Source organism: Chamaea fasciata, unplaced genomic scaffold (genome assembly GCF_029207755.1).
Source record: "Chamaea fasciata isolate MVZ Bird 193981 ecotype frontalis unplaced genomic scaffold, bChaFas1.0.hap1 SCAF_6, whole genome shotgun sequence".
Classification (NCBI taxonomy): domain Eukaryota; kingdom Metazoa; phylum Chordata; class Aves; order Passeriformes; family Sylviidae; genus Chamaea; species Chamaea fasciata.
In genome coordinates, this window is record NW_027094091.1 from 51410221 (window position 1) to 51546652 (window position 136432).

Consider the following 136432-nt stretch of genomic DNA (forward strand, 5'->3'; position numbering starts at 1 on the left):
GATAAGAGTTGGGTTAGCATCGTGCTCAACAGAAACACACATCCTAATTTGCTGTAGCATTAAACACCCGTGGATCTCTGTTAAATTCCACTATTTAGTCCAGCAGAACCAGGAATTAAAAGCATGGAAAACTGATTCTTACCCATATTCCTTCTCAAACAATACAGTACAAATTCACCTTATTTCAGTTGTGCATTTTGGAACAGACAGCACAGCCACAGAACATTTCTAGGAAAAGTCAAGCAGTTTAGTCCACACTTGGAAAACAAGTTTTGGAAAAGCTTTAATTTCCCACCCATTTTGAATTTGCAGAAATCACGTATAATCAACCAGAACACTCACAGACTTGACCAAACCATTTGGCAGTAGTTCTGTTTTTACAATCAATATCCTCACACCACTGTAATTAGAGTATAATGATACACTGGTAATTAACTACTGCTGGACAAAGCCAAGTCAGTTCAATTGGAACATTCCAGCTGGTTTGATAGCTGCCTAATTGATTTGTAACAGGCACATAATCATCCCCTCACCTGCCCCAAATCACCACAAGCACAAAAACATTTTGTCAATCTATGGAATTTTATTTGAACAAGTTGATACAAAACCAGTACGGAACATCAAATGAACCAAAACAAGCAGAAACAGACTCGAGCATTGTCAAATAAGGCACATATAAAAAAATCTACACGCAGAATCCAGTGAAACAGACAGTTTATATATATATATATATATTTGGAGGTAGAAATAATTACAAAAATACTGACAAATCTTAGGCAGCAGCAGATTTGTTAAAACAATTACTACTTAGGTCCCCATTTTCAAAAGTGATCTGTAAAACCTTTATTCAGCATCTGAACTTGGCACATTTGGGCCATTTATGCCTTTAGGCATCAAAAGAGTGCTATTGGTGTTAAAAATTTTCAATACCATGAGCAATACAATAAAGAAACTACAAAAAGTTATAAACATTCATAAAACTCCTGGTCAACAGTAATGTAAGAGTCCTTGGGGTACATCATCACCTTTCTTCCTTGAATTTCACAACATATTTACATTTTAGAGACCCAATGAAGCTTTTAATAGCGTGGCTATATCTGCTGGAATGGTTCCTTCTTCTCCTGAGGAACAAAGACAAGCATTAGTAGAGCTTAAAATATTTCACAGACAAAAACCTACGTGCCCAAACAGTAAAAAAACCCCTCTGCTTGTAGGACTTGGTCATTGATTTCTGGGTCAGACTCAGAGGGTGCTTCCTGTCACATCAAAGAACAACCAGCAAAAAGACATCTTTCTAGTTTAACATTAAAAGCCCCAAACAACAAAACGTTTGTCTGCATCAAGAACCTTCTTTTTTCCGAGTAACATATTGCAGCTTAAGTGGACATCATTATGTGCAAGACACCTACCTGATTCTGCTGCAGTCATATCTTGCTCTAACTTCAATTTCTGTTGGCTGATTTTAAGCATGGTTTCCTCAATAGTCCCCTTACTGATGAGCTTTATGACTTGTACTTCTCTGAAAACCACAAGGCAAAAAAATCCATTTTTGTAGTTTGGATTAATGCAAAAGGGAACGATGCTATGCCTTGGCTCAGCTGACTGGGGTTTAAAGCAAGGATGAGGAAATGAATGAGAGGGCAAAGAGCTTCTAGATTTTTCTCTGGAAAAACTGTGCCAGAAAACACATTTTCTCCTGTACTCCCAGCCACTACAAATGTCTGGACAGTCATAAAAATCTCCATTAATATAACCAAGTCAAATTCCCCTTAACTCCATTTTACCATTGAATACTGTTGAAATTACACACATTCTGTGGTCTCACTCTTTATGATAGGGTGGCACTTAAAAGCTTAGAAGTCTGAAGAGAACAAGGAGCTTGGCCAGACAGTCCCAGAGACTTCAGATCTACCTTGGAATAGTTCCTAGCACCAGAAATTTGAGAATTATACACAACTTGAGAGTTATAGTAAACTAGGAAAAGGAGGAGAGTGTAAACAAAGGTTTGTTCTGCCAGCAACATGGACTAAAACAATCACAGCTCCTAGCTCCCACACAACCCAGAGCTGCTCTACACAAGTCTCTGCTTAAAACTTCTAATTATAAATACTGCACTTTGAGCCTCCTTTTGAGAGCTTGCCCCCAAGAAAACCCAAGCACTATAACTGAAGTAAGTCTTACCTTGTCTGACCTACTCTGTGGCACCGGTCTTCTGCCTGCTTGTCGTTGTAAGGATTGCAGTCAATGTCGTGGAGGATAACAACATTGGCCGAGGTCAGATTAATGCCCAAGCCACCAGCTTTGGTGGACAGAAGGAATACAAATATACCCATATCTGTATTGAACTCATCTATCAGATGTATCCTGCAGAACACAAGACACCATGCATCAGGCCTTGGAAAACTCTCCACACTGGCTCCAGAGCTGAACACAGAAGTTGGGATGATTTTTTGGAAGAGAGGACAGTGGCACTGCACAGCAGCTCGAAAGTACAGATGTTATACAGCAGGAAAAAGGGTACCAACAGGCCTCTGCAGTGACCAGAGAAACACACGGAGTGACAGATGAATAGCAAAGAGTGAAAACAAGCTTAAAAAAAGACTTTTCATGATCACAGAACACAAAGAGTCAGTTGGAAGACAATGGAAGACTGAAACACATGAAACAAATGGGAAGGCAGGGGATCCATTTCGCTTCATGACAATCTTCTGTACTAACTGCATGTGCAAGGGCAGAACAAACATCAGCTCGACATGGGAAGTCACCACAGCAAGAATGACAGTTTTTTGAAAAAAAGGAAAAAGCATTAAAAAAAAATCTTTGAAAATTCTTGAGGCAAAAAACCAGCTCAGCTCAAACACAAGAAAAGCACTGGAACATTTTCAGCTGCAGGGACAGACAAAATGGTTTGTCCTAGAGAAACAAATTTGCCTACTGTAAAAGAGATACACTGTACTTTCAAGGAATAGCTACAGGTGTTACAGCATGTTGACACACAAATCAAACACACCAAGAACTGCTGAAGACACATTTTTCATTTCCTAGCTAAGACTGTAACCCCACCACCTAACCTCATCTTTCAGCCTCACCCTTACTAAGGTGATCTGAAATCCAACATTAAACACCTTCTATGGTCAATGTCCAGTGAGCACAGACTTCTACACACTGGAAAACAAAGGTAAGGGTCTGAAGTCACCTCCCCCTCTCCAACACATCCACTTTCTATCTCTCATTTTTAGCAAGAGTCACGTACCGCTCAGAAATCTGCGTTTTTCCATCCAGCCTAATGTATCTATGTTGCCAGTGTTTTAGGAAAACTTCCAAGATGTCTAGCATCATGGTGAACTGGCTAAACAACACAACTCTGTCACCCTGGAAAGGACAAAGCAAAGCAAAAATTTTGAAACATGTCAACTATGGACAACAAAAATTCTTTATTGATACAAATATATGATTTTACTTTCACAGAATCCCTGTTTCCTGAAATAAAAGACTAAGCTGAAAATCATCAAGTCATGATTGACTTTCAGTGAAGATTCCACACCCAGTAGTTCTTCTGCATTAACTCATTCTCTGTCATTGCATTAGTATTTTAATTACTTCGAATTTAGGTGGCTCAAACAAATCACATATCAAATGCACAAATGACAGATTTACTTAATCCATAAACATCAAAATACTTTCATTCAAAACTTAAATTTAGTATTTCATGTAAAATAGAGAGTAGTCCCATTTTGTCTGAAACGGTCAGATCCACAGCACCCACTTGTGCAAATTCAGAATACTCTGGAACATTATGGCACATGCTTATTTGCAAAATAAACCTGTTTGAATCTCAGGGCAGGACTTCAAGCAGGGACCTCCTCACCTTTCCATGGGCTTAACACACAGGAGTATTCTAATGTAATACAGTCTTATTCAACTGCCAAGAGAAGGTCCAAGTCCATGAGGTGTGAAAATTGTGCAAAACCCCATATATTAATACAGTAGTTAACTTGGGATGAATACTCTGAAACATGGAAAACTGGGAGAATTTATTTCAGCTGTCTCTAAAGTGATGTGCATACTCAGGCCTGAACATTAAAAGCTGTAAGTGTTGCTTTGCAATTCTGCACATGCAATAAATTACATTGTAAAATTCTGCAGCTAAACAACTGAGTTGCACACAGAGCTGGGAGATATTAATTTAACCCGTTATTTAGAGCCACTCTTTAGACAGGAAAAAGCTTCAGGCATCTGTAATACCTTCTCTTTAAGGTCAGAGAGAATGTGTTCCAGTGCTCTAAATTTTCCAGAATCCAGGATCTGATCCATGTTTAACATGAAGTCATTGATGTGAGAATATTGCTTACAAAGCAGATGCAGCTCAAAATCTGTCATTACTGTCATATCTTCAAAGATAAGGTCAGGGTTAGCATCACGATGTGTGGGCTCCTATTAGCAAAAATGAAGGGAAATAATGCAATACACAGTCTCACCTGAGAAATAAAAGCAAAACCACCACACAGTAACATGATCTCTGAAAGAAAGTAACACCTAGACATGAACAAATGCTAGAGCATGGCTCATGCAAGCAATAAAAGATCAAGTCTCAACTTCAGGTTTATGGGAGAGGATAACTACTTCCCAGTTTAGCTCTTAGAAGCACTTGTGCTCCCAAAAATTTAAGAAGGATATGCTCAACCTTCATAGCAATTAGCTACTTCCCATCATGCCCTGCAACCTTTTATCCCTGTATTGGACCTTTTCCCCTGAAGACACATTCCCAAAAAGGGAGGTCCAATCCTTGGATAGATGGTAGAAGACAAGGAAAGCCCAGCCCAAGATGTAGGGTGGGTAGAGGGATGTCATGCCTGGAAGAAAGGAAAAAAAAAAGAAGAGCTACATCTGGAGAGTACCGTGGTATGGGAATAAAAAGGGACAAAAATCCTTCATAAACCAAAGGGTCACTTCTTGCTTCCCCCAACCTTGTATGGATTCACTTTAAAAAAAAGCTGAAGAATATTCAAAGCCAGCTCCAATTTTTTTAGACCACCTGCTGCACATTGAGGGTTTTTTTAAATAGATTTTAGAAATAAGCCACAATTTTCCCCAAGCTCCTCAGTCATTAACCCCATATAAATTTTTTTAAAAAGTCCTTAACATATCAATACTTATGCCTTCCCTATTTTAGTTTTATACAACTCAGTTCTTGCTACTCAGAAAGCTACTAAACTCAAGTGCCCACCCAAGTTTTTTTCCACAAACACTTTGGCTTTAAATTCTGGGGCAGAGGGGAGAGGTGCTAAGGGGGAGCTTATGAAAAGGAGATGACTGCAGACCCACAGCTGTTCTCTCCATTCTTATGATATAAAAATCAGCATTAAATACCTACAAAGCTTGATTAGATCACTGGATAGAGGCAGAGAAATAAAAAGCAGCAACAATGAATTAAGTTTGGCAAAGACACATTTTTGACCAGATCTGACAACAAAACAAGCAAACAAGTTTGCATTAGAAATTCCGAAAAATGAAGGATTGCTTCTGAATCTCATCCCCTTACCTTGAGCATGAGGGTGGACATCGTCCTGAGCTTGTCATTCGTGTAATACTGACGATGCAGAAGAGGGTGATTGGCCATTTTTCTAAGTTGCATCATTGCATTTCCCATATCAGAGCTTTTCTCTATAAACAAAGAAGACATCTTTGTACTGCTACTGAAAATCACCATCTGAAACACCTTTACCCCTCAGCAGACCTTTGTTTGCAAGAACTCAGTTTGAAAATCCACCTATTATCTGAACTTCAAAAATATTCATAGAACGGATATAGACAGTTCATGAGCATTAGACATTTCTACAAAGCAAAGACTGGAGTCACATTCAACATGTCTCAGCATGAAAAAATCCACCAAAAGGAAACAAGACCCTTACATACCATTATTGTCAATAGTTTTCTTGAGCTTGTTTAAGAGAGACAAGTAGAGTTGTTCCTGTTTCTCAGACATGGGACACAGTTCAATGAGATCTTTTTTGGGAGGTAGTTGTTTAAGAACCTGACAAAACAAATGATACCAGCTAAAACCTGTAGTGTTGTGAACCATCAGTAATTCACCACTGTCTTAGAGCTGTTATGATACTCTTCATTCTCCTCATCCCAGCCCCTTTCACGGTTTATAACTTCACTAACTTGGGCAGTAATTCAACTCAGGTCTGACCCAGATTATACATCAACTTCCCCACCAACTAACATGGCCTGCACACTCCAGAACTGCATGAAATAATATTATATGCAATACCTGGGATCTGCTCCCCTGCTAATCAGCATTACCCCTTCAGACCACTGAAGTCTGCAAGTGCCCATTAACATTTTTTAAGATCAGTAAGTAATTTTGCCTCATATTCTAGTGTTGGTCTCAGAGATTACCAGGCTTTTTGATAACACAAACCCATCATTTTAAAGATAAAAGGTTACCTCATCTTTTACTCTTCTCAAGATGAATGGTTTTATTATCTGCTTTGCATGTGCAATTCTCTCCTTCTCATATATGCTCTGTTCTTCAGCACTCTTCTAAGGAAAACATTGAAAGAATTCAATTACAGTCTGAAACTTTCAGTTGTAACACCACCACCTTAACTTCTCTAACTTGATGAAAACCACAGCCAAAACAGACATACCTGACCTGACCATTAGTATTCAAAGATATACTGTTACAGGATATTTTAATTTAAAAGGTTTATTCAATTGTTTCATTTTCTAGATTTTCATAATCACATTACCTGTTTCCATAAGATACCAATAAAACAGAACTTAGGCAGCAATAGCAGTTTTCCAGCAAAAAGAAAAAAGTAATTTTCAGAAAGAGAATTCATGGTACTCACTGTTTTTGAAGAGAACATCCTTCGAATTTCACTTGTGCTACTGCTGAACATATGAGGCATGACAAAATTCAAAAGGGACATCAGTTCCAACAGATTATTTTGAACCGGAGTCCCCGTTAGCAGCAAGCGATTCTTGGCCTGTTTGTCCAAAGTGGACAGAGCAATGAGAAACATTTGTCACACAGGCTAAAAAATACTATTGGCAAAAAAACCACAGCTATGGAGAAGTGAGAAAATGAGCTTGGTTTAAATTATAACTATTTAAACTTATTATATATTTGGAGTATCATGGAATAATTTCCTTGTTAAGTCAACAAAACCATTTACAGATCTCTGGGGAACAGTGCACCAATTTAAGACAACTGAAAAACCATTCCTGGATCTATTAGGCTTCTTCTTGATTGTTCTGTTTGGGCTTTGTTTTGGTTGTCACTGTTGGGGTTTTTTTGTTGTTTGGAGTACTTTTTTCTTCCTCCTGATGACTGTGTTCATTGCTGCTCCCTATCAAGTTCTCTAATGTCATACAGTACTTAAGCACAAGTTTTGAACTGCAAGTACAAGAAAGTTTTATTGCTTAAAGATCAGCTTTTTAAAAAGGCTATTGATGAAAACATGATTTTGAAAAACAAGTTGCAGAAAGTGATCTTATGTTTATTATTATTGTATAAATACTACAGAACTAGATCATAACATTCAGAGAAAGAGCTGTACTCAAATACTTTTCAAAACTCTGCTTCCTCAGGCTGCAAGCCACAAGAAAAAAATGTTTTCAAGCTAGCTCTTCTTACATAGCCATATCAGAACACGTCCTTAAATACTACAGGGTTTCAGCACAAGTAATCAGAATAGTACCTTTAAAATTATTACTTACTATGGGATATAATAGGGAATTTGCTTAATACTGAAACTCAAGCACTACCATCATTGTAATGATGGTGTAGGAAATTTATTGCATTTTTTGGGAGCTTATGTCCCTGAAAGAGATCATAATGCAGGATCTACTCCTCAGACCACACCAACACTTAAATCCACTTACATACTGTAGTATCACAAAGTTATATGCATTTTAACTTTACAGTTAATATTCCATTTTCCCCCTGCTTGTAACTAGGAAAGAGAAAAGCCTGTCCCCTCTGACCCAGCGATAACTAAACCTCTTACATTAATTGTCATGAGGTGCTGGTAGCGGATGGAGCTCATGTTCTTGAGCATATGACCTTCATCAAAAATTGCATAGTTAAGCTTCAGCTTGCGGAACAGTCCTCGATCATCTGAGCTGCTGATTGCAGAGTTGTATCTGTCAGAGACAAATATCACTTGCACTTAGTCTCTCTGTGAAAATGAATGTACTGTTATCACAATTTTTTACTGGCAAATGATTTCAGTTTACTTAATAAGCCAATGCTCTCAGTAACACTTCCTAAAAATCTGCTGAGGTCTATTACAATTGTAATATTATCTGTAATATACATGCTGACAGACATATATCTAAAGCACCCATGACACAGTACCTCTTACACAGTCATAAAACCCTAGTTAACCATTATCCAAACCCCAACTCCTAAAACTGGTTTCTTGTACCACTAGAGGTCAGCAGGACCTCACTAAAGCTCCCTGTCTGTGGTGTTTTAACTGTACTTACGTAGTCACAATCACATTGAAATCAATGACTTTATTATGAATGTCCACCCTGAGATGTTTCCTATCTTCTTGGGATCCTAAAGGAAACAACATAAAGTGAGTACAATTATATATATTTATATACATGTAACAATAAAAGACACTGCAGAGAAATCACTCATTGATAAACCTGTGTCTTAAACAACTGTCTTAAAACAACACTGCCAGGAGCAGTTCATCTTTTCTTACACTGGCCATGCAAGCAACTGCATTATTGGATTAACTTCTTAACTAGATTCCTCACCATAGTAGAAGAGGACATTCAGTTCAGGACACCACAGATGAACTTCTCTTATCCAGTTATCTGTAAGACAACATTAAAACAAAACCCAAGTAATTTATACTTTATTATGTCTTACTGTTTCACACCTCAGCATCAAACCAAACATCTGATTTCAATGCAAATCCCTTTAAACTCTCCTGAAAGTTAAGAAATATTCCATCTTAAAACTGGAAAACTGGTATGTAAGAAACTGAACCAACCCCAACCAGGCTTTTAGTAATTCAACTGGCTTCCACTTTAAGCTCCTGCAGGAACAGGCCCAGCACGGCCTGTAACCACTGTGTGAAATAAATACAATGTGTAACTTTGCAGCTTGGTTTCTTCCCTAGACAGTTCAATCCCCAGAAAGCAAATCACTTCATCTGTCAGTATTAGCCTGCAGAAGAATGTCATCAGGAGAGACAGTGCCTCTGGGAGCAGGCAGAGGCCTGACATCCCAGCTGTGCAGCTCCAGGTGTGCAGCAGCACAGCGGCCACAGGAAACATTGCTGTGCCCAAGGGGAAGCTGCTTGACAGCCAACACAAGTGCTGACCCCAAACCACAGAAGGGGGACTCTGCTAAATGCCACTCGGGAAGGGGCTAGACCCAGACCAGGGATGAGGAGATACCTCTGGAGAAGTGTCAGGAAAGCTGCCAGCAGACTGCACTGCTCGGGCATTGCTGACCTGCCTCTAAAATTCAGACTCTTAAGACTGACTTCACAAAAGTACCTTTGTTCACATACTTATGAACACCTCAGGTTTTCAGCAATATATGCATTATTAAGGGTTGTTTTAAAAACTGGGTCCCAGTGGAGTTTGAAAGCACACTAAAAATGACAATTTCAAACTTAATTTGAACAACTGGAAACTTTACTGACGCATCAAGAGAAATTTTTGAAGCCCAAACAAGTATTTTTTATTAAAAGCAGCATTTATTTTGCAAATTCAGCTTGTTACTACCTCCTATCATTCAACAAATCCAAATTTAACTTCATCAAGAACTATTTTCTGCTCAGCCTCATCAGATTTGCTGACATTTGATTCCACCATACTCTTTCCAATTTCAAATGAGGCCATAAAACAATCATAACACACAAGTAAAAGACAGTCTCATCATTTCAAGATTTTCATCTGCTTTGACAGATGCTGTGCAGTAAAGAGGAAAAAAGACAGTAAATGTATAAAATGTCATGAAACCTAACCCTAAGCACAGCCTGAAGACTAGGAAGTTCAGCCAATATTCAGTAAGTAAAAAGACTACTTTGCTACACAAGGTCAGATTGTAACAAGCAACTTCGTTTTTGGTTTTTTTTTTTGAAACAGACAGATCATCTAAAAAAGTTCCATCCTAAGTCTAATTAATTCAGAACAAGCATGCCTGCAGTATGGTCTGCATTCCAATTCAAATTATTTAAGGAGTTGAGTACCACCATAAGAAACCCAAATTTTCTTTCATTAAATTATCTTTGCTTTACAGTATGTCCATGATTGTTATTGTTTGCCTAAGAAAAACATTTTTGAAGCTTGTAACTTACCTAAAGTTGAAGCTGGCACAACTATCAAATGGGGACCTCTATTGCCCTCTTGGTAGAGATAAGCCAGGAACGCAATAGCTTGAATTGTTTTTCCTAAGCCCTAAGAGAAAGGAAATCTATTTTAACAAAATTTACAATCCATGGGACATAAAAGTGTTTTGAACTCATAAGACGATTACAGTGTAGTGACAGTCCAGTAAAGATAAGAAATCTGATTAGAAAATTTGTTCTGTTTAAACAATTTTACAGAAGACAATTTTTTCCTAAGTACAACCTCAGTCAAACTTCATTATCATTTCAGCTTAATATTTGAACAGATTCATCTTTTCAATTTATGACGTTCTTCATTTTAGTTCAAGTTCATCCCTCAAATAATATTCAAAAATGTACCCTCCTGAACCAATGGTGCAGAAAAATGATTACTTGGAAAGTAAATGTTTATTTCCATTTGAGCCAGTAGTACAAAGGGTATTCCAGATATTTCTGAAGTGGAATTTAATATGGGAATCAGATTTAAGATAAGCCTACATTTCCACTAACACTCACTTTTCCTGTTTTCTGCATCAAAAATTTAAAAATTGTCTGTGGTTGTATCTACCACAAAACACACACATTCTTACTAACATGAAACATACAGAAGCTGAGAAACACTGCCTAAGTCATAGCAAGGCAAAGCAGTGCTTTCATTCATGGTTCATCAGAAGATGAACAGCAGCCAGAATTAAAAACAACAGACCACAAATTCAGCAGCTGCATCAGTAAGTGTTTTTCTGTTGTACAACTATGGGTGATGTCAGCATTTAACAAAACCCCAAACCCATAAGCTTCTCTCTCTTAGTTCAAAGTTGATGGAGAGTGTCAGGACAAGAGATGGTGGAAATGTTGCTTCTGGAGAAGCAGAGAAGGTTTCTACCCACTGGGTTTTTCCTGTATTATCTGCCTGTTTTGAAACTGCTGAAGAAATGGAGAAAATAGGAGCTCAATAGACTAAATGCTGGACAAGTAGAATGAATTTTATTTTTGGGCAAGGAGCTGTTAAACTCAAGGGTTTGCAAATAATCTGTTGCGGCAGAAACCAGTTCCGTTGCATCAGAAGACACCATGTGACTTGTAATTGTCAGTGTCCATGAATATTAGGCCACCTTTGATTTTCAAATGCAAAGGAGTTCAGCAGCTTCTAAGATCTTGGAGAACTGTTTGCATTTTAAGACTACTTATAATCTGCTTGAGGTTCCTAGGCAAGGATTTAAAATAGACTTATTTGTAAAATTTGAACGGTTCTTAAATAAGCAGTTTCACACTTACCATTTCATCAGCCAAGATGCCATTCAATCTGTGCTTATACAGCAGCGCTAACCAGTTCAAACCAATCTTCTGATATGGCTTCAGTTTCAAACTGTTAAAAACAATCAAGCTTATTACCACCTTTCATTGGTTTCTCCATGAAACACAGTAACACAGTAACACGGTAATCACAGACTGGCAGGTTTAACACTGCCTTTATTTTAATGCACTCCAGACCTCTTTGAGTAGTGAAAACCACAAACTTTCCTAATCAGTCACCTGTACACAAACTGAGTTGCTTGTCTGCAATCTCATAGATCTGAAATTATCAAAGTGAGAAACACAAATACTTCTCTTCTACAATCAGTAACATACAACCAGATAAAAGCAGCTACAGAAGCACTCATTTTTAAAATACACAATGAATAAAGTGACATTTTTCAGCTGCATCCCCAATTTTGCTCACAAACAATTACTGTTTGTGTCAGCACCAAAAAAACTCCCAAACACACAATCCACAAAATACACTCAAAAGCAAGTGACCAGTTCAGCACTTTTTCCAAAGAAGCAGTGCTACTGACATCCTTCCTCCAAAGACTTCCTGCTTCCTCCCAGGTTTTATTTTCACACAGCTGAGAATCTTTTTGCTATTTACTTGTAACAGTATCCAACTGGAATTCAAGCTGCTACTTCGGCTGTTCCCACTGCACCCCTACATTTCCTAACCCTTAGGATAATGGCCTCCACCATATCCATATCCATTTCCATTCCTCCTAATATCCACTTGGAGATCCTTAGTAATTTACTTCTCTGAAAGACATCCTTCCCCACAGCACATCCCTGCTGCCATTCTGGATACAGAGTTTCAGTTTACTCGGTGCATCTGAACTTCCTGACCAAAGTCTTTCATCCAGCTGACAAACCTGCCCAGTTTGCTCAGATTTGTTCCAACTTAGCATTTTTGAAATCAAATCCTATTTGAAATCTGTTCCCCCATTAAAGAAGCAGGTTTGCTTGGGCTTTTATTTGAAATAGGTTGATAACTCAGGATTCCATTGCTTAAGGTTAGCTGTTACACTCACCAGGAGAGGGAAAATAAGACACTGTTATAACTTTTTTATGCTCTTATCCTGCCCACCAGCTTTCCTGATACACTTCAAAAAATCTGTTAGATTCTTTCAACTGTTACATATCACTATCCAGCTCACTGAGAGCTACTAAGTATCAAAAATCTGCAACTCTACTTTCAGAGACTACAGTTCTGAAAATCCAGTCTTCAAGTACACCTTGTTGTCCAACACTCTTCTAAATTATAAAAATGAGAGATACCTGCGATTCAGAATGGAGGGTTGCTCTATGTTCCATCCACATCCTCCATCTCTAGTAATCCTGGTTACCTGTTTTGTCAGTTTATTGGAAATGTCTTCACATTTATTCATGAGCTTTAGAACCACATCCCTCTCTTTCAGCAGTATCTTGCAGTTCCACACTATATCTTCTGACAAACCAGAAGTCTTCGTCATTTTTGTGAACTGCAAAATAATAATAATAAATAAATCCATGAACACTGGTAATAGTCACTGCAGAGAAAATCCACAGCTGCTGCAGGCAGTAATTCAAGTAGGAGACAACAACAGCATCCCAATCTTCTCTCAAAACTCCAAATACTCCTTACACTTGGCCCACTGCAAACTGTGTGAATCCACACTGAAGGTCCTCATTGCAGCTCCTCACATTGTGAAACTTGAAACCTTAAGAGATAAAAATTCTCTGAAGAGTTTCTAACGTAAAATACAAGCACTTGAAACCGAGGCAACATACCGGGCAAAGACAGCTTTGAAGGCCAGGCATACTAACAGAACAAAACCCCAAAAGGAAGGAGGGAAAAAAAACCAAAACGAAACAAAAAAAAAAAGGCGCCCTGATTCTCATTAAGATGCCCTTTAAAATAGACCCTATTAGATACTAAAGGTATAAGAAGAAAGCATAATGCAGGTATCAAGGCAAACAAATGAACCTATACTGAAGGTTACTGCATTTTGCCATGGGTGTGTCTGGGGCTCAACATTACTTGTTTCCAGTTCTAACTCTAACCACAAAGGTAGTCAAACTGGACTTGGGCATTGTGCCAGGTTGTCTGTGGTCACCAAGTACTGCCAGTACAAAGAAGCCTTTCTTCCACCACTTGATTCCTCAAGTTCACACTAGCTACTGTGTGTTTTCTTCCTCTTAATTTCAGATCTTCATCACGTTATGAATTTTTTACGTCAGACACAAGCAGCCTGAAGTTGTACCAAAATAGGCCCTTCGGGCCCCTTGATTTCTCCTAAATTTCATGTGGAGCCATCTGCAGAAAGTGTAAAACCTACCATTAAATATGTTTCTGCAGTAACTGGGGTCATATTTGTAATTAGAGTATTTTCTTGAGTAGTTATGTTTGTTTCACTGTCAAGAACAGGCACCTTTGTTTATTAATAAAGAATTGAAGTATACAAGATGCTTTGGATTCATCATTCTTGTATTAAAACAGAACTAGTTTTCACAGAGATTTTTATGAATTTAGACCAGGGATCTGTTAAAATTTAGCACAAGACTTTATATGTATATATCCTCCAAGAATTCCTTCCATAAAAAAGGAGTCATTTGATCCAGCTATTATGTGTTAAGTAACTCACCAATATTACCACATTGCAGAGTAACAACAAGTTTTGTTAAGGTGACGCGTATAACCAGATTAACTTAAAATAGATTTTAAAAACAAGTTTTCATTAGAAAAAGATTTTAAACATAAATGGATTGAGGCAATTGCAGTTTGAGGATATGTTTTTGTTTGTGTTTTTTCCATTTTAAGCAAACCCCAGAAAGTTTACCAACACTCATAGGTTGGACCAGGCTAAAGTGCACATGTCAACACCTGTAAAAAGGTTTTCCAAACAGACATTTCTATTTAGAAATAAAGAAGAGCACGGTTTTTAATAGTGCCTACAAAATTTCGACATTTGTTAGGATGACTAAAGCTTTGGTTGGCATGAATAGAAATCCTGTAATCCATAAATAAAGGTGTGGAGAATTGAGCCATCTGTTATTGACAGAAATTGTATTGTTTCATGTCAGCACATTAACAACCACATCCAAGTTGCAACAAGAAGTACTTTAGCCACTGGTTTGCATGTGAAACACAGGGTGTTACCCCGCTCAGAACATAAAGCAGATCCACAGGTGGCCTTTGCTTTCTAGAGATTGACATCCTCCCAAGTTCAGCTTTTTTCAAATGAGGCCCAAAAATGTGAGACCATCATAGAAACTGAACCCATAAGCCTTCCCAGCACACTTGGAACTGCCACACCAGCACACTCTGCCTGGGCTTACTACAAGATGACGAAGGCTTTCCCTTTAATGCCTAAGGGTGAAAGTCAGCCTCAGCGTCAATCAACAAACACCAGTTCCACTGTAAGCAGTCTTCTATTGCAAACCTGATGCATTTGCTGCTTCCCTTCAGCTGGCTTTGGTGCATGGTTCTGGAGCTTGTACATGACAAACATGGTCCTGTGCCAGGCCAGGAGTTGGGCTTTGATATTTGGAGCTCATCCCTGCCTCTCCTCGTAGCTCTCACAGCCATGCTTCCTGCTGACCACCCTTTAGTTTGTCTACCACTCATCTGCTCCCCTTGTATTCTGATCCCTAATTCCCAGCTGTGCAGAGCTGCTCCTCATTATCTCCCATTTGCCCATCACACCTCCTCTTATGTCTCAGCTCCATGCTTGGGCTTTGCAGAAGCACCTGCGCCCACCCTTGCAGAGCCTCTGCCTCAGAAAGCAGTGTGCAGCTTTTGATTGTGAATATGATGAGCACTGAGAGAGGTGTTCTCAGAAAACACATCCCTGTTTCTTTTGTTACCTACTGCTTTCCCTGTGCACACAATGGATTCTGGAGAGAGGCCACCGGTCCTAGCAGACCTTGTTCACTTCTCCAAGGAGACAGACACCTAAAGCCCCAAGGACATATATGAGTACACTTTATACAAGCTGGTGTTTGAGAGGAGGCTCTCCCAGCCAGTCATGTCCAGCACTAAAGACTGGATAAAACTTTCCTGGAAAACATACTTGACCTATAGTGTAGGCATTTCTAAACTGCCAAATGAATTAATCTTTGTGAGCAAGGACAATTTCAGCTCTCTCCATTTATTTTGAGAGCCATGTCTACAAAATCTTTTTCTATGTGTTTGAAGCATCACTAGATCAAGTTAAACACTCGAAATATTTACTCCAAGAGTAATTATTTCCAAGTGCTCTTATTAACCTTATGAGCTTATGAAATTAATTTAAATCCTCTTGGAAACGAAATAGCTTGGCCCAACTTAAAAAAACCCATCTAGAATAAAAAAAAAATTCTCATTTAAGTTTTCCTGGAATAAAACATTCAATTTACAAATAAGTGGCTTTAGTTTTAATCTCAGACTGAGAGTCTTAATATCTTCCTCAAATCTAATAATGAACACATGGCAACAACTTGTATAGTACTTCACATTGTGTGACACAAGATACCATTACAGTAAAAAGAGACCTTAAAACCAAGGCAATTTCTTTAATTCTCTAACTGAATCACTTCTCTTCATTATTCTGACCACCCTTATTAACTGGTAGGAAAAACTCTGGGTTACTGAGCTACTGGATCTTTATAAACAATTAAATCCACACTGATACAAAACATCTGCTAAAATCTCCTGCAAACCACTTCTACTCTGGGCAAGTATTCACAATACTACATAAACATGTGGCTGCTGACAGCAGCAATCTTCATGAAAGACAAATTTTGAACGCAAACAGGCCCATGCAGCTTTTTACTGTAAAATATTTTACACAGAGAAAAGAAGAGCCCTGTAGCAAATACTTCTGCAAAGAATTAAGCTCAGACAAAATCCAACAAGTTTAGAAAGTAATAGCTGTATGACAGATGTTCTGTGAGAAGCCAAAGGCTCGGGGCAAAACAGATTTCTTTTGCAGCATACCAGTAGCTTGTATTTTTTTCAAGTATCGTCCTCTTGTCTCCCCCCTCCCCTTACAACTCAACATACAAAAAGCATTTTGTTTTCCTTAAAATTCTATTTTGTATCTCTTACTGTATTGTGGTAACATATTTCACGCACTGAATAATAAATGTTACTGTTTTACACATATTGAAGAAGTTCTTGCATATACAGTAGGGGGGTTCAGAATGCACACTGATGAAAAAACACCAATTACTCTGTAAAAAGGCCTGTGCACAGTTACTGCTTTAAAATCCAAAGCACTAGTACATTAAATCAAGACAATCTGCTGTAACGCACTTCAAATTTCTCACCAGGACATCACTCTTAGCAGGTCTGAGGACTTGCAGTTAACTGAAACTGTATGAAATGTGAAGTCTACAAAGGAGCCATGGTAAACACCTGAAAGTAACAACGAAGCGACAGTAGATAATGTACTTACCAAGAGATACTGTTTTCCCTTCCCTGGTGGATTGTGGCTTAGCCTTCTGATGCTTTACCTTTCATTAATAAAAAACACAACAGCTCACTCCACTACAAATGGCTGCATTGCTTAGCTAGCAAAACCATGCTAGACACTAAGCTGCAGTATAATAAAGGCACAAAAGGAAAAAAAAAAAAAAAAAGAGAACGACCATTTCTTGTCTGAAACTGAAAATATCCATGCTGGCTTCTTCAATCATGGAGCTACCCTGGAAGCTGCTGCTGCTACACAAGTGTCTGCAGTAAAGGTCCTGCCACGTTCTTCCCTCCTGCATGGGTTTTCAGCTACAAGAGCTCAGAACAGGCTAGCAAACACCTCCCTTCTCACAGTGAAAGCTCTAATTTCTCCTTCTGCAGTGAAATGAACCAACTTTCTGTGCTACAGAGTGAGTGACAGTAATGTCAGCCAATCAGCTTGAGTTTTCCAGAAAAATCACCCCTTAATTCATTCAAAATCAGGTCATATGACACTATTTGAAATGCTATTGGCTTAGGAGGAACATAGCATTTTAGCTTAATGAGGATAAGGCCACCCATCTAAGCCTCCCTAGGCTGAAGCCACCTTGACTCTAGGCAGGCTGGGGATAGGAAAGGAAGAATGCAGACCTACCAGAGCCTCCCAGCTGTTAAAGGGCCGGAGCGCTATTATCTTCTGAGCCTTTTTCTGAGAACACTGGGGAATCAGAGTCAGTTCGCTCAGGGAAGCATCCTGCAGGAAGCTGAGGATTTTTGCTTTGTAGCCATCCTCCATCACTTCGTCACCACTGCTGTAGTCCTCATCCAGGGAGCTTCCGCCATCTTCGGATGCAGACTCGTCCTCCTCGTGCTCTGTTTCTCTTTCTGCACTCCAAATGCTCCTTTTGCTCTTGTCCTTTTTCTGAAAGCCATTCTGCTCTTTCTCAGCAGCTTTCTGCTTCATTTTATCTTTACTCTCCTCCTTTTGGCTCTCAGTGGAGGCTTCAGTCCAGTCAGCAACTTTCCTTTTGGGAGGAAATTCCATATCTATGCATGCAACGCAGAAGGCAACAAGTCAATGCATATTGGCATGGGGCTGATGAAAACACAAGTTGTTCTTCCAAAATAAAACCTACAGATCTGTCAAACACAGTTCTAGTATTTAACACACAAGAACTCAACAGCAGGTGTTTCTAAGAGAACAGAAAGGAAAATCTGGATAAAATACGTAAATAGCTCCAACTGTGAGTGTAAGATAATCAAAGCTCATTTGTATAACGCTCAAATAGCAGAAGATTTTTAGTAGCCTGAAATAGAGATGATCAACATAATGTAATATTTGTGAGCTGCAGAAGCTCTGAGGTAAGAGCAAAGAGTCAAGAACTCGGATGTATCCTTAAGAAGAGATATTGGTCCCACTGCACCTGAGTGCAGAGATATTCATTCTGTCAACTTGAAAACAAGCCTTCTTCCACCAAGAAAAGTATATATTTCTTCCATTTTAATGCATTGTAGTACAGTATTCGGGGTGGGACAATGAAAATATGCATTTGTTAAAAAGGCTCAAAGAATGAGGCCATCTCCAAGCAAAATAACTCAGCTGCCTTAAAATAAGACAGAAGTTAGTTAACATAGCACAAGCAAGTAATTTTCAGAAGTGCCTTGTAAAGATTTTGATTCCTTCATTGCAAGAGAGCACCTCCAGTGCAGAAGTTTCTCTTCTGCCCAATCCCAGCTTGCAGCTGATTGAGCCCAATCCTGACATCTGCCTTCTCTGAAACAGCAGTAAGGACACAACTTCCTGAGCACTGACAGCTCTCCCCACTCGTAAAGAATGCAACTGAGAACACTACCCCATCCCAAGAACACTTAAACAGCTGATACAGCAAAACATGTACATATCTGACAGCTGTGTAGCACACTGAAAAATAATCAACTCATTAAATAGGATTTAAGTCATAGCTTGCAGAATTACTTGGAATCACTGGGTTGCTCCCTGCCATGTTTAAAGTACTGGTATTTACAGATGGGTTGCATAATTCAAGGCCTATTTCTAGTAAGTTTCTCTCCTAGAATACATTTTAAAAGGAAAAAATATCATATATCACTTGTTACCTGTCCAGTCATTTGCAATTACTGGTTTAGAAACCAGTAATTTACAATTGTTTTGTAATTGACAAAACAAACTTTCAAACAAGCAGGAAGGGAGCAGGTATCAGCTTTGACATGTACCAAACTATATTTTAAGAGATACCCATGGGTAATTACAACTTCTTATGCCTATCTGTATTAGCAAGGCGAAGATATTTACCCCTAGTTAGAGAGCAAACATAAATATAGAGAGAAATTGAGATTTCTTCTTTTATCCTCCCTGTAATACTAATTTAATATATAAGTGCAAGTTTCTAGGCATGGTGCTGTCAGGACTGTCATTGCTGGACATTCAGAAATATTTGCATCACAAGTCTGTTTTGTCCTTGGATAAAATGAATTATACATCTGTCTTTACCCTCCTCGTTGTCTGCAAATATTTTCAGGGCCTCCAGTGCATCATGAAACACCCAGTTATGTTCCTCAAGTACCTCTCTCAGCTCCTAGTGAAAAAAAAGACATTTTGCATTGTGGTGAGATAAGCACAAACTAAATTTCTATGCTTAATAACACCAGGCAAAGAAAACCCCTGTAAATCAGATGATTCAAAATAAAAGGAAATCAAAACAAGAAAACCCTTCGGTTTATTTGTACACTCAGTTTAGTCAGAGCTGCATTCCACTTTTCAAAAGTGTAAGAACACACATGAACGAGCTTTGCTTCCATCAATTTCAAGCACAGCACTGAAAGGGCTCAAAGAGTTGCTGAGAACCATCAGGTACTAAAGTAATACAAAGTGCAAAATACATTTAGCAGTCTGGGGGAGAAGAGTGAGAGAGGGAGGGATCATTTCCCCTTGCATTTTTACAATAAGTCATCAAATTTGACTATGCTAGGCTTGTCATAGGGCCAGAAATGTAGGAAGAGAAGTTCCACATGGTCTTAACCACATCCCACAGCTCTCAGTTCAGGACAAGCTACATTCTGAAGGCAGGAACAACAAATGCCTTCCTACCCTGGGCTCTTTCCAAAAGTGTTGTCCGTGTAAGGACTGTTTCAAATGGACTATCAACAGCTGCAGTTTTCTTAAGAACTCAAGACCTGATGTACCATAGGGAGACATCAGCTCACCTCCTTATCCAATCCAGGGAATGTACCTTGCAACTTCTTCACAAGCATCTCTTGCCTCTCCCATCGTCTTTTGGGTTCTGAATCATCCAGCTGTATTAAAAAAAAAAAAAGGCACCTATTAGGTTTAATACTAATTACAACTACAGAAACAGAAAAAAATCTCATCAGTATTCTTATCCTTAAAGAGCTACCCTAAATGACAAAAGCACTTAAGACAAATTCAAGCTGAAGTGATTGATCATACACAGTCAATGATCAAAGAAAGACCAAAACTTTCACAAACATAGAAAATGTCTTCAGTCGTGAACATCTCGGACTCCTCACTTGATAAGCACACAGAGTGCAAAGGCATATACCAAAATATGAATGATTTAGAACTGTCTAGTTTATTTTGCTTTAAAATCAACAGTTACTAGCAATTCTGGATGATATTTAAGGCAGAAGATGCCAGGGTTGATGATCAGATTCACTGATTAAGCATGCGGTGTTTAACCCACCACAGCCTACAAACATGTCAAATGGTGTGTTTATATTAAGATTTATGGGTAAAAAAATCCACAAATGTTATGTCATATCAAAAACTGGTAAAACTTTTCATCAACAATAGCTTCACTAACAGCTACTACCAGCCTGCAAAATGGAAGTTAACAAGTGCCAAAACTTCCATGGGCCACAAGCTGTTCTGCTTTGTAGAGAACTACATGAGTTTCTTCCTAGAGCTTTGAATGCAAAGTGGTTACAGAACTACTTGTCTACAGCAGAGATACCAACAGGCTGGATCAGCATTTACTTTGATGAAGGAAAACAAACTACATCACCCAGAGGCACTGAGTAACAGAGGATATTATTTCTTTCCTCAGTGAACCTAGAGTGTCACTAAGAGCGCAGCTTCAGTCCATAGAAGAGCTGCCCAAGTATGCTCTGGTCATAGGAATCACAAGGAAAAGCAAGATGAAGAAAAAAACCCTGCAACATCTATGGCAAAGAATAGCAGTAGATAAAGCAAATTATGTTAAATCCATGTGCTTGAGGAAATACAAGGAATGACCTGAGGAGGAAAAGTGATCCAGAGCCTGTAATTGCCACTGATGTTCACAAAACCTGACGGCACTCAGAGCCTCACACACTGCTACCTGCCATCAACTACTCCCACCAAAGTGGTGAACTGGCTGGTGTGATACAAATCCACAAGCACTAAAGAACAAAGCAGGTAATTCCATTCAGAATGACAACAATAAAAAAAGTACAAAAAAACGTCATCCAGACGGCAAGATCTGATTTGACTCAATTTTCTGATAAAACACACCAGTGTCACTGACCAAGTCAGGTAATTCCATTTATTTTACAATGCACAAAGAGAAAAGCACAGTACTTACGTAACTAGCTTTTGACTTTTTAGCAACTTGCTCATTTTCAGTTTTGCAATCTGTGGGAGAATCTCTCAGTTTTCTTTTACCAGAGGCAGCTTCAAAAAGAATTGAGATAGAAAAGAAGAATTAGTTCCTTTCATTAAGTTCACCCCCAAACAGTATGGTATTTTAATTACTACAACAATGTAGAAGCTACTCATTACCTGCACAATGTTTACCAGTCTCCCTAACAGTTTCCTACTACAGACCACAGACACACTGAAACTTGGAAGCAAAGCAGCTGCTTGAAGGTACATGTTTATTTACCTCTAAGTTATCTTCAGCAGTCTGGCAATTAATCAAGTAATTACCTCTCACATATAACAACTGAAATAGCATTTTACTCTTCTTTTTTAATAATTGCCACATGTTATTACACACAAGTTGCACAAAGGTGTATCTGCGTCTGGTTTTATTCAAGCTGCTATTTCTTCCAGGCTGAAGCCCATCTGTGTGTTGGAATATGTACATCACTGCCAATCTGGATGTGCTGATGAGTGATTTCTGGCTCAGGTGCACACCAGAGCAGTTACCAAATGCTTTTCAACATTAAATCCAGACTTTTCAAAGAAAACTATGCATATTAAGTCTGTGATAACCTTATCAGTTACAAATAGTCCACATGAGCCACAACTTTCTGACTATCTTTGGGCCCTGGCGATTATCAAGAGATTATCATCTCAGCATTAAGGCCTGCCCAGCCAGGTGCACTTCCAGCCTGCTGCTGTGCACAGCCCATGAAGGCAAGAGCACATTACCAGTATTTCTGCACACCAGCTTGGCTTGAAGCAGCATTACCAGAACAAATTATTGTGAACATTCCTAGTCCATGATCTGAAATAGTACAGAAAGTTAAAACTTCTCTAGAGCAGTAAGTGCCTGCAGAGCTTTGGCCAACCTCTCCTCCCAGCCTGCCCTGGGAGACCAGTGAATAAGCACACTCACACACACACAAAAAGTACATTTGCTTTCCCATCCAGAAGACTGTCTGGATGATCAAAATAGTTTTAACTCTGGAACATTAAGTAGCCAAACTTTTGTACAAGAAGACACTTTGTGTGGAAATACTGCCAAATAAATTTTCTGCTATAGTCATTCACTCTGACTTCATCAGAGAAGTGGTATATAAATATTGTAAAAAATAAACTATTAAAGCATCCCAAAGAACAGTTAAGTACTAGCAACTCTTCCTTATACTATATCCTAAGGATACAGTGAGAGACACCAGAAAATATTGTTAAGATTTTTTTCAAAGTCTATGTATTTATATATATTTAGGTAAAAATATCATAGAATCATAGAATTTTTTGGGTTGGAAGGGACACTAAAGATCACTTGGTTCCAAACCCCTGTTGTAGTCAGGGACACCTTTCACTAGATCAGGTTGCTCAGAGCCCCATCCAACCTGGCCTTCAACACTTCCAAAGATGGCGCATCCACAGCTTCTCTAGGCAACCTGGTCAAGTGCCCTCCCCACTCTCACAACAAAGAATTTCTTCCTGATTTCTGTCTAAACCTACCCTCTCAGTTTGAAGCCATTCCCCATTTTTCTAACATTACATGCTCTTGAATATAGTCCCTCTTCATCCTTCTTGTACTGGAAGGCCACAGTAAATACAAGAGGCACCGTTCAAAGCATCCAGAGAATGTGCCAGTGGCGGCTCTCCTTCACCATTCAGACCTTGACCTTTCTGCCCAAGACCTAATTCAAGCAATATTGCCAGGAAAATGCCTGCTACTAGCTTAAGTTTGAGAAATGTGGGTTGTCCTGATATCCAAACTAGGAGCAGCCAGGCTGCTGCTGGGTCAAGCACTGTAAGTCATTGGAGCCCTCCTGTTATTATTTCTTAAGCTCAATTAACATTGTACTCAGGATGGATAATTCTAAATGTGAACAGTGACCCAGCAAACTTCTTTACCCTAAAAAAATACATGGGCTGGATATAAGAGTATTTCAAAGATTTTCCTGCTTTTAGATCATGGGCTGAGCACTCAATAGCCTTTGAAGGATACCCCATCATGAGCAATTTTAGAGGCAATTGAACTGAAACAAAGGATCTGGAAAATCATAGTCTCAGGAACCTATAAACACAGAATTATTTAAAAGTCAACCTGTGGTCTTTAGAAACCCACCACATTTGCAAATGACAAAAAACCCCCCAACTTACTGAAGACATCCAATTTGAAAAGTACACTTAATTTTTCCTTCCTGTGTTAAGGGAGTATACGGCTGAAGGGATGAAGAAACTCTCACTGTTAGACAGGAATAACCCTTGGAGTGTAGGCAGGGCACACCAGGCCTTCCAGAGGAATCCTTGTTCTCCCCATAAATTTTCTAACTAATGTGCAATAAGAAAAGCAGCTCCAAGGTCTCAGACTTTAGAGGAGCATCTGTAATTATTTCCTCTGTGTCCAAGACACTCTGTTACTTGCTGCTACCTCTAACAAAAAAACCCCAAAAAACCCAAAAAACCCAAAAAAACCCAAAACACCCCAAAAAACCCAAAAAATCCCAAAAAACCCCCAAAACCCCAAAAATCCCAAAAAACCCCAAAAACCCCCAAAACCAAAAAAAAAACCCAAAAAACCCCAAAAAACCCCCCTATTTATTACTGTGACTTTCCTCAAGATAAAAGAAAACAGTAATTTCTGACTGCTCAAAAAGCAGTGAATACCAGACAGATTTACATGAGGCTTCAGCTCAGAAGCACACCCACCACTTTCATGGTTCTCAAGATGCACAGAAAACAACACCAAAAACAAATCACAAACACCAGGTATTGCTACAACTTCCCATCTTAGACACATATTTTCAATGTGTCACATCTGATCTCTGTACCTTTAAAAGAACTGCACTGTTCCTCATTTTAGCTCTAGACAACTATTGAAACCAAGCTATAAACACAAGTTTTTTGTCCTTTTGAACGGACAGAAAAACTCAAGGATATTGTGGTCACACTTTCTCCACAAAGCTGTGCTTCACAAAACTGTGTCTTGCCTTGACCTCTCACACAGTCAACATTTCACAACAAGTAAAGCATATCTGAAATTGACACAGTTAAAGCAGATGTTCAGTAATGTCTCCATTTTCAAAAAATGTGTCCAAAATGAGGTGATTTATACCATTACTGTCAGGCATGCTTACTCCTAACTAAATATTTTATACAACAGCTGTGATTATTGAGAATTTTCCTGCCAGGAAGACTGGCTCATATGAAAAGGATGCAAAACAACATTCTTAAATCAACACAAAAATGGCCAAAAGGCAGGCCTACATACCAGAAATCAAAGTGATTTAGTTCAAACACTGTGCACTGCAACAGAGTTAAAGGATATATAGTAGCTTAAATTGGATTAATATTTATAAAAACCCTTGAAAAGCAATCTGTCTTCCAGGAACAGCAGCACTCACTGTATTTCTCAAAACATGCAAGCCTTGTTTCCCATTGACAGTATCCAAGAATTTCCATCTATAGAACCTGACCATGCACACAGAGACAAACTCAAAATGGTTTGGTTGATTAATAAAACACCATCAAACAACACAAAACACAAAAGCTCAACACAAACCCTTCACTCAAATTACCCTGAATGTTCTTAAAGCTTATTGGAAATTGTTAAAAATCTTTGCACTTTTATTTGAAAATAAGAAAATGAAAATACAGTAAGTACAACAAGGGGAATTAAATAAGCAAAAAAATTTGTACTTTAAAAACAAGAGTACTTCAAAAATAACAGTTCTCCCTCAGCGAACACTTTGTCCTAAACATGTTGCTCCAGATCCATAGGATCCTGCACAAAGATGCATGAACTACTCAGAACAACTAAATAATCAGGAGTGATCATAAATAGCTTTTTCCATCATTTCCATGAAGATCCCTCAGGAAAACCTTGGACAACTGAACTATAAACAGATGGTTGATCTGCTTTCTATAATATCAGCATTCCACTCCTCCCTGACCAGCTCCAACAAATCAAAAATATAAGACAAGACTTAACCACGGACTTGGGTGATGTCAACCAAGAATTATGACCCTCTTACACATCTAACACTTACAGCACACTCCCACAAAATGTGTTGGGTTTTTTGTTTCGCTTTCTTGTTTCGGTAACAGTATGAGACTGCATAAATTGAGATGCAGAACAGACACCCCTAAACAAGCTCAGAGGATTCAAAAGCATGGTTTGAGTTACATTTTGCTAGAGAACCAGAGGGACCTGTCTAGTGTTTAAGACTAACAGTTCTTATTCAGAATTACAAGCAGGTCTTGAAAACAGCCTGAACAAAAAACTGTGATAGGCTTTGATACAAACAGTAGCTACTTATTAATGACTACATACCCAGTATATTTCTTCCATACTACCAGACTGCTCACCTGGAACACTTAGAATTACTTCTGCCAACCCTTTACTATTTGCCTCAAGTTCTGAACAAAGAAGGAACCAGCAAGAACAGAACCATTTAAGAACCCACAGGCAAAGCAGTCCTGAGCTTCACAGAACAAATTCCCCTTTCGAGTTTTATTTACAGATTTTTGGTCCACATCCTCTTTTCATCCTTCTCCCTGCAAAGCCTGTAAATTCAGTTTTGTGTTATTACAATAAACAAACAACACTGTGACTTTTAGCAGAAGCTTTACCACTTTTTACTCCCAACCAATTTCATTGAATTAGCTACAGCTTCTAAAGTTTGGTGTTTTTTTGTTCAGTGGAGTTTTTTTGTTAAACATACCTTTATTGAGCTTCAAACCAGCAGCTATTGCTTCATCCATTGTGCATGCTGATTCTATCAGCTGCAAAACAAAAAAAAAAGGCAACTGCTAAGTGTAGAAATTTAATCTAGCTGAACAGAGGAAGACAATGCTGGATCAGCTGTGACTGAAAAAAAATCCCAAATACACATGTATTATAAAATCTAAGAGCAAAACCAAGAGGTATCAAATTACCTGGACTGATCACATAAGCTGTATTTAGGAACACTTTAAAACACATACTGGAAACATTTTGAATACAATGTCATTTATTATCGCTTTTTTCCCTACTTCATAAACATACCCTGCATATTAACTAAGAAGCTTTTTTTCAAAGACTATTCAATGCTACTATCACAAAACAACATAATAAAACTACCTAATTTACTAACTCAAAGTGTCTGAATACTACTGTAATGTACTGGTCCATTTCCTCTAAGTGGATGAAATGCATCACATGCCTGAAGGTTTATCAATACATCCTTGCAGTCCTAGATTGCTTCTCCATCCACATGTAATCTCAACATAGATCTGTTTTACAAACTGCATGTTGAGACTCTTAGAAGGATTTCTTCAAGTGTGGTAAGAGCAACAGAAGCAAATGGCCTAAATGTTACAAATAAGAAAAAACCGCACAAAAAATGAAGTTATGAGGAATCCTCATTCCCAAGTATCAGTTCACATTTGGAAACAGCATCTAACAATTTTGCTACAATGGTACAATTTCCTTTTTAAAAGGCTCATGATTTTTTTCCTTAATAGCCTTCATCAGTTGTGCCAAGTTTGTCAGCACAGCCTGCACCAGATCCTTCATGAAGGAACAAATTGCCTGATATTCTTCTGCCCTCCTTCAAAAATGCTGCAGCGATGTAACTGCAGAAAAAATTCTGCACAGCCTCCATTTTCTACAAAATTCTGCTGATACAGGAGCTGTCTTGCATTCTCCTGAAAACAAACACCATGAGCTTCACATGCTGCTCAGTAGATAAGTCACAAAGCAGCAGTTAGACACAACACATAGCATTTCTAGCAAGTTACTAAGCTACAATGAACTTCTATCAGTCTTTGAATCAAAAATATTCTACGCAGCCAAAAACTGAAAGAGATACATTCTTTACATACACAACAAATTTTAATTACAATGTTCAAGAGAAAAATTCAGAAATTGCTACTTGTAATTTGTTCTTCCCAAAATAAAGGGAGCCTAAGCATAAAGCTTGATCCACTGGAAAACAAAACACCCAGCAAGGAGCACCAGGAAAAGGTCTGTATTTCTTCAATGCCGTTTCAACAACCAGGAAGCTTTACAGATTAATTTAAACGGATTCAGCTTTATAAATTACAGCTAGTGAAAACCTAGTTACATATTAGCATTGAAAAGCAACCTTGCTAAAAACACCTTGTACTGTACTGAAGGTATTTTACTGTAATGAGCTACCATACCTCACTTGCAAGGAGTTACCTGTACATTTGTATTGTACACAGGACAATGGCCAAGAGCTCTCACGTTCACACGTCAGCATAATCAGAATACATTACAGTAAGTTCAAACCCACCCTTTGCCTCAGTGGAAGTGCTGAAGTCTTTGCATGACAAATGCCATAAACGCAAACCTGCACAGCGTTTCATCTACTGGAAGATGGCAGTGATTTCACTCATTCTGCATTTCATCAGTTAGCTCATCCCAACAACAGCAGTTGCCAACAGTTACCAACTGAGACAGCCATAATTAAGCTTGAATGTCACAACAAAGAAATACTTGAAAAATTTTCCATACACTGGAGTTCACTGTTGTTGAACCTACCTAAAGGTGTTTATTTGAAGTGTGTGTCTATATATTTGTTTTTATAGATATCCAAGTTCCCACGTACGTGGAAATGATACACAGCTATACTTCCCCTAAAATGTTACTCTCACCCATTTGCTATTAACAAAACAACACTTAAGAGCTGCACTGTGCTGGCATGGCCAGGTTTGACAGTGGCAGGGGCTACACAGGTGGCTTCTGTGAGAAGCCACCAGAAGCTTCCTCACATCCAAGAGAGCCAGTGCCAGTCAGCTCCAAGACAGTCCTGCTGCTGGCCAAGGCCAAGTCTACCAGTGACAGGGGAAGCGTCAGTTAAGAAGGAAGGAGGGTAGGGAAAAGGGGAGGAACAACACAGCTTCAGCAGGAGAGAGGAAGGGGAATTCATGAGAGAACAACAGCCCTGCAGACACCAAGATCAGTGAAGGTGGGGCTGGAAGTGCTCCAGCTGCTGGAGCAGAGATTCCCCTGCAGGCCATGGTGAAGCCCATGGTGAGGGAGCTGTGCCCCTGCAGTCCAAGGAGGTCCAAGGTGGAGCAGAGATCCACCTGCAGCCCATGGAGGACAGCAGAGCAGATCAATGTTCAAAGGAGGCTGTGACATTGCGGGAAGTCCCCCTGAAAGCAGGGTCCTGGCAGGACCCATAGAGAGATAAGGGCCCACACTGGAGCAGGTTTGCTGGCAGGACTGGTGACCCTGTGGAAGGGACCCACAATGGAGCAGCTTGTTCCTAAAGGGACTGCACACCATGGAAAGGGATCCAACTATGGAACAAAGGAAGGATGTGAGGAGTACTCGTGCTGAGGGCTGATGAACTGACTGCAGTCCTCATATATCCCATACCCAGGCACTGCTGGTGGGGGGGGGGGGGGGGAAGGAGATAGAGAAAAATCACAAATACAGTTATATCCCAAAATAAGGGAGGGGTGGAGGGAAGTTGTTTTAAGAATTGGGTTGACTTCTCATTACCCTACTCTGATCTGACTGGTAATAAATTAAATCTTTTCCGTAAGTTGAGTGTGTTTTGCCCATGACAGCAACTGGTGAGCGATCTCTCCACGTCTTTATCATGATCCATATCCAGCTGAGAAGCAGAGTGACAGAGCAACTTTAGTGGGCACCTGGCATCTACACAGCATTAACTCACTACAAGAGTGTACCCTGTAACCAAGTCAGAAGCTTAGAAAAACTGCCTATAAAATAATCGTCAAAATAAATGAAAGAACTGAGCATTATTACTTTTAATAACTCTTGGTCACTTCTTTGGGGAAAATGTTCCTTCATTGTTTGCAGCTTTGAGTCTCTGGTATCTTCTTCTACATCCTCTTTGATAGCTGGCTGCTGCTTCCCACCATTTACAAGTGCCAGCTCAGGCATTTCCTTTTCAGGCTGGTCATCATCATCAGACGGTTCAGAGCTACAGTATATGGGGGAAGAAAAAAAGAATTAACACTTATTTTTGCTTATGAATGTTTTACTCTACCAGAACATTACTGTAAATGAAAACCAACAGGATTCCACAAAATGCATTTAGATGCATTCAGTAACACTGAATCAACTTGTATGTGTTAGATTCTACTTTTTTCCAACGGAGTCCAGACAGTGACTTTCTAGCAGCAAAACCTGTGGCACGCTTTCGTTAGGGAAGATGGGTTTTCTACTCTGAACTTTGCGCTTTCTGTTCTGTACCTTGTTCAGAACAAGGGAAGCTAGGATACTCTGCAAAAAGGAAGTAAACACCCCAAAAAACCCCACAAACCCCCCAAACTAGGTAACACATGCACTAAAATGCACAATGAATTGACTGATTTTACACAAAGCCAGAATTCAGCACAAGCCAGAGCTCCTAAGTCTGAACAGATCCCAGCTAACTCCTGCCATGCTCTCCATTTGTTTGTTAGCTCGACCAGAACAGCTCCCTAGGATCTGTACACCTCAATCAGCATCGGAGCCAGCACACTGCGACAAAGTGTCAGGCACTGAGGTGCCTGGTGGCTACATGGGAATGCTGAGGAGTACAAGAGATGTTCATGTTCATCAGTTCCACCAGGAGTCACCTTGCTGTCCACCTGTAACTCCCACCAATCACAACACAGTATAGGAATAGCAAGCAGTAGCCCTGCAAGTTGCATCCTGCATGCCTTATCAGCATCAGCTGCACATGGTACAAAACCACTTGAACTGCTTCCAGGTGGGATTGATCCTAGAAGCACAGTAACTACATTTACACAGCACTGCATACAAGCCAATTTAATGAATGCAACCAGCTGGCCACCTCTGTCTCCTTGCACAATATACAACTTAAATCACAGGCAGAAGCAGAAGCTCACTTGTAAATGCTAGATTTTTTTCTTCTCCTTTTCAAGTAGCTGCCTTACGTAGAAACTTAAGTTGAAACTAAAAAAAAAACCCCAAACAACACCAAACATCAGAATTTCAGGTAACAGCAGCAGGAAAATGCATTATTTCACTTCTGCTCTAAACCCCCAGTAACTCCATGCCCTGTGTATGACTGCAAACCTGACAAGAGACTACACCTGTTAAGGCTTCAATTCCCACAAAAGTTTTCTGCCCATTAATTCAACTAGACTATCAAAAAAGCAGGTTAAGCCATCTTATTTTTGCTTAGCACAAGAACATCTAGAGGGCACAATGACCTCACAGACATATAACTAGTAGGAGCTCCTTTAAACTGTTCCAAATGGCTGCAGATGTCTATCTACATCTTGTCCTACCTGTTCTCTCAACGCTGCCTTTTTAGCACACACACACGTGACTCCTGCACAGTGACTCTTCCCTCCGAGCACATTCAAAATTATAAATTTCCAAATCACTTAGGAATGAAATAGTTTTCACTATGCATAGGAAACACATTGTGCAACTTATACTTAAGTTTACCTCAGTACTCATCCTACACACTGAAGCTCTATTTGCTTCCCTGTCAAATATAGCTGCATATACAAAAAAAATCAACTCCAACAGCTTAAAATTAGTAAAGCAAGTGTTTTACAGTAACGTTTTCAAGTTGCACTAAAAGCATTTCAGAAAGGCAAAGGCACAAATCTGTAAATGAACAAAATCACACATTTCAACATCACAGAACTCCTTCCTCTGAGAAAATGTTTTAGCTGGATACCCCTTCCCCTGTAAAACCAGTAAAGTTTAGTTAGGAGCAGCTGAATCCCAAAGGAGTAAAGCAGAAGCCAAGGCAGGCTCTGATTTTACTTCAGTGTTTCAGCTGAGAGCAGCCCAGGAGGGCACAGGGACAGGACAGGGAGCGGCTCAAAGCGTACATTAGGGCCACCTCTCTCCTCGCAGCCCGCGTTTCTTTGGCAGCGCCGGCGTCTCTTGGCTCCTCGTCCTCACTGTCGGACACATCAAAGAACTGCACCCCTCGATGGCGCTTGAAGTAAGACTCTTTCCTTGTCCTCTGAGCTTCAGGAGTTTCTGGGATGGTGGAACACTCTGTGCAAGCCATTTCAATGGAAGAAAAAAGAGGAGACAATGACTTAACACTTCAAATATTTATTTGAACTTAGAGCATCAAGTAGCTGTGATTTCTTTCAGAGACACAACAGCCACTTAAACAGAACTCACATTCTCATGCATAGAAAATTCCTGTAAGCCATATTCCTTAAGGTGGACACTTACCTGGCAGAGGATCTACAGCCCTCTTACATCAATCAAACAATTTTTATACTACAAAGTTGAAGAAAATATGCATTTTAAGTTAATAACTACTTACAAATAAATAAATAAATACTTATTTTTAGATAAATGAATAATAAGTAAAGTCCTCCGAACTACTTCCAGGCTGATAGATACACATGGATAGAAACATAGGCATATTTCTCTCTTTTCTCTATGAAGAGAGAAAAACTGATGCACAGAGCAGAGAACACGACAGCTGCAGAGAGCATTTTCTGTGTGAAAGAAATCTTGTGGAAAAGAAATTCAAAATAACTCACTGTGGCAACACTAAATGAACGGGGGAAAAAAGATAAACCCTAGAAGTTATTTGCTGACACATGAATCTGCACAGGCTTTGAAAGGTAAAGGCACCCAATACACTAAAAAATATGGTGCCAAATGTTACAGAGGACGCTACAGAAAAAAAACCCAACAACTTTAAAATGGAGCTTAATAGTGGTTAAAGGGATGGAGGTGAATGCAACTCAGTGTCCATGAAGAAACATCAACAAGGGTTCAATGACAGTACAAAAGAGCATTAAGACTTCAGGTTGTTAAAGAAACTTCCCTGTCCAACCACCCAGGAGCCACTCTGGCAGCACCTGAGCTGGAACCGAGACTCCTTTGCAGCTACAGATCCCACACTCACAGATTCACATTGGGTTTCCCAGAGCAGTCTCAGATGTCCAGATTCCCTACATCATTTAATCATGGTGCAATAACAAAATCACAGCTCAAACTGGTGCCTCTGAGGAGCAATCCCAAACAAAAAAACCTGGGCTTTTACACCCTCACAGTCTAAGTGCAGGAAAATCTGGAGTGGCCACTCCCCTGGCTGGCCCATGGGTATACCTGGGACCTTTGCGCAAGGGGTCAGCAGTGCCACCCAGAGCTCAACCTGCAGCCACACACTGAGCTACCTGCACTGAATGGATCCCTCAACAAGATGACCTGACACAGAAAAAATCCAGGATAAGAGGCAGGAGAGTCAGCCACAAACTCCTGGGACAGTTGTGCTTTAGAGATACTACCGTCAGTGGAAGTCCCCATAGAAAAAGATCTTAAATTCTCATAACACAAAGAAAGCATCACAGGCATCCTGTCCCCTCTAACACATCCATCCTTTCTTAAAACTCATGCCTGTGAATCAAGCGTCAGTGGTGCTGCTAACTCTGGAACCAAAACTTTGGCTGAAAGTAAAAGTAGTTTCTTCTGCCTCCATTCCCTAATGCAGAAACTTGCTGAGTCGAATTACCAGAGTGTAACATCAGTTTGCAAAGCTGATTTGCCAGCAGACAGTAGACACAGATGAAGCTAGAATAAACTCATCTGATAGTCAAATGCAGAAAGGAGCTACATGGCATCGAATTCCTTCATCTGTGATAAAAGATCCAATTTTAGCTGAGTTATCAAAATCTAAACCTTTTCTATCACTTTCAAAACACAATACAGGATTATGATAATGATTTTTAGAAGAGGCATAAGTCTAAGTTTGCAAATGAATCTTATTTTGAAAAGCCCATACACATGCAAACTTAGGAATGCCTAAAAACTATTAGTTCTGAAGCAGTAGGACACTATTCCAAGACAGACCTCCCTGCATCCAAGACCAACATGTTGGCAGTTGAAGCTTCCTGAGCAGTACTTTCTTCTATCTGTCCATCTTAGGAAGATGTATTGTGCTTGATGCAGCTGCTTCAGCGGAATTTTAGATGAACACAGGAGAGGAGCAAAAGAGACCTTTGGGAACATTATGAAGTTGGGTTATCAGGGCAAGGGCCATCACAATAGGATGGAAATACAAAATGCATTAAAAACCCCATGATTTCATATAAAAACAGGTCTGTAAGAAACATGAGAACTTCACATCTATACTGAATTAACAGAATGGATCAAGGATGTTTTCATGGATCTTTGCTTTGCAGGTTAGACTCAATTCCAAACATATTCCCCTTGCAAGCAGCATGCCATGGAAATGACAGGTACTCATGACAACTATGCTAAGAGGCATCCTTGCTGAATTTTAAAAAAGAACACAAGGAAATTTTACAAAAATATGATGGTTTTAAAAGTCATTTTATTCTTTACAGTATAAACCTTAGACAAAGTTTATATTTAAATAAAGAGTATTTACTGTTGCACTTAGCGATTTCTCATTTTATTTTTATTTGGTAATTGCTGTCCAGTCTTCATGACAGCTCCTAACTCCCATACTTATAAAATGCTGAGTTATGTGGAAAAAAAAGCATCCTCCCTCTCAAAAAAAAAGCCCAGTCATCTTCCCTTCCTCCACCTATTCCACAGAAGAGTCCCCTACTAAGTGGGAGGAAGCAGAAATCACACATGTAATAAGGAGTCCTCATATTTAGAGCAAACTTTAACCTCGTAGAGTAGTAACAGATTAAAGTTATTGCCACAACATGTAATTGTTGGAGGCAGAATTTTCTGATTACAGGCAATTCAAAAGAACTATTAAGGAATGCCTGCAATCATAAGACCAGTATTTGACACTGAGGACAGAAACAGGAGCACTCATAAGCATCCCTACATACACACATTAACACCAACACCAAAATGCAACAACAACCAATTTTTGCTATCATAAAAAGAAAATACACTGCCCTATAATTCCAAACAAAACCTCCTACACAAACTATATACCACACTCCGAGAGAGCCAGCTCCTCCTCTCCTAAGTGAAAACAAAGGTAAAACCAAAGCAAAAAATGAGGTACTACTTAAGAGGCTTAGCACATTTACTAACATTGTCCAACAAGCATTGTCAAATAGAAAATTACTCCCACCCAGTTTTGGAAAGCAGTATCAAGCACATGCTGCTCAAGTCTACAAGGTAATAAGTATTGCCTTTTTCAAGGAAAGTCTTTTCCACTAGCTAAAATAATCCTAAATGTCAGTATTACTCTAAAGTACTTCTTAAAGCAGCCCTTTAAAAATGATGATTACTTCAACATAACTGTCCATGAACCCTTAGAAAACTTCACTAGGATCTGCAGTCAACACTTTTTTCAAGAAATACTCTAAGTGGAATGACACTCTATGAACCAAGACATAAGCAAAAGACAGAACTTCCTCAGATCCTAAAGAAAATGACAACAGAACAAAAAAGAGCAATCCCAGTGCAAGTGAGGCCTGAGCACTATAATCTCAAAGTGTAGTCATTTAGGATACATATTCAAACAGTACAAAACAAAATCAGCCATCAATAACAGGCTTATATATTGTAGCTTAATTTATTTTGCAACTTTTATTTCAATTCTTTCTGGAAGCTTTGTGAGCATGTTTTTTGAGACTGAATACAAGCCTCATTTCAAAACTCATGTTGGTAATTATTCTAATTTGTGCTGTTCTGATAGAGTTCTGCTCCATTTCTACATCTGCGTAGAATAATTTCATTATCTTAGTACATCCAGCTATTTACATAACTAAAAACACCTAAATTAAAATTAAGATGCTTCACTGTTTCCTTAACAGATTAAGAGATACAGAACTATTCAGTAAATAACATTAAATTGCATGACAAACTGTAGTAAGCCACTCCAGTGTATTTTTCCAACTCTTTTTAGAGATACCTACGATACATAATTTGGTAACTGTTCCCAGAGTTGGTTTCTCTCCCTCAGTAAATGCAGTTCAGAATTATTCCCTGCAACCTGGCTGCAGAGTCACTGCAGGTCTGTGTAGTTTTGAACACAGACAAGAGCGCAAAGACGACCAACTCTTGTGGCCAGCACACCACAAACTGCTTATTAAAGCATAAGGGACACATGTTCAACACAAAGGAACAAGAAGCCTCTATGACCTACAGACATAGATGGGGTAGAGAACAATCTGCCAATATTAGTTTGCTCTGGGAAAACAAAACTAAAGAAAATAGCTAAAAAGATAATGGCTCATGACACAATAGACAACATCTGACTACATGTTTCGAAGATGGATGACATTTAGACAATCCCACACTTTGTTGGATGTGTATTTCAGGGCACTTGATAAAACAGAAATCTGAAGAAATCTCTCAGAAATTATACTGAACTATTTGTGCTCCAGAAGGAAGAAATCAGACTTTAAAATTCTTTTTAGATTCAGGCTGTGGTTGCATGATACCAAAGAAAACAGAGCAAAACCCCAAGTAGTTAGCTATTTAAAAGCATTTTTGTTTGTATAAGTGAAATAAAGATCACTCTCCTCTTCTTTCCCCAGTTTCTTCTACCAGTATTTTGTTAATCACTTTATCTTCTGAAGAATCAACATTCTTCAGAAGAAACCTGAGTAACTGTTGTCCTCACATGATTCACTGAGCATTAGGGCAAGTTATTTTTGGTGAACTTGGTGTAAACTGCTTCTTGTACAGAACAACAGCATAGTGTGGCTTGTTGGTGCAGTCAGCAGCAGAGAGCACCCAGTGCCATAAACTCACCTTTGGGCCTTCTCCACGACCATTCAGCCATAACAACAACAACAAAGCTGTTGAAGAAAAATTCTGTCCTCCTGACAGTAATGAGGAAACAAGGAGGACAGGCATCTGCTCATCAAATCTAGCCTTCTACGTTACATTTAAGTGTCTCATATCACGCAGACAAAATCTGAGTGTTTCATTTTTTGTTAACTTCTGTAGATGTAGAAAATGTGATTTCATTTCTTAAAAGGTTATCGATTCTTTAAATGGGTTACACGACATGGATGTGCAAATAAGTGGGACAAAAAGCCACTAAACCACTCGATCTTCTTTAAACACTCAATATTTGTGAAAGATGAAGCATTATGAATATGCAGAGCACTACTAATTACATCTCAATTTTAAATGTTAATTAGTGCCCCAGTTCTACACCAGCATCTGTGTCCATGGGTGCTTATTTCAGTTGGACACCTGCTGTAGTTTGCCTGCTCTTGCACTCTACCCTGTTTCACTGTTAGTTCCCATCATCTCCCACTAGTTTTCCTCACAACTACTTAGCCTTGCATTACATCTTTTTAGGCTGGCCTTCACCTTTCTTTTTATTACCCTGTATCTAAACTCATGCCTCTAAATTGGGTATTACATTCCTTCTCCACAGCCCTACTCTGGCAGAATTTAAGTCAAGGGAAACCAGCATTTGGAAAAACAAGCACTAAAATTTGCTGGTAGTTATGGTCTAGCTACATGCTTACATTGACAAAGCCCACAGGCAGACTAAAGGAAGAAATATAATATTAAAATAGAGTGAATCCCAAAACCAATAAGCCACGGAACAAGCAGCACGATTCATTATTGCACAGCTGCATTCACAGTTCAAGAAGGGCCCTGCACTCAGTAACTCCTCCACAGCACAAGACAATGATTCACCACCAACAGGAAGGGAACACCTGTTCCAAAGTGCACTCACTTCCTCAGACTGCCCCTTTTTCCATACAAGCATCACAAAGACACACAAGCAGAAGCCAGAATTAACAGCTGCTTCTTCTGTAAAGCTCTCCCTGTCACCAAAACATTCTCTTCAAGTGGATAGGTTACTCAACTCCAGACTGGCAACTTCCATGTTTATGTGTTTTATTTTTAACAGAGAACACAGCTTAATATTTTCTAATGTAAACAGAAGAGCACTCCAATCGACTAAAAACAGTCAACCTGCACTAAACCAAAATTTAGGGAAGAGTAAATATCCACCTGTTGTAATTCTGACTTGGCTCACCTTTCAGTGAGGAACTCCTTGTGCATGAAGGGTTCTCTGCTGTCACACAGACAAGGTGTTGTGAAAAACTGCCTTGCACCAAGGGAAAGTCACGTGCACACAGTGTGGTTAAACAACACCAACAGACACTGTCATTTCATTTCTGAATAAATGCACAAAGTCTGTCTGATCTCTCCAATAACACCGTAACTTGACAACTGCACCAGAAGGTATATGGCAGGTGTGAGAAGTACTGAGTAATCATGAGGAGATCCTGTCTGTTCTTCAAATCTTACTCCCTCAGTAACAGGAAAAACCTATTGGTGAATGTGACCACGTAGCTGACAGGAATTTCAGTCATTAGTATTAACCCACAAATCCCAACAGGAACAGCACATCCCTACCATCACAGCCAAAGGAAACCAACACACAACACAATCAAGTTTTCGACATTTCCATGAAAACCCCAAACTTCTGCCCCAAAAGAGGACAAACACTATGACAAAGCCATTAACACAGTCAGCTTCTGAAAACTGATACCACGTCATCTCAGCTCTTTTCAAAACCAGGCCCAAGTGCAAGAAACTGTTCTTTCTTTTCAATCCCAATTGTGATGCTCCATAGTGCATTAGCCAAGGACTCTACTGAAAAGGTTAAGTCTACAGTGTTGCACCTATCAGACAAATAAAAGCCATTTCTTCCTATTTCCACCAAAATGAGTGTTAATAAAGTTCATAAATAGGAAAACATAACAACACTTTCAACATTTAATTTGATGGTTATTTAATTAATCGAAAAAAACCCCAAGTTATCTCAGAAGGTGACCGACTTGCCTGTAAATGCACAGGTTCAATCAGAGCACACATTGCTATGAGGATACTTTTGTGGAAACTGCTGTGAAACGCGTGCACAGAAAAACACATTCACAAAACAAGCAAAGGGGCAAAACAAAAAGACAAACACCGAACCAAAAGACAATTATTTTATCTCTAGGAATTACGTACTTACGCTGCCCTTACGCTGCACGCAAAGCACCTGACTCACCGGTTCTCTCCGTCACGTCCGAAGCCGGAGTGTCCGGCCTCCTGCTGCCATCCGCACCTTCCTCCTCATCCCCGGCAGCGGCACCGACCGCGGCAGCAGCGCCGGCTGCCTTCGCCCGGGCCGGCAACTCCTGCTCCGCGCCCTTCCCCTTCCTCTCGAAGCGGAACCGGTCCAAGTTGTAGAGGCTCATATTCTTAACCTTTCTGCGGGAAAAGCCAGGAATGGGTGAGACAGCCGGCAGGGTCCGTCTAATACAGATAAGAAAACACCGGCGAAGGCACCGGCCGGCGCTCCCACAGAAACGCGAGGCCAGGGACGCTGTCAGGCAGCTGGAAGGCTCCTGCCTGCTCATCCACCCGCTCTTCCACCCACTCTCCCGCTTCCTCGCGCTCCCCCGACCTCCCCTCCTCATCTCACGGCGGCCGGCGGGCCCCACACGCACCTGTCGCGCAGCGGGGCGGCGGGAGGGAGCGGCGGCGGCCGGCAGGAGCCGGGCCGGCTCCCGGTACAGGAGAGCGGAGGGCGGGATGGGGCCCGGGCAGCGGGAGCACGGCTCGCTCCCCTCAGGAGCGGGGCGCGGGGCTGCCGGCGCGCGGCGATGACGTCACGCTCCCCGCTCCGCCAATCGTCTCGCCCGGCCGGGGCGCGCGGGCGCGTGCGCTTTGGCGCCATTTCCCTGGAGAGCGGAGGGCGGCGCTGCCCTCGGGGGCGGGAGCCGGTTCCCTGAGGGTCCGGGAGCCGGTTCCCTGAGGGTCTGGGAGCGCTGGCTTGTAGGCGGCTGCCGCCGTGACCAAACAGATTTGCGGGTTCCAGCTGCAGACTCCACACAAATGATGTTTTTGGCTCTAAATCATTGCGTGTTCATACCCCGCCCCTCACTTCCAAGTTGGAAAGTTTGAATGGACAACCGTGTAAAGAGCATAGTAGGAGATTTGAAAGCCTAAAATACGGGGTCATATAATCAAAGAACAGTTTGGGTTGGAAGGGTCCTTAAAGACGCCTAGTTCCAGCACCCCAGCCGTGGGCAAGGACACCTTCCACTAGACCAGGCTGCTCAAAACCCATCCAACCTGGCCTTGGATCTTCGTGGGATGGGGCATTCACTCCTCCTCTAGGCAACCTGCTGCAGTGCCTCACCACTCTCACAGTAAAGAATTTCTTCCGAATGTCTAATTTAAACCTACCTTCTTTAAGTTTGGAGCCATTCCCCCTTGCTGTGTCCACTTACATGCTCTTGTAAAAAGTCTCTCTCCATCTTCCTTTTAGGTTCCCTTCTGGTACTGGAAGGCCATGATTAGGTCAACCAAAGCCGCCTCTTCCATGTCAAACAATCCCAATTCTCTCAGCCTTCCCTCATAGGAAATATGCTCCCTCCCTCTGATCATCTTGGTTACCCTCCTCTGGACCAATCCATCAGGCCTGTGTCTGTCCTGTGCTAGGGGCTCACCAGAGCTGATGCAGCCCTGCAGGTGGGCTCTCACCAGAGCAGAGCAGAGGGGCTGAATCCCCTCCCTTCCCTGCCACCCACGCTGCTTTGTATGCAGCCCAGGACACGTTTGGCTTTCTGGGCAGTCAGTGCCTGTTGCCAGATCATGTCCAGCCTCTCACCCAGCAGCACCCCCGAGTCATTCTCAGTAGGGCTGCTCTCAATCTGTTCATTCCCCAGCCTGCATTGATACCAGGGCTTGCCCTGACCCAGGTGCAGGACCTTTCACTTGGCCTTGTCAAATTTTGTGAGATTCCCATAGACTCACTTCTCAAGCTTGCCCAGGTCCCTCTGGATGGTAGGCACCCTGTCCTTCAGGTGTGGTTCCCCACCTAAAGGTGTGGATTTAAGGCAGTTTTCATCTTAGGTTCCTTGACACGTTTCCAGCATTGTGATCCTTTGGCAGAATAGGTGGGAAAGCACCTTCTTTTGCTGTCTTGGGTCAGGACCTGCTGCCATGCTGGGTTTCAGTGGATGCATGGTCACAGAGCACGTGCAGCCAGGTGTGCAAAGGCACTTGGGGCTACCTGGTGTTGCACAAAGAACCTTGCCAGGGCTGAAATGGTGGTCTTAAATGTTGAAATGGCAAAGAGGTACTGAAACTATCTTTACATGTCTGCCTGTTCACATACCAGCCAGCTGTGATATGGAGTGCTTCAAGGCCTGGCAGAAATGAATAAGCATTATACTGGGGGGCCAGGTGCAGCAGCTAAGAAAAACATTCTGGAGAGATTATGTTAGCTTACAGAGGACCAGAAAAAGAAGCCACTTACCCATCCATTGTGCCAGCTCTGTAGCTCTGGGCTCACAGGATGTCCCTTCACCCTTAAAGTTATTTGACTTTTAAATTGCAGTAGCCAAACACCTGAGAAGCAAAAAAAAGATTTGGAGGAAATCAAGCTTCAGTGACGATGTCTTGCCTTCACATCAAATATTAATCTACAGTTTGAATAATAGATGAGTTTAAATTTCTTGGAAACTGCGTTCTGCTAATCCCAAATACAAGTAAGTGGCAGTGTAAATGGAACAGAAGAATGATTTCGCCCCCAGAGGTGGATGCCGAGGCACAGGTGGATTTGCAGACTGGCTGGTGTCTGAACAGTGCAGTTCAGAGATCATCTGAGGTTATCCCTGGAGCTTATTCTCTGAGGAGGACTAAATTGTGCTGGAGCAGGAGTGCCTGGGCTAGGCTCACTGTTGTCATATAAAAAGGCAAGAGATCAAGGGCTTTCATGCAAAGAACAGGTCAGTTTGAAAATGGAATAGTTTTGCCTGTCAGCACAAGCTCAGACTCCTACCGACTTGAAATTCCACCCACTTAAAAGGCAAATTACCCCAAAACTGGGAATAAAGAAGATTGTAGTTACATCAGAAGTAAAGCTGGGCGTGGATTAGAGGAGGAAAAAGTATGGTCCATGAGGACACTTTTACTTTACCTCAGAGAATTTGGCTCCTTCTTGGGACCTGATAACTGTGGCAAAGCTTGTGAGCTTCACTGCAAAGTATTAGTAATGCTGTTAGCACCACGGATGTGCTTGCCTCACACTGACTTATTGCAACACATTGAGCATCTAAAGGTTAAGGACTCTGGCAAGACTTTGACCACTTTTTTCCATGAGGAAAGAATAACAAACTGTGCATACAATAGATGTCAAGTCACGTTGTTTGACTGACTTGGAGGACACAGTCAAGCAATGTTGTTAAATGTGCAGACACAAATAGGCTGTGGGGCTGCAAAGCTGAATGAGTGTTTGAAAAGCTGAGAAAATAAAGATGAAATTGGAGAAAGTAAGTGTAAAAGGGAGCATATACTCAGGTCAGTCTGTGTTTGTGACTCAACAAGGCAGTCAGGAACATTAGTCTTGGGGGAAAAGTAATAAAAAACCCATAAATTCCACAGCTTGGGAGAAAAAGCAAGTTCAAGATAAGAAAACAGTGAAAACGAAGGGGATTAAATAGAACACTCCGAAACACGCCAGTTTTTAAAGGCATTTCATTTACAGGAATTAGCATGAACCTAGAAAATGCTGCAGCAAATTACTTCAGTTTTTACAGGGCTTCGAACTTGGAAAGACTGGGTAATTGGTAGGTATTAGTATTGTTAACAAACTATTGTATATTCCTGGCAAGCAAGGCAGGAAAAATGTCTTTTTTGAGGTGGTAATGACACTGGTTAGACAGCTCCTGCTTACTGGAGAACTGACAGATTGCTGTCTGCTATTGTTTTGAAGGCTGATTTGTGAGGGTTTGTGGTTTTGTTTTTTTGTGGTTTTTTCTTAATTTTTTTTTTAAGAATGGCAGCAGAAATTTGAAAATAATCTATTTATATACAGAATTGCTTTACATGCAACATTAGAGTTGTTACATTTGACTCATTATTTAAGACACAGTTTTGCTGCTATGCCAGTGATGGAGGAGCATACCAGATGGTATGTAGGACTTCAGAGAACTTTGTGAAGGTTTATGGATCAGTGATATATTATAATGGCCTGAACACTGAAAGAAGCAAAAGAAAAAAAAAATCAGTTTAAAATTACTCATTTAGAAAGTAAGACAAATTGAATTTTATTGTCCTTGGTAGAAGGAAATTCAGTTTTAGGAGTTTGATAATAGGAGGTAAAACCTGGTGGGAGAAAAAGAGTCACGTTTCATGTTACATTTTACAGATTGGCAAGGCAATAAAATTGTTATTCACTAGTAAATAATCAGCCAAGACAAAATATGTCTACAGCCATTCCTGACTAGTCTCTGTTGTTTCAACGATTGTTCCTTAAATTCATGACCCATTTGTTCCCTTTCACTTTAAGCAACTTTGTGTCAAGGGAAGGTCTACCTCAGCTACCTCGTGAGAACCCACCAAAGTTGTACTGTAGTGTAAAATCAACAGGGTCTGTGACAGGTAAAGCCTTATAGCACTTCTGTTAGGGCTTGCACTCAAATATTGTATAGGATTGGTGAAAAGTGTTTCTGCTTTGTTACAAATTGTGAGCAAAAAGACCAGTTGTCAAATGCCAGTGGGTTTGTACCTGATTCTAAATAATAATAATTAAAAAAAAACCTAACAAAAATTTTTAAATCTATTAAAATGGTAAAACGAATTCAGTTGCCACTGAAAAAGCAACTAGAGTTGTACGTAGCACATGATGTTGCTGTAGCAACCTCACCATGCCTAAATATATGAATATCCAAACTATTCTGTTGTGTGAGCTGCACAGTGATGGCAGAGTAAGGTCTCAGGTTGGAACCGTCTCTTTTACCAAAGGGTTTTTTCTCCTTTTTACTTTCCATTGCATAGACAGGGTTTTTTTTTCTACTCAGCAAACAATTAAAAAACCCCACTCTTTGGGAAAGAGTAGTTTTGTAGTATGACAGGTTTTATATTGATATTACTTTATATAAGTATCTTTTCTTGTGTGTATGAAGATACTTTAAAACTGTCAGTTGTGGTTCATGTTTCCTAGGAACATGAACCATTCTACTACGCTACTACCATTCTAGAACATTTCTGGGTTTTTTTCCTCACCTGAGGTTATTTGAGATAATTCATTTGCAGTATTATTATTTCAATATTGAGCTTATGGTATATATACATCTTTCTATATATGTATCTCTTATATATTTATATATATATATATTTATATATGCATATATAAAAAACTTGTTAAAAAGTAAACACATTTTAGTTTATTTTTCTCTGTTTCTCTGAAGTAGTTAGTTGCTCTTTTTTGAGTTCATATATTTTTGATTATGACACAAGAGAGATAAAAACTTGAGTGTAGAATTTCAGACATTGCACTTGCTACCCATATCATTTGTTTGTGCAAATGCTCTCTCAGAAATCAAGCTGAGACAATCAAAGGTCTGGCTAGCTCTAAAAAGGCTGTGACTTGTCTGAAACCATGCATCCATGATACTTCTGCTGGGGTTTTTTGTTTTAACTTTCAGGTGAATATTACTTTATTAATATTACTATCCACAATATTGCTGAGTTGTGGACAAATCTGCCTAAGGCTGGAACACCAGTTTCATTGGGACAATCATGGAGTTTCCCATTTCATTCTGCTCCCACAGCACATCACCCATGCAGAGTTCACCACAGGACTGCAGGCTATCTTTAGATCCTTTAATCCATTCATGATAGTATGAGGATCATCATCTACTGCCCAATCTCTCATCCCTCAACACCTCTGATTTAATGGCATCCTACATATCCTGAGCACTTAGAATCTGTATTGAGTCAGAAAATATTATTTGCAAATCACTTTTTTGCTTCAATGAATCATTTTGAGAGGAGCATAACTTCAGAAGTGCAGGTCAAAAGGTATTTTAGTTCTCCTGAATCACTTGAAACAAATACATTTCTAGTGTATGCTTCCATACTTACTTTTTGGCTTGCTCCTATGAGGCTACATTGCTGTAACTCTTCTATAGTGTTGCATTTTTGACATCACGTAGTACAGAAACTGACAGAGTAAAAATGAACAGGAAATTCAAGTTCTTTGGCCCAGCGTTCATATAACTGTCCCCATAGTTCACCAAAACAATATAATGGGGCTTGCATAAATAAATACAGAGGAGCAAATATATATTTGCACCAAATATTTTTCCAGGGTTTTGTTTGTTTTGTTTTTTCAAATTATATTTATAAAACCTGATACAGCCATTGTCCCCAGCTACTTTTGAGGGAGAGAAGGGCTGAGCTGGACTTCTGAAAGAGTATCTTTCAAGAACAGAATTTGGCCTTAAATAAATAAAATTTAGCATGTTATTAGTGCATAAACACTAGCAGAGTTCTGTCCGTGTACTGTTCTGAATCTCAAAGGAACTGGAGCAAGGCATATACAATTTTTCATTACATACATTTGTGTGTTATTTTATACCACATTTTGTTTAATTCATGCTTTTAAATTATAAAACATCATTTTACTGCAAATAGAGTGCTAAAAGAATCCATGCCTGCACTCGTTAAAAAAATTAACTGATTCTAAAAATACATAGACCAGTTATTTTTCTAAGACAAAAAACTCAAATCATCCTTTGAGCTGTTTTCATACTTTCTTTGGGTTTCTTTATAACATTCTAGAACTTGTTACATCAAACCTTGATATTTAAGAGCTGGAGTAATTGTTTTTGTAAATGCACACAGAAAAAGATTAAGTACAGGTATACTTCCACTCCTAGGATCAGAGTTCCTTCCTTTATTTCTGTTTCTGTAATCGGAACAAATACGCTTTGCTTCATTTCATTTTGCATTCAAGGAAAATAAGCCTCATTTTTAAAAGCATGTCTTGATATTAGAGAAATGTTTTTAACTTCTCCTTTCCAAATTGAAAATCTCATTGAGAAGCTATCCTTAAAGCTTTGGGACTTAGAAAGGTCACACAGGTAAACTGGGATTTACATGACATTTTTAAACTGCTATTTAATTCAACACTGTCATATTATTATGATATAGAAAGGATTAATGTTACTAGGTTGCATTTAACTATTTGCATACAGTAAAAGCTTCAGACATTTGGGGAAAGGATGACAATTTCCCATCCTATCTCTGTAGTGAGATTTTATATTTACTGTAAAGTGAAAGATAACTTTCAAGGCTGTGGCACAACCAGGTTTGAAACACTTTTAATGAGAGAGAACTATTATGCCAATAAAATGCCAAGAAGCTATAATCACTTAGTGCACACCCACCCACACCCTTGCCCCACACACACCTAGGGAGCAACAGCCAGCACAGATTTGTGAAAAGGTGCAATATCAAGCTGATTCAGCTTGTTTTGAAGCAGAGCAGGAAGGTTCATGAATACGGAGAAAACAGCAAATGTTATCTATGTTGACTTCAGTAAAGCTTTTGGCAGTGTATCATTATGACAGATCCATGACTTGGGATATCCTGTGGCATTCCCATTAGCCATAGAAACACAATCTAGATCAAACTCCAGAACTGATTAGTGGCCCAATAGTGAGCGGTCGGTAGAGAAGAATTTATCACAAGGGGGGATGTTTCTGTGGCTTTTGTCCAATCCTCGTATTTACAAAGGATGCAAATGCAGATTACACCAAACTGAGACATGCTGGAGATGTTAGCATGCTGGAAGTCCTGCACGGAAATTAAGATTAAAATCAAAAGTGATTTTGCAAATTAAAGAAATTGTTAGAAAATGGTTACATGTTTACTCAACAGCAAAAATCATTGTTCCATACAGGATCAAAAAGGAAAAAAATAAAGAGTGGCATAAATACAGATAAATGCTTTTTAGGAAAAAAAAATTAGCCTACATAACCATTTCTTCTGGAGAAGCAGAACTGGGAATGATAACAGGTCATACCACTATGAAAAGTGGAAATGCCATGTTTGGTTGTACTAAACCTATACATCCCCAAGACCGCTGTTTTCTTTGAGCACAACTGTTGTGTCCAGTGCCCAGGAAGGCAAGAACATTGTGTCCAGTTTGGGACACACAGCTTGTTTGATTGTGGCTGAATTGGAGAGAGTTCAAACAAAACTTCTATTTATTTTCATTTCTTGAGAAAAAAATTTCTATTTTCTTCTTTTAGGAAAAGTTTAATAAATGGGATGTGCTGAATATAAAGCAGAGAATACCAAGGAGAACATGTCTGCAAGTGCACATAAAAACGCTGCAAGAGGTAGACAAACATCTGTCCCCTATCTTCATGAGAAACAGAACATGTAGAGATTGCATTAGGCTTAAGAAATTCTTTTAGACCATAGAGATAATTAAACACTGCAGTGTAACATCTGGTGAGATTGTGAATTCGTCATCATTAGAAACTTTCAAGAACCAGTTAGGCAAACATCTGTCAAAGCTGACATAGTTATAGTTGATCCTGCCTTCAGGCAGAGAAAGAACTGGATGATCTCCTGCTGCCTCTGCCAACTACATTTTAAAAATTATTATTTCTCTCTCTTTCTCTGTTTCTTTAGTCTGCTTTTCCCAGCTCCCTAATCTGTCTTCTTAAAGCACCCAGTTTTAACAAGAACAGTGTGGGACAACTCAGAAAGCCGTGCAGATGGAAGTTTTCCTTAGTTAATCCTTTTAATTAATTTTTACCATATGAGACAGAAATATCACATGAACAAGCCCATGCAGTTGATTTTAACACATTACAGTTTTCTTTGGTCAGTTTGTACATATGTCAAATGAAAAAACAGTGTTTGAGTCTATTTAAAATATGGGTTGTAACAAGACTATCAGGGATGTAATACCCTCCCCCCCCCCCCCCCCCAAATTCCCAGCCCCTTCTTTTAAGGTAAGAACAAAAAGAAGGAAGAGGCAAATACTGAATGAAGAACTGGATCTCAAGCTATGAAGAACCAACCTACAGGTTCTAGAGATAGATGCCACTGCCTCTAGCTGTGTGCTGCTTCTGCCCCTCTGTAACTCAGGGACAAAAGGCAAGACAGGCCATGGCTGCACGGACGGACTTCCCAGCTTCTGGCAGTGACTGCAGCTGTTGCTGAGCTCAGGGATCCACTGGTCTGCCCAGGGCAGGGGTTCTGTTATCCCTGTTGCCAACCGCACTTTGTGATGAACACCAAAAAGACAGACAGACAACCATGGCCAGCATGGATATGGACAGTTTTTCTTCTCCTCCTGCAATCCCAGCAAAGCAGAACACAGGATCACCCAGCCAATGCATCTCCGACCTCAGAAATCAAGCTGATGAGCCATCCATAAAGCAGTGGATATGACCAATGGAAATGGCCCCATATAAATACTGTGTTGTCCCTGGTTTGTTCCATACCACGTTTTTAATAGATCCCTTATTTCACTGTGAGAGCCGGCACAAGAGGAGCTTGACATCCCACAAAATTAATCTCTTAAGTTTTTTTCCATTTCTAACTGATTATATTTGCTTCTTTTTGTAGGGTGGGGCAAGGGGAATGGTTAATAAGGGTTTCTGAAGACTTGCTTCACATTTTAAGGCTTTGTTGACATTTTCAATTAAAACAGAATAAACCTTTTGGGATGAAAACAAATGAGCCTCTTAATTGACATGGCACGTTAAGCACAAATAAACACAATATATATTGCCTGCATAGCATAAGCTATTTACTATGTATTCCCTAGCAGGTACTGTGGCACCTTATTTTCTAACTTTCTGGAATGCTGACAGCTCAGTTTTCAAATACTCATGAAGTCATTAACATTTTTGCCTCTTCTATCTGAGCTTTACGAACAAATGATTTTGAAGTACATTCTCTCCTTTAAAAAGACCAAGAATAATAAAATACATATTCTTAGGCCCCTCTCTTTTCTGGGACTATTTGGTTAAACAATCTAATTTTCACAGAATTTTTTACCAGAGCAAGGCAGCTCCGTCATCGGCATGTCACAAGTTCAATTGCTGCTCCATTGATGTCTTGAGTACCACTCTGAAGAATTCTCTCACCACTTCTATCAATAGCAAAGAATGACTTGTGTGCTAAGTAATGGTCCACTACCGATTTTCATTTGGGACAGAAATCTCCTCGTCAGGCTCGTAAGGAGGGAAAGCAGTAACAGGGATGTTGCTGATTTAGGAGCCAAAGCAAGCTCATTCTCCTGGCCACCAGGGGGAGAAAACTGCCGCCGACATTTATAAAGTGCTCAAAATCAACTTGAAGATGCAACTTTTTTTTTTCTTACTAAGGCTTTTTCAGAGATTTAGGTCCATCAGTTGTCTTACTGAATTATTTATGAGAAAATTAATAATTTTAAGGGTTTTTTTTTTCTAAACTACTGTGAACACCTTTCTGTAAAAAAATTTACTTAATCAACAAATGTAAAATAGTTATTATACGGGTTGTGTTCTCTACTTCTGTTAATGTTACATGCTACCTTATTTTAAAGCCAATCCTCTTATTTCTAATAGGACTGATTGCATAGTAATACACAACTTAGCATAAGTACAGAAAAAATACTGCCCTAAGTGAAAGGAACAAATATGTTCAAAGTAGGGTGACACGGGGTGACACATACTCACCCTTGGCCTAGTATAAACTCTGAATAAGAACTGAAAAGTAAAGAAAAATAAAGATAATGCATTTAAATGTTGACTTGGTACTCAATGAGGGTAATATGCATTCAAATTACCTTCAGAATGCAAGGAAAGAAGTTTAGGGGAGGTTGCATCTGTTGGAACAACTAATAAAAATACATTTGAGTATAAATGATCATGCAAATCCTTCATGTAGTTACTTTTATGGATATTGTATCTTGCATCTTTCCTTCTGAGCATGATTCAGCATGGTTCCCTCACATATCTTTTAATATTGGGGTTTTTTTTTTCACACGTTTACATTTATTGTGGTGGAAAAACCCACAGAAAATAGGATTTATGTCACAAAAGCAAGTTCCATGAAGGAGCTGTTTATAACAGAGCTCAACTTTTTAAGTGGCAGCTGACCAGATTTAGGGGTAGCCGTGAATTTTTAACCACAATTGGGACAAAAACTGACTACAGCTTGCAGTCAGGCGCACGAACTTAGGGTCAGGACAAGTTTGGGTGGTGTTCAGGTAGCCTTCAGCCCTACTAACCAAAAAGGCAGAAGTGATGCAACAGCTAGTGTCCACTAGATGCCAGGCTTCCTTTGCGGAGCAGAGCGCTGGCTCCGGCTTTCCGCACGCTTTATCCCGATGGCCTCCGAGCTTCCCTTCTCTCCAGTGCTGTGAGCAGAGGCTTTAATGTTTAGCACCAAATTCTGATCCCGTTCAGGCTGCCTCCGGGTTTATCACTGTTATCCCTCGCAAATATTCAAGAGAGGCAGAAGGCTTTCCAGAAGGACTAAAATAGGAGTTGTCACTAAGAAGAATTGGGCGTTTTCTGTGTCCTTCCTTTTTGCACAAGCAGAAAGCTCCCAGTGAAGAGAATGGGATGAGTTGTGTGATTGACATTCTCAATCTGCAAACAAACCTAGCTGAACAGTGGCAAGGAAGAATGCTGGCTGCCTCCTGTGCTCCTGCTGCCATCATCAACAGGTAGGTGACCTCCAACCTCTGGTTGTCATCAAATAGGCCAGGCAGCAGCTCAAAATATTGACTTAAAACTACATTGGGGCAATATTTGTTTTCTGATTATCTTGCTTCTGTAGTTGAGGGAGGCTTCCAGAGTGCAAGCATCCCTCTGTATGGAGGAGAGGGGGATGGTGGGCCAGTACCTGGGGCAGGGCACGCTCCATCACTCGTGATGGACCAACCAGAGCAGCAGCAGGACTGCACGCTCCTCCAGGAGATCAACAGCTGCTGGCAGTGCTGCCCCTACACGCTGGCACAAAGTCAGGCTTTTCTGTTGGGATTTGGGTTACCTCTAAGAAAATGGCAGGGCTATTGGAAGTTCCATTGGTTCAGTTTTCTGAAGACACTAAAGTTGTGTGGTGCTTGTGGTCTTACTAAATGGAATGGTCTTAGTAAATTCTATTTCATCTTTAGAATCATAGAGTCACTTGGGTTGGAAAAGACTTCTAAGGCCATTGAGTCTAACCATTAACCCAGCATAGCTATATCCATCACTAAACCATACCCACAGGTACCACATCTGCATGGCTTTTAAATAGCTCCAGGGATGGTAACTCCAATACTTTCTACTATGTATACAGCCTGTTCCTGTTCTTCACAGCCCTTTCTGTTAAGTTTTTTTTTTTTTTTCCTAATATCCAATCTAAACCTCCCCTGGTACAACTTGAGGGCATTTCCTCTTGTTCTCTTGCTTGTTACTTGGGACAAGAGATCAACCCCCATCTGGCTCCAGCCTCCTCTCAGAAAGTTGTAGTGAGTGATGAGGTCTCCCCTAAGCCTCTTTTTCTCCAGGCTGAGCAATCCCACCCCCCTCAGCCACTCCTCACAGCACTTGTGCTCCAGACCTTTCCCCAGCTCCCTTGCCCTTTTCTGGACAGGCTCCAGCACTTCAATGTCTTTCTTGTAGTGAGGGGCCCAGAAATGAACACAGGATTTGAGGTGCAGCCTCACCAGTGCTGAGTCCAGGGGGATGATTCCTTCTCTAGTCGTGCTGGCCACACAGTTGCTGATATCTTAGTTCAGATCAGTAGCTGTCTGCTGTGAGTAGGCACCTTAGTTTTAAGGAGTTAATTGCAGGAGAGAATACCTGATTTAAGACCTCTGGCAAGTTAGAAGCTACATTAGTTAAATTACCTATTGTTGACTTAGAATATTAACTACTCAAAAATGACTAGCAGTATTATTCAGAAATCCCTTTCTTGAATTCAAAATAGGATAATGGATATGAAGTCCTTCTGTAAATCATAACAGACCAATTAATTTTAAAAAAATCACTACTGGAAAATGATAATAAATGCATACTCACCTCTTTGCAACTAACACAGTTTAATTTAAAAAACAAAACAAAACAAAACAACAAGAAAGAGAAACTTTTTGATTCATTCATTAAAATCAACTTTGGCAAATGGACTGGTTTATAAGCATTCAGTATTCAGCATCCCTGTTTATTCTCTCTGCTCTCAGGATTTTGTCTTTGTGGGCCCTGTGCAGCTATGTGGCAGGATCTGCAGTAAGCATCCTGTGCAGCTCCTACAGACTCAGAGAAGAGACCAAGGGGGTTGAGAAAACCACAGGGTGAAGCAGTCTCTGCTCACCCACCAGCTCCTCCTGATAATCCTGCCCTACACTAACAATTAGGGGAGTAGAATAGGGTGCTCTGTCACTTAGCCTGTCATCAGCTTCCCCATTGAGATCAAGTTGCTCCTGCACGCCTGGTGCTCAGCACTGTCACATCCCTAAACTCCCCTCAAAACTTTGGGTTTCAGTCAGAGCAATCAACACATGTGGAAGGATTGCTGGGGTGTTAAACTTTGTCAGCACCATGAGCTGGGGAGTTATTTTAGATCTCAATTTTCCTTGTGGGCATAAAGGAAAAACCATGAAATGGGCTGTGCTAGTATCACATGCAGGAGAAAATGTTATTCCCTACCCACACTAGAGGAACCAGCCATTTTACACTGGGCAGATCCTCGCAGATAGAGACATTTCTTTATTCATGTAACTCAGTGAGTGGTAAATGAGGCATGCTCACAGAAGTTATTTGGGATGGAAATGAGTCTAATTAGTCTATCCAACTTAGGAATAGCACTGTGAAGCAAGTCCGGGGAAGCTGGGAGTTAGCAACAGAAACAGCAGTGGAGAAACAGAGTTATGTGCTTTCCACAGTTAAGCAGAATATTTATTTGAGGTTTCATCTGACAGGATAAACAATAGATAAGGGGACAGTTCAAGCAGGCAAACATTTCTAAGAAACTGGCTTAAAAATATCCTTACTTTAGTTGCATTGTCTGTAAGTAGCCTCCTGCGTATTCGTGCCTTAGTTTTCAACTTCATAATTTGTTGTACAGTAAACAGTAAAAAGCTGCTCAGTTACTTCAGAGCTTTCTCAGTGGGGCAAATGTGCCCCAAACTTAAGTTATACCAATAAAAAATGGGCATCTTTTGATGTTAGCAAGGGCATAACAGCGATTTTAAAATAAGCTGCTAGAATATGTACATGTATTTTATGTACTGACAAATCTTTTAATCGGAGAGAATCACATCTAGTAATGAATCACATTCTTGGAGTGAATAATTCAGCCCTTGACGCCAACCTCTGAGGGAGAATATTGTGGTCATGGTGTCTGAACAGTGTGGTAGCTATGGCTACCTATATAATTCTTAGCAATGGAAAAAAAAGTGACAATGACATTAAATTTAATCAGGTTCCCCTTTTCTGTGGTTCCCACTGGGATGAGCCACTAGTGTCTTGCCTTAAATATTCAAAGCCTTCAAAGTTTGCATGTGTTCATATACTGGGACAATATCCTGCTAATACAGAACAATGGATCTGTCATGTATTTCTCCTGTGGGTAGCCGTAAGTCTGAATTTAGTTAGTATAGGGTATTATGATTGCTGCTTCTTTAGTGATTGTCTTTACATTAGTCTTCACTTAGAAGGAAGAAGAGCAGTAATGAAATGTAGAAAAAATACAATGAACTTGGCTATTTTGGTTTGGAAATATGGAGCAAAGGACTGTGTCTTCTTAAAAAGATCCAGCTTTATTTCCAGTCACACTTCATCTGATATGAATGAGCTGGTACTACATATCACATGGCTGAATACATTTGGGAAACATGACCTAACATATATTTAGGAAAGAGAGCTTAGAATCAAGCTAGAGTAGTTAAATGCACAAATTCTTTGGATTTTCATTTGGTAAAATTCATTCATTCTTTTTTTTGCTTTGTTGACAAATCTGTGAAATTGCGACTTTTATTAATTAATATTTACTAGTGCAGGAACTTTCCTTAATCTGCAGTAAAAGCCAGTATTGAAAAAGTTGAAACTGACTAAGTACTTTTGAGTATTGATTTAAAGCAGATATTTTAAAGCACAGTCCTTGAAAAACCTTTGGTTTTTTTTATTTTTAATTGGGATAGAAGAAGTAAAGAACGGTATGTTTTGCTGTTAATTTGAAGATAAAAGTTTCACAGCAGGTAAATGTGCCACAGGAAAAGGTGGTGCCTTTACAGTTAAGCACATTTGACAGAAAGTCTTTCCCTCAATTTATATTCCTCTGGAGAGTCCCTATGATCAGAAAATTACCAGATCTGTGATGATTTAATATTTTCTCTTACTCTTTTTTTTTGTAGCTTAATGTTGCTTATCTCTGTCCAGCACAGTAAACCAAAACCTACTCTTAATACTTTCTCAGAGCATCAGAGCCACGAATCCCTAGTAAGGTGTGCCTTCTCTCACACACGTACTCATAAAAGAATACTGCTAAGTCAGTGAACACATTTCACAATTTCCAGATGCAAACCAAAAAAAAAAGAAACCCTCGATAAAAGGTGACTTCCTCTGCATGCCACATTCTTACAAACTTTATATCTCACGAAATGACTGGAATGAAAACTAAAAACAATGCCACTCTCTTCTACACCACAGTTCCTCGTAAAGGAACAGGATGTCAACCACCTTTATTTATTTTTCTAGGTTATTATGGAGTCATATATGCTACTCATGATCTTGCTGCCTGAATGCTTCTCATAATTATGATTTGTCATGTGAAAGAAAAATAAAGTAATCTCTCCTGCCCCTTCTTTGGTTTGTTCAGGACAGAGCAAGCACTCAGCTTTATTTTATTTGGTTTAGGTGATTTAACATTAAAGAGTTAGATGTCTATTGAGCATGCAGCAAAGACTACATACTTTTATTTTTTCATCAGAAAACCTATTCTGGGGGCGGGGGTGGGGGGGAGGGAAATTCAAAAAGCTTGTTTGAGCCAGTGCAGTCTGCATCCCAGCTAAAGAATCAAGCTCCACAGTTTGATCGGGGCCATCAGCATCATCAACTTCAGTCCCTGAAGCTGCAGCACACTACCAATCTAAGGGTAGAACTGGACATCTAATTTTAGTTGAAAAAACCAGCACCTTTTTAGTCTGTCACTGTGAGATCACAGAAATTCTTGCCCAAACAGTAGCAGGAGCAGGAATGTCCATGCTTCCCAGAGATACTTGCTTTCTCCACTTGGAGATTTTCTCCAGGTGGGATGCAGAGACTCTGGCCCTTTGTTAGGTCTTCACAGGCTGCCCCACTTAGAGTGAGCCTCTTGCTCTGATTGCAAATTTCACACCAGTGGCTGTTTCACATGCACAGGCTGATGACACAGCGTGTGTGCAGCAGTTCCAGCTCTTCCCCAATTTAACACACACATGAAGGTCGGACGTCTCAGACTAGCCATGGACATGTGCTGCAGAGCACATGCTTCCATCCAGGACATGACACATAAAAATGGAAAACCTGCCCAAGACTTCTGCGTACCTTCAAGGATGAAGAGAGGAATGAATTCAGTTTACATGAATTCTCTGTTCCTCTTTGCTCAGTACGCAGATGCTCTTGGTGATGATTGCCTAGCCCTGTACAGATTTTGGGTTGAGATTCATCTACATTTTAATCCTGAGTTTGGTCCTGTTGTATAAACACAGATTCAGATTTTGATGTATGTTTAAGACATATATAGGACTGGCAATTCAGTTTTATTTTTCTGTTTTACTTACAATTTTCCTTCAACCTCCCTTCACCAAAACCTAGTTATCCCTCTTACTGCTGCTTCAAAAGCTTTGCTTTACAGGTTGTATCACTGATATGATAATTCCAGAAAAAAAGGCTGCACCCCAAGCCTGCTGACACCAGAAAGTGATGTCTGGTCTAATTAAGGCCTAATAATGAGCTACATGTTAAGATATAAAACAATACAAAGCAAGTAATGAAAACCAACTTTTACCCCTTGCTGTGTCGGACTTGTTAACTGTACAGTTAACAGGAAGAGATGACACCTGCTTTGGCAAAACAACTTTTGCATCTCCAAAACAGTGACAACCAAATTTAATCTGCTTAAAGGAGTGCCAGATCTTTCTCTTAAGCACAGCAGTAGCAAATACCTGACTAGTAGGTAGCACATTATACAGGTCAGTAAATAAAGGGCTGAGATGGTTTAAAATTATTATGCCTCCAAAACTGGCCACAAGCTTCCAACCTCTGTTCTGCACCAGGGATTCACTGAGAGCTTGGGGTGTAAGGGGAGTCAGCTTAGTTTTCTGATCTGACTGAGACCTAGGAAAAAAAAGAATCATTTCACATTTAATCTCAATCCAAGCAGATACTGTGTTTTCCTTCATCTGTGTATTTTATGAACACTTGGAAATGTAACAACTAGTCACTGTTCCTTAAAGAAATATTTTTGTTAGCATTTTCCCCTGGAATAAGTGAAGGGTGGGTTCAAAGTAAATTGCTATTGACGAAACATTTCTCACCCAACCACGTAGCAAATCTACAAACTGGGACACCTACATGTGATAACTCCTTCTACTCTGTAGGTTCTTAGATGAACCCAAAGGATAAAAAGTTGTTTCCCCACAGAAACTGCAGGAACTGCTTTGGGAGCAGATATCACAGAAGTTGAGAGGAACGAGAGTTTTCCAAGAAAGTGATGACAACAGGAGGGTGCACCAGCAGCCAGCAAGGTGTGAGCACCGCTTCCCACACCACAGAGGTGCCAAGAGGAAATAGCAGAATCTTGAGAATATTTAATCAGAAAAACACTATTCTCTCTTGCCTGAACAGATCATGTCACTCATGGCCAAAGAACCACTCTTACCTGCCTGATGATCACTAATTACCACCCAGTTGTCACAACTATACATCTGAGAATAAATTTGTCATAAAAACTTTCTTTCCCTGCAGTGATGTCTCCTGAAGATAATACGTACTGGTAGGTTTAGCTGTCAATTTAAATTGAAGGATATACTACCAAGACCAGGCAAACAGCCAACCACAAAAAGAACAAAAATTACTGTAAGAGAGAGTAGAAAAACAGGTTGTGACAAAATGTTGTGCTCAACACTGAGACGAAAATTCAAACGTTAGCATTTCAGTTTGAATTTTGTCCGAGAATCCTACAGCAATTACTTACAGGAAGCAAGAAAGCTACCATAATCAGTTTTTTCTAAAAATTCGTAGTGGACCAAAAGAGAAAAGTCAAGAACTTTTCTGTTCTTCTCCCTCCTCTTGAAAGCCAAGTTAGGATCTTAGCATTAATACAAAAATTACCCCAGAGTTAAACTTCTTTTGTGCATGTAGGGAAACAATGGTGCTGCCATCCTGCGTTTTCTCTCTAGTTCCACAGTTAGATCCTACTGCAGGGCTGTACACATGTATTCCCCGAGTAAATACAAACTTTAAGGGATATTTAAAGACTACAGCTGTTGAAATGTTTAAACTACTTTGTAAGTATGGAAAGTGGGATTCATTCTGCTATAGCATGATACCTAAACTTACATTGGATGCACATCGTATTTCCTGTGATTACAAGAAATAGTGCACATGGTTCACTTATCTTCAGTTGCCTCTTAAAATGGCTTCACTGATTGTTTTGTTATCATAGCTTTTAACTTCAAAGTCTTGAATGGGTCCAAGACTGAAATGAACATCAGTCTACATATATTTAAGCTCAAGAATCTATGCATGTGAGTATTCAGTCCCAGTATATCAGCTTCACTCCCTGCATTTTCAAAAAAGAGGCACAAAATGTTTTAGATAAAGTACCACAAGTACTGAAACTGGCAAATGTGAGCCCCCAAGAGGTAAAAGCAAATGAGATGTACCCACAGTGACCACTTGCAAAGGACCGTAATAGAATTTAAAATTGTCACATCATCTGTAAAGTCATTTAAACCAGTGAGATAACTGATCATCTCAAGATGTGGTAGAAGAGCTGTGTCACTAAATAATGTTACCAATGGACAATAAAAAGCCCCAAGCAAACAGGAAGAGCCTTTTGAATCAAGACAGATAAGAGCCAAGGGATTGTAGCTGTGCCACAGGATAAAATCAAGTTATGTACAATACGGATTTCAGATTATGTGGTTAATGGGCCACAAATTAACACTTTTACTTCAAATGCTATTCCTCCAAACCTGTTGCATACACATACCCATGGCTCAGCTATCTTACTGTATTTTAGATACAAACTGTATAATGAAATTTTATCTGGGTACAATTAAAGTAGCAGTTGGCCAAAATGTAAAGTTTTTCCTTCAACTTTCTGCCTTGACCATAGGGAAACCACCTGACTCCCTTCCTGAGGTAACTAAAGGTACTAGTTAGGTACAAACTAAAAAAGATGCTTTTACAAAGTGAGGCTATGTGGGTGTAATGAAGGTGTGGCTTTTTATTGCTCAGTTTTCTGGATCCCTGCAAGCTTTCCGCGGGGGGGGGGGGGGGAGCAATATAATAAAAAGGGTAAGCTGATATGGCCCTTTGGAATAACAATCTTCTTAAGTGCTTTACGCATCTCTTGCATGGGCTGGCCTCAGGGGAGCACGCCCTGTTGTCAAACAGCAGGTTCTGTATCACAGGTATTGAACGCTGATTCCAAAGTGCACCAACTTGTGTGTGCCCAGCAGAGCCCGCCTGATCACCCGTCAGCTCAGCACAGGGGTGATAAGGTTATTTATCATCCTGTGGCACAGGAAACGTAGTTGTACATAATTTTAAAACATGTTCCTGCAAATCAGTATAATATATATATATATATAATTGAGCATTGGAACCATGATAAACCTGAGGCACGAGCTATGTATCTGATGCCAGCGATGTCCTTCTGACCTGGTGCCAGGTGTGTCCCTGTTTAATATCATATATCCTTTTAAAATGGGGAATAGCTCTCCTGGGGCGCTGGGATATTATTGTTGTCACAAACTGAAACGTACAGCGTGACGTCTGTGGAGCTCTATACTTGGGCAGGATTTGGTGACAAGCAAATATTCTACCTTTGTCATAATGACAAAGACTCCCTGTTCTTCCCATTGCGCTAAAATAAACCAGCCAAGTTGGCACAGTTGGGTTTCAGATTCCAGGGGACAGTGAGTCTCACTTGGGAGAAACTGTTTTTTATTTCACAGGCTGAGGGACACAGACAGTATCAGTTGGAGACACCACTGATTGTGTTTTGTTTTCCTGGTGTTTGTGAGCTGGCCTGCAAACTCTGCTCGCTTCGCAAGCCAGTCATTCCAGAGCTTTTGGGAGGTGCAGCTTCCTCCATCTCATCAAGCACCAAAGCCCCAAGCTTGCCACTGTGATATGAGGAATTATTAGCCACAGTGTTTGAATTAAAAGAATCTGTGAGAAATCCAGGAGCACTTGAATGAGTTACAAACAGTTAACACCATCAGATTAATGAAGGGTCAAAGGGGAGAGGTATTTACAATGTAGAGTGATTAGAAGGGGTTTTACAGGGTAAGGATAATTTAATACAGTTGAAATTCTGCTTTATGCAGTTTGAAACAGATGCCACATGCACAACAAATAATTTACAAACCCATCTTGCCAAATACAAACACCACTGTCCTTCAGGAGAGTAACCAAATTAAGACTCCCATGTGTACTTTTCCCCAGGCAGCTGGCTGCAACCATCAACCTTCCTCAACCTTGCACTAAATGTACCTTAAAAGGAAGGGAAAAAAATCTTTCCTTTTCATGATGGGTCCTTTCGAGACTGAATGCAGCATCTCTATTTTTTTTCTTTGAGAGTAAGGAAGTATTCCATGGGTGCTTCTTTCTGGCCTTGGGAGAAAGTCTACTCAGAATTGCATCTTAAGATGACCTGTTCAGGATTGGTGCCTGCATGGATGGCAGAAAAAGCCATTCCCACTGCTCCTGGAAGTCAGAAATAATGTTTGCGCTTTCCAATGAAGAGGGAAGAGCTGTGACTGAGTCATGACAGAACCCTTCCTTAATTCTTTCAGACAGACATTTTATGCCCCAGTGCGTATGTCAGTTGAATTCTGAAACATTTTTTTGCAGTTTTCTTAAATTGCTTCCATACACCATAGTTCAGTATCAAATGTTCACACGCTCCTTGTTCCCCAAAATATTTTCCTTTTTTCATTCCTAATATACTTACTAGAGTAAATTTTATTGAGGAACTGGGAAAATTTTTCTTAGTGAGAATAAATAGAGAAAAATATCTTTCTGAAAAAGGTGGGCTGTTAAAAACTCACCGAAAACCATCTTATCCTCTAAGAGCTTGCTGGTTTGCAAGTGCATTCATTTTTCTTCCTTTATGAAGAAAATGCAAAAATACACAAAAATAAATGTGTTTTTTCCTATATTTCCATGAGATAATAAAAATTCGACTCATTAGGAATCTTTGATCTATTCCTGTATTGTGTTGATAGTGTGACAGAGCAGACACATGTAAACAAACAGTGTGGCATTTCTCATACTCTGCCTATCACAGCCTTTGAACTTGCAGCTTAGAAAAACAGGGGTGGTGGGCAGTACAGGGATCCTGCGTCAGTCAGGCAAAATTACTGCTCCAAGGAGTTTTGTCTCTTGTTAAAATGCATTGACTCTCTCCAACCCAGCTTAGTGCTTTTGTACAACGACAAGGAAATTCTTCCCAGTAAATAATAAATATTTAGTGAGCCTCCCACAGGTTGGCTGCTTCGGCAATAAGGTGTTCGAACATTTTAAAACAGAATAGGAAAGAAGGGGCCCAGTTTTTTTCCTTAATAAAGCTCCGTGTTTCAAAAGACAGCTTGGATCACCCAAAACAGTGAGCACAGAGCCTGTGACTTTCCTGACCATCCTTCTGGTGGCTCTCAACCTTTTTACCTCAGGAGGAGCGTCCCAAAGCGCGGAGATTAATGTGAGAAATCCCGCGGCCGAGCGGCTCCGTGTGCGCACACCCGGAGGAGCCGGGGCACCTGATGCCGCCCGCGGCCGACAGTGATGGATGGACGTCCCCGCGCAGCGCCGGGTTCAAGTGCCGGGATCCCCGGCGCACCCACCGCGCTCCGCCGCCCTCTCCGGGGCCGCACCGAGAGCTAATGCGGCGGCACGGCGCGCCGATCCCCAAGGCTCGGTGTCTGCTACTTGGACTCATTACAATTAGTCAACTTGATATATTGTTTACAATTTACACCAAACAAGCTTGGGGCTAATTATGACTTAGCTAGTTTGTCTCTTTGATGTCAAGATCCTCCGCAGGAGGCCCAGCCACTGAGCAGCAACTACGTTTAGTCTCAGGCACAGGTACAGGGAATCAACGGGGCTTTCTAATTCAACTACGGCTGTGCAAAGTCCTCAGGCATTAAGAATTATATTAGCGCAGCTAACAGACTTGCTGCAAATACATTTATTTCTGTGTCCTCTTAAAACACCTGCTAGCTAGGAAAGCAGCAATTAAGAAAAGAAACCACAAAGCTGTGAATTTCAGCTCAGGGTATTCAGTTCCCTGTGTCTGAGCTTAGGGTGCTCAGACGCAGGGAGATTTCATCCACACAAAATGCAATGAGAGACAAATATTCCTTCATTGCACTAGAATTTATGGATTGTTTTTCTGATTTAAGTTGCATCATTATGAAAGCTGCAGCATGAAAGACAGATGGTTTGAGCCTCGCATGTAGAATTCTAGGTTTACTCTACCATTGTGTTGCTAAAATAATACTGTATAAATGAAAGCTATGTGATCAGATGTGCCAGTGTATTTAATGTACAATTTCAAATTACAGAAGAGTATCAGTCAAGTTTTTAAGGGAGAAACTAGACCTAGTCAGAATTGATACAGGGAGGAGGGTTTTCAACAGAACAGAACATGGTGCTCCTTCCATCAACAGGAAGAATAAGCCACAAAGTCCTCTTAGCCTTGGACACCACGGTCACATCACTGACCTTGACTCTCACCTGCACCTTTGAAACTGGGTGTGTAACTTGTGCCAGAGCCAGTCAGCCCATCAACAGGTCCACGGTGGCAAGAAATGTTGTGGTTAGAAAAGTCTAGCATCAAATAGGCTTTCCTAACAATTCCTAGATGAAATCCCTGCATTTTGTAGCTCAGTTGTGGGTTGGTTTTTTACCCTTCATTTACACAGCTCGGTATAGGAAAGAAGTTGTTCTTACTTCTGTTAACTTGATAGCAGCAAAAAAGGAGCTGCAGCTTGATTTTAACCAAAACTGTGGTGGTGAATTGTCACCAGTGTGGGAAGGTGGAGAGACTAAATTCAGTGGAAAAAACCTCATATCTCTCACTAATAGTTAAGTGAAATGTAACTTTGGATTTTCCACTAAACTCTGCCAAGTTCCTGAACAGTAACTTTATCAATCAGTACATAGGTATAAATGAAAGACAGCTGCAAATAGGTGTTAAAAGCAAACTCTGTATAGTCTGATATATGCAGTATGTTCCCAGAAACTTCACCTTATTTTGTATCTATCTGCATTTTTCTGTAATCACAGCAAAATTTGCTCAACTACTGACGCAAAATTAGATAATGGGTGGAATAAAAACTGGGATCAGGAAAACATTAAAAAAGGAGTGGGTTATCAGACAAGATAATATCTGTAAATGCTGTTTTCCTTGTCCACTTGTGAAAGTAACCACTTGTGAGTAGCAAGGATTGAAGGACAATCACAGTAAGAGTCCCTCTAAAAAATACCATGCCTAACAGAAATCAACACAATCCTGCAGACCTTATTTTTAAAAGCTATTTCAGTCATGGATTTATCCCTTCAAGATTTAAGAGATATGCCTCAAACTTGCAGTCCGAAATTAGCTGCAAACTTACCCCACCATTTTAGACAGCCAGTCAGCTTATTCACAGAGGTGGGCATTAACTGCAACTTTCAGACCCTTAACCCATCTCTGCTACACAGAGAAACCCAAAAACTGAAACACCAATATCTGGGAGAGTCCTAACCAGCTTCCTCATGAGTACAAAAAAAGGAGCTTTCTATTGGATCCTTTTGGGGAGAAGCATAGGGAATCAAACTCTTCATGGGGCCCGAAGTCCTCCTGAATCTCCATGTGCATATCTGAGAGGATAACTGCAATCACAGAGGCTATGTTCAATATGGAAAGAGCTGCAATGCAAAGTTTACCAGTTACAGATGGGATTTTGTGTTTCTTTTGAAGATGAGGGACCATTGTGTGGCAGCTATGGCTGCTGTTATCTGCTATGTTTATGCCACTTGAAAATCTCTGACCTCTGCATTCCCTGTGTCATAAAAAGAACAAAGCAGTGAATATTGATTAATAAAAGTCTTTGACTCTACCAGCAGAGCAGTTACAAGCACTGGGAATTTGTTTGAGTTGAAGAGTATGTCCTCCAAGACTCAACACCTCTAGTTTCCACTCTTTTGACCCTCAGGATCCTGCTTCTCCTCTCCCTCCACTAAGTAAATTTACCTGGCCAGGTGGCAACAGAATTGTATTTCTGTTCCTCCTGTGACAGAAGGATAAAGTTAAGGGAATGTTATAATGCCTTTACAACATGAAAACCGAGGGTGAATCTGAACCACCTGAGCCCTGTCCTTGCAGGACAATGATAAATGTCCTCCTGAAGTGCAAAGATCAAGTGCTGGGAGAGCAAGGTCAGATGCTTTACATGACATCTAATGTGACTGTCATTTCTCAGGCTCGGTAGCCGATGGAAATGTGGCGACAGGATGAACCAATCACTAAGGTACCATGTCTGGCATCTAAATAGAGTGCAGCAATTCCAGCAGTGCCAAATGATTAGAGATCTAATTGCCATTGTCTAATGAATTCCTCTGTGGTGTGCATGTTCAAAGAAAGTGTTAAGCTAAGTCCAGCAAGGTACTCTCAATGAAAAATGAATTTTTAAAAGATTAAACTCTGGCTTTCTGTTCCTAAATAGTCTCATGAATTAATAAAAGGTTCCATACAGGCATATCTATAAATAATGGATGACCATTTTGTTGTTTTATTGGGAATTACCTTTCAATACATTCCAGCATTTGGCTCTAGGGGAATACCACTGTCTGTATTAAATGCCCCTCTAAGATCATGAGAATTATACAATTCAATTTTTTTGGTTTAAAAATCATTATCAACTTCTTTTCTTTGAAGAGTATGTTCCCTTATGATTGTTTCAATGTACTAGTGAGAGATACAAAATATAAAGTTTCTGTTAAAGGAGTGAAAAATATGACTGAAGACCTCCTGATTTTCAAGTTAAGGTGATTTGGTTGCACCCTTGAGCACCTCTGGAGGAACAGAAATTTGGTGACAGATTGCTCTTCAGTTGATTTAACTCAGGCCATTATACCATCCTGTGGTGTCATATAATGAGGGCAGCTTTGTTAAACTCATCCACAAAATCAGATGTCCCTTTTTAAAATGGGACAGCAGCTAACCGGTCACATAGTTCCCCAAGACTATTATCACCTTTATGCTCCTGCTGATGTCTAAATAGAGAGCGAATTTTCATTTTCCAGGAAGCTGTATTCTCTTTCAAAGAATTACATCCAGTGTCAGGCAGTTCTACGGCCTGTGTAACACCAAGGAATCCTGTGGGCTGCAAGTGCTGTGATTCCTGTCTGCTTGTGGAACCTAAACATTCTCACTTGGATTCAGATTTTGACACTGGTCTGTGCCACCTACCATCATAAAAACTGCTTTTCTCTAGAATTGTGATTTTGATTCCTTCCTGTTCCTGAAAACTGTAAAAATCATGGAGATAACTAAAAGCCTTGTCAGCTAAATATCCACTGATGGGGGTTTTTATATACCACCGAAGTCCACCTTTTTCATAAATGAGGAGGTCTTTAAGTGCCTCTGCATGTCACTTTCTGATCTCCTCCTAAAGGTCAGATAAAAGTGAACAAATTTAGGCAGATAAAGTTGAATGTGAAGGGGTCTGAGGTTCTTTTGCCAATCCTGTGATTGACAGCTAAGGCCTTGCACAGTGACAGTGTCACTTGAGAGACCCTACCCTTTTTTTCCCAGGTTTTCTGCAGTCTCTGGTGTCACGGAGGGACAGCCCCCTGTGGTAATGCCAGGCTCCTCACTGTCAGGGGGCTAAGACCTGGACTAATTCATTGCAGTGCAGTTTAATTAAACTGCACTGGAGTTGTTTCCCTGGTAAAATAAGTGTGGGAAGAGAATGTGTGTCAAAAGAGACATGCCTCTTACTGTGTGTGCTTTATTGTTACACCACAGCTAATATATTGTGGGAATTCCCATGGAGTCAATGATAAACTATATTATCAAGCTCCATAAAATAGGCATTCTACTAGTGAGGGTTACTGTAGCCCACAATTCCATTAATCCTCCTAATTTATTATATTATAGCTGTATGTGAGGTCTCATAAATTTATTATACCCCTTTCATCTTGATAAAAATGCTTGTTTCTCCTCTCAAATAAAACCCCTTATTATTTGTTGTGTCTGTCTCTAAAAAATAAATGTATCAGCCCCTTGCAAGAAAATATGATTACTGGCTGAGAAATGTAAACTGCACTTGACATGTCTTCTGCCATAAAATTAAAGAATTTTATTAAACCTTGGTTTCTGAGTACAAAAAACAGTATATGAAGGCCTATTGAATTTTTATTTGCTTTTGGTTTAGAGCATTGTGTTCTCTTTTATATATATATATATATATATATATATATATATATATGTCTTTACAAGGTTTTGTAATTTAAAGCCGCAGAACCTGCATCTGTCAGCTTTGCCTCTTATGAAGAAGGCAATTTTCTGAGACTCAACATTACGTGTCTCTTGGAAATTCATCTGGGTGAAAAATAAAATCATTCCCTCTTTTAGAGCATTTCACATGAGTAAAATATTTGTTGATAGGTTGTGTTGCAGTAATCTATACTGAAGCATTCACTATTTGCTAATACACGTGCTATATTGGGTAAATATAGATGATAAAAACAGCAAACTTTTCCCTAAGAGCTTGTGTCCCTGAAGGGGGTCAGAGTGGCCTCTTTCACTGGGACTCAGTGGGTGGAATAGGAATTTTGCTTCAGCCACAGTCTAAAGAGAAGTAGTTCTCTATCATGCTTTAAAGCAAAATATGAGCAATCAGTGGAGTCTCACAGTGAGCAAGATCAGGTTGGATTGGGGAGCACAGAAAAGGCTGTGCTGATCCAGTCCAAGGGCCCCTCCAGGCCATGTCTCTGATAGTGGACAGAAGCAGGTGCCTGACTGACAAAAGGGCAAAGTAAAGGACCCTCCCAGCTACTGTCTCAGGCTGCTTTCAGCTCAGATTTCTTGAGAGCGATGTGGTTTGTCTTATTTGCTAATCCACCATGGAACTGTCTTTTGAACATTTCTTCATTCTCCTCTGGAACCCATGCAAACTTTTTTAAAATGCACAACATCCTTTACCAAGGAGATCCACGCACTTACTTTAGAATGGGGTGGAGAAATAATCTCCCTGCACTCATTTTTACCCTGATTCTTCCATGATCTGACCACCCTAGATTTTATGTTAGATTAAACAATGACAGTACATCCCTGTCCATTCTCTCCACACGGCTCCTAACTTTGTTGATCTCTACTCTCCTCCCACTACATCCCCTCTGTTGCGAGCTGAGAAGTCTAAGCCTGTTCAGGCATTCCTCATACAGAATCCCCTCCTTGAACACCTACATTTTAAGAACATGATTTCCTCAGCCTCCTGTGTCTTTGTTCCTTTTTTGGATTTTACTTCCAGTTATCAAATTACTAGCTTTGTTCTGTTGTGACCATCCTCTAATCCATCTCTCCTTGTAGGTCAAGTGCAAGAAAATCTGCAATGCTCTTCATAGGTCTTTACCCTGGAAACAGCGCACTATCAGGAAACAGTACTGAAATGTAGTTTCAAATCCCAGTTCAAAACTCTGAAGCAAAAAAAAAAAAAAAATTAAAAAAAATAATAAAAAAAAAAAGGAGCCTTCCAATACAGGAATAGGGTAGTCTAAATGAATCAGCCAAAAGTAAATTTCCCCCCAGCCACGTTACAACAAATGTCGAAACTAGCACATCATTTGGATCTATGAGATGTGAAAAGCTGCTAGTGCTAAAGATTACTTTTAAACATAAATAAAAAGGCTGAGGGAAAAATGTCGAAATTTTCTGATATGGTCTTAAAGGAGGAATGAGGGAAGGGTAAGAAGGTGAAGAAATACTCTAGGCAGAATGTGCAAACCCAAGGCAGAACTCAATTGTTTCTATACCAATTGGTGTTACAGAGCGTGTTTGGACAAAACTACTAAAAGTATTGACACTGGGACTTTCTTGGTAGTGACAGAAAAAGAATCTGCTCCATATCATAAAATTTGCCTCTCCACAGCAGCCACTTAACAGCACTGGGATGCACTTAAGGACTCTTAGCTACCTTGAAATAGCATCATGTTTTGTAGGGAATGACCTCCTAACTGTTGTGACTTCCTGGTGTGGCCAGACTGTTTGGTGTCTAAAAGTTTCTGATCTCATGACAGAAGAAAGAACTTTTACATATTAAACCAAGAATATGTCAGTAGATTTAAACTCTTGGGCCACATTTCTGTCCTAGTTCTGAAACCACAGTGAGATGCACCTTCCACAGCTGAATCAGGCGCCACAAGTTAGGGAAATAGCTGTGGATACCTGGAGCAGATAATACGCCATGACACGTGATACTCTTTGCCTCAATTCAGCTCTGTTATTAGAATTTCAACAAAAATTGTAAAGCTAAATAAGACTGAGATCTTAAGCCCAAAACTGGTATATCCTGGGACAGTGCTTCACAGAGAAATTCACTGTTTAAGTAGCAGCATTTCACTCACTCTTCTCCCCCTTGACCCTCTCCTTTGTGTCAAAAGATGGTCTTTGTTCTTCCAATAAATACATTGCTTGTGATGATTTTGTTGTGCTAAGTTGTTTTCTCAGTTAAGGAAATCCTTCTCCATTTTGGGTATGGATTTCTACCTGCCAGCAGATTGTTTCCTACCTAAAGATGCCTGGCTTTTAAAATGCACATATCCATATCCTGCTTGTAGTGGCGAAAAAAAAAAAAAAATCACTATAAGCTGGCAATGTGAGACAGTCTCTCGTGTCTCTCATTCTGGACTGCAAAAAAAAAAAGCTTCTTTAACACTAAACAGTCCTCAAAAGCTATTCCTTATGCTGCATTCTTAAATTTACAGTCAGTCTTATTTTCAGTATTTCACTTAGTCATATTTAGAAGCCAGGTGATAAAGACAACAGAAGTCTTTAAGCCTCTTTACAATTGGTATCCTCAAACAAATGCAAATTTGTTCTACACTGTGTTAAAATTATGCATTTCATGTAGGAAATTGACCCATCAGAATTACAACATAAGAAGTGTGCTTCAAAATCAGCTCAGTGCAATAACGATTAAATATAGCCATAGTTTATGACTTTCACCTTAACAGCCTTTTAAGCAGTAGATATTTGCCATCCAGTTGGAGGATGCGTCACTGCTTTCACAGAGAACATTTACCACCTGTGGGGTTTTTTATTCTTCATTTTTAAGCTATGTGAAATTTAATTCTAGATTTTGACTAGACAAAATCTGGTACTTGAGACAGAAGGAACATGGGCCTGAATATGACATTTTATCCCACTTACCCTTTTAGCAACTTGCTAATAAAATTAACACTCCCTGTTTTTAATGGTCATTGCCTGATTTGTGTGACTTGCATTGCTCAAGTGCTTTGAGATACCTGTGTCACCACTGCCATCACTGTGTAGTGGCAGAGGAAATGCTGTTCACATAAATTGAGGCTTTGCAATTTTGCTGCCTTATTACAAGAATGTGATTCAGCCAACAGAAAATCCTTGGCTGATGGAGCCAAGCTGCACAGGTGGGAGGAGTGCACACTCACTGACCTGCCTTGGCTAACAGTAACACTCCATACAGGAGATATGCTCAGAAGAGAGGTCAGTATTATTCCTATCTCTGCATAACCCAGTGCTGAGATAGGAATCAGATCCAAAAAGGTCTTTTGGACCAAAAGCCAACAGATGTGAGGCACAGAGGCAGAACATGGATGTGGGTAGGAGTATTGAGATTAATGAATATGCAACGGCAGCAGGAAAAACTCTACAGGGCAGCTTTCTGGAGGTCTAATTAAGGAGTATAGTTTAGAGGGAGACTGGAACCAATTGGAAACTGAAGCTTTGTTTTCTCAAGAAAGAGGAAAGAAAATCAAATAGGATTTACTGCTCACAGCTACAAAATAAGTTAGTGATTTTCACATAGGTCAGAAAGAGAAGGCGAACTTCACCCACATTTTTCACCAGTGTTTAGCTCAGCTCACTGAAACTTGTACGTTATTTTGCTTCTCAGAACAGATCCTACTACTAGTAAAATAACTTAGGAAAATGCATTTTGTCAACATCCCTTAATCTACAGATTAATTCAGAGCCTACAGGCTCATAGGACCTAAACTGACATTAATAAAATAAAGATAAATAAGATGTTCATAGAATTGATCCATTTTTATCACAGTAGGATGATTTGATGTCAACGATTAAAATGGAATTAACCTCCCATACAAGATAATTTTCCTTAAATTCTATGACAAGTATGAATCCATCACATGTGCATCCTGTCTTATTGGCACATTGGGAAACTACAGCAGCTGCACCTCTTGTTCAAGAATAGAAATGCACCAACAAAATAATGAAGTTACCTTTGGTCCAGAGCAATAGGAATCTCAAAGCTCTCCTCACATACAAATGTTTGCAACAATTGATTTGAATCATAGCCAGAGAGTTGACACTGGAAGGCACAGTGGGAAAAGTGGATGCTGACAAAGAGAGTATTTCAGGGAAACAATCAAGGTTCCTTGTTCTGGAAATTAAAGCTTCTGCACTGAGTCTCACTTGGCAAAACTCAGTTGTAGTGTCAAGGGGTAAGAAGGGATGATGGCAGGCTAATGGTACAACTTTTATATTGCTTTCTATTTGAAATCCAAAAATTTAGTTGGGAAAAAAGATCAGAGCTTTACATGACTTGGCAAGGAAATGGAAATGTGGGCAGAGAGGTGTGTGGGCAGGGAAAGGGTCCAAATATGAATTACTCTAATAAAGTTAAGAAACAGTTCATTCAAGGTTCTTCCATGTTGATTGGCAAGAGTCCTGCATTTACGGCATGTGGTGAGGCTTGAAATTAAATCGACTCCAATGACAGCAATTGGAAAAGGTTGTTCAATCTTAAAAATAAAGCCATTACACTCTGTCTGGGGGAAAGTTCACGGGGAAAAAAAAAGGGATGAAAAAGCTATGCAGCTGGTCAAAGTGAGGAAGAAATAAAATCACAGGACATAGTTTCTCAACCTGAGGAATTGTTTTCACTCTGCTTCCGTAGGGACTCTGTTGGGCTTTGATTTTTTTGCAGCACTGCTATAACTTGCAAACACTATTGTCATGGCTAATACCTAGTGATCAGGTACCAGACCTATCAGAGCTGCTTCTTACACTGTTTTTCCTCATTTTGCCCTTTCTTAAATACATTTTTCCAGAAGCACAGCTGTGCCCTGCAGTTGGTGCATTGGGGCTGGCTGGCAATACCTGTGTCCAGTACAGGTCAGCCTCTGGCCTCACCCCACAGGGGGTGGAGACCATGCAGCCCCCCACTGTCAGTGCCTGGGCACCTCTGCCCAATACTCATGAACTTTCGGTGATAAGGCCATAATTAGAACATTAAAAAAACCCCAAAACGGAAAGTCAAACCAACAGAACAGCCCAACCACAACAGTTAAAGAAAGCATACACCAAGGGACAGAAACCCATATGTACATATATGATTACGTGATATGTAACAAGCAACAATGAAAGATTAGCATATGCCAAAGGACAGAAACTCATGTATATTTTTATTTATTTATTTATGCGATCTCCCTCCAACAGTTACTGCTTTTCCCGGCCATGACTGCTTAGACTCAATATTCCTCCTATTAACTTTAAAAGGAATACCTTAACACATTTGCCATTGATAACAGACCGAGGCAAAGCAATTAAAAATGATAACTGCAGGTGACAATTCTGCCTCTGCATTCAGGGAAACCTCTTCCAAAGGCTTTTTAAACATCTCCCTGTGAGCCCCAGCCTCAGTGGGGGGAGAAAAGACTTGCTGGCAGTTTCTGTGCTTGCCTCAGGCAGGATCCATTCCCATTCTCAGTGCAAGCACAGCCTGCTCTGCAATAACCCCAAACCCAAACACACCCAACACAACCCAAGTCCCACTAGACATAAATTTTACTTTCACATCTCCAGCCTGCCGCCGGGGCTGGTAGGAGCCTTGTGTCTACACTGAGGATGTGCTTCCAGGGGGTGGTGACAGCTCTCAGAAGAAAGCAGTGACTGAAAGGGGAACATGTCAGGGGGCCCTGTCTGACATGGACCTTAGCAGCATGGGAGAGGTTGCAGGGACGGTGGAGGGAGTCAACGCAGCCTGGCAGGGGATGGGGCAGTCGGCATTAATTCTCACCCTTAGACAGAGCCTTCTACCAGCAACTCAAGTCAAAAAGAAAAGTTTGCTTTTAAATCATAAGGAAAGTTGCAGGATGTTAAAAAAAAAATCCCCACCATAAATAATGCAAATTACAATAAAGCAACATTTGGAATGAACTAAGAGTAATGCACAATTCTGATCGAAACAAAAACTATTTACCTCAAACTGCTTACACACAAACCAGGATTTTTTGATACCAAGTTCACCTTCTGCCTTGACTGTTTATGTGTTTTATTGATTTGTTTGAAACTCCGGTTGAGGACTGTAAAGAATTTGCTGTAAAACAGTGTTGCAGAGATCAGAAACACCCTGTGTGTGAAATAACCAAGGGCACCTCTGAAAGCCTCAGGAGCAGTGTAAGAAATAACATGAACCTTTTCAAAGTTAAGTTTTCTATTTCTATAACTAAGAAATGCAAATTAAAGTCAGAGATTGTGGCCAGTGTATAGTCAAGACCTGAAGCTCAGCTTTTACGCGTGGATTAACTTGTGTGATTGATCACCCAAGTCAGAGCAGTTTTGCTTCTGTTATGAGATGGCTTCATCGCTTACAGAGTTCGTCTCTGCTTAAGTGAGAAAAATGCCAGTGCACAGGTAACAGTTTAACCAAGCCATGCACACCCTGGAAAGAAAACAGGCATGAATGTGAAGGCAATGGCAGCTTTCAGGTAGAATCCAGAAGGACTTGGATTCACAGGGTTTTGCATTGCTCTGACTGATCTCTCAGAGAGAACAGGCTGGGGAGCAGTGGCTGCAGAGGATACACACTCCCACATTTGTTCCACAGGCACTTGCTGGCTGAAAAGCAGATAGCTTTATTAATCAAGCATTGAACAGAAGTCTGAGTGCTGTTCCTTTGTCCTTTTTTTCCTGGGTTTGTTTTTTGGATTTTAGGGGAAAATACCAATGCAGATCTGGCATTTATAAATAAAAACTATAGTAATGAAACAGTAAGTAAGGGCTGGTGGTTTTCTGTGGTTTGGTCTGAGAATAGGGGGAGTTGGCAGTCATTTGAAACAGTAATACCTTTCAGAGATGCTCTTGAAGAGAACTATTATAAATTGGCCTCTGATGATTAGTGAAGTACATATGGGACTTATTTGTCTTTAAAGAGTAGCAGCACAAATTTCAGTAAGTTTTGCTAGAAATATGGACATGTCCTATAATGAAGCTCAATCAGAACAAACCAACAGTTTGTCATGGAGCAATACAACCAGTATTTTTAAACACAAACTTATAGAAAATTAATTGTAAAGCAACTCCCAAAACACATATCACACTTTGCTCATATATGCAATCAAGTGGTGATTCTTCATTAAGTGCAGAAAACACTCTCAATAGGGAAACACTATTAGTAATACTGAATAAATAAAACACTAAAGCATATTTCAGAGACATAATGGAAGTGTAGATTTGAGTGTAGCTCACATTGCCACATGCAGAAATCCAGACTGAGTCCCAGATTACCAGGCTGGTAAGGTCTGAACAGGGCTAAGATAATATCTCAGGACTGTAAGGAAAAAAAAGCACATCACCTACCAGCTACCTTCTTTAGACCGCATCTGGAATAAACCAAAATAGCTCTGTAAGGAGCTTCATATAAGCCTCCTCTGCCACAATGGTGTAAAGACAGGAGAAGGGGCAGGAGGAATTGCACAACAATCTGGAAATCTGTTGGGAAGATAAGCAATTAAGGGTAAGAAGCAGCTGTCAGTCACTGGCCGTACCATCAGGTCTTTTCTGAGCACGCTTTAGAGATGTCTGTGTCATATCTAGCATCCCCAAGTGTTTTGCTTGGTGAGAGAGTTTTAAGGACAGAAATTCAACTATGGAAATAAAAACCATTGTCCATCCTGAATAATAATAATAAAAAACCCTCAATCAATCCAGATTCACCAACCTGGGCACTTTCCAGACATTTCTGGTTGCAAACCAAAATGAAAGAGAATTTTGAAAAATGTTACCAGGAAGAATTACAGGAGTGGTAATTCTGATCATTTGCGCTCCATGGACACATCCTCCATTTAGGGGAGTAAGAGAAAGGCTAAGTCTGGAGGTTTATTTGCTCTGGCAAAACCTGGTGCAGGTAACTCCATGCTGACTTCTGAATTTCCCACCATAGTGTCAGCTGGACCTCAGTAACAGCAGCTCCTTTTACAGGGAGCTTTGGGGGACATCTGTGAGAATTAGTCTTGCAGGCACAGATTAAGACACTCTATAAGGTGTCCCAGGTTCTCTAGTACATAAATTGCAACTACAGAGCAGTTATTCTTAAAAGGCAAATAATTATTTAGCAATTTGTTGAAGACAATACACAAGTAATTGCTTGTTTTCCTCATAGACTAAAAAAATAGTACTTTAGACAGAAAGTGTGATATGCCATTAATTTCTAGTTCAGTCAATGGGAAATATTTGCAGTACAAAGTGAATATGGACCCCTGTCAAAGTTCAGTATTTTCTCCTGTTTGTTTAAAGACATCAGAGAGGAAAGTGCAAAGGAGCAATGTCCCTAAGGAAGACCAGATAAACTCTGCTCACATTGAATACAGCCTGGAATATAACGTGGTACCAACTCTTCAAGCCAATCTTTGTGCAAGGAAGTCAATGTTAAGGCTTGAAATGGGAAACTGAAAGAGGTCACTCTGCTTTTATTGAGCTTCTCCTTCATGTCAAAGCAGCGGGTTGTGTGTTGTGCTCCTCACGGGTCACTGATAGACTATCACAAAGCCTCTCTGTTTGGATGCCATCCCCGAAACCTCACCAGCCGGCAGAGCAGAAACACTAAGGTAGAGCTACCGTCCAAAAAGCTTCCCAGCACAATAGCTGCTGCTGTCATGGCAGGACAATAAAGTGGATTTTATGCTGGTATATTTTTCTCATCATATGCATGACAGAAAGTCTAATGGGCCTTACTAGTTTCTTAGTGGCTTTTAAGGCCCTATAAAATAGCCTACTATCAGCTTGATCTATGTTCTCAAGATGTCTGCCCGACCATCAGAGAACTCCAGCAGGAGCTATGTTTTTATTCCTCTAACCTGCAGGGAAGAGATAAGCTAATTAGCTGAGAAATTAGAGAGGGAAACTATTAGCATCACAGAAGTGAAAACAAAAGCACTATGAGAATTCATAGATGGGGAAGACCTACCCCACCCACTGCTCTCTAAGGTCTGGAGAGGTTTTGTTAGCATACGCTTTATTTTCCAGGGGAAGGCAGTTCCTGCCAACAGTCATGATAAGAAGGGACTCTTCTAATATTGGTGGAGAAACACTCCGTCCTTCAAAAGTCTACTTGCAGATGGGTCTCTGACTTCATGTTGTTTCAAAAGGAGCCTAGCCCTAGAGCACCAAAAGTTTGTGCTCCAAAATTAGTGATGACAGAAGCTACAGACAGATTTAACAAGTGGAAGGAAAGATATTTCTCTTTTGACCAATACATCATGTCTAGCCACTAGCTTCTTTCTTTCTAGTAGCCTAGGACTGTCCTATGTCAATTCACTTGGTGCCAGCTCCTTTTGGGGGACTGCTAAATCCTTACCATTTCCCTGTATCTATTGTTATCCTTGATTCAGGACAAAGCACAAAGCTCATTAGTTTTTCTCTCTCTGTTTTGGTTATACTGGTCTGGCCAACTGCAGCTGAGTCCACAGAAATAGTACTTCAAGAACTTCAAGATGACAGATGGATTGCACAATCTTTTTGCAGCACAAGTTACTAACTTCATTCTTGGAGGACAAAAAGACTGAGTTCTTCTGTTTTCAGTTTTACACAGACCCAGGTTCACTGTCTTGCATCTACCCAATAACTTATTATTGAAAAGCTGCAAATAGGCAAAACAAAACTATAGAGTGGAAATAAGTCCACCAGATATTTCACACAACCAATCATATATTTACAAAACCAGCTATCAAACACTTTAACTTCTTCCCTGAGAGTTATGGCTGTCCTCAGGACATCTTCTGGAGAGACATGCTTGGCAGAGATCAAGGCTGAAGGTAAGAAGGGACAGAGAGAATAAAGCAGACCTTGTTCACCTAAAGTAATTTCTCTCAGAAGTTTTGTTCCTAGTTCTGACCAAAGTTCTTTCTGACTAAGGAGATCACTTTGCCCATCACACCTCCTTCCTGAGTTACTTTCCAGAAGGTTCCAGACCTCCAAAGGAGGTACTGTCAGACCTGCTCTAGATTTCTCTAACAGCACTATGTTGTGACTATTCCCATGTTCCATTCTTGCTCCTGAAGCAGTTTTCTTTGTTCCTTCTCCTCTCACAGTAGATGCATTCTCATAAATAGGTAAGTACCAATGAATTCCTTTCAGGAATTTAAGGGAACTATGCGCTTCTGAATGAATAGTTCTTTTTTTTATTATTATTTCCCCCTGATCCTTTTAAGGAAATTTCCATGCAGAACAACAAAATTAATGCAACCATCAATGCTGTCTCTCTTTCCACTTGATGTTCCTTTAAATACCTTCCCTTAGATATGCCAAGCTTTCTCCAGGGCCTGTTCCTGGAATCCCTCTTGCCTTCACTTGGTCCCACAAATGGAAGTGACCATCTAGGGAGAAGCATGCTCCAGAAGCCAGTTCACAGAGGGGAAGACACTGTTTTGCTGCAATAGGGAATTCAACGACTGACCTATAAATCCACCCCACTTGTGCTTCAGGCTGAATGCTGAGACTACCCAGCTCAGGGAGGTAATTACAAGTTAATTTTGCACCCCTGTGATAGGTATTCTATGTTACTGTGTACTGCAGCCTCATGAGATGGGGCACAGGCAGAGACCCATGGCAAGAGAGAGACATCTCTGTTTATCCAAAGCACCCAGGTCAGGAGAGATGAATATTCATCCCAGGCAGCCTTTCCTGGTGCACTTGGCATTTTCAGGACAGAAAACACTTGTTGTAGTACCTAAACATATGTATTACAGCAGTACCTGGCTCTGTCACAGACATCTGGGAACAACCTGACTTCTTGCACTGCCCACCCCTCTCCTATGCATTACAATGTAAAGACATGGGATTATGTGGCCCAATGTCCTACAATGGTCCCTTTGAAGAACACGGAAAAAAGTGGAAGTTAATAAAACCCTCTCAATGCCTTCCTGAAAAGGCAAAGTTTTTCAGCAACTATTAAGAGAATGCTTTTTCTGTTGAGTTGTACTTTCACTAAACATTTATATTTACATAAACATTTTGTATATTTACTGTTGGCCTTGAGAGACATAATACACGTGTCGCTGAGGTCAATAACATTTTAATTCTAAAGATTTTTTTTTTTCAAAGCCACCTGGGAATGGTTAAAACAGGATACGGGGCTTTTATTCCCGCCTGCCTTCACGAAGGCAGCTCTATTCTCTGCTGTACACACGATAGTTGCTATGCATACAGATAGAGCCCCAACAATACTGTCCTGACATTTAAGTATTTCACGCTCTGTGCAGGACAGCCTGTTTGTATTTTTAAACTTGGTTCTTGGGCCAAATGCAAAGAGACTACTGTGTGACTCTGAGCTTATCTTCTGTACTCCCATCTAAAAAGTTAATGCTTGGGTGTGTCAGGTATCACCTGGGGATTTAAGCAAGAGGTTTTCTGCAGTTAACCCAATCCTGTGACCTGCTCTGAATTACCTTTGATTTGAACACAGTTTCGTTAAGTACCAAACTGCCCCTTCCATTAATTGGAATCAAATTCTCCTGAAATGTGGGTGCACAATAATTCCTATTTTACCTCCTTAATGGCTCGATACATACTCTGTTACACCTTAGAGCAGAGGTATTGGTGAGACACAGGTGGAGAAGGTTTTTTTGTTATGCTCACCTTCTTGAATCTCATTTTCTTTGCTGAATGTTTGCAGAATATCAGCATCTAGTTAATCTGGCAGTTGTCTATATAGAGGTTGGTGATAATAGTGCTTTCTCATCAGCAGACTAACAGTTTATTCATTACTGTTTTTTTTTTTTTTACCAATATTATGATCACACTCATTTTTGCTCAACTTGCAGCATTTGGAAAAGAAAGGTAATAGGCATTAGCTTTGTCTCATTTCTCATCATTACTGATTGAAAAAATGGTTTACAATGGGTGTAAAGAGTGGTGGCACGACTGCCTTGCAGGCTAAATAAAAATCTAATATATGCCCTCAGTCAAGGGCTGTAATAGAATCTTATATTGATACCCCAAAAGAACTTAGCAGGTAATAGAGGAAAACCACCTTAACAGCAAATTATAATAAATGGCATAGTTAGTGGCTAAGTTATTGGGTGGGGTTTAGACTCCAGAAGAGAGTATCTGAGGGATTTTTCTGAAAGGCTTACTGCTCCAGGGACACTGTGAGCCAGGCTCATCATCCCACCCTGGGTCATTCCATGCTGTCACCGTGTTGGCCCTCAGAGGGCACAGGTAGCTGTGGCTGCACTGACATAACTCCTGCAGTGTCCGACAGCGTCCCTGAGGCCAACCCTGCCACTACAGCCAGGATCAACTTCTCTTGCAACTCAGATGACTCCATCACTCTGCAGCAATGCCTCCTTAGCTGTAGCCATGAACTGTTGCACTGTGCAGAACAGGCAGCTAGAGGAGGGTCTAGGAAGTTATTTTTCAGAAAAAAGGGATATTTGATGCAACACCAGTGATAGTTACTTTCAACAGATTACCATGTTACAACTGGTTCATAAATCCTCAGGTATGGTAAGAGTAAAGAGCAACTGAAAAAGGAGGATCAACTGGAATTGTGCCTGGAAAGCTGGTATGTTTCTTGTCTCAATGCTTCACTGTCCCTGCTGGTTTTTGTCACTGCTGTAATTATACTTGTGCACCACCTCTTCCTTGTGCAGGCTGACTTGCCGACTTAGGGAATGGTGTCTGTGATAGATATCTTGTGTCTTACTTCCACAACTGGTGCAGATAGAGGCTTTACAACAGAATCCTTTCTTTTGAGCTAGGGGACACGAGGACATGCATGTACATGGCAATTGTTATCATTTTGCCACTCTAATCATTCCTTTAGGACTGGTGTCTTTTGCTTGCTGTCCCCTAGGTTTTTCGAAGCAGATTACTGGTTATGTTTAAGATACACATTGGATACAACTTTTGGTAATTGAACAACACCTCTTGAAAATCCTGCTAGGAATTGTCCTCAGGGTGTTTCCTCTGGGACAACCTAACTCAATTTTTGTGATTTAAAGGTTCTGTCTAGTTCTTTTAAATATTCCTTTGACGTTGTAGTGCTCTGCTTGTAATAGATTGTTATTGCCCTATATTGAGTTTGCAGAGTGAAGGTAAATCTTTTGTGATGTGATTGTGCTACCCCAAACTCAATATTGTTCAGAGGTCCTTTATAACTCTCTGGTTTCACTGCAACAAGCGGGACAAATTTTCATTTTTACTCTTTTAGATTTCTATTCTCTGTTCTGAAACTCTAAGGGACAATATTTACTGGAATGTCTAGTGCACTTTTCATGAACTGAGAACTCAAATGCCGCAGTGGGACTGTAGTTATTCCCCCATCTCAATTTACAATATACTTAGGGACAGAGAAGGCAAGAGAGACCACATGTGAGTCCTGGCATCCTACAGTAGTATTCCTAATACTGTAGAAAACAAAAAAAGCTTCCAGTTCTGATATCAAGTATTTCATGGCAGCTCTTGCTTTGAAAATACATAATGTACACTTTTTCATAAAAAACATCACCAGCCTAATTCCTTCTAATGGTACTGTAGGTATGGGGACCAGCTAGACACCACAAAAGCCTGGCAATCAGTACACCAATGATCAGCAAACAGTTAATCACCCATCAGTACCCTATACAATATATAGCTCTGTTTTTCTGTAATGCTTCTATACATGCAAATGCATACACAAACACACAGACAGTGGAAAATTTGCTTACTTTTATGTCTGTCCAACCGGTTTTTATGAGACCCCTTCCTAAATGGGTGAATCAAATTTTGCAAGCTTGATGTCAGGTCACGCAATACAGGTCAGAAAGTCTTTCCTGTTTGATGCTACGGGCCAAACTACCTCTGAGAGCGCAAGTCTCTGGCACAGGTCTTGAGTGTCTTCCCAGGCTGCACACATGCAGCCAGCAGAAAACAAATCCCCATCTTCTGTCTCAGACTGCCAAGAACTGCCTGGGACAATTAGAGCAGCTCTAAGACCACTTTTGTAGCTGTCTTTGCAATTGCATTAGAGCAGGTGTGTGTGACAATCCCACTTCAAGGGCACTACCTCTATGCTTGCTCTTGTTTATCACACACCTTGGGAGAGGAAGGCTCCCCTGCTGCCCAATTTCCTCATAGAGGTCTAAATAAAACCAAGCAAAATGTTGGAGGCAGATCACGTTTCTTAAAAGAGGCAATCAACTTCAAATTTCTCTCACTTAATTTTCGAATATTTGGTAACGACCGTGCATGTAGGATGGGATTTAAAATATTGTCAGAGAATCAGCATATTTTTGCATTAGAATATTTTCATTTTGCATTCTGTCAAGTAGGCTCCCAGAAAGAAAAATAAAGACAATTCTCATCTTACAGAAGAATTTATTTAAATATCAACTGTCCCCAAGCCTTTATGTTTCCCTAAATGCTTCGACTGCTTTTCAATGTTCAGATTCGATTTGGAAAGCCGCTCAAAGTGCAGAGACAATGTTTCTTCTGAGGAAAAAAGGGAGCATTCTTTTTTCTCATCATTGTATTAGCAAAAAAAAATCTGTGCTGCCTGAGGCTATTTAAGAGCAAGACTCAACATTTATGCTGGTTAATAAAGCAAAGAAAGAAAATAGTTTGTCACTATTGTGTAGCTCATCTTGTTTCATTTAGGTTTTCATTTGGGGTCTTTTTTTGTGCGCACACATACTTCTGGGGAGGTAGGATTTCATTAGAAATACTAAAGAAAACCAGTCTTAATTAGTCTGAAACACATCAGTAAACTCAAGCTTGCTGGCTCAGAGTCATGTAGTGTGAAAGGCTGATACACTGGGGTCAGTCATGGTGAGTTAGTGGTTTAGTAAGACTCCCATGAGTCTACCTCTCCAAACTATCAGCGGTCAGCAAGACAAAACAGCCTTGATCAGCATTCAAAGTCATGCCTCTCTGGACAGGATGGTTAGCTACAGTTTTCTGCCTACTAATGTTGCAATTATTTGTGGTGCCCTTTGTATCCTGGGTCTCTTATTCTAAAATGCTTGGCTCAAACCCTTTTCCCAGGTGAGTGTGCTTTGACTCTCTCTAAGTTAAAGGACCTTTGTGAGATGTGGCTTTGACTCAGAACACGATCTGTGACCATTTTATAATGGTTTATTTTGGGCTAAAATCCACTCCAACATCCAGGCAGACACACCATGCAGTACAGGCAGTGCTGGCTGGGCTGGCAGATGTACCTGCAGTGTACCAAACACCTTGGGGTGAACTAAGTTGAATTTGAGTGAGATCCTCAAAACATTTAGAGCACAATAAAAAGGTGTTAGTTGTTTCTGTTGGGGTTTTTGAGGGAGGTTATTTTTTAGCATGCTGACCTGAAAAAGTGAAATTTTGGACTTGCTGGGAAGACTTGTAGGAGAGTGGAGAATGACAGGCATCAGGAAACGGAGAAGCCGGTGAGCAGGGAAGTCCCAGGCTGAATGCAGTGAGAGTGTCCGGTTTGGCCCTGTGGGCCACTGATGTTACAGAAGGGGATATTGTCCTTACTCAGACCAGTAACATGTCCATTTCAAATACTGGGATTCTATTCCAGCAAGAACAAGGGTTTTGAAAAGAAAAGTATCTTGAGGATATAGTCTCTTATTTCGTGACTTTCCTCTGGTCACAAAACTATAGGTCTCTTGGAAGGGAGGATTAAGAGAGAGAGATTGCTAGACATTTGGAGAAGAGGTTTGAAAGCAGAAGTTTCAAGGCTATTCTCAAAAATTCTAGGTTCTGCAATAATGTGAACTGAGAGAAATGCTTGGTATCAAATAAAAAAAAGAAATCAACATTGTGAGACACAGAGCAGCACTGCAAAGCATTGGCACCTACAGCCTAAACAGACCCAACTAAGATAAGCATCCATGAAACCCCAAGTGTATTCTAATCCTCTTTACTTCCTGAACAAAAAGCAACCCACTCACCAAAAAAAAAACCCCAAAAACCAAAACCAAACCAAAATGTCCTTGCATCCTCAAGAGATTCTGCTTCTCTCTTAGAAGGCTAAAGGAGAAAGGGCATGTTCCAGTGCCCCTGCTGACATGGCCAAAGAAACCACAGAAACAGCTCTGGAAAGACTTCAGACAGATGTTCACTGGATTATGAGAAGCTGCCCAAATTACTGCAAGGAACAGGGTAAAACTGCAGGGGGCTCTTGGAGACAACCCCCAGCACAGCCCAGGGAAGTCAGGCTCCTGGGCAGGCCAGGAATAAAAGGGCCCCCAAGCACATTTTTGCCTATTTTGTTGGGTTGGTTTTTTTTTGGGAGGGGGGGGTTGGGTTTGTTTGGTTTTTGTTTGTTTGGGTTTTTTGTTTGGTTTTTTTGTTTGTTTTTGTTGGGATTTTTTGTGGGGTTTTTTTTGTTTTTTTTTTTTTTTTTTTACACCTCTATCTATGTGGAGGTCTCTCTGGCTGATGTTTAGCTTTCTTTGTAGCGATTTTATCGCTGCTACATAACACATCCCAAGGCATTAACAAAAGAATAAAACTTCTGGGACAACCCAGCTGATCACCAGGCTCAGATACAAAGAGGTGCCATCATCTGTCTTCTAACTGAGAGCCTTGACTGAAAGGAAGCTGGAAATAGGAGGCGAGGAGCCAGTGCCCAGTGACATTTCAGGCACCACTAGAGGAAGATCACCTAACGCATTCTGCTTTCTTATTGTTAGCTTTGTCTGATCCCGAGGTACAGGTGCTGGGAGGGGAGTTTTCCTGGGGTCACTCCACCTCTTCACACTCCACATTAACTCCTTCGCTGCCCTGTGGTCACACAGCTCTCAGACACCCCACCTACAGCACTTTGAGAAGTGTTGTGGAAAGCTGACAAAGAATTTAAAAAAAATCTTCCAGTGGTAAAGCATTTAGAAAGGAAAAAGCACACTGAAAACAAGGGAAACTGTACTCTCAGTCTTCCCGGAGCCTGGCGTCTTTGGGTCGCATATGCGCACTAAAGTTTCGAGGTGTCATCTCTTAAGGAAGATCACAGCTTGATTTATACAAACTAGGATTTCTGCACCATGAAATTTTTCTTTCTGCAATGAGTAGCAGAGAAATAAAATCAAACATCACCTTTCCCTCCTATATGCCCTCTCTCCCTCTTCCCCAGACTTTGTGGGATGCTTTTTCCAAAGAGTTAAACTGGGTGTTTCTCAGGGGTTTACAACAGGCATAACTATTGCTGAAAAACAATCTGATACATTCAACTTAGCAAGGCCCTACTCTTTCCCTCTAATCTTTCAGCGGGACCCAAGGGAGGCTGAAGCTGAGATCGGCCTATTCTCCCCTCGAACTTTGATTCGCTATTAAATTCCGCCTAATGACGATGACTCTGCCATCTCACGTTCATCAGCGGGCTCTGCGCGGAACAATGCGGGCCCGGCAGCGTATAGAGGGACATTGTTCCTGCCTCCTGGTCGCTCTGTTTCAGCAGCATCACGTGGAAATCCTCACAGAGAAGGGACATGTAAAACCAGCAAGGAGTATTACTCTCCAGGGTGCGACGGTAACTCAAGTCATACCTTGTGCATGGGCGTTTGTATTTGTGTGATCTCCTGTCGAGTTTGGAAAAACAACAACAAAGCCTACAAAAGAATAATGTATAAGGAAATAGCAGAGGACTAGGTGGAAGGTGACATGCAGTGCTGTGATGAAGTCTTACTCGTGTCTGCTGCCCAAGTGACTTAATGATCTGAGCTAAAATACTTTACTTCAATTTGTACATCTATGCGTGGCAGAAAACTACTTTTATAGCCTTCTAAATCCCTTTATCCCTAATAAACAGATAAGATTCCTTATCTGTTTATAAATAGCATGGCCTTCAGTGAGACAGCACGTTCCCCACCACTACTTAACACTATACAAAAATTCACATGCAGATTTATATGCCAATTTACAGAAGTGTCCCAGCCAGGAGGAGCACTTGTTACTCCACATAACAACTTGGTTTTCTTTCCTGTCCTGAGAGCCATGGATTTCTGAGATTTCCCAAGCAGACACATGTGAGTGTGTGTGTCCGGTGTGTTATTCACAGGGTGTCACATGGATTGTGCCGTGGGATGCTGTACACACGAGGTGAGCACACACAGCAGCACTATCCCTGGGGCTGGGGGGCATACAGAAGGGCAGGAGGTGGCCATAATGCTCTTCCCCACCTGCATTATTTCACAAGGCAAGAAAATAACAAAAGCCTTGCATTTGCTAAACTTGCTTTCCTTTTCACTCACTGTAACTCTTGCACTGCTCTGCTCCAATAAATGACATTACAAAAACACTGTAAACTCTCTAGGGAAAACCCCATGACTGGAAAGATGTAGTCCAGGCATGAAGAATTTTTGATGTTAGAAACGACTAGAAAACAAGGATTTTGTGTCTTTCCATCATTTCCTTAGGTGTCTCTTAAAACAACCCTGCACCTTTACAAATTGAATTTCATTATTTCAAATAATTTTCTAAACTACTACAAATTTTCTCTAAACTAGTTTAGTTTTTTTATTCACTGAAAAATACACAGCTACTAAAACTAGGTATTCTTTTGAATTTGTGCCCAAATACAGTCGTTCAACTTTTATCAATCCAGCTCAAAGAGAATCCACTGGAAACAGGAGTTATGTGCCCTTTATTTATCTTCCTGCTTTTTTGCACTAGCAAACACGTTTTTAACCATTCCAAACAAGACATTCAATACAAAGGAGCAGTTCACTACCCGCTGACAGCAGCAAAGCAAGTAAAAAAAACGAAAATCCAGGCCTATGCCACATTTCAAAAAGTGTTACAAGTTTCTCTTCAGGCACACATGGCAGCCTGACTCAGGAATACAACCTCTAAAGTCATGCTAGCATCAACATTGCTTAGGGTTAAAGAAATCCATTCCCCAGTGCAAAACAATCTGAATTTTCTCACAAAGATTACTATGAGGTTTTCACTTGAGTCACTAGAATAAATGGTTGCAAATATCAAATCTGGTACTTGACACAAGTTTACTGAAAATCAGATATTAACAGGTTTGTGGAAGTTTGTTATACAGTAAATATCCAGAAAAAATGATCAGAAATAACTGGTGAAAACAGAAGTTTATCCATACCACTAGAACAGCCAAGTTTAAAGTTACCTGCTCATTTAGGAAAGGACTTTAACCTAGGCTCACATTGCATGAGGGCACTGATATTTATGCCCAGTAAAACACAAAATACTACCATGATATTGCCCTCAGAGGGGAAAAGAAACTGAACTTCAGAAGCTGGCAGTTTCTTATTATTGACTAAAAGATCTTTTAGTCCTTTTTCTGATTATACCAACAAAAGAACAAAGAAAGATCTTAGTACTGGCAAAGAATGTTTTAACCCATGTTCCCATCAAAGGGAAACAAATTACTCTGCCCTTATCTCTGAAAGGAGATCCAGTCCCAGAATAACTTGGCCTCATGCAAGGATGTACCCAGTACCAAAAAGGACAGCTTCAGAGTAAAAAGGAAAACTTTTTGGGCTTGTGATTATTTTTGTTACGTGCTACATTCTTTTCCATACCAGGCACACATGTTAGAATTCATTGACCTAAGTGATGACAATTTCTTTCCCTTTTTAAGACAGTGAAAAACACACCTCAGCTCATTTTGTGTGCACCTCTCAGCCATTTTGAAAGATAAGCCACAGCCCTCCCTTGGGATTACCACTCAGGTTTGTCCTTTGGTTTATCAACCAAACTCCAAAAGAGAGAGCGTGTGGGCTACAGACTGCACTAAGAGCAGAGCTTCATTGCAATTTACTTTGGGGAGGAAAGTCAGAGCCTTGTGAAATGCCTCCGTGCTTGCCATTTCACTCCTCTGCCTGGCTTATTCTGCCTGGTTTCCCAAGACCTGCTTCACCAGCCAGTTTTGTGCTCTGCAGGGCGACTGCAGTATGCCGAGCAGCCTACAGGACCTGCAGCCTTCCCACCTGCAGCAATTTAAATTGGATAACAGGGAGCTCTAGTGAAGCAGTGGCTCTGCCAGCCTCTCACAGATGAGTCTCTGCTGGCAGCGTGGTGAGTTTCTTGCCCACCTCCTCTGGGACAAGCAAGTCCCACCCTCATTCCCAAAGCACCCTAAGTTCAACCCCACGCACTTGACTCCTAACAACTTTATTGGCAGCCTGTGATGGGTTTCACATGAAAAATTAAATTCCAGTGTATCTTGTGTGGAAGTAGTGTGCCGTCCAGACTTTCATTCAGCTCAAACCACCTTGAACCAGGGTAACGCCCAGACTTGTCACTGTGACAGGGGCAGAAACTGGCATTTCTTAATTATGTGCAAAAATTTAGGCAAGAGACACTTATAATTGATAAATCTTTCCTCAACTCCTAAAGCCAACCCACACTGTTGATTACATTCATGCAATTATTCTGAAGCCAGGACATAGACACAGGAAATCCTGTTGCTGGCCCATAGGAACAAATGTACATTTTAAGTGCAGGCCAGTTTTAAAAATGATCTGTGATTAAGACATAACTGCTTTTATCAAAAGTATTTCTATTTTTTCTTTCTTTCTTTCTTTCTTTGTTGGCAGAAGTGTTTGCAATCAATAATTATTTCATAAAGCAAATGTTATTTCACATGGAAGGTAAATTTCAAATCTCCAGCTGGCCTATTAATCATAAAAATCTCAAAATCCTAAACTTTGGGTCAATTGTTCACTGTGCAAGAGAAGCAAAAAGATTGCTGTAATATCATGTTTTCTTCCATCTTTCACTCATCTTTCAAAACTCGGATGTGAATGGATTTTTCCCCTCTCAAAGCCTCTCCCCTTTAAATGCTTGTTGTCTCTACCACTGATCAAGTTTCTGAGAAATGACTTTATGCAAGAGATTGAGCAAGATAAAGTTGCCACATTTCGTTTTATCTTTTTGGTTGAATTATTAGGACTTAAAGTTGTGGTGACAAGACTGCTACCTTCTAATAGGCCTTGTTGCCATGGGAGTGGGCTTTTTGAAAAGAACAAGTCCCACGGCCACCAAAACCTTTTTTACTATTATTTCCATCCTTGGCCAATACAGAAATCCTTGGTCACAGACAGGAAAATGTGGTGTAGTATACACAGTAACACTTGCTGACAGTGAAAAACAAAAGGAGTGGAAACTAATACTGCAGAAAGCTGAATTGCATCACAGCCTACAAGCAAAAGCATTTCTCTTCTGTAAAAGAAATGCTTTGTACATCCAAACAATTCCCTTGCTCTGGGACTCTTCAGAGATAAAAGGAAAGAAGGCTGTCACCATACAAAGTAGGCATTCCAGACCTGACAGGAATTTAGTTTCCTCTGGAAGAAGAAAACACCATGCAGCAAAAACAGGCAAACAAGCAAAAAGAATCTGCCAGTGGTCCACCAGCTCTGGTGCCTGGCCACCACCTACACCTGGAGTGGGATTAGCCACATGGAGGGGATTAACAGGGAAGGATTGCTGTTGGTATGGAGAGAGAGACCTGCTTCTGCCACCCCCATACAGAGAAATGTCATCATTTAGATACAGAACGATTAAAGCCCAGCTGGTGAACTCAATCCAGAATCACCCACGGGAATACAAAGATCAGGAGCAGGTTGAAAAAAATCTGGTGTCTTTCTATAGGCAAAGGTTTCACAGGTTTGATGTCTGAACACAGTTAAGCCTTTCATTAAAGAGGTCTATCAGGTAAAGCACTGACTAAAACCAGATTTTTGTGGTTTAGCTCTTTCTACATGGCTGAAAACCCTGAGATTTGTCTGTAGTTAAGCAAAGCACCCTGCAGACTGCTGGTGAGAGAGGGGTAAATAGTGTGGTGGCTGGTGAAAACTGTGAACAACTTACCTGTGTGACAGACATTCACTATTATTTTCTATTCACAGCTATTTAAAAAAATCAGTTTTATCAATTCATACGAATTCATTTTGAGGAAAATACTAATTTAGCTGCAGTCTAAGGCAAAAAAAAAAAAAATCAGAAAGACAGAAAGGGATATCTCCATGGATCAGTGTAGAAGTGATATGTAGCAAGTCACCTCTGCCTCCTGTGTCTTCAAGCATGATTTTCTTGTTAGAAATTCAAACCCCACAATTGTGGGAAATGCTACTTCCATTCTGCAGTGCATCTGGTGCATTTACTACCAAGTCCTCTGAAAATTAATTGTATACAATGGTGACTACATTGCATACCATTGTATACAATGATGTTACTGCAGTTTGCAGTAGAAGAGATTGTTCGGGATATCACCAATGGGCATGGCCCTGAAGAAGAGTTTAATTGGATGAAATTACTGCTAGCTAGTAGGGTGTTAAAGGAACTCAAAGAACATGCAAACCTGTAGGTAAATGAAGCCTTTCTCTTGATACACCTGTGTCTCTGTACTAGTTTAATACTTTTGTGCTCTGTCCTGAGAAGCCTTTATTTCCTATGAGCAAACAAACAGCTGTGCTAACATGAGAGGATGTTTTCACTCAGAGAAGTGAACAGTCAGTGGTACAGGTCAAGATGGATGACTCAAGACATCTCAGCAGCTCTGGAGAACAGGCCAGTGTCTCTTGTAGCAGTCAGGAGGTGCATCTTGATGGTCCAGGGGAGGGATCCAGGGCTCTCTAGACAAGGTCATTTATTTTTCTTTCTCTCCCCTTTTCCCACTACTAATCTGCATTGTTCCCACAACACCCTCCTCCTAATCTCAAGTACAGAACACCCATCTTCAGTCAATGTCTTTTATTCAAAGAGATGCACATAGTTTCATTTACACCCCTACAAAATGTTTCTTCGTTCTCAGGCTTCAGTGCATCCCCCAACCACTTTCACACATCTGCCAAGTTTTTGGGAAAAGTATTACTAAAGGGGCTCAGAGCAAAATAACAGATACAGTGTCAAGCAAAGGATTGTGGCCAAAGAACTTCCTAGTGCTGCAGCCACAGGAAAATAGACATGGTAACTGTTGATGTTTAGGAGAAAATGGGAACTACTGGCATTACTCTCAGATGTTATATACATGACTAATTCTTGCTGTGAGTGTAAACAGGTAGTTCATATGAAACAATAAGCTGTCTCTGAATGCCTGTTTATTGTTTAATGTATTTACATTTGGACTATGATCTCAAGGGTCTTTTGCAGACTAAATAATCCTATGATTCCTTTTGTATGATTCTGTGAATACAATGTTTAATCAAAAGGTGCAAACAAAAATAATAAGGTGAAATAGTTCTGACAGGTCTCAGAGCCTACTTTCAGAATATATTAAATATGCAACCAAAATAAAATCTCTGGGTAATTTGGTCAAAAAAGACTAAATAAATAAAGTCTATGAAACATAGATAAGTCACTCAAAACGTGTTGAAGAAGGATATGCATCTTAAATACTAAAAAATTGTATACAAAATTGAGGACTGGATGGCCCAAGTAAGATAGTCACTTGCTGAAGTATATAACAATTTTCTATTTATTCTTCTACTACAAAGGAAAAAAAATCAATTAATTTCCTGGAACATCTATACATATAATGTTATTTCTTGTACACAAAATGTTGCTCTTCCCACTATGTCACATTAGAAATACTAATATCAACAAAATGCCAGCACTTCTATTGAGAGGCACTGGGAGGAGCCTCTAATCCTAAATTGCATAGACATCACTTCAATTTAATTTATGTAGGAGAAATGTCAAATGTCCATGAGAGTGGGCCTCCTGGGAAGCATTCAGAAATGTAGATGCAAGGCCCATGCCTGTTCCTATTTAACCACATACACCCTTAGAAGCAGAGACTTGAAACTAAGTTTGGGGTGTTCTCTTGACCGTCAGCTTTTTCCAGGCATGTATTTCAGAACTGGCCCCATTTTCAGTCTGTACTTACACTTAGTGTCTGTCCCCTAAGGTAGTTTCATAAGGATCTGGATACAGGGCTCTGTAAAGAACATTGTAAAGCAGACATTTCTGTGAGTATCACTGTTAGACATTCCAACAATGTCTCCAGCTATGCTCAGGTGTCTGAATATTTTTATCAGACTCTTCCTCACTGACCCCAAGCACCTCCTGTGCAAGTAAACAGCTAAAGAGATCCACATTTCCATCTTAGCTCCTGCCTGCCCACCCCTACAAGCACGTGTTTTTACACCGACTTTCTTCTTTTCTCTGAGGGGATGGTGTACTGGGGGGAAGCACAAATAAAAAGCCATGGTCTTTAAATTTGATTTGAAGGTGGCAAGTTTTGTGGTGGTTTTGATCTCCTCCAGGCATTCCATAATCGTGGGCCAAGTTGCCTAGAGATCTTTGTCTCCCACACTTCCAAGTCTCTCTGTTGTGGCTGACAGATCCATTGTTTTGGAAGCATGTAGCTGTCATGGGAGGTCATGATCTCCCAGGCGTGAGGCAGTCCCTTCGCTACTTTGGGTTGGGCTTTGAAGATAAAAATTATAAATTTGAACTTGGGTGTGAGTGTGTTTGATAGAAAGCCTTCCCTTGTGCTCCTTCAAAGCTTGTGCCAGCAGACAGTGGGCACTGCACAGCAAACCTCAGATTACAGTGATTTTCATTAAATATTATGGTTTAATAGCTGAAGCCAGCTGGGTCAGGGCCCACAGTGCCTGGGATAATGCAGACACATAGTAAGTGGCAGTCACTTAGCCAGGGCACTTACATTTGACCTTTGTATTCCTCCTTCCACTACATCCCCTCACTTGTCAGCAAAAAATGTCTGCAGTGACACCAGTGTAATGCTGATGTAGTGTTGCCTTATAAATTAAATCTAAGAAAGTTCCTGAAAGTGGAACCCATATTAACACTTAAGAAACAGATGTGAGGCACATGCCTGCTCCTATAAGACAAAATTAGGGAGAACCCACACCAAATATTACACCCCTGGTGTGGATTCTGTGTCTTCCTACAGTGTGTCTGTAACATACACCATTTCAAGGCATATCACCTCCTTCTGCAGAGGGGGAGATCACACAAATATAAAATACAGGCAACTTTTGCTACCACTGAGCTGACAGGCACATGCTCAGGTGGTCCTGACTGAGCCCTTCCTTGTCATTTTCTCAGGAACCAACCCCGCCGTGTGGTGTGTGACTTCAATTATTAGGGGTTTTTTCCTTCCTGCACTGATGCTCTGTCATCTATGGGTACCAGCAGAGTGGATTAGAACTGCCTGTCAGCTTTCTGTGCCTGTGTGAGCTCGCAGAATAGCCTGGGCTCACGGCACGCTGGCCCTGCTCCTCTTGGCAGAGAGCTGAGCTCTGGTTTCTGGCACCACATCCCCCTGGCACACAACAGATGTGGGGCTGCCCTCACCCCGGTGCAGCTGGGCAGCCTAACAACGGCACTGGCCCTGTGCTTCCCCAGCCTTTTCTGCTATTACACTGGGAGGGGAATAAAGAATGGTTGTAGGAATATATCAGCACTTATATGAAGGACTGTACAGCAAAACCACACTGGAGTAGAACAACGTAAAATAAAATTAAAAAAAATAAAAAACCAAACAAACCAAATTCTACAGGGTTTAAGCAAAACATCTTTAAAAGCAACAGTTATGCTGCTCAAAACCTGGTTAACAATGCCTACACCAAACATCACACACCTGCCTGCTCCCCAGCCCGCCTCAGCAGCTTGGGCTTCAACTGAATGCTGAAGAAAATGTTTTATGAATGCTCATAAAAACAGAGCCAGGACTTGGAAAAAGCAATCAAAGGGAAGCATTTGTGCTCCAGCACACTCTGAGACACCTGAAGAAAGCTGCAAGACAATCCCTCTCCTGACCACTGCCACACCTGAGAGTCGCTGGATCTCTGCTTTCAAACGAGACTCCCGCAGCATGTGCCCTCTTGGATTAAGGGCCAGAGCTGGACACATTAATCCACAAACACTGCCTAAAACCTAGACTACTGCTGGAAAGACAGCCTGTTTCTGGCCTGCCAACCCAACAGGCAAATCCTGTGGGCCATACTGAGGGTTGTGCAGGAGGCTGGCAATCTGCTGGAATAGGACATCACTGCCCAGTGCTTGGATGGCCACACAGGGCACCTGTGACAGCTCTGCACCAGAGGGGGTTTGGGAACGAGGTGGTCACTAGAATCTGTCTGTGTCCTCAAGTGTGCCCTGAACAGCAGCATACAAAGATCATGTTCCCCCTCAGACAGGTAGTGCTGCTGCCTTGTGAAGTCAGACGGAAGAGAACATAAAATTACAAGTGGGTAAATTCAGTCATCTCAAAGGTCAGTTTGGGTGAATCAGGTGGAAAGGAACCTTGGCATTGTTTTCCCCTTATTCACCCAAAATAAGTTTAAATAAAATAAGATCTCAACCACTACTTACTTATTTGGTTTACAAAATCCAAACAAAATAGCTTGTGGCTTAGAGATGGAAGAATTGCACATGGTAGATGGTGTTGGTAGCTCAGGGTGCTAAAGGAATCCTTACTGAGTCAAGCAGAGCCTCCTGAGAGGTGCACTTGCTAAGAATTCCAGTATGAACCCTCATTCCTTACATGGAGGTAGGTTTTGTGTTGCTTCTCCTTCCTCAAGTGCATTTCTGCAGAGAGAGGGCTGCACTCACAAAAGCCCAGAGCAGCCTTCTGCCCTCACTGGGCAGCATTTGCAGGTCACCATGCTTGGGATGGGGCAGCTCCACCACTAGGGAAATTCCCAACAGGAACCCAAAGTACTGAAGTACCCCACTATGGTGGACATTTTGAGGCAGACCTCGTGGATTTAGATTTTAATTTCACAGAATGCCATAAAAATGTTATGGAAAGTATTAATGAAGACATGATACCTTAAAAAGCCTAAATCACTAGCATTTCTTGCCAAGAGGAGGGGAATAACAGTTGTGCCCAGCTTTACTTGCATCACTATCTATCAGGCATGAATGGTACAACTTTTCTGCTTCTTTCTTTTTCTTCTTACACAGAACAGAAGTGCTAGTACTTGCAAGAACAGTGAGAAACAAAGAGCTGCTAGTAAAAGATTAATATTTTACAATGTTGAATTACTCAGTGCAAAAATTGTAACTCCTGCTAGCAATGTAATTTTTTTTAAATTTTAACTAAATTAGATTAATTTCTTTTTTTTAGGTTAAAAAAATTATTGGGACTGAGTTTAAGGTTTTAAAAATTCAAATTCATCCATTATTCAAGTAATTAATTACTTTGATGAGTAATACTGCCTGGAAGCTACTTCACTGCATTATCATTGTTTGTCTTTTATAGAGGCATTGTTCCATGCCTTCTCCTGCTGTTTTATGGCATAAGGAAATGAGGCCCCTTTGGTTAGCCCAGGGTCTGGAGTTTTCCAGGTATAGGAGAAGACAAGGATTACCATGCATCATGGAAAAGAGCCCTTACCACTGGGATATGAGTGCTTGAAGAGCATGGGTAACCGTGGTGGAGAAGCCGGGAAAAGAAACCTGATGCGGGGGAGACAACGCCTTTTGTGAGATCCCCATGTGTGAACAAAGGTTCAGGGCAGCAGCGAGAGCTCCCAGCCACAGCTCCCAGTGACCCACTTGTGCCAGCAGGGCCTGAATTGTTGACCTTCAGTGCCTAATTCAAATGTTAACTAAACACTTAGGCTGTCTGTTTGAGGAAGGTATTTGGGGAGCTGCTTTGAATTTTTATTTTGCCAGTTTATTTGATTTGACCTCTTTGGGTTTAGATCACTATTGACAGGTTGCAGTGCAGAAAGAGAAAGTAAAAAAAGAAAAAAAATCCTATTTTGGGGAAAGGGAGTCTTTCTTGGATACCATGGAACAGGAGAAAAAAAAATAGGTTAAATCTTAACCACGACAACAATAAAAAAATCTCTTAGTCTTTAGCATAATATACATTAAATGGAAAAAATAATTTTCATAGATAAAGTGAAGAAAGGATGATTATTTGAGAATCAGGCTGGGACATGTGGAAGTGAGCTCACCCAACGAAGTACAGCAGAGAAATTCAAAAAAGAAATGAAAGCGGAAATAAACTGGAAGAGACTCTTTGGGAAAGGTCTTCCAGAAGGACCAATATTCTGAACATTTGTCTTTTCCATCAATCGCTTTTATGCATCTTTCAGGTTTTTTAAACTAATTATTTTATAGCCAAGAGGGCTTAGGGAGTTTTCATACCTAAAACTCAAGACAGACAAAATGCTTTCTCTCCTTTAAATGGAGGGGAAAGTGATGCACAGGTGCAATCATTTGTTCAAGGTCCCCCAAGGATGTCACTGACAAAGTCAATTAACATCTTGCCCACTCAACCACAGTGCTCTGCAGCGAAGTCTCTTCCATGTGATGTGGGTCAAATTCATTGCACTAGCCATACCCACAGATACTTGGAGTTTATTCCTCAAAAAGATGGATAAAGCACAGATAACTTATTTTTGTAAGTGTTCTAAAACTTCATCCTAGCTCAGAGCTTCATCTTGCACCAGTGTTCCACCATCATATGTTACATTTATGTAGATGTATGTATCACTCCATAAAATATCCTGGTGATGCAATATTTCCATTGTTAAGCTGTCAGCAATACCTTGACCTTTGCTCCTTCCAAAACAAACTTTCCTGTCAATCACTATCTTGTTATACATGGATATGACACTAGACCTGCGAATAACAATCTCGTTGATGGACAGCTCATCTGCCACGACTCTCTCTTTAAATTGCCCAGAGTTTAAAGCCTTGAACAGCCAACCAACCACACTTCCCTCTAACCTGAGAGCTATACTTGAAAAAATACAATTAATAGCCACACAGACTCTAATTTTCCCAAAGCAAACAAGCAAGTTGGAGGGTTGTAAGTGTCTGAGGCTACACCTGAAGAGTAGGGGAAAATGTGCAAGAAACCAGCAGATAATTTGGTAGAGCTTTCCCCCCCCACTCCCTAAGGAGGCTGATATTTAAATTGGGGGATTTTCAGCACATGACTTTTTGCAGCTACCAGTTCACTGGGGGGGGGGGGGGGGAGTGAAACAAACAGTAAAACATAGATTAAAAAATCGCTGCTTTCTAAACCAGTTGAATCAGTGACAAACATCAGAGTCGTCTGGGAGCCTCTGCAACACCCACGAGCTTGGTGCAGTGACTCTGTAGGAGACCTCACACCTTCTTTGTCACAAAAGTGATAGTAAGGAGCTAACGCCATTGTTTCACATTGCATTTTTACCACCCAACAGCTGAGTTGTGGTTACAGAGAAACACCTTGACTTCAGGTCACAGGGTAATTTGGGTTGAAAGGAAGAGCAAAAGTTGTCTAATCCAACCTCCTACTCAGATCAGGGTCAGCTAGGAGACCAGACCAGGTTATTTATCCAATCAGGTATTGAAAACTTGCTGATTTTGGTTGAAAACTATCTCAATTACTGGAATACTTCCAAGGAGTATGACTTCCAAAGAACTCTGTCGATCCTACCTTTTATCAAATAGGAGAACCAGAAATTACTGCAATAGAGAGGGGGGGGAAAAGATCCCTTCTTCAGGATAAATTAGAGAGGATATGCTTGTTGGAGCAAATCATCCTAGCTTCCAAATAGAACACATTTTGTGCTATTTTGTTCATTCTGCTTCCAGAAGGGCATCAAAAAAGCTTATCTGATTCTGCCTATAGCATTCACGTGCTCATTCTAACTAGAAGAACTTGAGAAAATGACTCAGCAATCAGGCTTGTCATCTTCCCTTAGAAGCTCCAGAAAAGCAAAGTCTTGTAGAAGTGCAGAACGACAGGGGTCTGTGCAGCAGAATCTGTTCACACCACAGTTCCCCAAAACTCACCCTCCTCCTGGCTGCTCCTGCCCACTCCCATGCACCACACATGGCAAATGCAGCAGAAGAGAGAAGGCTGTTGCTGGCATTTAGTGCACTGAAAGGGCTTTGGAGAAGAGTGCTAAACATCAGAGGTGAACAGAACACCTTGCTGCTGGCACCTATGGGAGTTTTTCAGCACCACTCAGTTTAACTCATACCCTGGCCAGCAGGATTCCAAAGAGAATAATTCTCAAAAGATACACTGGAGGAAAAGACCCAACGTGTCAGATGCTGAATGATGCAGTAGCACTTATTACAGCGCCCTATCAGACACTCACATCAATATCATTTACGTGTGCCAAGACCATTTAACCTCACAGCTTCCTTTGAAGCACTGAGGATTTCCTTCAGGTGCACTGGGATTAGGAAGTGGATTATCTCTTGAGAGGCCACAGTGTAGCTTTCCCTTTTGTTCTTGCATTGTCTCTCACCCACACATTCCCATAGCTCTAACTGCAGCCCATGCTTCAAAGCCATGAAAGTGAAAGCTTTGGATAGCAGAGCATGGTTTGCTGATTTGCTTTGCTCCCAGTTCTGCCAGCTTTGCAAAGGTAACTTGTTATTTCTGTGTTAATGTGACTTCTCTGGCTATAGCGCAAAGACAACACTCCTCAGCTTTATAAAGAATTAATGTCCTTGGGCTCTCTGAAGAGTAAAAGATTTGGGTTTAGGGGAAGGCTGAAGTTAAACCGTCCACTTCTCTGCACTGCAGAACTTACTGAGTATGAGGACATCACTGCCCTTGGTCAAAATCTGGAGTACAATGACTGGGTATTCTCTCAAGTTTTGATTCAATACACACTTTGAGATAACTTTTTGAAATTGCTAAGACACTGGATTTGGGGACAATAATTGTTGTGCTAGTTTAGCTTTTGCTGTATAAAGTACTAAACGTTGAAAAGTACTGGCTGCTCTTTGATGCTACCAGACCCATCCCTGCTTCTGTGCAAGGCAACAAAAGCCATGTTCCATCACCTACAACAGGAACAGAAGCAGATACAGCCAGGTGGCTTGCAGGTTTTCACATACCTTCCCCAAGAACTTAGCCACAGGGCTCCTCCAGTCACACCTCTTCCCTCTCTGCAAACCTCTTCCAAAAAAACAAAAAAAAAAAAAAAAAAGAAGTCTCATATCTCAGACAAAATAGAGTCTACATTATTCATCGGGACCACACCACAGGTCCGTATGGTTTATGGATCCTGTAATTTAGGAGAAGGCAGTGAACAGGGAGGAGACAGAAGATGGAATTGAGAAAGAAGGGAGCATTTTGCTGTTCCACATTCAGTAACCAAAATGCTGTAGACACACTACTGTAAGGAGCAGTATTTTGATGTAACATCAGAGAATATTCACTTTTACTAAACAAAAAGTTTTGAATTAATAGAAGATGAGAATTAAGAGCTATACCCTGCAAGAAATCCAAACAAAAAAATAAAATAAGCTGAACCGACTGAATGTCATACCTGAAATATTAGAGTCAAAGTTGTGTTGTTTTTATGGGTGTCGCTTTCAGATTTGGGAAATTACAGGCACCGTGATAAATATTTCAGGCAGTTGATTACAATGAAAAGTAATTAACCCAGCTACAACAACAGGTGTTGTATGGGGAAATGCTGGCTTTTATCATGAAGTTGTGGGTGCATGTGCTAAATGCATTCGTCATTTTCTCCTTTCTTTTACTCAGAGAATGCCCTGGGGAAAGTATTCTAGTGCCAGCATTTATAGGATATAATGAAAACCCATTAAATATGTATATGACTGCTAACAACAGTGTAGAGAAAGAGTAACTTAACTATGGTTATGTAAGGCTGCCTGTTCAGCTGGCTTTGGTGGTGGTGGTAGTTGTAGTAAATCCATTTGAACTCCTTCACCTTGTACTTAGCTGCTGGTTTTGAGCTGAGGGGAAAGCTGTTAATTTTTGTGTCCTTTCATTTTCCAATTAGGAAATGCACACAACAGGATTCAAAGCTCAGCTAGCTTTCACAGAAAGAGTCCAAAATACCCCAAAGTATGAACATGGCTGTCTGTTAATAATTAGGGAAGAAGGTTCAAAGTGAAAAAAAACAGCTGTTCACAGAGCTAACACATAGCACACATGAGGGTTTAAATGATGTGGCACTTGGTCGCTCAGAGCCTGCTCCTGACAGCCAGGCTCAGGCACAGACTCAAGAAATTGGGAAAGGAGGATGCTGCAGTCAGTCAGAATTGGACTCTGATTTTTGACTCTTTTCCTGCAGCAGTCACCCTTACACAGAAAATATCAATGGACATACTGTAACCTTCCCCCTCACCCCCCCAAATAACGCAAAATAGATGCACCATCTTCACTCCTCTGCTCCTCTCTGCATTTGGAAGGAGATGAAGAAGCTGTGAGTCTGCTTTTCCTGCTTTCCTCTGACCTGATGTAACTGTCCCCATGCTCAGAGAGTCTCGAACAGGACAGGAAATACAGATAAAGTCCAGAGCAGACAAGACAGGTGAGCTGCTTTGGTAGAAAGGCAAGGGAAAAACAGCACAGATTTTACTGACCCAAGCTGCCTTCTCTTCCAGACAAGAAGAATCCCACCCTTTGCCTTTTTTCCAAGAAATATCTTGGGCTACCTGGGCCTGTGCAGGATTGGAAAAAGGTCAAGAGAAGCAGTTTAGCACAGGGCATCCTCTGTGCATACCAACTCCTCACAGCCCTTGCGGAAAGGAAATCTCCCGGGTCTTAGAGGAAGAAATGCACACAGTCAGCATGGGTGAGCTGCAAACTCTCTGATCTCAAATACTTTGCATTTCCTTTCCCCTTTGTGGGTTATGTCTCATTTACGACTACAGAGCAACATGGAAAGGAAAAATATTAGTATAGATTGCTATCATTCTCCTCACCAATGCTGTGTGAATTCCTGAAGAAAAGGGCAAAGAAATAACATTTATGACTGCACTTGTTATTTTTCTCCAGAAGGAATAGCTACAGGGGGTGTGTTTGCAAGGCGGGTTTGTTTGTCTAAAGATAAACAGAGTCATCCCCCTTAAGCCAGCTCCAATATTTATGGGGGAAGACTTTTCAGCCTCTAAACAGCCTTAACAGCCCCTAAACATGCTCATAAAGTGTAATGTTCCTCCTGTCTGAGGCTGCGTGAGTTCAAAAGTCATCTCCCACTTGTGCAGAGATCGCTGCTGCCTCATAAACTGTGAATTTACGGGGAGCAGGTTACACCCACTGACCCCTGGAGACAAAAGCTCAACCTGACACTGATTATTTAATATCTTACTGACAAATGCAGCTCAGAAAAAAAAAAAACCAAAACTCTAGGCATTTTTAAATCTGGGCTTTCAGGTTTGGGTTGGACTTTAAAATTGTGGTTGTTTTGGGTTTTTTGTGGTGTCTGCTGCATTATTTCCCATGATCAAATGCAGACAGAAGCATCTCACAAGAGAAGAAAAAATAAAAGGCATTTCCTTATCACAAATGTTCATAAAAGCTTCCAGTCACATTAAATGAGTGTAGTGTTGGTGGTGGTTTTGACAGTACAGTTTGGCAAGGGGAAGCGAAAGAGAAGACAGTGTGAGGCAGGTAGAAAATCTATTTGGGGGAAAAAAACTCTTTCCCTCTAGCAGCTTTGGGTTTCCATGTTAAGCACCTATCTTAAACCTGCCACCTAAACAGCCACAAGCAGCTTGCAATCTGAGTACAAACACATTTATCTGCTACGTAAGGCTTCTTGGGAAGCCTGTGCCTTGACATCTGAGGATTGACTGATAATTTTTATAAGGGCTGTTATCTGGCAGGGGGTTGTTTGCCCCTGATATTAGGTAACACTTTGTTGGTTTGTACATACACACTCACACCACAAGTGTGTTGGGAGCACGGCTGTCTTCCCCTTGCAGGAGTATCAGCCCTGTGCTCATCCTCCTGCCTTGCCATCGGCTCCCCAGTGTGCCTGCAGCTGCTCTCCCAGCTCAGAGAGGCTCCCCAGGATGCTGCTCTCCCACTATGCAGTGAGAAACAGAACCACAGGAGAGCAGCTCTCTGTTTAACCAAACCCAAACACTGGAAGGGAAGGATGGATACTTCCTGGGAAGGGCTTGACTGCCCACCATCTCCCCACAGGTGAGGCTGTTCCATGTCAGACCAAAGGTAGTATTACCCACATTTCTGCCAGAGGTTTCTGCACATCACCATATGAAGCTGACGTACAGAAGGGCTGGTCAATATATTTGCTATTCCTCTCTCAAAAACACAAACAGAAATTAAACCCAACATTAATCAAACTAATTTTACTAAGAAAGCAAAGGATCTACAATGACAGGCAACCATTAAATAAACTGTATGTCTGAAGTTAATAAAAACCAACCTATTTAATGTCTTCGGGGAGGTCTTTCTCCTTGTGTTATAAATGAAAAAGTTACAAGGATTTTACCTAGTGTCTGTTTTAGTATTACACATCTCATAATTTGTTTCTAGACTGCAAACACCCTGTTAAATCTAGGCCTAACACTCATGGGCAAGGAACATGGCCAAATTCTTTACAAGCTGAGATGCCATTTATCTCCCTCCTGGAAAACCCTGCTTCTGAAAAGCTTAGTGGCAGCAGCTGGAGCTGCAGTAGTGGTGGATGCCTGTATGTGCCTGCTACAGGAGCATAAACATCTTGGACTGAACACCCCAAATTGGTCCAGACTTTAATACCTCATTATTTCTCTTCCTGCCTCCACCTCTCAAACAAAAACCACTCCACACACCCTCCACTGCTTTATCCCAAAGAGTAATCTTGGAGCTAAACTGGTATCTGGGAAGCATTTGAGATAGTTGGGGGGAAAAAAAAAAAAAAAAGGAAAAAAGAAAAAAAGAAGAAAAAAAAAAAACCAGCAAGCATTGTAGGGGAAAAAAAACCCACAAATGAAATAATTGCTTTGTTTACAGAGTAAAATATAAACTGCATACATTAAGGGGTCAACTGAACCATACATTCAGTAGGCCAGTACAACAGCGGTTGCCAAGAAATTGATCTAATTAACCAGTAATAGCATCTTGTGCAGAAGAATTGCACTCTATGGTCATGTAATAAAAAACATAAAAATAATTAGAAAAAAAAAAGACCTCAAGCATTTAAATGTGTTTTCATGACAAAAGTTAATCTGACACCCTGTAACTTCTGAAATATTTGTCTTTTCACCTTTTACATTTTTTGTAAAAAACTTCATAGATAGCTTTTTGTACATAACTGAGTACAGAATGCCCTTCAGAGGGGTGCACCAGCTCAGCTCCCATACACCTGGGAGTTAAATTGCTCCTGGGAACCAAATGCTAGAAGACTGCAGAACTGCAGAGGACTTTTTTTTCTGAGTGTTTATAGACAGCAGTTTATATTTAAAGAGACTGCTTTGGGGTTGTTTTTAACTAAAAAACAAATTTTTAAAAAATCACTTCCATTGGGATAGGTTTTGCTTTTTATTATTTAGAATAGCCCAAGCCAATAAATGGACAAACAATTCTTTTGTGTCACTGACTCAAACCTCACTTTAGCTAGGCAGCAGGCACAGAATTTGTGGCACAAGCTGTCGAGAGCTGCTGAAAGTGCAGCCTTGGCAAAATAAAGGTTTGAGGGAATCTATCTGTAGTATTATTTACAGACAGGACAGCTGTGCTGGTGGCTGAAGTAAAACACCCTGACTAAATATAATCTGAAGCCAGAGATAAGTAAGTGTTTCAAAGCTGCGTCCCTACAAGAGGCACATGTTTAGCTTTTCATGCATCACAATGGATGTCCCACATGAACTTTTTTCTTCTTCAGGTTTCCTTCAGCCCCCGACTGTCCCTGTCACCCTGTGCCAGATGGGAAGTGAGAGCTAAGCCGATCCACCTCTTTGTGGTGGAAACCCCCCGAGCTTCGGCTACAGGTTACTGAAGCCTTCATGAAAAATTCAGAGCTGGTATAACAAGCTTGCTGAAAGTAAAATGCGTGTCACATTATCCACCCTCCCTTTTTTGCTAGCACTGAGCCACCACCGCTGAGAGGTAGAAAATGTGCCTGTAACAAACTTGTACAGGAATACAGATGCAAAAAAGAAACATTAAACTCAGTCCTCTTTCCTACTTTATTTTTAGCAGTAAAATTAATATGGCGTGAGAATTAAGGAGAAATAAAAGAACACAGAAAATTGATTTATTGACACACATAGGAGAAGTGGATCTGAAAACTGCAAAGCTGCCAGAAAGATTGGGGTGTGGAAGTAATTTTTGCCTTTCCCAGTAGTTAAATCGCTCTTGTCTCACATTAGATGTCATTTATGAGTGCTAGCATGCCACCTAATTTGTGAAACTATTTCAAAGGTAAATTTGGTACCTATTAAAGGTGTTATTTGCTTTAAGAGATCAAGCAAAACAGTGGAAAGCAGAATAGCCTGGTAGAAATCATCTTTGTCATTTGGCCCAACTTTCCTCTATATGCTTTTGCCCCGCAGGTGTGAGGGGACACACACTCCCAGCAGTTACTGAGGGTCAGTGTGCAAGCTTGTCCCTGCTTTCCAAAATCCTGGAGATGGGCCATGGAAGCAATAAAAACACAGCCCATGGCACAGTTCATTAAGAGACTGTGGGCTCAGGGACGTGGGGAGCAGCCTTCCCCTTTCAGCCGACTGCCTCCCACATCGCCCCCCAAGACCTTTGCTTCTTGCCTCTGGGCTCTGTACTTGAGGATTCGTGTGGAAAAGCATGAGTAAGAGTGACGTGGATCAACCAGAGAGAGGCTGTGCAGTGATATAACCAGATTTAACCACGAAAGGAAAGTCAAAGGAGGCGTAACCCCCCTGACATGCAATGCTGGAAAACTGGTAACAATGCATGAGGGGAAGAACGAGATACTCAATGTTTTTTGCCTGTCTTCAGTGACAACTTCTCTTCCTCTTGAGTGGATGGACCGCAGGATGGGGATGTGGGGAGCAAAGTCTCTGCCCATGTCTGTAAAGACCAGATTCATGACCACTTGAGGAACCTGAATGTACATACATCTGTAGGACTCGATGGGATGCATCCCAGAACCCTGAGGGATTTGGCTGATGCACTTGTTAAGCCACTCTCCTCATGATATTTGGGAAGTCCTGACAGTCAAGTGAAGTCTGGTAACTGGGAAACATTGTACCCATCTTAAAACAGGATAGAAAGAGAGAGTCTGGGAGCTACCAACCTGTCAGCCTTGCCTCTGTGCCGGGGATATCATGGAAGACATCCTCCTAGGAGTATGCTGAGGCACATGGAGAACAGGTGTTTTGGGACAGCCAGCACAGCTTCACCAAGGGCAAGTCTTGCCTGACCAACCCCATGGATGTCCCACATGGAGTGACTGCAACAGTGGACAAGGGAAGGGCTACAGATGTCATTTATCTGGACTTCTGTAAAGCTTTTGACAGGGTCTCCCACAATGTCCTTCTCTAAACTGGAGAGTGATGGGGTTAATGTGTGGATTGTTGGGCAGATAAAAAATTGGTTGGACAGTTTCATCCTGAGGGTAGTGGTCAATGGGTCAGGATCCTGATGGACATCAGGAACAAGTGGTGTCTCTTAGCGGCCTGTATTGGGACCAGTGTTATTTAATAACTTCATTAATGACATAGATAGAGTGGTCCAGTGCACCTCAGCTAATTTCCAGATGACCCCAAGCTAAATGGTGCGGTTGCCACGCTTGAAGGATGGGATACCATCCAGAGGGACCTGGTCTAGCTCAAGAATTCGGTCCCTGGGAATATAACGATGTTTTACAAGACCAAGATCAAGGTGTTCCACCTGGGTCAGAGCAATCCCAAATATAAGCACAGGCTGAGGGATGAACAGCTCAAGAACAGCCCTGCCCAGAAGGATTTGCGGGTGCTGCTGGAGGAGAGGCTGGACATGACCCAGCAGTGTGTGCTTGCAGCCCAGAAAGCCAAGCCCTCCTGGGAGAACAAGGTAAGCCTTCAAGGCATTTTATGTGCTGCCTGTTGCTGTGACAAAACCTCACATTTGCCGTCAGGAGAGATGCTGAGCAGAGTCTTCTCTGTGGGATGGTGGGAGCCACTTCCACCATTTTTCCCACACTAGTCCCTTGCAGAGACAGACATAGCAGAGAGGAGGCACCCAGCAAAAAGTGTTTGCAGCTGCATGATGCCTGGGGGAAGCAGAATTCAGAGGAAAGAAGACCGGGCACACAGCAATCAGTGGATTTCAATAACTATAAAGCACAGGACCTGAGCATGCTGCATGCAGCATGCTCCAACTTCACAGCAGAATAAGCAGTATAGCCTCCCTGGCCCCAAACCTTTCTCCTGGGAAGAAAGTGTGGTTGCCCAGTTGGGGCTGGAGCCTGAGAGCTCCCCTGCCCTCCAGGCAGGCAGCAGTACTGCCAGGCTGGACAGCCCTTGGAGCTGCCTCAGCCAAGCCTGGACACCACGTGAAACAGCAGCCTTAAAAGGCACCCCAAATGTAATCTCCCTAATGGTTAAATTGTGCATGAGAAAGCAGATTCCTGGAAAGCACCTCACTTGAAGTGCATACAGGCAACAAGTGTTGCTCCATGGTGTTTATAGCAATTGATTTCTCCTGCAAAAACAGGCCTTTGCTTTTATTAAAGAGCACTTAGATCAAGGTATAACTGCATGCTTGCTTGGAGAGTTTAGATAAGAGGTTTTAGGCTAAGAGTAGATTGTAAGGATATGTTATTTCTAGTGTTTTTTTTCTTTTCCCATTCCTTCTTTTCAAGAAAACTCCAACATAATAATTTCTGCATGAGTACTCACTGATAGGATGCCACAAAAGACTGCAGCAGCGTACACAAGCTACTGACAACAGAGAAGTAGTCTCAGACACACTAGAGAGAAAACACAAGGAATAGAAACTCACATGACCACATCTGTCCTGCAACTCACTCCTTCCTCCTTTTGCCAAGCTCAGATATTAAAAAGAAGAGAAGAAAAATACTAAGCATGTTATGTCTTAACCTCCTCTGAGATTTGTAACATGTTTTTATTCAAACTTGAGGTTAAAAAAAGGTTTGCAACTATTTTTCTAAGTTACATCTTTTCTACTGATATTTTGTAAAACTCTGTCTTTTGAAGTCATGCATCAGATCCTACTCAGCTGTCAAACGCTGGCACAATTACGTTAATGGAAGCGATTAATAATTCACTGGTGTTTTCTTTTATGGTATAGGAAGGCTTGTGACAGTTATGAATAACATTCAGTTTTGTTTGCTGAGGATTTTTTTCCTTATTTTCCCCTATCTCTGTTATCTTATAACATAATCGTCTCCCTACCTGCCCTGGCTGCTTTTACACACCCTCATTGTTTACAAAATGAATAATTAATGGCTGATAACCGGCAGCCAAATCCCTCCCACCCTATTTCTCCTGCTTGGTCTATGCCATTTTCTAGTTTATTCCAGCAGCTTGGTTTACAGAACTTGATATCACTTACATGTTTGAAGAAGAGAAATGGGAGCAAATAAAAGTGTAACAAGGTGAAAGTTCATGTTAACCTGAGCTACAGTACTTACCTACTTGTAGGTCATTTTTGTAGCATTCATTATACAGCAAAATGAAATACATCTAAGACTTACTTTTTGAAGGAAATAAAAAATGCACTGCCCTTCTAGAGCAGCAAGAAAATCACTGCAAATGCCTTGCCCACCTTCTGAAGCACTTCTCCCATTTTCCAGCACCAGCCTACATCACCCCTGTGCACCTTCCCAGCATCCACCAATGTCACTTGACTTCTCTAGCCCTCATGGCTCAGCAAAACGCTCACGTCCACTTATCACTTGTATTATCATATTTTGTCAGTCAATGCACAAGCGTCAAAACGTGATCTTTGCCCCAAGCAGCGAGTGACAACTCACAAAGTCTATGAAGCAGAGCCATCTCATGGGCACACACAGCCCTCCATGCAGGGAAGAGCTTCCGCTTCCCTGCACAGCAACAAAAGCTGGGTCAGGGGATGCTCCATTTGACTTTCCTGTGATGGCCCTGACTTCTGAAGACTCTTTTTTAATTTGATTTTCCAGCTCAGCATCTAAACTGGGACCTGACTGTCTTCTTGCTTCCATTACTTTTGTTCTAGCAGCATTTTGCTAGAATTGCACATGGGCATCGTGGCGCATGTACTCAGCTGGCCCAGATGTGTCCCTCAACACCTGCACAAGGAAGCTGAAGCTGTCCCAACTGCAGGTGAACAATAAACTAAAATAAATAATAATAAAAAAGGAGTTCACGTGATCCAGACTAGGCATGCCAGGAAACTCAAATATTTGGCATCTGTTTTTCCTTTTCAAGCTGAAGTTGCATGTATTTCTTTTGCCATCAGAGGCAGCTAAACTTTGTAACCAGGAGCATTCAGATAGCTGTGCTAGCAATGAGTGCACACCAGTCTGGTTTAAACCTGCTGAAGGGGGCTTTTGTTACAGAGCAATGCTGTTGAGCTTCATATTTTTCACACACAACACCCATTCAACTAGAAGTTTACGAATCAGAAGAGAAAAGCAAGTGTCATTGGGTTTGTTGGTGGGTCAAAAAGTTAAGACAACACACCTTTACAGTTCTCCCAGCGATGCATTTCCCCCAAACAACAGCAAAGCCTGTTAAAACTGTTAACATGTGTATAATAAAATGCATCACATAGTGTAAACTTACTGACAAGAAGAACATGATGATAAAATGAATTAAGTGCAAAAAGCAAAGCTAAGAATTATTAAAATGCACATAAATTTTAAATCTGGTAATTTAGAGTTTACAGTTTTTCATGGGAAAGCCAAATTGATGCCTGCTAACAAATAAAAAGAATTCTAATTAATTGATTCCTAATAATTTGGGGGCTGATAATCTGTGATGGCTTTAGCAGATTTCTGGGCATTAGCAGCACTTTTATCAACACAATGAGTTGAGTAAATCCTCTGCCTTTGGAGAGATGGAAATTAGTCAAGCTGGCTGGAAGATCATTCCTTTGAGACTTGACTTTGTTCCAGCATCCCTTCACTGGAAATTCAGAGAGGGACATAGTTTTCAACATGCCACCTCCAGGTTTCTGAAATGAAATCTATTTTGCAGGATGCTTGTGCTATGAGAGAAATGAGTTTCTGACAGCAGCTGCCTGCAAAGTCCTAGGCTCTGGGCACATCATGCTGGGTCCAGACACTGCCACTGCCTCTAACCACTTTTAATTCAGGCTCCCTCAAGATAATCCAAGAACCCCAGACCATCCCTAGGGGATTTCAAGGCCTTTCACTCCCTTAGGTTAATGATCCCGGCATTAGTAGCATCCTCCAGAGCCATTCACACTGGAAGGTCCGAGTCTCTCTTTCTCACAGCTGATTTCTGAAGGGCAGAAGACCTTCAAGCCTCAGAACTTTTGACAGAGGGACAACCTACCTACATCTCAAGAAATGTTACCTGAACCTGAGATGTTTTCCACAGAACATTTTGCAAAACACACTGCAAAGCAACATTCTTTTTCCCACCGAGTTTTTAATTAGAAAATTCTGAAAAGTTTACTTGCTTAAAATTAGATATTAGCCAGAGGGGCCCTTGAAGAGGTTATCAGGGCAGGATGGTAAAAGGTAAGAGAGTAGTCAGTGGGACATGAACAATTGGCACTATGTTCAGGGTATCACCAGCCAAAATACCATTGCTGGTGTCTCATTAAGAGGGAATATCAGCTTCTGATAATTTCTGCTTTCAAAAACAGCATGCAGTGGTAGGATGTTCAGCTAAGAGCCAGGAGACGTTGGCTTATTCCTGACAGTATCACAGAGCTTAGAAAAGCAGCTCTGAATCAGATCTTCCACGTCTAAAGCAGAGATGTAAATCCAAACTTAGCTCAGCAGGATACTTAGGCATTCTCCATCCAAGCACATTACAGGACCTATAGATTTAGGATGACAAGTGCTGTGAAATACAAGCAAAGTTTAAAGCAATTTGGTGGAACTGTTGACAAGGAGAGAGCAGAAAGAAGGTAGGAAGGTTCCTGCAGTCACAGGTAAAAGAAAGGGGTCAATAAAAGATGGCATAGGTGTACAGGAGATGAAGAGAGTCTGAACACTTTTGTATGGAAGATATCAAGAGACACATGCAAACTTAGGATGAGATGTGAGGACTTAACGGATGTTTGGAATGAGGTAACTACAGAACTGCTACATGAAATGATTGGCAGGGAAGGAAGCTTTTAGAAGGATTTCAGAATAAGCAACAACACTATTCCAGTCTAGTCCAAGCACTACTCCAGTCTAGTCCAGATGCTCAAGAAAACTGTGGAGAATCTGGAGAGAGATAAGCACTGGGGGAAAAGAAGGGAGTTATAGTATCATCACAGCTGTATCTTAAATCAAAGAGTAATACATTTCTTAACCTATCAAAGAATAAAAGTATTTCTGTAGGAAGCTCTTGTACTAAGAAAACACACGGCTCCCTAATCTCCAATTAAATCCAAGAGATAAACATTTATATTCTTAGCATTAAAAATCGAGATACTTACAAAACACCTTCTAAGAAACCTAATACTCTAATCCTCAAGAGAGGCTTTTATAAAAGGATGCTCAGACTCAGCAGTTAAATAATTTCCACTAACAAGACCAAAATATACAAAGACATTTTGAAAAATTACATCCACCTGTGTGGATGCAGGGTTTGGGGCACGCTTTTTTTTTTTTTTTTTTTTTTTTTTTTTTGTGTAGCCACACTATTGCCAAGTATCTGAGAAATGAAAGGAACCTAGCAAGGAATTAAGTAATTTTTATCTTCTCTTTCTGTGACAAAAATTACGCATAAAGGTTCAAAAGGAAATTCTTCCTGTGCGTTTTATTCCAGTCATAAAATACACTTTATAGTATCCACTGAAATGCAACAAGACACATTCATGCTGTGCTCACAAGGCATTATGCCACCTGGCCAAGAGACATTGGTAAGGCAGTCAGGCACACACCCTGTTGTGCGTACTGAGCTTTTATTGCCCACTCAGAAAGCCTTGTTTTCATCATTTTGAAGGGGAACAGAACTCACTCCAAGAAAACCCCAACCTGGATAAAATTAGAGCCAAAATGCAAAAGAAGCTGAATGCCAACCTACCACAGTGGAAAAATATTTAGCTGTTTCATTGACTTTTGCATTTCCACACTCTACTCCTCTGTTACCAGCAGGACTAAACCTTTCAAACCTCTCGATACCACGTGAAGCTGCTCCCCTGTTATCCGGTTTAAAACCTTTTCCTAGGATCTACTTACTGCATCTTTTGAGACTGGAAAACAGCACACACACACATGCAGCTACCTGAATTTTCAAAACGGGCCCAGGAATGGGATGGGCTCAGTACCACATGCCAAGCTCTGCCTGCCCTCCTGCATCCCCATCTGCTAAGCGAATAGGTATTCATTCATGTAGGAGGCTTTTGAAACAGCCCCTTTGGCTGTGTAGGAGAGGGCAGACACCCACTACAAACGCCATTGTTTTGGGGCCCTCTGGTAGGAGTTTCACACAGAGTTGGAGTAGCAGCCCTCTCAGTGGGCAGTTCCCATGACAGAAGAAATTGCTGTGCTGGCCATTTAGCAGTTGGGTCTGCTACAGAAATGGGAATTAAATACATTTCTAAGGGGAGGAGGTGATTTTTTTTTTTTTTTTTTTTTTTTTTTTTTTTTTTTTTTTTTTTAAGTAGGGATCTGTTCCACATGACCTGAACAACAGAAGTGCTCCTGGAAATATGTACTCTGATACTTAGGTAACTATCTGGCAAGGGATCTATTTCATCATGTGTTTCATGACTTAGAGGATCACTCAGTTCTCAAAACCTAAATGGCAAAGATTAACTTGTACAAGGTTCTGTCAAAACACACCATGAACTGGTTTTTGTACAGTGTGAAAGAGAACCTTGAGGCACTGATCTCATCAGTTTTGTCAGCTCTAACTGCCTCGAGATACATTAATACATGGAATGCACAAATGATTACCAGACATTCAAAGCCAGGGCTTACCACCCTCATCTGGGTGATCACAGATTCCCACATGAGACACCCATAGGCCTCCAGCTATGTTTGTGTGAGAAGCCCTTTCCAGGCCCTAAAGATGTCCATTTGAAACCACCAAAGCTGGAATCATACAGCAAAACATCAAGCACGAACACAGAACACATTAAGAGTGTTTTAATACTGCTTTATAATATTAACAATGAGGGCTTTTGCTTCATGCAAGGGATCCTTGTTTAAATTACATTGGATGGCCTGTTTTAGTCTGGTTTATGGGCACATCCTGTGCACTCTTGCACAGTTGAGCAATCCCATCCAATTCTAAAGGCTTATTTATGAGCATAAAGATGACTTACAGTAATAAAAAGCTACACCCTTGTCGTTCCAGCACTCACCTGCTCACTAAGGATCTAATCATAATACAAACAATGAAAAAAAATGTACTCAGATTCCGTTTTGAGCCGTGCCTGAGCAAAGCAGGGAAGGAAAAACAAGAATCCTCCCACAGCTTCCAATTCCTCTCGTGCTTTGAGGTGAGAGAAGAAAATTTGAACTGAAGTTCTTAGAAGGATGAAATGTTCTTGTTTCACTGGATTCAAGACTCACAGTTCTGCCATTTTTTCTTTCATAGAAATGAAACACTTGCTTTCAAATGCCATACTTCTGGGTTTTGTTTGGGTTTTTTTTTTTTTTTGGGTGGTTTCATGTTTACTGTGGTTGCTGTTGGTTGGAATTTTTCATGCTACAAGTATTTCTTTCTGTCATTATATCAAAACTAAACTCTTATGCAAAACAACCTAACTTTATCAACACGCTGCTTTTGAATATAATTGCAAATTCAAATGGATTATAGGGATGCAGGAACTGGGTTGTCTATTCCTACCAGTGATAAGCTTCCATGTTTCTGTCCCACTTCATTCCCCCCCCTCCCCCCGCAGAAAGTACACCTGGCCTGTGAAGATTTTCATCCTGTTTGCTTCTTGTCTCTCTGGGATGGAGGCCCTGCTTCAGCAGAGGACAGATGAACGTCCTCAGGGTAGAGCCAGCTCAGAAGGAAATGGATCTTTCCCTGCTAGTCACATACTACTGTGATTCTCCCTACACAGAGGCAATTCAGGGAGAGGCTCCTGCCAGTATAAATCCAATTGGGCTGTGTAAACACAGAGAAGGACCAGAGACTGTGAGCTCCAGAGAGAGATTGCTTCCTTCTGATAAACTAAGCTAATAAATAAGTTTTTAAAAGACCAAGATCTCTAATGTTGAGAGCTTTAAAGGAGGATCAGATTATGCAAAAATTATGGGTGATATTCTGGAAAAAAATTACTTTGCATTTGCCAAACGCGTCCTTTTTTTATACTGATAGGAATAAAATCCTTTTAAAAAAGAAGGGAGGGAGCAAAGGCCTTGCCTATAATGCCACAACTTACCCCTGTTACTGCAACAGGCTACACTGTCATGCCAGAGCCAGAGAGGGAGGCGCTGGAGATGTCTGTGCCCCAACATATGACAGCTGCCCACATCCCCTAACTGATGTTAGCTTACAGCAGAGAGCTGCTGGATCATGTCAGACAGCTCTGGGCCTTTCACCACAGGAAAGACTTTGAGCTGCTGGAGAGTGTCCAGAGAAGGGCAACAGAGCTGGGGAAGGGTCTGAGTTAAGTCATATGAGGGAGCTGGGGGTGTTTAGCCTGGAGAAAAGGAGAGAGAGAGGGGAGATCCTATTGCTCTCTACAGAAAGGAGGTTGCAGCAAGATTGGCATCAGTAACAAGTGATGAGGGGAAATGACCTCAAGTTACATCAGGGGAGGTTTAGATTAAACATTAAGGAAAAAAATTACAGAAAGAGCTACCAAGTCTATAGACTGCACAGGGATGTGGTGGAGTCACCACTCCTGGAAGTGTTAAAAAAATATGTGGATATAACACTTGAGAGCATGGTTTAGTGGTGAACATGGTGGTGGTGTTGGGTTGACTGCTGGACTTGGTGACCTTAGAAGTCTTTTCCAAACTTAATGGTTCTATGTCTGTATGACTTTAGATTGATTCTTAGCACAGTTTTTGCAAGGATTACTTATATCTCATTCTGAGAATTTTTAAAAATATTTCTTTTTCATATTAAACCTCATAAACTGAAATACAGACTGGAACCACACTGTCTGCTTTCACTTTTGCCATAACAAAAATCTGTAGACCCCAATAGAAATTACCAACGGTGTCACAAGCCAAGCATCTGTGCTCCATATACCACTGAAGACTTTTAGCTAAGAATGATATATTAAAAACACACTCTGCATTAAACAGGACGGGGTGAGAAGGTTTGTGCTGAGGTGTTCGATGGGGCTGGTCTGTTAGGTTTTTTCGGTTTTTTTTGGTTTTTTTTTAAAGAATCTGTATTGCCAGGAGGGGACAAAACTAAAAAGAGGGGAAGAGGATGAGAGTGCAAAAACAAAAAAAAATATGAGAGGAAAAAAAATTAAAAAAAAAAAAAAAAAAGGAAAAAATGAGAGGGAGAGAATACTGAGAAAAAAAATAAGGAAAAGCGACCACATGCCCCCGAGGTGTGCGGCAGAGCCGGCAGCCGCCCCGGGGCCGCAGCTACCATGGACAGAGCCCGCCGCCCGCCCGGCCCCGCCCGCCGCGGAGGAGCCGCCGCGGCGCTCCCGGTTCCGGGAAGCGCCGGCCGCGCACGGCAACATCCTCCGTGCAGGAGTTCCAGCCAGGGCCCCGGAGACGGGAGCGGCTCCCACACGGCTTTATGGGCTCCGCCTCACGCCGTTTTATGGCGGCGTCTGGCTTAGGTTGGGCTTCCCTGTGTTGATTCAGGGCATCCTTCGGAACACCTGCCTGCGAGCCCCAAGCCGCGAAGTTCGGTTGCAATAAAACGTTAATAAAAGAGTTTATTGCAGGGCGCGTAAACCTAAAATTTTAAAGTAATCGAGACAGCAGCTCATAGGTAACTTCAAAGGCTATTTTTTAAAAAACATAACAGCGTCCTTCTATGTACAACACAAAAGCTTTGTGGCAAAATACGTTTTGTTTTAGACAAATTGCTCTTCCAGCAGAAGGGGAAATTTGAACCCTGACGGGTTTTCCTTTCAGGAATACAGTATACTCAGCACAGGAACTGCCTATTATGGATTTTGTAGCCCATTACTCCTGAAGGATGGTTATTAGTAACTCCTATTTTTCCTAGATAATGTGATGCTAAAGGGAAATCTGAATTTGGACACACTGCAGTACATACAGGGAGAAGAATGCAATTCCATGTTAAGTGTTTGAGAGGGGTTAAGTGCTCGAGAGGAGAGAAGAAACTTAGAAAAAAGTCTAGATAGCTAATAGAAAAGATCCCAATTCCCTAATTTGAGCTACAAGCCCAACTTCAGTAAAAAAAAGGAATTAAATTTCAAAAGAAAACCTGTCATAAACCTGTATTTACTGTATACACTTGACACCAAGTGCATTGCTGAGGATGTTATTTCATTACACTGTTTATATCCTTCATAGAATAAAAAATTCTGAATGTATTTTGCTGGATAATGAGGTATTATCTCTATTATTATCTAGATAATATCTGAGATATTCTCTATCTTAGGTAGAGTTTCAATAGACTATTTTTGTATTTCCTGAGCATCTCCCTAATTAACGATGTGAATTCATCTGCTGGTGTTTGAAGATCAAGAATACATTGTTAATGCTGTCAGAACTTTCAAAAATGCTAGTCCCTTCCTTCAGCATAGTGTGGAGTTTGTAATGCTTATAAAATACAACTGTTTGAAGATGATATTGTGGCTAAATGAGAGTTTTATAGAAACACTGAACTTTCCATGAAAAAATTAAAAACAGTGTTCTAAATCAGGTGATCTTGGTGACAGTATTGAGTTGAATATTGAATATCTACACTGCCAATTTTGTGGTCCTCCAAGCTGAGTACTCAGAGGGCTTCACAACAGCTGTGCTCTTTGGAAAAGCGTATCCATGCTCTGGAATGTAACATATTACTCAAGGTTCGCTGTTTCTTAAGGCAAAAGTGTTTATGGTGGTATGGTTGTACAAAAATACACATTGGGGGTGGGATGACAGAAGTGCATCATTGCTTCTGGTGTAATGACCAGGAAACTATTCATGGCCATGGCTGCTGAAAAGCTACCTAAAGTAAGGGAAGAGAGGGTGAGGAAGGTAAATTTCAGCTTTGGATATACCTTTTTAATAAATATTTAGTTGTTTTCACATGTACATGTGCTTGTCCACATAAGTGCAAGCTGACAGAACTCCATTGCACATGTATTAAAAGCCAAGGTTTACCAGTAAAACCTGTGGCATCACAAAAGTATCCCACAAGAGCTGTGCTTTCAGTTACAAAAAACCTAAAATATTGCTATGCAAGTTAGAAGAGCAGCTGCTGGCAATAACCAGAGATTTACTCTCCAGACCCTTCCCCAACTCCATTGCTGGACACACTCCAGCACCTCAAGAAGACCTTCTAGTGAGGGGCCCAAAACTGAACACAGCCCTTCAGGTGGGGCCTCACCTGTGCTGAGCACAGAGGGACAATGTGAAAACAAGCATTTGGATCTGCCCAGAAAATGAGCTCTGTGACGGGAGCAGGAGCTAGATGATCTTTAAAGTGCCTTCCCACCCAAACCATCCTGTGATTCCGTGGTTTGCCAGCTATTACCAGCTCAGACAGGAAGAGCTCCTGCACAAGGGGGCCTGTATGTATTCAGAGGGGCGGCCCCTGCAAAGCAGGTCATGACATTTGCTGTTAGCACATCTCCTCTTCATCATTTACTGCATAGCCATGAAATGTGTGTAATGGCCAGCACAGGCAGATTTAAGCAATGTTCTCACATTTCTTTTGATGTCTCATCAGATTTCCTGATCCTTCCAAAGACAAAGAGAGAAGCTGTTTCTCCCAAGCAGCCTGTCCAGTTCTGTGCATGAACACAGCCCCAAATAAATACACAATATGGTAATTAACTATCTCCTGGCTTTGTTGTTTCTCTCATCTTTTCCATTTGGAAACCTCTGGTCAGCTTTCCTGTGGTCTATTCTTTGAGTTAAACTGTTTCCATCATCCAACATAGATCATATTTCACTTCATACCACAGTACTTCTCCAAAGAGGTGAGATATTCCTGAATGCAGAGAAGGTTTATGCTGATGGAAATCTGTCACACTTCTCTCCTATCCAGTACTATGTTCTAAAAGGTTAGCATTAAACTGCCACTCAAAAAACCCTTACCCATTGTAATTTAAAAAATCCCTTTTGAAAATCAGAGGCCTGCAGTAATTTCTAGTAACTTTAGGATATTCTCTTCCAGTGAGGGTATTGGAACTCATAGAATAATTCAGCCATTTGTTTTCAAACCTCAAAATGTATGACGAAGAAAACAAAAAGTGTAATGCAAGGATTGTCAAAGAGAAGAGTTAGAAGTAAATAGCAGAAATTAGGAAAACTTCTAATGCTATATTTTCTATTACAAAAATTGATTTTTAGCTGATTAAAAATTATGCTGGTACTGTAGTAGAATCACAGAAACTGTTTGAATGCACTGATTTTGCTGGCTTCCTTTTTTTTCTCTAGGCATAATTATAAAATACAAACTTTACATGAGAAAAAAAAAATTAAACCAACAGGGAACTTTCTCCCTCATAAAATCTATACTTTCTAAAGGCTGATGGCCCAGTTCTCTAACAGTTGCAGAGTCCCTAATGAAAATGCTCTGGGCTGCACCACAGGGCAGTCATGATCTAGAGTCATTCACAGAGAATGTATTTTATGTGATAGCAGTAAACACAGCGAGTGTGGCATCTACAGACTGGATATCGGACAAACAGGAGATTCTGGCAAGCAGTGGTTTGATAGAAATGAAAGGAAAAAAAAAATTAGAATATATTCTTAATTTTTTCCAGGCAATAGAAAAGCTGAAATTTTCTGACACTGCACTTCCAACAATTTTTCAAAAAGCTGCAAAGGTAGAGTTAACACTTTGAAACTTGATGTTTTTACATTTCTCAGATTTGAGGTATTGAAAATCAAGAAGACCTGTCAAAATAGATCAATTAATGAAGGGAAAAAATAAAAGCTCTTATCTTTGATGATCTGTTGGGGTTTTATGTGAATAAACAAATTAAGGGTCTGCCAAAAGAAGACACCAAGATATTTGTTCCCAAGGTTTCCTGCAGACTTTGGAGAGCCTTACTCAGTTTGGCCTGCTGACCCTCTGTGGAGGCCCTGATCCTGCACCACCATCTATTTCAGGAATCTGCAAGTCAATTCCCTACATCAGCTCCACAAATACTGTCAAGGTGTGCAAGGATAATAAGTACAACTGCTAAATGCACCCACAGATATCACTTTAGTATTGCAACAAGAGTCTAAGTTTTCCTTCTCTGCTAAGCAGCCAACTGCCACAGAAACAGGTGAAAACCTTGGAATGCTCAGCAGGAGGGCCAAAAACCTGGCTTTGAATGCTCATCTTTCATTTCTCTTATTTCTATTTTAGGGATTTTTTTTTTCTCATTCCTGGTTTAAGAATACTTGAAATTATTACCACAGGACCTCTAGGACAAGTTTAGACCCCCTGTTTTCTGTTGGAAGATGCTCTTCTGTTTATACTTCTCAGTTATTTCAAAAAACAAAAGGGAAATAAAATAAAGAAATACCCTTTCCAGATATCACTTCCTCAGGGTGTGGGAATGCCAGTGGAAAAGTTGTGAATTACTTTGTAAATCTTGTTTAGCCTCAGATATACAAAGGTTTATGTCCCTTACACACACCTCTACAGTTGAATACCCACACACAGACAGAGACCCTTCAGCACTGGAGTGGCTGAAGATGGTTGTACTCTGGAGCTGCCACCACAAGCTCAGCTTCCAGCTCCTCTGGAACCACAGGGAATACCTGCCATGGAGGTGTCACAGCAGCCCCAGGCAGGCGGGTGGCAGTACAAGGAACTTCCAGCACACTGCCAGGACCTCACAGCTGCTTCAGCTACACTGGACCGTGCCCCAGCCCCTAGTGGGGCAGCCCAAGGTTGAGAAACTTCCAGTAAAACCACAGCACAGTCTTCATAGCCCTAGAAGAGCCCAACTGAAAAGGGGGTTCATTGCAAAGATACCTTGTAGCCTTTGCAGAATTAGCTAATGATATCAAATAAAACTGCCTTTCCTCAAAAGGAAATTCCTCAAATTTGATAATGATATCAAATAAAACTGCCTTTCCACTCCTTCACCCTCATCTTTGAATACTCACTGCAGTCCCCCTGAGGGTGTCAGGGATGGGGTCGGCAATGACAAGCAGCAGCAGCATCCAAGTGAAGCAATCCCATTACTTTCTAACCCCAAAATTACAGCCAGCAATTCTCCCAAGCTTTCACTCTCTTTCCCAACAGGAAAATCCTAGGGATCCAACAGCAATTCAGAGCCTTTCCTTCCCAGCTGCCATCCTCACAGAAACAGCCTTCTGCTTTTCAAGCCCTTTTAAAGAAAAAGCTTTCAGGACATTCTGCAATTCAAAAAGGAAGCTGCCAAACTGTAGAGCAGGGAAGAAGGTTAACTGAATGTCTTGATAGCCAAGTAATAGGAGCATAATTGATTTAATCCAGAAATCTTTCCATGACCAGAGACAAACCACTCAAAAATTTGCTGTGAGATTATTTTTGCAAAACAATCTAGTAAGTAATGAAACATATCAATGCAATTCAGGCTGTATTCACCATATCTTCACTACAAACATTGCAACACTGCTAATTTCAGAGAAAGATAAGAGATATTCTTCCTACCTGAGAAGTGACTGAGGCTGTTAGGTACCGCATGTTCCAAACATCAGAGTGTGCCTTAGAGTCTCACATACCCTGGAACACTACCTCAGAGCCATGTTCTCACCCATCCCAATGGGGAAGCTCCAGCAGGAGCAAGTGATGCAGATTCAAGCTTAAATGAGGGAACAACCCATGAATCAGTAGAACCATTTTGCTTGCAGAAGCCTGCATCCAATCACCATCCTTCCCAAAATATTGCTCAGCTTTATCCTATATCAGAAAATTTCACCTCTCCCTTCCTCTTGACCCACCCTAGATAACAGGGCACAGCTTGGGCAACACAAACTGCCCTGCACCTGCTTCCTGGGGCATCAGGAAAGGATGGTCCCATCAAAAACCATGGTGAAACATGTCTGGAGGTGTAAAGCCAGCCCCTGGCCAAACATCCTTTGCTTTAGCAAAGTCTTGCAACTGGAAATACTTTTGAAGCAACTGGATCATTGTGTTGTGTTAGAAAGCAGTGGCACACATTCATCACACATCCTACATCCTCACCTTTGGCCCTGGGCTCCTGTTGTCCATATGAAGTCATATAACATTTCTAGGCCCCACATCCTTCTATGTAGACAGGATAATTCCCCCTAGACCAGAGGAGAAGATCAGGGACTAAGAACTGTGAGTAGTCCCTATATGAGCCTTAGCCAAGCTCTCAGCTGTACCATTTCTGTAGGATGGTTGTACAGTCCCACCACAAATCGTCACAGCTTGCTGACAGTCAGCATTTTGGGGGACCTTCATGTAACACTGGTCCTAAATTCAGCATTAGTGCTGGAATGAGAAAAATAAAATAATATAATCTGTGCCTAATACAAAGCAAATACTAAAGTGATACTTTCGCCCACAGCAACTGAAATCCAAAGCAGAGAAGCTGTATGGAAGTACTTAGCCCCCTTTCCATTGCTTTCCAAAATGGAGTACAGAGGAGCTCACTGCCCACTCTGACAGGGATCCCTGCTTCCCCTGCCTCCCCACTTTGCTCTGGCGCTGTGCACAGCCCATTTCTGCTCCAGCGGAAACCAACAGCAAAGCTCATCCCAGCCTCTCTAGCCACAAAATGTTTAGGCAGAAGACCTATCTTTTCTGTGTTAAAAAAAAAATCCCCAATAAATAAATGCACCACCCTCCTCTTTTTTTTCGAAGTAGACTTCGGAGAAGAGACGTTGCAGGAGATGTCATGCATGGCTCTTTCAGAAGCTGTGCTGGTGGATTCAATAAATGAATAAATAAATAAATAAGCTGATCTCCTTGCACTACTCCCAGGAGAAGCGGGGGCGGCCCCAGTTTTGGGGAAAGGAGGGGCTGGTGTCCGCCGACTGCCGGGGGAGCGGCGAGGGGCCAGGGTGTAGCTGCTGGTCGCGGATGCTGCCCCGGAGCCGGGAGCGAGCAGGAACCTTTGTGGGGCAGGATAAAAATGTTGACTGTAGATAAGCAAGGTGCAGGTGGGGACTGAGGGCACTGCGGCAGCTCCGGCCGGTCCCCAGGGTTTGCTTTTGGGGTTTATGGGAAGCAGGTGCTGCCGCTCAACGGTCTCGGCTTATTCAACTCGTCCCCTGAGCAAGAGTTCAGCCAGTGCACGTCGGCGGTCCGGGCATCTCCCGTCTTGGCAGAGCCTTCGCGGGAGGAAGGGAGCAGAGAAAACAAATAAAAGCTCAGAAACTTGCAGAGTCAAACGCTTTCCCCTACCCGGGGACAGAAGTCCAAAAGCTCCGCTGGCTCGTTGTGGAGCGGATCCCAGATGTGCAGGGGTGCTGGGAGCGGGCCCGGCATCCTCCCCGGGCTCACCGGCCCCGGACAGGGTAGAGGGACGGGCCACCTCCCGGTGTGTCCCGCCCCAGCAGCGGTGACGGGCCCCGCGCGTCCCCCACGCTTGCCGGAGTTCCGCAGGCCGGGGAGAAACGTGGGGTCCGTCCCGTTCCCCCGCACCTGCCGGGCTCCGCCACCCTCGGGGCCAGAGGATTTTGCAGCAGTGTTGCACCACAGCCCGTACACGATGCGCTGCTCGCTTCCTATACTGGCTCCTGCGTCTGGATAAAACTGCGAATCTGAGCATCAGATGGGAATAAAAAAAAAAAAACAAACCAAAAACCCAAGGCCAAAGATGTCGAAACACAAAAATATCGGTGGGTGGTTGGAGCTGAAATGATACTAGCTGACCCGGTAGGGTCGAGGGATTTGCTTGTTCCGAACAGGTCTTTTAAACACCAATCTGACAAGCTGGAGAGGGGTTTACAGTGCCGGTGGGCCGGGTGTCCTGTTTCAGCGAGTCACGTACCATTAAAGAGGCACTTTTACGAGTTTGTGGCGAGGCGCTGAGGCATTCAAAGCTGCTCGCTCGGGAGGAAAACCCGCGGCGGCAGCGCTTGGGGAAAGGGTTAACCCACTGGCCGCCCTGCCTGGGAAATGATGGTAAATTATCCGGCGCGTTCTCCCGGGGAAGAAATTAGACTTCAAAAGGGCTGGAGCCCTTCTGAATATATATCAAGCAGATGGGCTGATGCGCTGTCTCGCTGATGTGCCATTGATTAACCGCCCCACAAAAGTGCTGCAGCCCCACTCGCCCGCGGCGGGTGCGCGCCGCCGCCCGCCTCTCTCCGGGGCACCCCGGCGGCGGGAGCGCGCCTCGGCGTGGAGCGGGGGAAAAGGGGTGGCCGCCGCAAGACACCGGGAAAGAAAAATGAAATCAGAGAGGGGAGATCTGGGGAAGAGCGGGGAGGGGAAAAAAAAACAAAAAACAAAAAAACCCCCCCACAAATAGCAAAACAAAAAAAAACCCCAAAACAAAACAAAACAACAAACCCCAACCACCCCCCCCACAAAAAAAAAAAAAAAACCAAAAAAACCCAAAAAAACCCCAACAACAAAACCGGAGGAAAACCCGGGATGAAATCCGAAAAGGAATCTCTTCAGAAACGGAGGGAATTTGCTTTCCCACCCCCAAATCCAACACTACTGAGAGCCCTTCCCCGCGCTGCACAAGCTCCCATCTCCAGTCCCAGCTGCACTCCGTGCTGCAGTGGGTGAGACGGGCTGGCACCTCCCCACCCCGAGCAGCCTCGGTTAAACCGAGCTGGAAGCGAAAAGCTGCGGGGAGAGGCAGGAGACCTGAGTTCTTCCCGCTGCCCGACGGGACAGAGGCGGCCGCTCCGCCGCTGGCGTCCCGCGGGAAAGAGCCCGGCCGTGGCAGCGGGCTGGGGGTGTCGCATCCACCCCCGGAGGAGCTCAGCAAAAAGGCCTGCTCCCTCCTCTCGGGCCTAAGCAGGGAGGGAGAAAAAGCACACGCCAGAAAGTCACCCATTGTAGCGTTTAAATGCTTCACCGCTCAAACAGCCTTTGACACGCCTTGGCTGGGCTCCCGAAATCATCCCGAGCCATTCGATAGCACTTCAGAAGAGACCTTTCTGCCTGCCCCGCTCTGGGCAGCCTGGAAATGGCCAGCGGCGGCAGGGGCAGCACACCCACCGCACATGGGCAGCGCACCCGCCGCACAGGTGCAGCGCAGTCCGCGGAGCCGCGCTCCCATCCACTCCCGGGGATGCAGCTGCTCTGGAAAACGTGCTTAGAGAGGGTCCGTCTGAAGTTAACATGGGGTGGCGGCAGGGCAGCATGTGGCTTTCCGAGGCCCCAACCCAGTTTCGGGAGGGTAGCCAGTCTTACGCCCCAGCCCCGACCCCGGCGGACACACAGCCCCGAGCAATGCCCCTTCCGCGTTTCAATGACTTGGGCAGGGGCGGAAAACTTGTCCCCTTGTCCCCCAGGGCGCGCCGGCAGCTCCTCGCTCCAGCCTGGCTTGCCCGCGGAGAGGATGCTCTCCACGCGGGGCCGGCAGGCTACCCGCCTCACCCACGCACAAGACAATCCCTCGCCACTTTCCCCTCATTTTTCTCTCTCGGACAGGCACGCCACGGGCACGTGCGACGGTGGGTGACAACAGACACAAGGTCGGCTCCTGCGGCGTGCCGGCATCGGTGCCCATAGGTGGCAGTGCCAGAGGTGGGGCCGCGGGAGTCGGGCACACAGGGAAACACAAGTCGGGAGGTGCCCCTCGCGGGGACGGGGCTGTGGGGCGCAAAGTTGCCGGGGCTCTTCCCTCTCCTCCTGCACGGAGCGGGGGATTTCTGCGTGTCCTCATGGGCGCTGCAGCGGCTCGGACACCTGCGAGCGAGAGCACGTGTGTGCATGCGGCCACGCGTGTGCACGGCCGTGCGTGCCGGTCTCCGCGTGGGCTCGTCCGTCCCTCTGTGGGCGCCTGCCTCTCCCCACTGTCGGAGCAGACACGCTGGGCCGTTCCTGCGTATCTTTTTCTCCTCCTTTGTCTCTCTTTCTTTGGCTTTGACTCTTTCAGGTGCCCCGGCGGTGCCCTCGCGTGCTGCTGGTTGCTGGGAGGTGGCGTGGCTGCCACTGCGCTGCTGTTGTGCGAGGGGAGGGAGGGAAGGAGGCTTGAATGCTGGCTGTTGTGCTCGGCTGGGGTGGGGGGCCGTCGAGGAGGAGGAGGCCGATGATGATGATGATGGAGGGGAGGGGGTGACGATGGAGCTCACCGCGGGCGCGCAGCTCCCTGGGGAGCCGCCTGAAAGGCCGCTGCGCTCACCAGCTGACAACGCGTGCTCCGCTCCAGACACGGCGCACCGCGGCCGGGAGCGAGGCCAGACCCCCCCCCCCTCCGCCCTCCAGCCCCCCTGTCCCCCCCATTGTCCGCCCCAAAGCATTGTCCGCCCCGCTCTAATTAAGAAACACTGGCCCCACGGCCAACTCCCCTTTTAACCCCCCCACACCCTCCCCGCGGTCCCTGCGCTTTTCTGGACTCCCCTCACTGGGTTTAACCCTTTCTCCCCCTTCCCTTCCTCCTCCCTCCCCGAGGCCAGAGGTTGAACAAACAGCAGCCGGGGAGCTACAGGGCAGAGACGCGCCTCGGGCGCCGCTCTTCGCCCCGCTCAGTCCCCCCGAAATCCGCGCCGCCGGGACGGCCAGGCAGAGCCCAGCACCGGAGTCCGCGGTCGCGCTTCATCCGGCGAGCCGGGCTCAAAAGTCAACGGAGCCGCCGAGCGCCTCGCACAAAGGCGACCTCCTCCCCGAGTCCCCCCAGCCCCCGCGGTCGCTTCGCACACCCCGGAGGACAGTCAGCGTTCAGCCAAAATTTAACGCTCGGATAGTGCGCTTCTGACTCGCCCTTTTCAAATAAAAGCTCGTTTAGGATGATAAAACCCCACGAAGCAAACCGGGCGAGACTGCTTCCAGGGGCTGGTGCGCGTCCCCGCTCTTGTTAAAAAACTTTGCGGTAGTCTATACAAAACAAACACTGTCGCAAGCTCAATAAAGCGATTTATCCATCTTCATTACTTAAAGAAATGTTGTCTCTTTGTTTGTTTGGGAGATATTAAGCATGCTTAGCTTGCAACACATAGTTGATTCCTTTGCTAGTATCTTGGATACTTGGATCTGACTTTGGAAGGTAGGAGCTAATTGCTAATAATGGAGAGAAAGGAACCAGCCAGCATAGCGGGAGTGGCCTGGCATATGGGGAATGAGCGCTCTGAAATACTCAATATTCAAGTTTCCAAAATATTAATGAGATTATAGCAACCTGCAGCTATACGTTACAGCTTGTTAACGGAGTGCAAGAGAGGGGGGCTGCCAAGCGGTTGTTATGCAAACTCTATAGCTGAACCTTAAAATGGGAATGCGGGTGGGTATCTCTTTCAAAGAAGCATTTAAAAAAAAAAAAAAAAAAAAAAAAAAAAAAAAAAAAAAAAGCCCCTCAGACGGCGAGTGCTGCGCTGCGGCTGCGAGCAGCAGCCGCGCCATGGGGTGCCCTCGTCTGTCGGGGGAAGGGACCCGACCGAGGGAGCGGGGAGGATTTTGACGCGTTCTTTTCCACCACCTCGCGTGTTGGCAGCCGCAGAGGCAGAGCCCGGGACGGCGGGGCAGAGAGAGGCTGCATGCACCCCTTCAACACACGGCCGGCATCGCCGGGACCCCTCCGCGAGTGCTGCCCCTCGGCCACGGCGGCGGCCGCCGCTTCCCCCGCGCCGGGTACACCCTGGAACTAAACCAAATAAACAAAACAACACCCCCAAAGTAGGTGGGTTTTTGCTCCGTCGCATCACTCCCGTGATGGGACCCCTCGCGTGCCCCCCAAGATGTGAGACCGGCTTCGACAGCACAGAAATCAGTGCCGGTAACCAAAGCTGACCTACCCCGACAAAGCAGGCGTTTTATTAGGAAGGGAAATGACCCTCCCGATAAACTTTCCACCCTGCGGGACCGTACCCCGCCGCGGCAGGTACGGGCGGCGGCCGCGGGTGCTGGCGGCGGGCAGGGCAGGGCGGCAGCGCGGGGTTAGGGGGGGGGGCCCGGTGCCCTGTTTCTGCAGGGGAAAGCGACACCCTCACGGGCTTCGCTCCCGCGGGGGCCGCTCCCCCGGCCGCGCCTGGTTAGCTGATCACCTCACCGACAACCCCCTCCCAGTGTCACCTGCTGAACTCAGCGGGACCCCGGCACCGACACGGCTCCGGTTTAGCCCTGGGTCAGGTGTCACGGGCAGGCTGGGCTAAGCATCAGCCAATCCCCCACTCCCATCCGGGTTTAACCCGAGCCCAGGGGCCACATCCTGATCCCCCGGCGACCCGCCGCGCTGCTCGCGTGTCCCCAAAACCCTGCCGGCTTCCTCGCCCGCTCCCAGCCCTTTCCGCTCGGCTTATACCGAGGAGGCTCCGTGGGGAGATCCGCTCGTGTCCCCGAGAAGGGGAGGAGTGGGGAAGAAGGGAATGATGTGACTCGAGCGGCAGTGCGGGGACAGGCTTTAAAGAGCAGCGACAAGCTCCTTACCCTGCACTTGTTGCAATTACCCCGGTTCCGCTGGGAACTGCGGGACGGAAAGGGGACACGGTCCCGGCGGAGCAGGGAGGGGAGGTAGCGCTGTTCCACGCGGGGCAGAGCCCGCCCCGGCCCCTGGCTCCCGGCCCGTCCCTCTGCAGGCAGCCGGGGCGCCCCATCGGCTCCGCGGAGCATCGCCCCCGGCTTTGTACCTCTCACCACCGCCGCGGAGTTTGACACCACCCCGGGTCGGGGAGGGCGAGGGGAGAAGTTGAAGCCGACCACGCTTTGAGGCTGATTTTGTTTTTCTGTTTTTTCTTTTTTTTTTTTTTTTTAAATTTTTTTTCCCCACGTTTATTTGATCTCAAAAAAAATTTTAAAATTAAAATACATAAAACAATGGCAGCTGGCGTTGCTAAAATCAAAATAAACGATTTTCGTCGTAGAAAAGATTTTTTTTAAAAAAAGAGAGAAGCAGAAATAATTGCAAACACTGCATAATAAATACGTTTCCTATTACCACAAAAGGAAAATAAAACCGACATAAAAGTTTGACACGACAAAACCGTTTTCGTTTTTAAGAGAGCGTTAAGATTAAGTGGCTTAATTAAATATTGGTCTCCAATTGGCAGTTAGTAGCTTTCCTCTTGAAACTGCATCTCCAGCCGCTGATAAAGTGCTTGCGCCAAGTTTCCCCCCAAAAGACGCCGACATGGTGCTCTAAGGAAAATCCAAAATTTTTCCGCTATTTACAGGTTAAGACGGTGCGTTATCGACTTTTTTTGTGTGTGTGTGTGTATGTGTGTGTGTGCGCGTGTGTGTTTCCACAGCAAAGCGACCCACGGCAGGATCGGTGTCCTGGAAGACGGGGGTGTCAGGGCGGGTTCACGGCCGGGTGGGGATGGATGGCGCCGGCGGCACCCCCGGCAGCGGGGCCAGGCTTTCTCCCTGCGCATCACCTGCACGCCGACGGGGCGAGCCAGGCTCCGCGCTGCGAGGTGGCGTGTTGGCAGGAGGGAACGGCAACGACTTCTAGGCGAAAGAAACTTTAGAAGTGTAAACTAAAAATGAAAACAAACCAACCGACCCTGACAGACAGGGCGGGTACAGTCACTCGCTAACAGCCATCCCCCCTGGACAAACCAGGGGCTGCCGGGGGTGGGAGACGAGGGGGCGGATTTCAAAGCGACCGAGGGGAGCCGATGCCATCCGTGGCGGCACCGCGTCCGGCTGCTCACCCCACGGCGGAGTCTGTGCTTCGAGGGACGGCCTAGCGGGTGTGCCGGGGACGACGCCCCTGCCTTAGCTGGCCTCATCCGAATCGCTGTAGTGCGAGCGGGGCGAGAACTCCCCGTCGCTCCTGTGGGACCGAGGCGACGTCTTGCTCCTCTCCTGCGGCGGCTGCCCGGGCTGCGGCATGAGGAGGGCGGGGGAAGGGGCTCTCTGTCCCATCAGGGCGCCCTCCGCAAAGGAGAAGTGCAGCGGGTCGAGCTGCACGGAGTAGCCCCCCGCGGCCGGCGGCGGGGGGAAGCGAGTCCTGCCGTGCCCGGGGGGCGACGCTCTGGGCGGCCCCGGCGGCGGCGCCGGCGGCCCCGGCGGAGCTCCGGCCCCGGCGGCAGCGCAGGGCGGCTCAAAGGGGGCCCCGCGGTGTTCGGCCTTGCCGGGGGCGTCGGGAGGGGCGGCGGGACCGTGCAGCAACTCGGCCAGGGCGCTGATGTAGATCTGCGCCATCTGCAGCGTCTCGTACTTGGAGAGCTTCTTGTCGTTGTTAAAGGAGGGGATGACATTGCGCAGCTGGTCGAAGGCGTGGTTCAGCCCGTGCATCCGCCGCCGCTCCCGCGCGTTGGCCGCCAGCCGCCGCTGCTTCTGCACGCCGCTCACCTGCGCCCGCAGCCCGGGGCCGCCGCCGCCGCCCCGCGGCCGCCCGCCGCCCCGCGCCCCGCCGGGGCTGCTCCCGCCGCCCCGCGCCGCGCCGCCCTCCGCCACCGCCGCCTCCTCGTCCTCGCCGGGCAGCAGGTAGCGCGGCGAGGCGGCGGCGGGCAGGCGGGCGGCGCAGCACACGCCGAGCCACGAGCCCGGCGCGAAGCCGCCGCACCCGCTCTGCTCCGGGCCCGGCGGCGGCTCGGGCGGCCCCGGCGGCTCCCGGGCGCGCTCTGCCCAGGGAAGGCTCATGGCTCTATCGCCGCGCGCCCATGGGGCCGCGCGCAGCCCCCGCCTCGCGCGTGGCGCCCCGACGGCTCCGGTGTCGGCCGGGCCCGCGCCCCCCTTTAAGGAGCGGCACGCGCCGGGGTCCCCCCCGCCCCCGCTCCCCCCTCCCCTCCTCTCCCTCGCGCCCCACCCCTCCCGCCGCACGCCCTCCACTCGCGCCGGTCGCGTGTCGGCGCGGCCAATGGCGCTCGCGCGCGCGGGGCCGGCGCGTGCGGGGAGCCAATGGCGCGCGGGGGGAGCGGAGGCTGCGGCCGGCGGCGGGGGGGGGGGTTGGGGGGGGGGTGAGCCCGGGCCGGCGGCACGCGCTGCCCCGCCCCGCCCCGCCCCGGGCAGGCGCGCGCCGGGCGGCCTCCCCGCGAGCGGCGGGGCGGAACGGGGTGGGGGTGCCGCCGAGCGCCCCGACGGCGCGTCGGCCGCGCACCAGGGAGAGCCTCGCACCGGGCAGCGGCCCGGCCCAACGGGGGGCATCGGGGAGAGTCCCGCACCGGCGGGGCAGCGGCGGCGGGCGGCTCTGCCGACAGAGGGAAGCGACACCCGGTGGCACCGGGCCCTCCCCGCCGCGGCATTCTCTGAGGACGCTCCGTCGCGCCGGCCTGGGGAAACATCCTTTTTCCTACAGCCGCCGCTGGCCAAATTTCGGAGGCTCCGGGAAACGCCCGCCTTGGCCTCCCCGCGACTGGCGGGAGTAGCCGTCGGTCCGCCCGGCTCTCGCTGCGGCCGCAGCGACCCTGCCCAGGTGTCGGTGCGAAGCGCTGCCCGCCCGGGACGGTGCGGGCGGCGGTGAAGGGAGCGCGGCGCTGCCGTGCGCATGGTCGGCCGCGAAGCCGCCGAGGGAATGCCCTCGGTTTTAGAGCGGTAATCCCGGGGACAGGCGGGAAGTCCACGCGGGACCCGGTAGGTGAGAAGCGGTGGCGTTTGCAGCCGGGACAGCAAATTGCACCCGGAGCTGCCACGTTTTCGGCAGGGTCCCGATCCCCCGCGAGCGAGTCCTTTTGTTGGGCCAACAATAGCTGGCCAAAGGTGGTGGAGAGGGAAATAGCTCCGTGCACGCATCTTAACTTCCCTTCCGCGCTGCCTCCCCTCCCGCCACCGCCGCCTGCCTGGAGAGGAGAAGTGGAGGTTTGCCCGTGTGAATAGGCGTGTGGAGAACAAAGTGATGGGCACAGTATGAGGTAGATATGTTTTTTCAAAAGTGAATAACTCGCAAGCCAGGGAGGGAGCGAGGGAGTCCAGCAGCTCAAAGCCGAGCGGCAGTGACATGGAATGCGCAGCATTACTAGTTTAGGAAGCTGGCTGGGCACACTTGGCGCATGGCAGGCGCCTGGGGCCCACCTTCCACAAACAACTGGATGGTATTGAGAAAGCACGATGCTGATGGTTTGCTTTCTTTAAAAACAAATGGAGGCAAACCTTCGTGGTTTTTTTTTTTGTTTTTTTTTTTTTTTTTTTTTTTTTTTTTTTTTTTTTTTTTTTTTTCCCCCTGGCAATTATGCTTCAAAGGCAAAAGTTGCTGGAACCCCCCAGAATAAGTTGTCAATTTCTGAACAAAATCTTAGCGTTTACTCGGTAAGAAAGATGGTAAGAGCAGAAGTCAATACCTTGTTTCTGTATAGTATCCATAAAGTTGCCAGACCATCTATTTGTATCTAGCAAAAGCTTTTATACTCTCCTACTGTCTACCCCCTTCCCTCAATAAATACTTCTATCATTACAGGAGAAAAAGTCCTCAGCACTGTGCTGCATGGTGCTGTTTGCTGGCTAAATTCCCAGGCCCCCGGCTTCTCTTTCAGTCTTCAGGCACCACGTGCTCCCCTCCTGGGTGCCCGTGGCACAGGTGTGCTTTGCCAGCAGCCCTGCTGTGCTCTCCTCTCCTCCCCAGGGTTAAGCCTGCGTGTTCCCCATTTGGGGACCAGGTGCCGTGGCTGTGAGCTGTTTCATGCAAGGACCACGGGCCAAACCTTGGAAACGAGCAGGTGCTTTGCTAAGCAGTAGCCACCGACACCTGTTTCCAGAAGCCTAGCAAGCTCCCAGCATGGGGAGAGCCGGATTGGTGCAGTGTTGAAGCCTTAAACTCCTCCCTACAGGCTAGTGGGCTGTGTGGCTGTTGGGCCTCCTTGACAGTAAACCCAATCCTCCATCCCACAAACCCTCCACTGTACTCTGGGCACAGAGGGAAGCAGCATAACATGAGGCCCTCATGTGAATGCAAGGTGGCTGATGCCCTGGAAGGACTCTGTTCTCTGGATACCCCAGGGCTTCTCTCAGGTGCTGGGGACTTCCTTTAGCAGTACCTCAGTGACTGTATGGAGCACTGGGGAGATCGGCCAAACACCTCAGCATGCTTCTGGGATGGGAAAACTTCCCGGCTGGGAAACACTAACAGCTGCTTTTTTTTCAAGGGTGTGTTTTGTGAGCGCATGTACGCTTTGAAACTGGAGGCATCTGAGACTCACTCCACAGTTTGCCTTTGAAAGGACACACACAAAAAGCCATTTTTCCCCACCAACGCCACCATTCAGAGGGGGAAAAATGTTTCACTGAAATCCAGTGGTCTCTGTATGCCTGTATCTGCTGTGTGTGCACACTCAGAGTCAAAGTCAAAGGCAAAGGGTGGTTTATGTCAGTACTGGGTTTAGCTTTGCTCTCCCAGAATAAGATAAATGTAAGTGATGAAGAACTCCTGGGGTTGGCTGAACTCATTTTGTATTCAACACTGCCCGGCCCTTTTCACTTTCCTTTCTCCCTCTCTTTGTATGTTCAAGCCTACTTGAGTTTCTTTTTTTCTTTTGTAGAAGTTGGTTCTTTTGAAGCGGTTCGAGGCACGCCCTGCTGCAAAGGGGACTTCACGGGAGTCGGAAACACAGGCACACCGGTCTGAAACACTTACTGTACAATAGCAGGAATGTAGGAAGCCTTGAAAATGAATCTGCTCTAAGCAAGTGTCAAAGCTTTCAGAGGAAAACAAACTGAACTTATCCCCGTATCTTTATGCATATTTTCCGCCTAGTCCTCCTTTCCTCCCTGCCACCCCCCCCCCCCCCCCCCCCCCAGCCTGGTTAAGGGCCCAGGCAGCAACTCGGGGTCAGGAATGTACTAGTGTTACAGAAAAATGGGTTACAAAGGGGGGACAGCAGACTTGCAAAAAGCCTCCTCTATCATTACAGCCAGAGACATTTTGAAAGCACACAAAGCGCATGGGTCAGTCCTCAGTTTGTACTCAACAGTCTTGTTGCTCATTCAGTCCCATTTCAGGATCAGCCAGCTTCTCTGCAGGCATCACCACTAGTCAGAAAGTATTTTTTCCTTCCCTTTCCCCACGTGTTCTCCTGTTTCCTCCTTTCCTTTTGAAAGGGGGGGGGGGGGGGGGACGGGACACAGAGCCCCCTTTGTACCTCCCCTGGTCTTCATGCAGTAAAACCCACAAGTGTGGATAGAGACCAAGGTGTGTGTCTTGCTCCCTTAGATCAGGTAATCCTCACTGAATCTCTACTGCAACCTGCCCAGGAGGAGGAAAGGGGAATTTCTGTTCTCCCAGTGGCTGGCTTGCTCCCTGGGACAGCAAACCCCATGTAGGAGCTACTACAAACACAAAAAAGACAATGTACAGCTGAATTATTTTTCAAAATATTCACCCAAATAAAGCGTTCATACTTACATTATTCAGAGCAAGATTGCTTAAAGCAGAAAAGGGTAGAGCAGCAAATGTTTCTTAGGCTCTTCCTATGACCAGTGTCTTATGCTTTACTGTCAAATGTGTTTTCAATACACATTAGACGTGATGACTGCAAGGAAAGCAAAAGCCCAGGTACCTGGGAAATCACGTTTCTGAACCCCGCCCCTTTCCACTCATGACAACCAGGACCATGCTGCTACGGAAGCAGATGTGCTCTCATTTCTGCAGAGCAATCTTCCTGGGCAGATTGTTACACTTACCCAATGCCAGTTGCTTCAGCTCTTGGAGTGTTTGTAAAACCAATTCCCATTTCCTGGTGGTATTTATCTCCATAAATGTCTATGCTCTGGGCCTAACCCTGTGGACACTTGCAGTTGCGTGCAGTTAATTCTAATGCAAGTACCTCCACTGCCTCCAAGAGAAATGCAAAGCATTGGTGTAACAATACTTGCCTGCCTCCTGGGGCCATTGTCAGGCATAATGAATTCAGCCTGGTGATACAGTTGGAAATCTTATCTATGGAATTTGTACCTACAAACATTTTTCCCATTTGTTTAAATTTATTTAAAAAGCTTCATATCAAGGAGGCATCACTCATAATAATTTTCCTTTGCTGATTTTGTTTTAAACCCTTTTTTGTTTTGCACTCATCTTGGCAAGAAGGTTCCACTAAAATTGCTAACTACCTTCAGTCCCACCCAAGTCTTGGACAGCTGAAGCACGTCTCAGCTGTGGTACACTTTGAACAACGATGTTATTCCAGGTGTAGCTTGTTCACCCTTTGCAGCAGGAAGAATTCCGCAGGGCCTGTGCATGCTCACAAGCACCACCCACAGGTCTGTCGTTTCAGTTACTCTAGAAATGAGCAGTTAAGAGAACACTAATGATTACCCCCGCTTTAGGAGCAAACGTTTTCTAACACGCTTTCATTTGGCTGCTAGTTGATATGTTTTACTAGGATAAATCACTTAAGCAACAAAATTACCACTGTGATCAACAGTTTTACGGTGTATGATCAATACTTTATTTAGTTTAAGATCAGAGAACTAACATCAATCCATCCACAGAAACAACATATTTCCTACCAATCAAACCTGATCATTTCCTCTTGTTGTCAAGGTCTCTTGGACAAAAGCCCATAGAGTGTAAGTACTCCAGATTTGCTGACACTAGATTTTTTTAACTGATCATCTCTTTTTCACTGTCACTTTAGCCACTGCACCAAGTACAGTTAAAGAAGTTTGCTTTGGGAAAAAATTCTACTCATAGCTTGAGGCATAAATGAAAAGTTTAGCTTGTAGGCTCACTGTGGCATAGTAGTAACATATAAGGGAACAAGAGAGAGAAAAAATAATAGTTGATATGCAAGCAAGAGAAAAAAAAATCAACATTTGAAACAGTCTGCCTTGCCTGTCAACAGCGTCATTACTTGAGCAGTAACCTGGGAGCATATGGAGCTTCTTCAGTTGTACTGGGCCTTCGATCTGCTGTTCTCACATCCATTGCCCACAAAGCTCTCGGCCATCAGGCAGCCCAGTCCCTGAAGGAGGTTTCTTAGCTGTGGAAATGCCAGCCTGGAATCTGAACCTTTGTGGGTCTCCTGAGGAGGGAAGGTCTCTAAAATGTGAAGAGTAAATATTTACAGTCACAACAGCCAAAACAATGTGGAGAACAGTGGTCCTTCTAAGGGGAGAAAATCAAGTGAACGGACCCAGTTTGGTGCTCATCAGCATCTCACATCAATCCCTAAGAGCTATTCCCCAAGAAAACCTTGTCAGCCAAGAAAAAATACTACCATGCCATTCATGGGAAGAAATCCTCTCACTTAATCCCTGAGAGCAAAAAGCATAGGGCTTCTAGGAACAATCTATTTACAACACAACACAGCACCAACAGAGCTTTCAGGAGCTACCTCTGTGAAAGGCTGTGAAAAGAAACCTTTCTGAAGACATCTTCAGCTGGTCGACTACCTTGTAAATTAGGATGTCTTAAGAATTTCTACTTGTTAAAAAAGTGGAACCATTCCTTTTATTCCCTCCCCTCCCTTCATGGGGTTAAGACAGAAATTTTTGTGTATTTTTTAATATACAAAAATTGAACATATAAAGATGATTAAGTTTTAGGGGCACCTCAAAATTCCAAGCCATGCAGAAAACTTTTCCCAGCCTATTAGACAACAGACAGCTTCAGCACAGCCTTGCTTGCAGTACCTGTGACAGTGTTCTCATAGGTTTTGTTCAAGCAGCAATGCTTAGCTGCAGTCCTGCAGCTCTTGGGAAGCAGTTCTCCCGTGGCAGTAGGCTTGCAAAACCCTGACTGCAGCAAGACCTGTACCTCTGCCCTGAGTTGCAGAGCTGATTGGTCTGCAGAGGGAGGGAGACTTACAAGCATTACTATTTTTCAGGCATGCAGGATGATTTGACCTCCTTAAAAGTTTTAGAAATTCCCAGAGGGCCAAGCTTAGTGTTCCTCTGCAGTGAGCAAGAGCTCTGTTGAGGCAGAAGGTGAAGCTAGACATAGCTGACGGCCTGCTGAGGCCAGGCACATGACAGCTTTCATCAGGAACCCACGGTTTGCAGTAGCCCGGGTGTTTGGCACTCGTGTCACAGATGAGCTCAGCGAGAACCCGAGTGGCTCGGTTTTGGAGGAGGGGATGCCAGGAGTAACCAGCATCCCACCCTGCCTGGTTTATGAAGCAGAAACCCCCACTTCTTGCTTCAGCACAGGTGTTGCACCCACTTGAGGAGGAATTATCTGTGCCGTAGGCCTCCGTGCCTTCACACCCCGATAAGAGCACGAGGTGACGTCCATGGGAAAGCAGCACACAAGCAATGTCCGGCCAAAGCTGCTTTGCTGAACAAAACCCTGGTGCCATCGCGGGTCCTCGAGTGCCCTGCCACAGCCGCCCGGGATGGACACACGGGCATTTCCCACCCACCCCTCCCAGCGAGACGGGTCCCCCCGGCTCGGGGCTCCTGCTCTGGTGGTGCTCGGTGGGCACCGGGGGTCAGCCGGGCTGGCCGAGCCCACAGCACGGCACTGAAGGTGCCCCCCAAAGCCTCGCCCTGGTGAGACGGCGGCGAGGCCACCACCCGGTCCCCTCGGGTGGGGTGTGCGCCCCGGCGCTGCCCCGCTGCCGGCAGCAGGTTGAATATTGTAGGTGTGGGCGATTAAAGTGTCGCCGGCACAATGGCGCTCTGTGTCCCATTCGCCACGCCCGGGCTCCTCTTTGGAAAGCGCACACAAGAGGTGACAGGGCGCTGGCCCCCGCCATTATCCCGGCGGCATAGCGCCGCGGTCCGCCCCGTTTCCCGGGAAATGGCGCTCCCCGGCCGCCGCGGGACCACCGCGGCCGCGCACGGCTCCGCGCTCCCCCCCTCCCCTGCCCGGGAACGGCGGTCCCGTGAGGGGGGACGGCGAGCGCCTGGCGACGGGGAGCCACAATGCCACTGCTGGCGCCCCCGGGGCACTTTTCGGGGACGAGAGCCGCCCGTCCCGTCGGGGCACTAGCGGTACCGAACGCCGCCCGGCCGCCGCCACCGTGAGGGAGCCGGAGGCGGAGCCGCAGCGCCACCGCCCGGGCGGCGCTGGGCAGGGCAGGGCCGGGCCCGCCGCCGAACCCGCCCGGCGCCGCCGCTCCTTCGGCGCGGCTCCTCTGCCCTTCTCACCAGCGACAACAGTGCTTTACCCCCGTATTTCCCTTGTTTTCTTGTGGTGTTTTTTTTTTTTTTTTTTTTTTTTTTTTTTTTTTTTTCTTCAGCTGCCCACCATTAACTCAGGAAGATGCAGTGCGTGACAGTGGATGGAGATCTGCACGCAAATGCACTACACCTGCCACTTCTTCACGTGGCTTCACCCCGTGAAATAGAAATTCGTGTCTCTGCTCCGAGTTATCTTCTATTTATACACTCCAGCGAATTACTGTATGCCGTGGATTATAAAACCTCTGTCTGTAATGCCATGAGTAATAATTCACTGGCTGTTAAGTTTTGGAAAGAAAAGCTGCTTCTATGTGTCAATACTTATGGAATAAATGTTTAGGAATATTAATGGATATGTTTTTTCTTTTCAAACAACTCATGTAAGACACAGCAGACTTAATACACATATGGATAGACCTACATTTGTCAGATGATGTAGAAAGTCTTAAAAAGTGAAGACTGCAGTGACCTTTATGGAAGATAATTAGTGTGTCTTTCAAAAGTCTGATTTCCAGGCATATCCTCTCTACCTATCTTTTATCTTGATGTAAAAAAAAAAAAAAAAAAAAAAAAAAAAAAAAAAAAAAAAAAAAAAAAAAGCTCCCTGTGTCCCATATCAACTCTACTTTCTGTATTGTATAGATGGACAGACAGGATAATTTTTCAATCGTATAGAGGGTTTATGGAATTCTGTTTTGTTGGCAGGGAGGAGGTCAGAAAACTTCATCTGCAGTCTCCTAAACCTGGGGAGACATAAAACCAATCCAAGCAACAGCAGATATGATTCAGAAAGGTCTGTAAAAGCTAGAGCAAGACAAACCATTCCAGTGTTGCCTGGGCACTATTTAATAAAGTAACATGCTTTCCTGTTACACTACATCAATTTCTTGCTGTGTGTGCTGTCATGCCGCAGAGACCATTCCTTAAAAACGTGTCAGATAGGAGTAGCAAGTAACCACATTATTAGCTTTGTTCACAGTATTTGCTTTCTTTCTCCCGTTCCCCCGTGTGTAAGCAAAAGAATTAATTAGTAACAACATGGGTCAGCTGTGATTACTCTTACTGTCGTCCACAGTGAATATTCATAGCCAGGGAATATTGAAAACCAAACAAGTCCTCCCCACTGTGTGTGTGAAGAAGCATGTCCCTGGCCTGTGGGGGAGACAGGCAAGCTTACCAGCGGTGGCAGGGCTACAATGCACTCACAGAGCTGCCCGCTCTTTTTTTTTTTTTTTTTTTTTTTCCCCTTGCATTTGAAAGGGACATGAGCAAGACTGGCAGAGTGCAACAAATGTAACACACAATCCACAAAAAATTGTGGGTTTTTTAAAATTTTTTTTTCCAGCCACACTTTTTAATTTCTAGCAGTTGTATAATATTTACCACATTCTCACTCCTGGTAAAAATGCTTGTTGTCAGGATCTTCTGGCTGCTTCTGGCTCTGCTGAGTGGGAAAAGAGGGTCCCTCTGCAATCTAGGGGAGTAAGTGACACCTCTGAGTCTTTCTTTGAGTAGCAACAAAAATTAGATTCATGTGGAGCATTTTCCTATATGCAGAAGGAGGGTATGATATTTCCAGTCCAGTAGTACCAGTGTGGTGGGCCGGGATACTGCACCCTGTGTATCAAAGCTGCTACTGCAGCCCCGAAAGGAGGGAAAAGTCAGGCAAAGCTCAGCTGACCTATTGGGCAACCAGGTGTGAACCCTCAAATTAGGCATGTGTGTGTCTTGAGACATTTTTGCCCTGAAATAAATCCTTGTTTCCTTTCTCCCCCTGTTCTCCATAGCCCACCAGGGCTCTGGTGCTGGAGTCCCAATGGAGGTGGAGGGGGGTGCAGACAAAGAGCCACAGCAGAGAGAGCAGTAGCTGTGAGCCCGGCACTGAGCGCTCACCCGGCGGGATGTAACATGAGGCACCTGTGGGGCTGTGTAAGCAAACCTGTCTCTCACACCTCACAGAGGATGTACCTGGCTGGGTGCCAGGTGCCGACCAAAGCTGCTCCATCCCTTCCCTTCCTCAGCTGGACAGGGGAGAGAAAATATAATGAAAGGCTCAGGGGTTGGGATAAAGAAAGGGAAAATCATTCACTCATTATCATTGTTGGCAAAACAGACTTGACATGGGATAAATATAATTTATGCCCAATCAGATCAAAGTAGGGTAATGAGAAGTAAACCCAGATCTTAAAATGTCTTCCCTCCACCCCTCCTTTATTCCTGGGCTTAACTTTACTCCTGATTTTCTCTACCTTTCTGCCCCTCAGTAGCCCAGAGGAACAAGGAACAGGAGCTGGGGTCAGTTCATGACACATTGTCTCTGCTGCTCTTTCCTCCTCAGGGGAGGAATCCTCGCACCCTTCCCATACTCCAGTGTAGGGTTCTTCCCACAAGGGACAGTTCTTCATGAACTCTTCCAGCATGTGTCCCTTCCACAACGTGTAGTCCTCGAGTGTGGGTCTCCCACAATGTCACAAATTCTGCCAGCAAAACCGCTCCAGTGTGGGCTCCTCTCTCCATAGCTCTTTTCTCCTGACAGAACATGCCAGGAGTCTGCTTCAGCATGTGCTTCCCACAGCATTCCTTTGAGCATTCATCTGCTCTGCTGTGCTGTTCTCCACGGGCTGCAGGTGGATCTCTGCTCCACCTTGGACCTCCATGGACTGCAGGGGCACAGCTCCCTCACCATGGGCTTCACCATGGCCTGCACAGGAATCTCTGCTCCAGCGGCTGGATAGCTCCTCCTGCTTTTTCTGCTTGACTACGGGTCTGCAGAGCTGTTTCTTCACCCATTCTCCCCCTCTTTCCCAGTGGCAATTGCTCCTGAGCAGTAACATTTTTCCCTTATTAACTCTGATATCCCTGAGGCACTAACACCATTAGTTGCCTTGTGCAGTGACAGGTCCCCCCTGAAAGTGGCTGTCACAGTGTTCCTCGGATATGGAGGAAGCTTTGGGCAGCTTCTCACAGAAGCCATCCTTGTAGCTGCCCCCACTGCCAAAATCGGGCCACACAAACCCAAACAGCTCTCATACTTTACTGCCACACCAGCTGCTGCAGGGGCCAGGAGAGCAACCCAGGGAAGCACCTGCAGCTGGGTGGTTACTTCAGGAGCTTGATGACTGTCTCATACACCCCCAAAACCTTTCAACAATTAATGGGCTTGCCTTTTAACTCTTTATTTTGATTTGGAGGGTCAGTCTTTTAATGGATGATAGCTGGAATTTCAAATAAAGCTGTTGTTAACTTTTGTTTTGGCACTGTCCAGCACTCCCTTGTCTCGTGTTGGTGGATCATCCCCTTAGAATAAAGAATGGGACAGAAGTGTTGACTTTTTTTTCAGAAAGGGG

The 136432-nt window shown here is 42.8% G+C and overlaps 1 protein-coding gene across 3 annotated transcripts; it reads right to left on the reverse strand.

The window, feature by feature from the left end:
- Window positions 1-563: 563 nt before the first annotated feature.
- SMARCAD1 (SWI/SNF-related, matrix-associated actin-dependent regulator of chromatin, subfamily a, containing DEAD/H box 1) lies at window positions 564-116740 on the reverse strand. Of its 3 annotated transcripts, XM_066186364.1 has the most exons (25): window positions 116652-116740; window positions 40933-41024; window positions 38674-38876; window positions 31568-31739; window positions 29514-29691; window positions 26452-26512; window positions 21687-21775; window positions 20311-20400; window positions 19598-19682; window positions 17744-18135; window positions 12954-13156; window positions 11646-11736; window positions 10341-10440; window positions 8785-8844; window positions 8503-8578; window positions 8022-8157; window positions 6861-6998; window positions 6454-6549; window positions 5917-6034; window positions 5543-5664; window positions 4246-4434; window positions 3254-3372; window positions 2182-2364; window positions 1410-1519; window positions 564-1121 (listed from the first exon to the last, which is right to left on the reverse strand). In XM_066186364.1, the coding sequence occupies exons 2-25, from the start codon at window positions 40938-40940 to the stop codon at window positions 1060-1062; spliced, it is 3081 nt and encodes a 1026-aa protein (XP_066042461.1). In that variant the 5' UTR covers window positions 40941-41024; window positions 116652-116740; the 3' UTR covers window positions 564-1059. The 3 variants fall into 3 exon arrangements, with proteins under 3 accessions (XP_066042461.1, XP_066042463.1, XP_066042462.1); XM_066186366.1 differs by lacking the exons at window positions 40933-41024; window positions 116652-116740 and adding an exon at window positions 39116-39249 and having other exon boundaries at window positions 38674-38872; XM_066186365.1 differs by lacking the exons at window positions 40933-41024; window positions 116652-116740 and adding an exon at window positions 39116-39235.
- Between the last annotated feature and the right edge of the window lie 19692 nt (window positions 116741-136432).

Excerpts from the sequence above, each read along its gene's own strand:
- SMARCAD1 (XM_066186364.1), bottom strand. Across the intron at positions 29,692-31,567 it reads AGGAGAGAGGTGGCCCTAAT|CTCTGAACCGTCTGATGATG; the intron begins GTACGCTTTGAG and ends CATATACTGTAG. Across the intron at positions 3,373-4,245 it reads TCTCTGACCTTAAAGAGAAG|GGTGACAGAGTTGTGTTGTT; the intron begins GTATTACAGATG and ends TGTCCTTTCCAG.